The sequence below is a fragment of the Ceratotherium simum genome, chromosome 33 (assembly GCF_057802395.1).
Source record: "Ceratotherium simum simum isolate JZ-2026a chromosome 33, ASM5780239v1, whole genome shotgun sequence".
Classification (NCBI taxonomy): Eukaryota; Metazoa; Chordata; class Mammalia; order Perissodactyla; family Rhinocerotidae; genus Ceratotherium; species Ceratotherium simum.
In genome coordinates this window covers 586205-719098 of record NC_141932.1, presented here as the reverse complement: position 1 = coordinate 719098, position 132894 = coordinate 586205, and the positions used below count along the sequence as shown (strand labels likewise).

Genomic DNA, 132894 nt, shown 5'->3' with positions numbered 1-132894 from the left:
TTTTTCATTTGTTTATTTGACACCTGTATGTCTTCTTTGGTAAATGTCTGTTCATACTTTTTGCCTGTTTGTTAAAATGAATTTTGACTATTTCCCTTTTCATTAACAAATAAGATAATGAAAGAACAAAGAATTATTCAGAACTTCAATGCTCAGTTTTTCTCAATTGTTTCAAAAATGTGTTTGTTTAAGACAGATTAATTGCAATCAGGATCCAAAATGTATTATGGCTTTCAGTAGCTGTGTCTCATAAGTCTCTTAACCTGTAGGTCCCAGTTGCTATTTTTATTCTTATTATTTGTTGAATTTGTTGAGTCATTTGTTCCTCAGAATTTGGTGTATTCTAGATGTGACTTGTTGAGTCTGTAGGGGAGGAAGAAATATTCCTCTACTCTTCTAGGTTCTTCTGGCTGGTTTAAGAATTAAATTGACATGAGACAGAATAACAAGAGAAAATCAAACAAGTTTAATAACACATACACACGAGAGAAACACAGGAAAACTGAGTAACTGACCAAAATGGCCAAAGCCACCACCTTAAATACCATCTTCAGTTAAAGATGAAGGAGGATATTGGGGGTAGTCGTTTGGGACTTCAGAAGGGAGGAAGGAAATTCACATGGAGATGGAGAAGCAAATGTTTGATAAACAGATGTTTGCCATGCCTTGCAGAGACAGTGAGACATGGAGAGGACTTTGATCAAATGGGTCTTGCTAGGTTCCTCCTTGTTCACCACACCTAGTTCATACTCTACCACAGGTATCTATGGTGATGATAGCTCATTCCTGGAACCAGTCTTCTATCTTAAATTCTTTTAGGCAGTTAGGGGGGAGGTCAAATTTTCTTCCTGAGTCATTTGTTCTTAAAAATAATCAAGTGAACGAGACACATTTTGGGGGTAGCAAATTCTGCTGCTCTACAAGTCTCTGATACTGTTTAACTCATCACTCCTCCCCTGTAATCCTGTGCACTAGATGTGGATGAGATGGGTAAGGAGGTTTGGTCCTGGCAGACAGGTGTGTGATGGTGACTGTTGGGAAATAAAAATAAAATTTCTGAACCCAGAAATCCTCTACTCAAAGGTAGTAGTGACAGAAAACACTTATTGAGTAAGCATTTAGCCAGAATTCTATGTGCATCACAGGCCATGTGCTAAGAAATTGCAAAGGCAGAAAAAAACTCCCTTTTATTTGGCTAAGCAGATACAACCCATGACATACGTGTGTTGAAGATAAAACAATAACTAGTGGCCCAGCTCCGTTTCCCGAGCCACACTCAGGCACTGGCTGAGAGCAGCCTGCCCAGAGTGTGGTTTCTGGAACTCTGCAGTGGATCCCAAGGCAGCATAGCTGGGGGCTGTTGGCCAGCTACACTCCTCACAGCCGGCTCCCTCGTGAGGGGAAAACCAAGCAGCACACTCCCATGGCTGCCCAGGACTGAAACTACATGGGTGAGATTTGAATAGTTTTAAATATGGTTTGGGTAAAGAAGCAGCAGAATAATTCTTTGACAGGTGCGTTCTTTGTTTCTGAAACTTCCATCTCATTCCTTATCTTAAAAGCATGAAAAGTAGGTCTAGTCTAAAAGTAAGGAATTGGCCCTGAAGAAAAACAATGGTCAGGTAAGAGAACTTGACAGTAACTGTCAGAATTTGTCCCACATGGTTCTTCCTAATTTGACCTGGTGACTGGGTTGACTATCTGTGGTAACTAATTGGCTTTATCCAGAGGAAAGACAAACATCTCATATCTTAATGATGGGAGGTTGTTTTATAAATGGGAGCAAAGAAGAGGTCCTGCCCAGGACCAAGAGATAGGGGAGCGCTCTCCCTCGATGTTTGCATTTCAAAAAGATGGCTCTCAAGATGTTTTTATTTTAAAGAGATGGCTCCCAGGTTCTTGAGAAAGACATTCCCCCTCATAAAGCTGAAAAGAAAAAAAAGAGAAGACCTAGCCTTCAAAGGGATACATTTTAAAGAAAAGCAAAGCACTTACAAGTTTTCTAAGGTGAATGAGAAAGGGAAAGGAGGGAGGGAAGCTTTCCCCCATTTTCAACAGAGAGAATTAGCCTCATATTTTTAATTCATATTTGTTTTTACATGACAAACTTGTGTAAGTGTTTTGCTAGCACACAGCTCCACAGCCCAGAATCAAAATTTCAGGTATCAGATGTGACCAGTGTGTGGTGGTGACACTGCGTATATCTGGGGCACCCTGTGTGACAGGTGTGTGATATGACAGCACAGCCTAGCCGTGTCACATACACCCTGAGGACACTGACAGGTGTGGGATGCTGTCATCATGTCAAGTGTGACAGGTGTGGGCTTTACCAGAGGGGCCAGACCTGGTCTGGCCCATTTAGGGAGTGGTTGGCAAGGGTGGTTGCCAGGAAGCAGAGGGAATGTTCTTAGGGATAAGCAGTCATTGTCAGTCACTGGTCTGCATTTTACCTGGAGGGGTGGGGACGAGCAGTCAGGGCTAAGGTCACCAGCTGAAGGGAATGGGGAGGAAGAGCCCTGGGGACAGGGACTTATGAGGTCACCCTGGACATTCTCAGTCTGTCAGCATCTCACCAATGACCATAACAGTGACAGTGATTACTGGGTGACAGCTGAGTACTGGGGCACCAATTGGAGGAGATAATCAGTATGAGGAGGGAGACCGACAGGATGTTGGGGATGACTGTTTGTGGCAGTGAGGGCCTATGTGTTTGGGTGACATGACAACCCTGTTGGGGGTGCCTGGGCAACAGTGCTGCCATCCATGGGAACAATTCACAGGAAGGAGGTGAGTCTGGGGGGAAGGCGCTGCGTGCCTGTGGGGAGGGGTGGGGAGATGTCGGGGTTACTTAATGCCTGAGCTAAGCAGAGTCTTGCAGGAGAGGGATGTGTGATGAAGGAATTCAGGACATGCCACCTGTGGGGGGTCAGAATTGGCCACCCGAAAACGTGTCTCTTTGACTTGATTTTTTTTTTTATAATTTTATTTATTTTTTCCCCCAAAGCCCCAGTAGATAGTTGTATGTCATAGCTGCACTTCCTTCTAGTTGCTGTATGTGGGACGCGGCCTCAGCATGGCTGGAGAAGCAGTGCATCGGTGCTTCGGGATCCAAACCCGGGCCAACAGCAGGGGAGCGTGTGCACTTAACCGCTAAGCCACGGGGCCGGCCCTGACTTGATTATTTTTAAGAATAAAAGACTCTAAAAGAAACTTTGACCTTCCCCCTAACTGCCTAAAAGAATTTAAAATAGAAGGGCCTGTTCCAGGAAAGAGCTAATACCATAAAATAACTGTAATGTAATGTAAAATGTGTCTCTCAGGTCACATTGTCTGTAGTAGTCCATTTGCATTTCTATCTCTATGTAAATTGCCTTCCTCCCCCTTGAAGTCCCAAACCAGTACCCCCAACAGCCTCCTTTGTCTTTAGCTGAAGATGGTATTTAAGGTAGCCATTCTGGCCAGTTACTCAGCTTTCCTGAATTTCTCTCATGTATACTTGTTATAAAGCTTTGTTTGATTTTCTCCTGTTATTCTGTCTTAAGTCATTTTAATTCTTAGACCAGCCAGAAGGACCTAGAGGGTAGAGGAATTCTCTTCCTCCCCTAGACACCCAAAATATGCCACTTTGGCATATTGATTATTTTGAGCTGAAGGCACCTGAGAAACAGCAGATGAGGGAAGGGGCTCTCTCATTCCCCCTTTCTACCTAAAAACAGGTCATAAAATTTCCCATGAGAGGTGCCCTCCCTGCCGCAGACAGACAAGAACACCCTTATCACCAGAGGAGGCCACGCTGAAATGGATCTTCTAATTTCCCCCTCGCCATATATTTCCTTGTCACTTCCCCACAGTTTACTTCCCCTAACCTTTGTCTTTTCAATTCTTCACAAATTTATCATTTCTTTGTCTAAAAGGTATATAAGTTTTTGGCTCGGGTCACTTCTTTGGGTTTTTATTTTTTTGTGAAGGCGCATTTCAAAATAGTTCATTTTCTCCTCCCCGTGCTGGAAGCATGAGAGGATTTTCCTCTGATCTTCATTTTTATGCCATTGAGAACTTCACTGCAAGACCAACAACCCTAGAGAAAAATGGGCAGATATTTGATGGATTATGTAACAAAAATATTTAAAATGGCCAAAAATCATAAGAATGTTACACAAATTCATCCTTCTTCAAGGGAATGCCTATTAAACCAGAATGAGATAAAATTATACATACCCAAAACTGATAGTAATTAAAATTCTGACATTATCAAGAGTTAACAAGAGGGCTGGCCCCGTGGCTTAGCGGTTAAGTGCGCGCGCTCCACTGCTGGCGGCCCGAGTTCGGATCCCAGGCGTGCACCAACGCAACGCTTCTCCGGCCATGCTGAGGCCACGTCCCACGTGCAGCAACTAGAAGGATGTGCAGCTATGACATACAACTGTCTACTGGGGCTTTGGGGGAAAAAAATTAAATTAAAAAAAAAGTTAACAGGAATAGAGAGCAATGGAAACTCGCAGACACTGCTTTTGGGAGTGAAAATTACTATAATCATTTTAGGAAAATGTTGGGCATTATCTAGAAAAATACATACCCATGACCCAGCAATTGTACTGTCAAGTCTCTACCTTAATCATGCGTGCCTCTGTGCACCAGGATACATTTTCTAGAAAGTTCAGAGCAGCCTTGTTCATAAAAGCTCCAAATAGGAAACCACCCACCCACTGTCCACCAGCCATTGAAAGGATATGTAAATTGTGGTATATGCATGCCAGGAAGTCCTCGATGGCATCAAAATAAAGGTCAGAGAAAAATCCCATCATGCTTCCAGAAGGGGGAGGAGAAAAGGAACTATTTTGGAATACAGTACGACAAAGCATTCTGTACTTCTTAATGAGGCCTGCCCTCAGGGAAAAGTTCTTATCAGAGCCTAACCTGCCTGGGGGAAGGAAATACCCAACTCCAGCCAGCTCTAGCCATCTTGTCCCACCTATGGGAGAGAGGACAATTGAGAAGCACCGGTGAAGGTGACAGTACAGGGGCTCAAGCTCACCAAGACTGAGACCTAGTCCTAGGATGACAGGAGATCTCCCCTCCCCCTACACCTCACCAAGACTGCAGCTCCTGTCACCCAGTACATGTCCACCTTTCAACAAAAAATCACAAGCCATACTAAAAGGTAAAACACACAGTTTGAAGAGACTGAAAAAGCATCAGAACCAGAGTCAGATATAGGTAGGAAGGTAGGAATTTTCAGGCCAGGAATTTTTTTTAAACTATGATATATAAGCTAAGGGCTAAAATGGAAAAAGAAGATAACATGCAAGAACAAATGGATAATGTAGGCAGAGAGATGGAAATAAGAAAGAATCAAAAAGAAAGGCTAGAGGTCAAAACACTCCAGCATACATAAGCTAGAGTCTGGACGATAGAGAGGGGAGGTGTGGGAGGAGAGACCGGAAGGATAAGGGGCAGAAGGAGAGCTGGAGCCAGGAAGGCAACTGGAAGAAGACGACGGGAGGATTTACTAGAAAAATGAGTCTAATTTGCTCTTGCCCATTCGCTTTGGCCAAAGAATCTTTTAGTGAAACAATTTTGAGTTCAGAATTTAATTTGGAGGCCTCTGCGTGCCAGTAAAAAAAATAAAAAATGCTGCCCATTGGGTTTGTCAAAACTTAAGACACCTCCCAAATGAAGAATTTTGTTCAAATCAAATGTTCCCCAGAGTGGCCACTGAGGGCCCAAATCATCCTTGGTGAAGTTGCGCCATTTGGAAAGATGGATGCAAGGACTCAGACTGTAACGAGAGTACAAACAAGAAGCAAGGTTTTTTCGTGGTAGAGGAAAGGATTTAGACTTTGGTGACCCCGTGAGAGCTGGTGACGGTAAGTGGGAATGTGATGCTTGTACACCTCATGTTTCAAGTCCCCAACCTGATAAGGTGCCACCTACAAACACAGACCTAATCAGCAGCAGCCACCGGCAGGCTGAAACCCAAGGCATCCACACTGGGGTCTCTGGGCTCTGGGGCCACACTCCTTCTTAGGGCTCAGTCCCCACGGAAGACGTGTGGTCAAGGGTTATGAGGAGCCCCATTTCTCTCTCCCTCGCACCTTCATGAGGATCCCCCTGGCCCTGGGAAACAGAGCCCCTGGAGGATGTGGGTGTGGCCTCCTAGTAGGAATTGGGCAGGGTCTGGGGCCCCCTGGGGTGGGGTTGGGGACCTAAGTGGGGATCAGAGCTGCTCTGAGAAGAGCCCCATCAGGGGCCAGAGACCCACAGCCCCTTAGAGCCCCCCGCCATCTCCCCACGCGCGCAGCTACCACCTTGGAGGGCATTAGGACTCAACAAAAGCTGCCTCCCTGGTGGCCCTCACTCTGGGCCCCAGCCCTGCACACCCTCCAACAGCCCAAGGCTGTTCCGCTCATTAGCCCCACTTTGCATTGGGGGAAATTGAGGGTGGCGTGGGCCTGGAGGGGGTGTCTCTTACTGTGGCCCCTGGCAGGGGTGGGGATGCAGAAATCAAGCCCAGGCCCACAGCCCAGTGTGTCAGGGAGTCTGGCCCACTGCATCCCTCTTCCCTCCAGGCCTGGGTCCACCCCAAGAACTCATCTCCTTCTGGTTCCCTCAGCTTCCCTTTAGGGTCCTTCTCAGCCTCCTCCCTCCGCCCTTGGGGCTCCCTTCAGACCCTCCTCTTCCCGGAGGCTGATGGTCCCTGTTATCAGTTTGCTAAGGCTGCCTTAACAAGGTAGGTACCACAGTCTGGGTGGCTTAAACAACAGAAATTTATTTTCTCCCAATTCTGGAGACCAGAAGTCTGAGATCAAGGTGTCCGCAGTGGTTTCTTCTGACACTTGTAGATGTCTGTCCTCTCCATGTTCTTCACGTGGTCTTCCCTCTGTGTGTTTGTGTCCTAATCTCCTCTACTTATGGGGACACCAGTCATATTGGATTAGCAACCACCCTAATGACCTCATTTTACCACTTTAAAGACCTTATCTCCATATACAGTCTCATCCTGAGGTACTGGGGGTTAGGACTTCAATGTACAAATTTGAGGGGGATAGAATTCAGCCCATAACAGCCTCCACTCTTCTTTTCATAGAGAGCTAACCATGACCAGCTCTCCTGAGGATTACCTCATTTAACAGCCCCAAAGTTATCCAACAGAGGGACTATTTATTACTTCCACTTCTCAAAGGAGGGACCTGCAGTTCAGAGAGGGTGAGTGACTTTCACAAGGGCACACAGCTGCCAAGCGGCCGAGTTGGAAAAGACTTAGTCTACACTGCTTTGAGTCAGCTCACTTTGTTCCCTTGCATCTTCTCCCTGATGGAAACAGCCCGACTCCAGCCAGACCCCAGGTTCTTTCTGCTGAGACCATCGGCTGAGTGCTGAACCACCACATAACCACACCCTGACAGCTCTACCTGGGCCCCTGTGCTCCCTACTCCCACAGGCAGGCAGCGCCTTCCACGAAAACTCACTTTTCTCATGGACAGCAGCACCATCAATGGACATCCCTAACAGGGTCGTCCGTGTCACCCCCAACACCACTCGCCGCCACTGTTGAATCATCCTGAGGCAGTTGGTCTTCCTCCTGATATCACCTCAGGGTGTCCCCTCCAATCAGTACCTCAGAACTCAGCTGTCACCCAGTAGTCACTGTCGGTATTGTGGACATTGGTGAGATGCTAAGGACTGAGAATATCCCCAGGGCTCCTCCTTCCCACCCCTCCAGGTAAAATGCAGACCAGTGACTGCTCATCCCTAGGAACATTCCCTCTGCCTCCTGTGAACCACCCTTGACCAACCACTCCCTACATGGGCTAGATGAGGTCTGGCCCCTCTGGTAAATCCCGCACCTGACACATCTGATAAGAGGGCAGCTTCTCACATCTGTCACACTATGTCCCCAGGGTGTATGTGAAGTGCCCCCTGCATGCTGAGGCATGTCAGTATCACATGCCTGTCACACAGGGTCCGCAGACATGTGTGCATGTCACATCCAACACCTAGTCTTCTGTTTCCAGGCTGTGTCACAGTGTGGTAGCAAAAAAACACAATCACACAGTTTGTGTTTCCAGGTATGTCACATACAAATTATTTTATTCAACAAATACAAATTTAAAAAATAAGAGATTTAATTCTACCTGTTGCAAATGGGAAGAATTCCTTCCCTTCCCTTTTCTTAAAGCATTTACCTTAGAAAACTAGTAAGAACTTTCTCATCTCTTTAAAATGTATGCCTTTGAGGGCCGGCCCTGTGGCTTGGTGGTTAAGTGCGTGCGCTGCGATGCTGGTGGCCCGGGTTCGGATCCCGGGTGCGCATCGAGGCACCACTTCTCCGTTCATCCTGAGGCCGAGTCCCGCATACAGCAACTAGAAGGATGTGCAGCTACAACATACAACTATCCACTGGGGCTTTGGGGGGAAAAAATAAAATAAATAAAATCTTTAAAATGTATGCCTTTGAAGACTAGATAGGTCTTCTGTCAGCTGGCCTTTTTTTCTCACTCCAGCTTTAGGACCCAGAATTGTCTTTCTCAAGAAACTGGGAGCTATCTCTTCAAATTGCAAACATCCAGGGAGAAGCTCCCTTATCAGTTCCCCAGTCCCTGCCCTGGAAGGGTGGGAGCCTCATCTTGGTGGACACCTGCTTCAACTTTCAAAACTACCTCCTGTTATAAAGATGAGAAGTTTGCCTTTCCTCTGGATAAAGCCTTGTAAGTTAGGACGAACTCAGTGTGACAACAGGAGCTGTCAAGTCCTCTTAATTGAGGACTAGGGTCATTGTTTATCTTGAATGCACATGTGTAATGGGTTCTATCTGCTTGTCTATATAGGCAAGTGAGGTTTTTTCCTATTTCTGCAATTTCGTAGTGGATTACCTGTGATGTGCATCTCACCCTGGCTTCATGCTTATTCAATAATAAAATTGGTTGTCTGTCTCTTCTACCTTCGTGGAGAGGATTTCTAGGTTGGGAGAAAATTTTGTTTTTCTTTCAGCAACAGTCAGCATCACACCCCTGGTCTACAGGGCCCAAATCTCCTCACCCATCTCTTCCACATCTAGTGCACAGGATTATAGGGGAAGGGTGATCAGTTTCATAGATTCAATAAGCCGCACCTAGAATGTGCGAATTTCTATTAGAACATATGACTCAGCAACTTCAACAAATAAATAAGAATTGAAAAGGTAAGTAGACCCTACACGTTAAGAGACTTACGAGACACAGCTACTGAAAGCTGTAAGGATATATTTTGGATTCTGATTGAGACTAATCTGAGTTAAAAAACAAACACATTTTCAAGACAATTGATAAAATATTTATATTTTTGTGATGATTACTGCGTTACGAAGGAGACCTTACATTTATTATGCGTTAAGTGATACGATGTCCGGAATTATAACTGAAGTAATCAAGTAGTGTACATGGGGAGAGATGCAACAAGAACAGCCCTGAAACGACAAATAACGATGGAAGATTGGGATGGGTTCATCTGGCTTTGTAACCGTCTTTTCCTTTGCCGTATATATTTGAAAACAGCCCTAACAAAAGATAGAATATGTCATTGTATCAGTAATTTTGTATGTTGAGGATAAATTTTAAAAAGCAGGAAGAAACTTTTGGTGTCAGTATGCATCAAACATCAAAATGTACCTTTTAAGCATATGCAGTTTAAGTCAATTAGACCTCCATTAAACTTTTTGAAAATCAAATATAAAAACTTCTCACTTTCTAATCATTATACTACATTTGATTATTTTCTATGTTCTTGAGGTTAATTGCAGCTACTCCATCAGTATGGCAGAAATAGAATAGAATAGTGTGCTACTTGGCAACTCTTACCAACTCTGTTTTCAGTGAAATCACATCGACAGTTTTAAGTTGGCCATGGTGGAAGTGTTTACACCAGGGAAAATGGAAAACACTACAAATCATGGCTTGATTTATTGTTTTGTTGAATATCTAGACTTAAGAAAGTGATGGATAATATATTAATAATGCAGATTAAACTAAAAAGTATGTAGTCACTGCATTGTGTACAGCAAAAAAAATATTTAGAAAATATTCTTCTGGTATTCAAAAACAGTAATTCCTTACGGCAAAGATGTCATATCACTGAAGAATGAAATTTTAACATAAGTGTTTGTTGTTTCACTATCTTATTTGTTAATGAAAAGGGAAACAGCCAAAATTCATTTTATGTTGTTTTTGTTTGTTTGGTTGGGTGTTTCTTTTTTTTTTTTTTTTTGAGGAAGATTGGCCCTGTGCTAACATCTGTTGCCAATCTTTCTCTTTTTCTTTTTTCTCTCCAAAGCCCCAGTACATAGCTGTGTATCCTAGCTGTAGAGTTGTAGCTCTTCTATGTGGGACACCGTCTCAGCATGGCTTGATGAGCGGTGAGCAGGTCCGCGTCCAGGATCTGAACCAGCGAACCCCGGGCCACCGAAGTGGAATGTGCAAACCCAGCTGCTACGCCACCGGGCCGGCCCCCCAAAATTCACTTTAAAGAACAAGCAAAAGATATGAATAGACATTTTACTAAAGAAGACATACAAGTGGCAGATAAACAAACGAAGGAATGCTCACCATCGTGAAACATCAGAGAAATGCAACTAAAACCACAGTGAGATATTTTTACACATTTATTTAAAAGGGTCATGGCCGGCCCCGTGGCTTGGCGGTTAAGTGCGTGCGCTCCGCTGCCGGCGGCCCGGGTTCAGATCCCGGGTGCGCACCGAGGCACCACTCCTCCAGCCATGCTGAGGCCGCGTCCCACATACAGCAACTAGAAGGATGTGCAGCTATGACAGACAACTATGTACTGGGGCTTTGGGGGAAAAATAAATAAATAAAATCTTTAAAAAAAATAAATAAATAAATAAAAAATAAATAAATAAAAGGGTCAAAATTGTGTGTGTGTGTGTGTGTGTGTGAGGAAGATCAACCCTGAGCTAACATCCATGCTAATCCTCCTCTTTTTGGTGAGGAAGACCAGCTCTGAGCTAATATCTCTTGCCAATCTTCCTCCTTTTTTTTCCAGTAGATAGTTGTATGTCATAGTTGCACATCCTTCTAGTTGCTGTATGTGGGATGCGGCCTCAGCATGGCCAGACAAGCGGTGTGTCGGTGCATGCCCAGGATCTGAACCCGGGCCGCCAGTAGTGGAGTGCGTGCACTTAACCGCTAAGCCACGGGGCAGGCTAAAAGGGTCGAAATTTTAAAAGACTAATCATACCCACTATTGGCAAGGCTATGGGAGAACTGAAAGTCTCATTCACTGCTGGTAGGAAAACAAAAGGGACAACTATTTTAGATCACAGTTTGATGTTTCTTAAAAAGTTATGTATTCATCTACCCTGTGATTCAGGCATTGGAACCCAAGATATTAACACAAGATAAATGAAACATATGTATACGAAGAATTGCTTAAAATCTATGTAGCAGTTTTATTTGCAATAGCCAAACTGGAAACAACTCAAATATCCATAAGCAGATAAATGAATAAACAGAGGTATATCTACAGAACATCATACTTTTCAGAAATATAAAAAGCAAGAACTAGGGGCCAGCCCGGTGGCGCAAGTGGTTAAGTGCGTGCGCTCCGCTGTGGCGGCCCAGGATTCGCCGGTTCGTTTCCCGGGCGCGCACTGACGCACCACTTGGCAAGCCATGCTGTGGCGGCATCCCATATAAAGCAGAGGAAGATGGGCACGGATGTTAGCCCAGGGCTAGTCTTCCTCAGCAAAAAGAGGAGGATTGGCAGATGTTAGCTCAGGGCCGATCTTCCTCACAAAAAAAAAAAAAAAGCAAGAACTACTCATATGAGCATCATTAATAAATCTCAAAATAAATATGCTGCATGAGGGTACTCGGGGAAAAAGAGTAAACACCTTATGACTTCAATCATATAAAATTCTAGAAAATGGAAAATGGACTCTAAAGGAAACTGCATCATTGGCTGACTGGAGGGCAGAAGGAGAGAGATGATAAAGGGCATGAGGCAAATACGGGGTGATGAATAGGTTCATTATTATGACTGTGATAAAGGTGTCATGAGTTTATATGAATGTCAAAACTTACCAAGTTATACAAATATGTCAATTTATTGCACATCGTTTACACCTTCTTAAAGCTCTAAAATATGGTTCAAAATAAAACTCTGGAATTCCTTCTGTTTTTAGAAAATCAAGTTTGGCAACACTATATTGACTCCACCACCTGTCTCCGCATGCCCTGGGAGAGACGCCTTGCCTCAGTGGTATCAAATACTGGTAAAGAGATGAAGGCCATTTCCACCTGATTCAACAGGAATACAGGCTGGTCACAAAGGCCACAGAGCTGGACTATGGGATCTCCCTCCTCCTCATGCTCTTTACCTGCCTGTGCAGCAATGGCCTTAAGTGAACAGCCCAAAGAGGCTACAGAAATCCACAAAAGCTTTAGATTATTTTCTCTGACAAGGCACTCAGCTACACAAACACAGTTGTGGAAGTCCTAAGAATTTCTATACGTGCTCATCCTTCACAGCCGTGCTGATGAGATCATTGAGGACGACGTTTTTTTTTTTTTGAGGAACATCGGCCCCGAGCTAACATCTGCCAATCCTCCTCTTTTTGCTGAGGAAGACTGGCCCTGGGCTAACATCCATGCCCATCTTCCTCCACTTTATATGGGACGCTGCCACAGCATGGCTTGACAAGCGTGCGTCGCTGCACGCCCAGGATCCGAACCAGCGAACCCCGGGCCGCCGCAGCGGAATGCGTGCACTTATCCACTTGCACCACTGGGCCGGCCCCTGGACAACCTTTTAAAAGAGGTGCATTCCAGTTTGTTGCAGTCTCTTTTCTCCACTTTCAATAAATCCAGTGTGTCTGTAACAAGTATGATTCCCCCTATCATCTTACAACCAGTGACACTACCCTAAAGAATTCAGGATACCAGGGCACATGGCTACACTTCAGAACCTGGGAACAGACCTCCCCCAGCAGTGCTGAGCACAATGCAACCCCTGTGAACAGGAGTAAAATTTCATGTTGCTCTAAAAGCGCTAGAGGTTGTCACAACAACAACCTCTACAGGTTGACCTCTGAACCCACAAAACATCATGGCATTCAGGCTACAAATTAGGCCTTGAGCAGCAATGGAAACTAAGACAAAACTGGAGACAGAGCTATATTCTCTGAGCCATCGTACTGTCCCCTCTGAGGCACTCAAAGTTTGAGATCCCAACAAAAACTGTTCACCCCTTCATGTTAGCACCCACTTTTTTCCAAGTCACCACATACAGTTAATAGAATTCCCAATTAAATGAGCTTAAACAAGACCATTCTTCATTGTCACACAAACCAGAGCAATAGGAAGCAGGCTGTTCTCAGGTTCACGACTGGAGGATGGAAAATTCCAGCACAATAGTCATGTGAGACCAATGGTATTCCTAGAAAAGGTAGTCCATCTTTTCAAGTCACCAGCAGAGTCCTCTGAGCCAAAAATGGGCCAGGTCTGTGGCCTAACGCATCAGAGATAAAGGAATGAGTGCTCAGGCTTCTCACAAATCCTTCCCGCAAATGGAAAAACACCAAGGTTTACTTCCCTGGACGCACTGGGGTGGGTGAGTGATGCACACAGCTAGCATCAGCCAAGTGGCAAGGTGAAAAGCCCTTTGTTATAGAATGGCAGTGACATACACCTGACAATAGCCCTGGGCATTTAAAAAGTGTTATGCATATCCAACATACCTGGAGTTTATGTGGATTTTCAGATGTATGAGGTTCAATTCAGGCAGATGGCACCCTCACAAGGGACCTCCCTTAGTGTTGTTATACTGAAGAAGAAATAACACATCCCCTGCACATCTAAGGTGTTTTTCTCACGTGAACTTTGTGTTTCCAATGAGAAAAGGCTGAAGGTTTGTTCACATACACTGCACTCATTAGGCCTTTCCCCACAGTGAACTCTTCAGTGTGTAATGAGACTAGAGTTTTGGCTAAAAGACTTCCCATATTCCCCACACTCATAAGGCCATTATCCAGTGTGAATATTATGGTGTTTTAGTAGACTAGAGTTGTAGGTAACAGATATCCAACATTCACCACGCTCATAAGGCCTTTCTCCAGTGTGAACTCTTAGTGTTCAAAAAGTCTGGATTTAGAGCAAAGGATTTCCCACACTTGCTGTACTCATAATGCCTTGTTGCAGTGTGAACAATTGATGTTGAAGGAACCGAGAGCTTTAGCTAAAGAATTTACAGCATTTGCTTCACTTATAAGGTCTTTCTCCATTACGAACTCTCCAGGGACATTGGAGTGCAGAGCTCTGGCGAAATGATTTCCCACATTCACTACATTCATAAGGCCTTTCTCCAGTGTGAATTCTCCGATGTTCAAAAAGTGCAGAGCTTCGTCTAAATGATTTCCCACATTCACTGCATTCACTACATTCACACTGGCCTTTCTCCAGTGTGAACTCTCTGGTGTACAACGAGGTGAGACTTGGTCCTAAATGATTCCCAACATTCTCCACACTCATATGGCCTTTCTCCAGTATGAACTCTCCAGTGTTCATTGAAGTGAAACTTCCGGCTAAATAATTTCCCACACTCCCCACATTTAAAAGCTTTTTCTTTGGTGTGAATTCTTCCATGTTCAGTGAAGTGGTACTTGTTCCTAAATGATTCCCCACATTCCCCACAATCATAAGGCCTTTCTCCAGTGTTGCGTCTTAGGTGTTCAATGGAGTGGGACTTGTTGAATAACTTCTCACATTTCCCAGACTCATAAGGTCTTTCTCCAGTGTGAACTTTCTGATGTATTGAGGCTGCAGCTTTTGCTAAATGATTTCCCACATTCATTGCACATAAAACATCTTTCCCTAGTGAGCACTCTCTGGTGCTGAACAAGTGTTTGTGGCTAAAGACATTCGTGCATTCTCCCCACTTATAATGAGTTTTTCCTCTCTGAAAGGCTGCCACACACATGGTTCTGCTATTTGACTTCTCCCTGGTGTGAATGGCCTGTTGTTGGAGAAATCCAGAGCTGACCAAAATGTCCTTCCTAATCTCCCTGAAGATGAATGGCTTTCCTGACACATTGAATTTGCAGTTCTTAACAAACAAGGCTCTGTCCACTTGGCTTCTGAAGAGTTTCTCTCCAATGTGCTGTTTCTGATGAAGGTTTGCACAGACATATAATTTTTTCCCACATGCCCCATACCCATACAGTTTCTGCTTGCAGTGTGTTTCCTGGTGCTCAGCCACAAGCAAAATGTCTCTCAATATCAGGCCACACATTTCACAGGGGTGTGCCTTCTTGAGAGACAGATCAGCCTTGGGATTCCTGACCTGTGACACTCTGTATAGAAATACTCTGCTCAGGGGCCAGCCCGGTGGCACAAGTGGTTAAGTGCGTGCACTCCGCTGCAGCGGCCCGGGGTTCGCCGGTTCAGATCCTGAGCGCACACCGACACACTGCTTGGCAAGCCATGCTGTGGTGGCGTCCCATATAAAGTGGAGGAAGATGGGCACGGATGTTAGCCCAGGGCCAGTCTTCCTCAGCAAAAAAAAAAAAAAAAAAAAAAAAGGAGGAGGATTGGCAGATGTTAGCACAGGGCTGATCTCCTCACAAAAAAAAAAAAGGAAATAGTCTGCTCAAAAGGAGCCTCCTAATTCTCCACTTCGTAGGTTGCTGAAAGTGAGAAAGGTTGGTCAGGTACATGTTGACTTTGGTGGGAGAGGACAGCCCATACACAAGAGTGTGTCTCACAAGCCCAGGAACCAGTCTAGGTGATTATTTACAAGAACAGGGAGCTGGCTTCAAGTTGAAAACAGGGCTGTTCAGCAGCACTGGGCTATAAAGTCACAGGATGGAGAGGTCTCAAGAGTTGAAGGACACAACCATGTGGTGTGTCACAAGGAGAGGTAGGGTGGACAACTTGCTCCTGAGCAAACAAGTGTCAGCAGGACCTTGTTTGCTGGTGACACGAGTGCTATGCAGAAGGTTGTGTCCAGGCCCAAGAAAACAGGACTGCAACAGAGCAGTTGTTAGTCAGGGACTGTTTAAGAATGGATACACACTTCAAAATACAAATCATGTAAGCCAGTGCTAGAGACCACTGCAGATGGAGCAGTGAGAAAAATGGGTGAGACGGGGAGTCCAGAGATATGAGGATTAGCCACGGGCTGGATGTAAGCACAGAAGTGACAATGTATAGAACTGACAGGTTGGCAAGTGTCAAGAATGGGGGAAAAAATGCAGAAATAGTGTATAGTCACAGGCATTGGCACCAAAATACTAGCCAAACAGAACAGGTTTCTGGGATCATTTCAATACAGCCCTGAAGCAATGCCTTCCCTCAAGGTACCCAGGGCCCAGGCTCCCTCTGAGCCCATCTTGCTGAGTCTGGATTCATATATCCAGCTAGCGGACCACTGAGGGATCTCCACCCCATCCCCAAGATGATCAAGTACATGGGACCTGGATGATACAAGTACTGAGAGAAAGACAAGACAGATGAGCAGCCAGCACTGGCTCAGAACAACTCAGCACATTATAGCCCAGAGGAAAGAAACTAAATATTACACAGAGAATTTCAGAGAAGAGTCTTGCAAGAACAGACCATGGTCCACATGAGCACTGAGAATTTCAGTGACGGCAATTCCTGGCACAGGCAGGCACGAGGAAATGTCAGGTAGGGGAAAGAAGTAGAACCTGGGGCACAGGTGCCTTGGATCTGGACAAAGTCACCTGGCTTTGGTGAGGGCAAAGCAAGGTGGGATTCATGGGGGTGACTGCAAAACCTCTGCCTCTGACATCTTCCCCGTGAGACTGCAGGGAAGCAGGTGTTGGGCCTGCTGGAGATGAGGAGAAGGTAGTGCATACATCTCAGTCCTATCAACCCCAGCACCTATCAAGGAAATTGAGGAAGGAAGCAGTGCCCATGGTCCTACATAAGGATAGACCTGCCCCTGGAGAACGAGGAAGGGCAGAGAGTATCTCGGGGCACAGGGGTGGGTATGAGGGCCTTACCCAGGGAGGTTATAAGTGCTAAGTTCTCCAGCATCACCTCCTGGTACGGGCATCTCTGAGCCTCATCAAGGAGATCCCATTCCTCCCAGGTAAAGTTCACAGGTATGTCTTCAAAGGTCACACTGCCCTGCTATGATGGTGACAGATGAAACCACAAACAGCCCCACTCCTGAGGAGCCATAATCCACCCCTTCCCCATAGCTACTGTATGTCCATCCTCCTCCCAAGCTCCCCAACTCAGAGAAGAAACCAGGCCCTGGTATCATTGGTGCTGTTGTCTTCTCATGGGCCCACTGACTACTGGGTAAAGCCATCAGCAGCAAGAGGCAGGTGGACAAATAGATATCTAAGCTGTGGGCCTGGCACAGAAAGATCTACCCCCCACCCACCCACCCACAGGCAATTCCCCTGGTATGGCCATTGTCATGTAATTCTCAAAGCAGTGCCCTGGGACCATCAGACATGCTCCCGTCTGACTACACATCACTCTTCAGAATGCACATCCCTTACATCCGCAGATCCCACAGCCACACGCCCATGGGCACCACAATCACTGCCCACACCATAGGCATCTCCTTGCCCACCCCCCTAGCAATGGCAGTTACTTGTATTTCAATCATCTCCTCAAAACCCCACTGGTGAGGGTGTGATTCCCTGCTAGGTGTGTGGACACACAACACCTGACACTGGACAGATGCAATCAACAGCTGTTTAAATAATCACATACACTCACAGCCTGGGAGAGGAGGACACCACACAACACACAAGGCCACATGAAGGTTGCACTCTGGAAAAGAGTGAACAACCAGGGGCTGTGGGATGCAATCTTTGTAAGATCAAGAGGGTGGGATGCCACAATTCCTGCAGGAGGATGTGATTGGCTTGTTGAAATAACTCTGTAGGTTGGTAGGAAACTGAAACCCACCACAAAGGGATAAGCAGGAACTGCGCCTGCTCCCCTTGGTAAAAAGGGTTGTGAGGCTAGAAGGCATTATCTAGGAGAGCAGAGTGTGGAGGGAAACTTGCACTAGGGCCATTTGAGGCATCCTGGTTTCACCAGATGTCAAGGCAGCACATCTATTGGCCTTAATTTTAGGATTTACAACACAACTTGGCAGATAGCATCCAGAGTATGCTTGTCAAATTCAAACAAGATCCAGTATTAACCCAGACTTCTCATGGTTCCCATTAGCAATGGCAGCCCCAAATCATTCTATGATGGTCTCACTACATTCCTTGCCTCAGACTTAGCCACACAGGACCACGTGTCGATCTCAGACACCCACGGACCTATACTACTTTTGCTGCACTTGCTGTGCCCTCAGCAATGACAACTTTACTCTGTCCATCCAACCCTCATTCAAAGCCCAGCCCCACTGATCACCCACACCAGGTCTAGTGATACTCGCAGCTGACTGACCAAATTTGCCCCTGACCGTATCCATCTGGTTGAATGAAAAACCTCAGGATCTGTCCAAGTCCTCACAAAATCTTAGTGAGTCCATAAAGTGGTGAATAAGCACCAGTTTCAGCCTAAGTGTATCTTGCCTTAATTACTCCTAAGCTTTTGTATCCACCTCATTTCTACGCTTCCCTTGTAAGCTTTGGCCACTTTCCAGACTATCCTGTCTGATATACTCTACTTTCATGACCACTTACCTCCCTCACCTGTGGTTATGAAGCCCAATTCCATCACCCAGGTACCCAAGCAAAAGACACAGTCCTTGGGCCCCCACCCTCCCCTTCCTCACCCACCTAATAGCTTTGCCACTGTAACCTGAAGACGGTCTCTCCTAAATGTGACCCACAGCTCACTCATCTTGGTCTGCACAGCAGCTACTATATTTTGGATGTCTCCATCCTGAATACCTCCCAAGATTTCTCAACCTGGGTGTCCAGCTGCCCATGTGAGGCCTCTATTCAGTGGTCTCTGAAACATCCTAACATGGTCAAAACAAAGCTCCTGATATCCCCAATAAATATTACACCAACTGCCAACTTACTCATCTCAGTTGATGCAGCTTCCATCCCCATAGCTTCTAAGACCAAAAACCCTGGGGTCATCCCTAATTCCTGTTTGACTCCCTCACTGTCCACATTAGAGAATCTAGTTGCCCTTCTTTAAAACATGCAGCCAGATTCCAACCACATCTCCTAAGCCACAACTCTTGTCCATTAACTCTCACCTAGACTATGGTAGTAGCCTCACCCTCATCTTCCTTCCTCCTCCCTTAAGCCCACCATCTGTTCTCCACTCTCCACCCAGATGGAGCCTGTTAAAATCTTGATAATATCACTTCCTTCCTCTGATCAGTTTTACCTCTAAGTATATGCACATCCTAGTACCAGCTCCTGGGTTAACCTTCCACACCTGTTTACACCGGTTGCCAGTAATGGGAACACTTCTATATGAAGGCTGGGACGAACTTAGGACCCAGGGCTTGGGGTTTCTCCAGGGTCCTCAGACTCAAGGACTAGAGAAATAGCATTAAAACTCCCAAGAAACCACAATCCAAAGTAGGGGTTGGGATCCGTGTAGCAGTGGGACACTCTCCACTTACCTGTGTGGGTTCCATAAGCACTTCTGCAGTCATGGGAACCTGTGAGAAGGAGCAGGCCTTTAGAGGAATGGGGCTCTGGAGGGGTTTGATGGGCTCAGGCCTCCCTATACTCTTCCTTGGTCCTAGGCCAGGTGACCTCAGGCTGGCTGTCTAACCTCCGGGCCTCAGTGTTCTGTGCCACACCTCTTAACAGCTGTGTGACCCTGAACAAAGATTCCACCTCCCAGGCTCTACGTCCTCATCATCTCCCTCCACTCTCTTCCTTTGAACAAGCTTTGGGAAAGTGTTAAAACCCTAACGGTGGGGATGACCTCCTGGCGCAGCGGGGTTCCTGGGTTCGGATCCTGGGCGCGGACCTACACACCAATGGTCAAGCCACGTTGCGGCGGCAACCCACATACAAAATAGAGGAAGACTGGCATATGTGTTAGCTCAGAGCCAATCTTCCTCACGAAAAAACAAAAACAAAAACCCTCTAACGGAGATTGTGTCTCTTTTTGTTCAAAACTGTCCGTAGCTTCGAGGGTCCTCACAATATGGTACAACCCTCAGCCTGCTATTCCAGGTTTAACTCCGCCTCACACTCTGTTCACTGCAGACAGAACACGGACCCCGGGTCCCCGACTCCTCCCGGCTCAGTCGCCCTCCACGCCTCTCCCCCGCGGGCCCTCCCCTGGGACCCTCTCCCACACCCGTCACCCCGGCTCTCAGAAACAGGCCCCACGAGCGCCTCCCCGTCCCGGACACCGGGGCCTGGGCTGCAGGCCCGTGAGCGGCGCCCGCACTCGGGGCTCTAGGGCTGGGCTGGGCTGAGGGCGGGGAGGGCGCGGAGCACGAGCACTGACCTGAGCCGGCTCCCTCCGCGCCGCCGCCGCCATCGGACTCCGGGGACGGACCGGGGCCGGGAGCGGCGGGAGAGGAGGGGACCCGGGCACGGCGGTCCCTGTCCCGGCCCTGGCGCGGGCCCCCCGGACGGCGTCGCCGTGTCGGAGGTAAACCCACCACACAGCTGCCAAAGCGACAGGCAAGAGGAGGAGGCCGGAGGTCCCGCCCCTACAGTCAGCGCCTCACTCGGACCGCCTATTTTCTGAGACTTCATTGGTTACCAATGCTGCCGTTCCGCGCTGAGCATTCTGGGTAACGTAGTTTCTCCACATCCACAGTCCCTGGAAAAGGTCGGTCCATACGTGATGTCTTGGAGAAAACGCAAAACTACAAGGCACTTGGAAAGGGCGGCTTGTGGTCCAAGGGCAGAACAGAGGCTTCGCTCCTTCCTAAAGGGACTCTACTCAGATTTCTGGGAGTACTGTCTGCAACTGATCAACCAAGTGTTTTGAGACATTATTTCAGACTCTGTGAAACTCAGCGTGTTCCCAGAGGCCATTTCTAGATGCTCTATAAGGTCAGAAATCCAAATGCATATATCATTCCATAGTCATTCAGGCACAAAATGCGTCCACTGGAAGCTAAATCTAATGTTAAAGTAACCTTATTGCGCCCAAGATGGAGTCACTCATACTTAGCCCCATGTCAGCAAACCGAAACTTAACTAAGTTTCTATGCTTGGCTGTCCCAGAAAAGGAAGGCTTCGGTCAACCAATCAGCACTTGCCAGTTTGGCACAAATTACGTGACCCGGCTCCAAGACGTCCCTTTGCTCCGTATAAGGAAAGTAACCCTGCCTCAACCAATCAGCAGATGCCTACTATGACTTGCCTATTCCTGCTGGCTTCTGCATATAAAAGTCTTTGATTTTGTGCAGCTCCTCTGGAGCTCCTTCCTTTTTGCTAGATCGGATGCTGCCTAGTTCATGAATAGCTGAATAAAACCAATAAGATCTTTAAATTTTATTCAGTTGCATTTTGTTTTTTAACACGAATAAACATTATTGTATTTTAGCTCAATTGCATGCACTCTGAAGCTTTAGAATCATTTTTGTCACTTATTTTTGTGTATGTTTGGTCAGGAACAAGAGAAAAAATACTCCAGATAGTGCCATGACAAGACTATAGTGGACGGATGTTTGGCTACCCTGAAGCAGAGGTACAGGAATGGATCTCTGTGGTTCCAACAGAAAACACCTCTCCTGTCTGTATAGTTAATCATTGTGTACAATTCATTGAGCAATACTCTTCTATATTGAGTATTTCTTATTCCATATACTGACATACATTCAATTCCTCTGAGGTTAGTGGTGAGGGGAAGCTGGGATTCAGTGGCTGAGGGTGCCTCTCTGCACCTGACCTCTGATGTGAAAGCAAGGGTTTCTGCCTCTGGGTTGGGGGTCTGGAAGCTGGCCTGAGGCTTCGGATCATCCCCCGCCTCAGTAGGCCCCCTCTGAAAAAAAGTGCAGATGCAGGATTTCCTGTCACCTCCCCTCTGAGCCAAGTATCAAAGGCTGGTTCAACATTCGAAAATCAATTAATGTCATCCATCACATCAATAAGCTGTTATGAGGTTCGGGGGATTCGATCGGAGATGTAAAAGAAACTTTCCACTCCAAACAAATGGACTAAAGGTATATTTTATTGTATAGAGGAGAGTAAAGGCGATAGTCCACAAACAGATCCGAATAGGTCAAATATTAAGAGGGAAAAACATCAGCTCGACTGGAAAGGGAAAACATCCACATCGGCTGAGATAGCAACAGATTCAAATAGGTCATATAACGAGAGGGAAAAACATCAGATCGACTGGAAAGGGAAAACATCCACATGGACTGAAGGGAAATGACACAAATCAACCGGAAAGAGAAACACCAGGTTGACCGAAAAGAGAACACATCAGATCAGTTACTCACAGCATCCATGCCCCACTGCCGAGAGAGTCCCTTCAATTGACAGGGCTGGGCGGGAATCACTTGTCCTGGGCAAGGCGTCCCTTCCACAGGTGGAACTCTCATCAGGCCTCAGTTTCCAGCAGTTTATATAAGCAGTTACAGAGTTGTGCGGAGCAAGCATTTAGTGTTCCCATGCACAAATGGTTATTAGTGGTGTACGTGCACCAATCCCCCTTGCTATCGTCCCAGCCTGGCACAGATGGCCAGTCCGTCCCATGCTATGACGCCTGAAGAGCCTTGAAACAGTACAACTGGCAACTCTCTCCATGGGAGAAGGGCCAGTTCCCACCACACAGAAAGCAGCTTTTTATATTTCTTTGTGTGCTGGTGGCTATAGGTCAATGGAACCAAAGGCCCAACATGGCTGTACTCATGTCAAGACATAAGCTAAAGAAGAAAAATCACATGATCATATCAATTGATGCAGAAAAAGCATCTGACAAAATCCAACACCCATTCAGATAAAAATGCTCAGTAACTAGGAATAGATGGGAACTTCCTCAACTTGATAAAGAATTATCTATGAAAACTTACAGCTAATATCATACTTAATGGTGAGAAACTCAAAAGTTTTCCCACTATGATCAGGTACAAATATGGCCCCTCTCACCACTCCTTTTCAATATTGTACTGGAAGTCCTAGCTAATGGAATAAGACAAGAAAAGGAAATAAATGATATATAGACTGGAAAGGAAGAAATTAAACTGTCTTTGTTTGAAAATGACATAGTCATCTATGTAGAAAAAAAATTTTAAATCCACAAAGAAACTCCTGGAACTAGTAAGTGATTATATTAAGGTTGCAGGGCATAAAGTTAATATATAAAAATCAGTCACTTTCTTATATAATATCAAAAAACAAGTGGAATTTCAAAGAAGATATACAGATGGCCAATAGGCACATGAAAAGATGTTCAACATCACTAATCAACAGGGAAATGCAAATCAAAACAACACTAAGATATCACCTCACGCCCGTTAGAATGGCTATAATCACCAAGACAAAAAACAACAAATGTTGGAGAGGATGTGGAGAAACAGGAACCCTCATACACAGCTGGTGGGAATGCAAACTGGTGCAGCCTCTATGGAAAACGGTATGGAGATTCCTCAAAAAATTAAAAATAGAAATACCCTATGATTCAGCTATCCCACTACTGGGACTCCATCCAACGAACCTGAAACTAACAATCCAAAGAGGCTTATGCACCCCTATGTTCATTGCAGCATTATTCACTATAGCAAAGCAGTAGAAACAACCCAAGTGTCCCTCGACTGATGATTGGATGAAGAAGATGTGGTATAAATATACAATGGAATACTACTCAGCCATAAAAAAAGACAAAATCGTCCCATTTGCAACAACATTGATGGACCTGGAGGGTATTATGTTAAGTGAAATAAGTCAGACAGAGAAAGGCAAACACTGTATGATCTCACTCATATGTGGAATATAAACCAACACATGGACAGAGAAAAGTATATTGTGGTTACCAGGGGCAATGGGAGTAGGGGGTGGGCACAAGGCATGAAGGGAGACATGTATATGGTGATGGACAAACAAAAATGTACAACCAAAAATTTCACAATGTTATAAACTATTAAAACATCAATAAAAATATATTTTAATTAGAAAAAAACAAAAAAAAGTGGAATTTAAAATTTTTTTAAAAATACTGTTTATATTAGAAGCCAAAAAAGTTAAATACTTAAGTGTAAATCTAGCAAAATATGTGCAAGATGTATCTAGGGAAAATGACCAAACTCTGAGAAAACCAGTCAAGAAGAGCTGAACAGAGAGATATTCCACATGCATGGATATGAGGCTCAATATTGTCAAGATGTTAATTCTTCCAAAATTGATCTATAATAGATTTAATGCAATCTCAGTCTAAATCCCAGCAAGTTATTTTGTGGGTATCAACAAACTGATTCTAAAGTATATATGGAGAGGCAAAGGACCCAGAATAGCCAACACAATACTGAAGAACAAAGTGGGACGATTGACACTAACCGACTTCAAGACTTACTAAAAAGCTACAGTAATCAACACAGTGTGGTATTGGTGAAAGACTTTTAAAAAACAGATCAATGGAACAGAATAGAGAGTCCAAAATTGACCCATATAAATATGGTCAACTGATCTTTGACATAGGAACAAAGGCAACACAATGGAGCAAAGATAGTCTTTTCAACAAATGGTGCTGGAACAACTGGACATCCGCGTGCAAAAAAAAAATGAATCTAGACACAGACTTTACATCATTCACAAAAATTAACTCAAAATGGATCACAGACTTAAATATAAAATGCAAAACTTTAAAACTCCTAGAACATAACATACGAGAAAACCTAGATGACCTTGGGTATGGCGATGACTTTTTAGATGCAACACGAAAGTCAGGATGCACAAAAGAAATAATTGATAAGCTGGACTTCATTCAAAATTTTAAACTTCTGGGGCTGGCCCGGTGGTGAAGCGGTTAAGTTTGCACATTCCACTTCAGCGGCCTCCGGTTCTCGGGTTCAGTCCTGGGCGTGGACCTACTCACCGCTCATCAAGCCATGCTGAGGCGGTGTCCCATATAGAAGAGCTACAACCCTACAACTATGACACACAACTACGTACTAGGGCTTTGGGGAGGAAAAAAAAAAAAGGAAGATTGGCAACAGATGTTAGCACAGGGCCAATCTTCCTCACAAACAAACAAAAATTTTAAACTTCTGCTCTTCAAAAGAAACTGTTAAGAGAATAAAAAGACACAGAGTGGGAGAAAATATTTGGAAAAGATACATCTGATAAAGGGCTGTTATCCAAAATACATAAAAAACTCAGCAATAAGAGAACAACCAACCTGATTTTAAAAAATGGCCCAAAGACTTTAACAGACATCTCATCAAAGAAGGTATACCTAAGGCAAATAAGCATATGAAAAGATGTTTTGCAGGGGCGGTCTGGTGGCACAAGCGGTTAAGTGTGCGCACTCTGCTGCGGCGGCCCTGGGTTCGCCGGTTCGGACCCCGGGCACGCACCGATGCACCGCTTGTCAAGCCATGCTGTGGCGGCGTCCCATATAAAGTGGAGGAAGATGGGCATGGATGTTAGCCCACGGCCAGTCTTCCTCAGCAAAAAGAGGAGGATTGGCAGATGTTAGCTCAGGGCCGATCTTCCTCACACACACAAAAAAGATGTTTTGTGTCATATGTCATCAGGGAAATGCAAATTAAAATAACAACGAGATACTGCTATACACCTATTAGAATGGCCAAAATCTGGAACACTAACAACACCAAATGCTGACGAGGATATGGAACAGGAACTCTCATTCATTGTTGGTGGGAATACAAAATGGTACAGCCACTTTAGAAGACAGTTTGGCAGTTTCTTGAATAATAAATATACCCTTACCATATGATCCAGCACTCATGCTCCTTGGTATTTACCCAAAACAGCTGAAAACTTATGTCCACACAAAAACCTGTGCATGCACGTTTATAGCAGCTTTATTCACAAGTGCCAAAACCTGGAAGCAACCAAGATGTCCTCTAGTTGGTGAATGGATAAATGAACCATGGCATATCCAGATAATGGAATATTATTCCACATTAAAAAGAAATGAGCTATCCAGGAAAAGACATGGAGGAAACTTAAATGCATATTACTAAGCAAAAGAAGCCAATCTGAAAACGCTGCATACTGTATGATTCCAACTATATGACATGCTGAAAAGGCCCAACTATGGAGACAGGAAAAAGATCAGGAGTTAGGGGAGGGAGGGTGAATAGGCAGAGCACAGAGGATTTTTAGGGCAGTGAAACTACTCTGTATGATACTGTTGTGGTGGATAAAAGTCATTATGCATTTGTCCAAACCCATAGAATGTACAACACCAAGAGTGAACCCTAATGTAAACTGTGGACTTGGGGTATAATGATGCATCAATGTAGATTCATCAATTGTAACCAATATACCACTGTGGTGGGGAATGCTGATAAAGGAGGAGGTGAAGCATGTGTAGGGGCAGGGGATATAAGGGAAATCTTTGTACCTTCTGCTCCATTTTGCTGTGATCCTATTTTGCTCCACAAAATAAAGTCTGTTTTTAAAGTGTAGAGGAATTTAAACATATATCTGTATTTTTATAAACAAGGCAGGGAATAAACAAAAAGTTATTGACATATTTTCATATAGGAGCAGATAGTGATTACAGTAAAGCTATACTTATCTGAATTAATTTTGTTGCTATTTTGACATTTCAACAAATGTAGACATTTTACCTAATTATAAAACAGTATTCCATCAAAAACATTTTAAAACATTAAAACAAAGACAATATTTTACTATGCACCATTTTCTAACATATTTTCCCCACTCTCCCTTCAAAGCTATATCATTGTCAAGGAAATTCACTCTTAATTGTTCACCCTTGTAACAATGGATGAAATGCCACTAAATCAATGGCTATCTCTTGGCAACATTTTCTCTACAAAGTCGTTGCCATACTAGACAAATCTTAATTTTAAACATATCTTATAAAGGCAACAGAGGCATACTTTGATTCTAAGCTGTTTATATATATATATTTTTTAATAATTTTATTTATTTATTTTTCCCCCAAAGCCCCAGTAGATAGTTGTATGTCATAGTTGCACATCCTTCTAGTTGCTGTATGTGGGACGCGGCCTCAGCATGACCAGAGAAGCGGTGCGTCGGTGCGCGCCCGGGATCCTAACCCAGGCTGCCAGCAGTGGAGCGCGCGCACTTAACCGCTAAGCCATGGGGCCGGCCCTATTAATTTTTTAATTTTGTAAGGTGACAGATATTAACCAGACTTATTGGGGTGATCATTTCACAATGTACTATACAAATATTGATTCATTATATTGTACATCTGAAGCTAATATAATGTTACATGTCAATTATACCACAATTAAAAAGATTTTTGAAAAAAGAAAGCTATTAATAATGACTATTAGTGATTCAAAGATGGTGGAGAAATGTCTCTGGGGAAATATTGGCTGGTGAGAAAAGGAAAGATCTCAGAGAAGTTTTAGTAGTGATATCTATGAGGAGACACACACAATCACATAATATATACATTTTTGAAAAGAAAAATCCTTGGTGCACCAAAGATAATTTGGGGATTCTTGAATTGGCAAGTTTTTTTGTTGTTTTTTTTTTGTTGAGGAAGATCAGTGTTGAGCTAACATCCATGCCAATCCTCCTCTTTTTTTTTTTTTCTGCTGAGGAAGACTGGCCCTGGGCTAACATCCATGCCCATCTTCCTCCACTTTATATGGGATACTGCCATAGCATGGCCTGACAAGTGGTGCATCGGTGCGTGCCCAGGATCCAAACCCGGGCTGCCAGCAGCCCAGCGCACACACTTAACCACTACGCCACAGGGCCGGCCCCAATTGGCAAGTTTTAAAAGCTCATCATTTTGTTCTGACATTAAAAGATTCCACGTTCCCAAGTATTGGAGTTCCATTCAATGGAGACAATTTCACTATGAAAACTTTGAACCTGTGAAGAACATTAACACATCAAATTAAAGCCTTATAGAGGCTTTTATTAAAATCCCAGTTAAGTTGGGCATAAGAGACTCTCCCTGAAAAGAAATAGCTGTTTCATGTAGAAATAGCATTGTAGGGGGCCGGCCTGGTGGCGTAGTGATTGGGTTTGCACGTTCCACTTCCGCAGCCTGGGGTTTGCAGATTTGGATCCTGGGCACAGAACTACGCTCCGCTCACCAAGCCATGCTGTGGTGGCATCCCATATACAAAGTGGAGGAAGATGGGCACGGATGTTAGCTCAGGGCCGATCTTCCTCACCAAAAAAAAAAAAGAAAAAGAAAAAAAGAAAAGAAAGAACTAGCATTGTATCAAGTTTATTAGAGGTAAGAAATTTAACTTATTTAAGCATGACTTTTTTTGTTTTTTATTTTTGAGGAAGATCAGCCCTGAGCTAACATCCATGCCAATCCTCCTCTTTTTGCTGAGGAAGATTGGCCCTGGGCTAACATCAGTGCCCATCTTCCCCCACTTTATATGGGACACCGCCACAGCATGGCTTGACAAGCGGTGCATCGATGCGCGCCCAGGATCCGAACCCGGGCCACCCAGCAGCAGAGCGCACGCACTTAACCACCACGCCACGGGGCCGGCCCCCTAAGCATGATTGTTATTCATAGCATCCTGTCACCTAAACATATTGGTTTAAAATACTATTTAGACAATTCAGTTATATGCTTTATGTTTAAATATATTTTACTATTTTACATTGTTAATTTTCAAAATTAAAATTTCAAAAGTAATTTTCAGGGCCGGCCCTGTGGCTTGGCGGTTAAGTGCGCGCGCTCTGCTGCTGGTGGCCCGGGTTTGGATTCCAGGCGCACACTGAGGCTCCGCTTCTCCGGCTATGCTGGGGCCCAGTCCCACATACAGCAACTGCAAGGATGTGCAGCTGTGACATACAACTGTCTACTGGGGCTTGGAGGGGAAAGAGAATAAATAAATAAAATTTTTAAAAAAAAGTAATTTTCAATTCTAATTTTGATTAAATCAGTCATCCTAAAAGGAAAGAATTTTCTATTGTGACAGATTTTTCTTACCTAGAAATCAATACATTAATAAAATTAGTGGAGTAAAAAGCAAATGATTTGTTACAGTTGAGAGATCAAGAGGATTCAACTCTTCAGAGTGCCAATGGCTGACAATAAGTTCTGAAAGTGAATTTCATTTTATGGAGCATAATTTACAAAAGCTGCCTACTAAATGCGGTAATTCATTACTTTTTTTTTTATTATTATTGATGTTTTAATGGTTTCTAACATTGTGAAATTTTGGGTTGTACATTTTTGTTTGTCCATCACCACATATATGACTCCCTTCACCCCTTGTGCCCACCCCCCACCCCCACTACCCCTGGTAACCACAGTCCAGTTTTCTCTGTCCATGTGTTAGTTTATATTCCACATATGAGTGAGATAATACAGTGTTTGTCTTTCTCTTTCTGGCTTATTTCACTTAACATAATACGCTCCAGGCCCATCCATGTTGTTGCAAATGGGACGATTTTGTCTTTTTTTATGGCTGAGTAGTATTCCATTGTATATATATACCACATTTTCTTAATCCAATCGTCAGTCGAGGGACACTTAGGTTGCTTCCACTTCTTGGCTATGGTGACTAATGCTGCAATGAACATAGGGGTGCATAAGCCTCTTTGGATTGTTGATTTCAGCTTCGTTGGATAGATTCCCAGTAGTGGGATGGCTGGATCATAGGGCATCTCTATTTTTAATTCTTTGAGGAATCTCCATACCGTTTTCCATAGAGGCTGCACCAACTTGCATTCCCACCAGCTGTGTATGAGGGTTCCTGTTTCTCCACATCCTCTCCAACATTTGTTGTTTTTTGTCTTGGTGATTTTAGCCATTCTAACAGGCGTGAGGTGGTATCTTAGTGTTGTTTTGGTAATGCATTACTTTTAAGCACTAATTAAAACAAAAAAGCTTTCAATTAAAACAAATATTAAAAGCACTAAAAATTAACAAACTGCAAACTTTAACAAAATGGTAAATTTATTTCAATTGACTACTTAGCACTTTTATCATAGGCTGTGTTTGCAGTATCCCATGTGATGGGGCCAGTAGTGAGAAAAGAAGCCGAGACCGTAGGCAGCGGGTCTGGCAAGTCCAGAGGGCACCTCAGCAATCAGAACAATCAGAATTTTGTGAAGGCAAGAGGATGGAGTTGTGAGCATTTAATCAGATCAGAGAAATACACCAAAGCACAGTTAGAACATCATATCAGATAACAAGATAAAAAAGGCTAAAATTTAACTCATTTATCAACATAAAGTTAATGCAAGATTATAGCCATGTAAAGTGATAGAAGACTAAAATAAACTAAAGATGTTGGTAAATTCCTTAGTTTTATTTCCTAAATAAAGACTATCCAGACGAAAATCTGGGAGGGAATATTCAAGTGAGAAGAGAAATCAATCCAGTAGAATTTTGCAATAAATAAGGAAAATAAAGGTAACAAAATATCCATTTCATTGTTATCTAAAACAGACAAACTAAATTTCAAATATTGACTAAAAAATCCATCCTGGACATATCAATTATTTATTTGGTTTCCTTAGTTCTGTTGCAACACAAAATAACTAATAAATTGTGCTAAATAGCTTGATTTTAGTGAGGGGGTAGAAAATAATGGTTATAATTATAAAAATCCAACCATGTTTAGGAATTCAAGAACCTATCTTCGGGGCCAGCCCTGTGGTGTAGCGGGTAAGTGTGTGCGCTCTGCTGTTGGCGGCCTGGGTTCGGATCCCGGGCGCGCACCGATGCACTGCTTGTCAGGCCATGCTGTGGCGGCGTCCCATATAAAGTGGAGGAAGATGGGCACGGATGTTAGCCCAGGGCCAGTCTTCCTCAGCAAAAAGAGGAGGATTGGCATGGATGGTAGCTCAGTGCTGATCTTCCTCATTAAAAAAAAAAAAAAACCTATCTTTAAAAGTCCTATGGCAATCATCATAGATAGACAAAGATAATTTAACTGTATAAGTTTGGAGTAATTGTCCTGAAAGAAATTAAGACATAAATCTACAGTAAAAAAAATTGGTATAGGAGCATAGAATTTAGGCCAAAAATAGAACAGAACAGAATACAGAGCTCATTCAAACAGGCATGTGTCTATTTTGACCCTCGATTTGTGGGCGTAGTGGCGCTAGAGAACAATGGGAAATGTAAGCTTTTAAATCTGTTCTGGAGCAATGAAGTATGCAAATGGTAAAATATGAATTTAGACCTCTTCTTCAGACTACACACAGATATTAGTTGCAGGTGGATAAGGCTTCCTTGGAAGGACAGAAATGATCGTTTTCACATTTGATTGAAGAGAATGCATAAAGGATGTACATAGAGGAGGACTTCTCAAAAGAGACACAAAAAAGCATGACAATGAGCATGTATTCAAATATAACCAACTACATTAAAAGGCAAGAGTTTGTTATTATAAAATACCACAAAAGTTGAAACGATGAGCCACAAAGTTGAGAAGATATTTGAATCATTTATAATTGTTAAAGAGCGGGTATATAAATAATAAATTCATTTAATAAATAAGTCCTACAAATTAATGATATAGATCCCAAAAGAGTGCAAAACCTTTGTATAGATGACAAGAATTCCAAGAGGCCAGCCACGCCAATGAGGAGAAAGATTTTGAAAGTTTAACCCCTTCTGATCCTGGGCGTGCACCAACACACCACTTGTCAGGCCATGCTGTGGCAGCATCCCATATAAAGTGGAGGAAGCTGGGCACGGATGTTAGCTCAGGGCCAGTCTTCCTCAGCAAAAAGAGGAGGATTGGCATGGATGTTAGCTCAGGGCTGATCTTCCTCACACACACACACACACACACACGCACACTAAATAAATTTAAAAAAAAGAAAAAAGTTTAACCTTAAATCAGGGTGACATCAGTAAACAGCAGCCTAGGGAACAGCAGATCGTGGCTCCCCCTAAAAACATGGGGTAAACAGCAATATGCTGGTCAGAGCAGCTTTGTGAGTAGAAACTGTAGAAAGCAGGGAAGGATCTGCAGAAACCAAGCAAACACCTCAACGACAACAAAAAATTCCATTATTAAAATGATAAGAAATTTGGGGGCATTTTTGCTGGCCTGGCCCCATGCCCTCCTCCCTGTGAGGCAGAGCACCGTGGGGAGGAAGCTGCCCCATTCTCAGTTCTGCCGTGGAGAAGCAAGGAAAAGAGTGGGATTTGACTGCAATGTTCTGACTTGTCTGAAGGCTGAGCCCGGGTCTGGCGTCCACATGGCCCGACTCAGCGGGGATGGGAACGGTGGCAATGGTTTGGAAATCAGGTTGGAGTCCAGTAAGGGCGCTGGCAGATTCCAGACCTTGAGAGAGGTGCAGGGAGACTGCAGTCCCGCAGGTGCCTGGGGACAAAAAGATTGTGGCAGGGGGATCAAGCAGAGGTGAGACTATTAGACAAATTAAAACATTTAAATGCAGCCACGTATACTGCAGAATTGGGGAACACACACACACACACACACACACACACACACACACACACACAGTGAAGCCAGGGAAGATGCAAGCCCAGAAAAGATCTAAGAAGGCCTTAAGCCTTCACACTGGGTTGATTACTGAAGGTCTTTCCCTGCACGGAACTGTCCCTAAAGGCTAGGAGAGGTGGCTCTCCAGTTGCCTAAGACAGAGTCTTATATAATATAGCAATTAAGGGAGTAACTAGCCTATCACCTTTGCCTCATCGCAAGAGGGACATCCATCATATTCGCAGGCCCACACTGGAGGGGAGCGAATTACACAGCTGTGTACACTGGGGGGCAGGAATCTTGGGGGCCATCTTAGAATTCTGCCTACCACAGTAGTTTTTTGCTGTCTGAGAGACATTTGCCTGTGAAGATTCATGTTGTTCCCTTGTGTACTTGATAATCAGCTAAAAGCCACCCAGCCTCTCCATGCTGGCATCCACATAGAGTATGTAGTGCGTTGCCGGCAAAACCAGCACTGGAGTATGCACCACGCTGGCTACAGCTGACCAGAGGGCCTGGCCACAGACCTGGATGGATTCCGGAAGAACGGAGGTGTGCTGGAGTCTGGCCTCCCCACTTTCTGGGCCCTCACCTGATTTGGAACCCCGGCATATAATCACTCTGAGAATTATCAACGATGGAATGGATTGTCCCCCTGGTTCCTCTGGTATCACCCAGCTCCCAGGAAGGTTTCAAATTGTGGGGCCTAACCAGGTGGCCCTGGAGGGGATTTTCTTAGAGTTGGCACCTCCTCCTTCAGACACATTATACCCACTACAGGTAATGCAGAAGTCATAACTTGTTGAGAAATATTCCAACTTGCCTTGCCATGTTGTCTAGCCTATTAACAAGCTGCTGGCACATGGTAGCCACTCAACAAATATTTGCTGAACAGCAAAGTGTTTTTAAAAGCAGTTGCTATGGACTGAAGGTTCGTGTCCTGCACCCTCCAGATTCACGTGTTGAAGCCCAATCCCCTGACTGGTGGTATTTGGAGGAGGGGCCTCTGGGAGATGATCAGGTCATGTGGGTGGAGCCCTCGTGAATGGGATTAGTGCCCTTAGAAGAAGAGACAGGAGAGAGTTTGCTTCTCTCCCTCTCTCTCTGCCGTGTGAGGAAACCAGGAACGGGGCCTGCACCAGAACCCAACCACGCTAGCACCCTGATCTTGGACTTCCAGCCTCCAGAACCTCAAGAAATAAATGTTTGCTATTTAAGCCACCCAGTCAACGGTGGTTTTCACGGCAGCCCGAGCAGACTAAGATAGCAGTCTTGTGTGTTGGTGTCTCCCTGAGTTAGGATTTTATCTCAGAGGGGCTGGGTGTGTCTCTTGCCTAAGGGTACGAGGCTGCAGTGAGGAACAGTGGAGGCCGCTCCAGTCTCTGGGAGCTGTGAGCCAGTGCAGCGCCCCGGCTGCTACTTTGCCCTGCTGTCTGCTCAGCCACTCATCCCACACCCCTTCCTGGCTGCACTACCCAGGCAGATGCCAACTGTTGGCTGAAAGATTCTCTGAACTGTCCCAGTTTCTAAGAAATAGTCCCACTATTCCTTTGTCACATTGTCTGTTATAATTTTTTTAATTTAGGAAAGATGGAAACTGAAAGGAAGAGTCAGGAGACCTGGGTCTGGCTTCAGCTCACCCTCAAATTAGACTAAATCCTTTTTTTTTAACAACCTGATTGAGAATTTAATTCAGATACCACAGAATTCACTCTTTTAAAAGAGTATGATTCCATGGTTTTTAGCATATTCACAAGGTTGTACAAACATCACCGCTGTCTAATTTTTTAACATTTTCATCACCCCAAAAGAAACCCCATACCCATCAGCAGGCCTTCCCTTTTCTCCCCTCCCCCAGCTCCTGGAACCACTAATCTACTTTCTGTCTCTGTGGATTTGCCTTTTCTGGGCAATTCATATATATGGAATCATACAGTGTCTTTTGTGTCTAACTTCTTTCACTTATCATGATGTTTTCAAGGTTCATCCATGGGAAAGCATGTGTCAGTGTGTCTATCTTTTTCATTGCTGAGTAATATTCCATCCTGTGGATGGACCACAGTTTACCAGTTGGTGGACATTTGTGTTGTTTCCACCTTTTTGCTCTTATGAATAGTGCTGCTAGGAACACCTGTGTGCAGGTTTTTCTGTGTACATGTGTTTCCAGTTCTCTTGGATATATACCTAGCGGTGGAATTGCTGGGTCATGTAGTGACTCTATGTTTAGCTTTTTGAAGCACTGTCAGACCATTTTCCAAAGAAACTGCACCATTTAGACTAAATCTTGCCTCTTTTGTGTTCCCACGGCTTTTGGCAGCTCCCAGCTTATAGCGCTTGATACATCTGGCTATGTTTTATAGCTCCTTCCCTGCAGACTTATTTTCCTCACCAGGTCCCAGCTCCTAAAAACAGGAAGACTGTATCTTAACCTGGTGTCATGTGTATTTTGATGGTGTCATGTGTATTTTCAGTCTCCTCGTGTGTGAAATGGAGACAGCTACTGGAATTGATAGACATGGGAGCGAAACTGGGACCCCTCTCCCTGGTCTAACAGGCGAATCTAACCAGCGAGCTGCATAGGCTTCAAGTCAGTTCAGTAAAGATCCATGCTGTGCTACGAAGCAGCCGTGCCGGCCTCATAAGCCTGTGTCCAAATGACCTTGCAACCCCTCGTCTCACGACTGAGACACCAGCAACAGGAAGTGATAAAGGATATTCGTTCTCACATTTCCCAGCTGCATTTCTTAGAGGTTGAGGGAAAAGTGACGACCCTGGCCCTTGCCTCCCTCCACACATAGACAACACCGACATTCCAAGCCTTGTTTGATGTAGAACCTAAAAGTTCTCCTTATCCCTGAAGTATCTGAGTGCTAGATGCGTAAGCCCTCTCCTGCAGCGACACTGCTTTGTTAAAAGTATATAAACTACACTCCAATCTGCAGACCTCAGAGCAGTTCCTCAGAATACTCTGTTGGACTGTTTCCGAGATGCGAATTCCTCATTTTGATTATCGAATAAACTCCTTTAATTAACCTTTACCTGGATTCTTTATTTCAGTCGACAGTATCATTGAGAAAGTTTTGTTTAATGAAAGCGGTTTCCCAGCACTGCCGGGGAGACTGCCCAAAGAGATTCCTTGTGTTTCTGGTAAGGAGCAGGAAAAGAAAATCCTGACAATTTCTTTATCACACTTACGAAGTTGGATTTTTCTCTTTTCCAATTAAGTGATAATTATTCATGAACTACCAGAGCTGGGAAGCCAGAATTGCTCTAGCACATGCACTTCTTTCCTGTCACGTGCGTCTGGCTGCTTTCCCCGAGCGCTCGGCAGGCTCTGCAGGGTGAGCGGGCTCAGGGGCCCCGCAGTCCCCGCCGCACGGGCCCCGCTCCCGGGCTCGCGCGCTCCCCGCCTCCGCCGCGTGCACAGCGTGCTCCACTGCCGTTTGCTCGATGAAATCTTGCTCCTTCAATCTCTTCTTTTCAAGATGTTTTCTTCTTTTCGATCTAATAACTAAAATGTAGACATAATGTTATAGAGATACTAATAAAGGAGGAATAGAAATGGAGACAACAGAGGTGAGGAAAAATGTACGGAAAAGTAAAGGTACAAACAGTGGAATTTGCAGGATATAATGAACGTTATTTGTCTGATCAGGATGGTGAAAATTGAATTTTAAAGTTATTTTCCCACTTTCTGTTTTCAAGCTTTATAAATGCCCAGTAAAAAAAAAAAAAAAGAATGTAGAAAAGTTATAATTCCATGTAACGAAAGGCCATTGAAAACATATTTTCTAAGGGTGGGACAAGGGTGGGCCATCTGCCTCAGGAAGCATCAGTGATCTCTTCTCCTCGTGGCCTTTCAGCCTCTTCCTGACTGTGTGTCTTGGGTTGTTAGAGAGGTGGTCTCTGCGGGGGGGGGGGGGGGGGGGGGGTTAGTACGGTTGAATCAGACGTGGCATTTGCTACATATTTTTGCTCTAGAATTTTTTTAATATCCAAGAATCTCAGGACTTCTACAAAATCAGGTTTATCTGAGCATACACGTTGCCCCTGCTCACAAGGATTTGCAGGGATGGTGGGCCTCTTTCACACCGGGGTCTTGGACCTGAGAGTAGTGACCTCTGGTTTGTGGGCCTGGATCCCATTTCCACATCAGGTTGAGGCAGAGAGTGGAGGAGGGACATCTCCCTGCCTGTGTTCTACACTCGGGAATAACACCACATTAAAAAGTATGTCTAGGGGGCCTGCCTGGTGGCATAGCGCTTAAGTTCATGTGCTCTGCTTCGGCAGCCAGGGGTTCACAGGTTTGAATCCCAGGCATGGACTAACACACTGCTCATCAAGCCATGCTGTGGCAGCGTCCCACATACAAAATAGAGGAAGATGGGCACAGATGTTAGCTCAAGGCCAATCTTCTTTACAAAAAAAAAAAAAAAAAAGGTATGTTTAAGGGAAATGTTTTCTCTGGGAAAAGTTTAGTTTCCTGAACTCTGTTTTCAGTCCTTGGAATTGCCCTGCAAAAAGAAGCACAGAGCTGTTTACCCCTCCATATAATTTGATGAGAACAGTTCATTTCTGTAGGTGTGGCTGTAAATATTCATCTTTCTCACCCCAAACTCCATTAACTCCCACTTAGCTTTGCTTTTGAAAACCAAACCATCATTGCCAGCTTGGCTTTCACAGAACTTTGGGTCTGACAAGATCAACTGGTCGATCCTCTACCTGAATGAATGAACTTTTCCAGTTCCTTCTCATTCTCTGGAAGTAGGTAAGTGGACTCGTCCTGGCCCTCATCCTCGGAGCCCTCCTCTTCATCTCCTAATAACGGTATCCTGACATTTTTATAAAGCAACGCAAGTTGTTGTTTTTCCTCAGCCTGTACCAGTCGACTGGAGAATAATATAGATGGATTTAGGAGCACGATTTTCACAATAAATCATCATGTCTTAATCATGTGACTTTTTGACTGAAAGGAGTCACTAGTACATAGTGGTAGGTTGGGGAGGGAGACAGAAATAGATCGTTAAACCAGGTGATCATAGATCTCAAATTTGTGCGATGGGTGGAGGAGTAACTGATAATGCCAAGCATGGATTAGAGCCAGGACCAGGGTGAGGTAAGTGAGGCACTCACGTTGGGTACAAAACTCCATAGTCTAGATAAATAATATCTAATGCAATATTTTACAAAAGAAAACTTAATGCCAAGAAATCCATGATGAACAAAATATCAACATTTTAAATAAAGACAGTACAGCTACTGCTGATTTTTCCTTTTGCTTGGTCTCCAGTATGGCTTGGCCCAGCAGTGTTACTGATCCTGTATTTAGAATGTTGATATTTTGTTCATCGTGGATTTGGGAGGTCATTAACTTAGATTTTTAAAAAGTATGGCATTGAAATATTATTTATCTAGATTACGGAGTTTTGGGGCACCCCCTTTAATTCTGCACCTGAGGCAACCCTGAAAGTGGATCATCGAACAGCGATTTCTGTTTGATGTGGAAATGGATCATAGAGCATTTTACTTTTTCCTAACATACTTACTTTCCTAATTCTGTTTGATTCATGTAATAAAAAATAATTTTAGGGTTAGCTTATTTGTGTTCTAAGAGGCTGTGATGGAGGAGAGGGTACAGGAGGAACATTCCAGAAGCATGCTGTGCAGCAGGAAGAACTGGCCTGATCGTCAGCATTGTTAAAGATAATCAAGAAGTTGGGACAGGACCAGGATTTGGATGAGAAGAGTGGGGTACTCACCTCAGGTGCAAAGTTTAATGGGGTGCCAAAACACTCAGTAATGATGATAAATATTTTAAGTCAATATTTTAAAAAATTGAAATGAATGGAAAAAATCCATGATAACCAAATAACAAAATTATAAATAATGACAGGATTCAATACTGCTGTGACAAACCATATGGGAGCCCGAGTCAAAAGAAAAGTGTGCATCCCTATACACATCTCTTTCTGTATTTTTAAATGGTTATTCTTTTCCAAAACAGTAAAGAAGTTGAGAATATACTAAAAAATTAAAAAGTGGTATATCAAATCTCACAGCATTATATTAAGTTTAAATGTTTTACCTATACCAGAAACAGAATTAATTATAATTTTACTTACCTGGTTTAAATGAAAGCAAACTCACCAATAGTATTTTCCAAATCTACTTCTGGAAAAAATTAACTGTGAAAAATTACATAAAAACATGTACTTTGGGGCATATGTTTTTACTTTTGCCTCAGGCTCTAGAATAGCCTGGAGTGCCCTGGAGGTAACACAAATGTAAAACCTGTGAGAGTTGACATTAGCTCAGCAACTCAGATGGGCACTGAAAGTCCAGGAGGGTACGTTTTAGTGAGTCATCTTAGAAAACTTTATATCTGTTAACATCTTTGTCTAAACTAATGAAATAAACTAAAATTACAGTTCCATAAATTGAATCAAAGGAGATGTCCACATCAGACTGCCCAGAACCAAACATGCTGGTTACACTCTCTCATTAGCAAAATTTCTTCAATTTTACCATTAATCTCATTTTGCCTTCATTTGACATACTCCAACGTGCTCCTGGAATGGCTACCCTAAAAAATATCCCATATATGGCAATATATTCCTCGTGTTCATACTTAATTCTAATAGAGCAGATAATGTAGTACTTCCTCAGCTGGTTCTGACGGGCTACAGTGGGATCCTGGACTGGCTCCTAGAGGAGGCATCAGTGTGTCGGTTCCGGGTGGAGGAGCGTGATGTCACAGTGCGGCTCACGTGTGTCTAATACTAATTTCACAATGATCATGTCACTCATACGAGCTGGAGCACAAGCTTTATTTGTGCAAACAAGATGAAGAATCTTTCCCAAATGCTACTATTACCCCAGACTGCATTGATAATACAAGTTTCTAGTGAAAAAGAGAGTGGGCACTCTTTTCTGCTTTGCACTGTTAGGATTCCTTCTAAAGTATCAAGTTCACTTTAGAACGCCACATTTTGGGAGGATGCCAGCGTCTCACACATGGCTTTCAAACATTTTTGACCATGATCCACAGTAAGAAATACATTTTACCTCACAACTGTGTATCTCTCTGAAAAGTTAAAAAATCAGCATTTACTTTAATACATGTAATGCTTCCTAATATTTTCTATTCTACTAAATCGTATTCTGTCCTGTTTCTTTTTTTTTTTCATTTATATCATGACCCAACATGAGTTCAGTCCACATTCTGAAAAACACTAGTCTAGAAATTTATAGTCATAAATTTAGTGATTGTAAGAACTATCATCAGCATTCTTATCATGATCATCATGATCGTTATCATCAGGAAATAATGACTTAGTTGACTGATCAGGCCTCACTTCTGGATAGTGAACGTTACTGAGCACATACTTACTACACCACATAGAAGATAGCGAGCCCGCAGAGCAGGGCGATGCTCAGGGCGATCCCGGCGATCACAATGACCTGAACAAGAGCCGGTCTATGCGGAATCAGTGCTAAAAACGGAAAGAAAAGAAGTTCTCATAAAATTTCATTTTAGCTGAGTGTATCACTTAATATATCTGTTCATCATATGGTCGTTCCAAAGAGGAATGGGAGACAAAATCAGAAATACCATCACAAAAATAGCATTCTTAATTTAAAAAAACACGGAGGCTAGATTGCACAGTCCGTGCGAACAAATACAATTTGAATTCCCACGTAATCCCCCACTCCCTTTACATCTGCCTCCTGTCCTTGGCCAAAGCCCTGTCTTTTGCTCTGTAGAGATACGGGATCCCTGAGTCAGCATCGCAGCACCTGCCACCTATGTCGCTGAAAGGAGAGTGGCCTTCGTTTTACGACTCGAGTGTCGCCCCGCCGCTGCCCTCAGGTGCGTGGTGCTGTAACCAAGGGTATCAGCGGGCCGTTTAGGAGGCAGTTCCACAGACCTGCGTTCCAGGTGTCGGTATTGTGGGCTATCGAATGTGCTATAAAACCATGGTTGTTCTTTGTAGGCTCAGGTGTATCATCCTTTCCATAATCTGAAACTTAAAAAAAATAACCAGAGAGTTGTTGTTTGTACAAATGGAACAAAAGAGCAATTGGCAAAGTAAGTACATTGCTCAGCCACTTGTAAAATCTGACAAATTGAGATGACTGCTCCTCGTCCCACACTTGGCCGTCCCCCACTTGCTGTCCCTTCCCTGGCACGGGATGAGGAGCTGAAAGGTGCCCTGAGGTTCACATCTCAGTGGAAAGTCAGCCCGACCTCACGACATGAGCCTGGATGTGGAAGTGCTGGCAGTGTAAAGTGCTTAGTCGTTGGCTTCAGGACTGGGGTACATGGGTGCTCACTCTACAACTGCTTCAACTTTCCTGTCTGTTTTCAGATTATCGTAATGAAATATTGGGGAGCAGGGAAGAAGTTGGGTTATGGATGATTTCAGTACAATGAGTACAGAAAATTGGCCTTCGGATTTGGCAATGGGAAAGGCACTGAAGACCCAGACGGAGCGGTATTAGCCACGCGGTGGGGATGCGGGCTTGACTGGAGCAGGCTCAAGAGAGAATGGGAGGAGACAAATTGGACTTTTGGAAACTCTTTTGAGGAGCTTTGCTGTAAAGGGAGGAAGAGAAATGGGGGCTTGGAGGGGGCTGAAGGATCAAGAGATGGGCTTTGCCTTTTAAGATGGGAAAATCGACAGCATGTTCATATGAGAATGGGGAGGATACTTTAAATTGTGATAGTACGGGAAAGAGAGAGAGAATTGCCTGGAGCGTCCTTGAATTGGCCTGAGAGGATGGAGGGTGGTGCACAGGTGAGGGGTCAGCCTTCTCCTGGACAGCGGGAAAGACAGAGGAGGAGGGTGCGACAGCAGGCAGAGAGGGGGAGGCGGACACTCTCTTCTAACTGCTTGTGTTTTGTCAGTGATGGAGGAAGCAAGGTCATCCCCCGAGAGCGAAGCTGGGGAGATATGTCAGGGTATTTGCGGAGCGAGAAAAACAGACGAGAAAGTCACCAAGCAGAGTGGGGAATTACGTGGACTAGGAAATGGAGAAGCATATTTTTTATAAAATTTCCTAGAAAAAGAATTGCTGGGTACATTGACTATATTTTCTGTATTCTTGATGCTCTGGCATGTGGGTCCTTGATCCTGGAAAGACACCCCTCCCAGGGCTATTTCCTAGACTCCCGACTCCCCGTGAGCGAGCCTTTGATATACAAGTAAGCCAATCCAGAGCCCACCCCCAACCACCTCCTTATCAAACTCTCACACATCAAGCCAGTCTTCCCTCTGCCCTAACTCACCCCAGTGCCAGGTATTGGACAGCTAGGAACCACTCCTGCAACCCAGAACCTGCCAAAATTATTCAAACTCTCTGACACTAAGCTTACTCCCTGTACCTACCCCGCCTCACACATTCCTTTCTGTGAAAACCCCAATGAAGGCTCTGCACCATGCTCTCCCCTCTCCTCCTCCTGCCTCCTGCCAACTCTGGTCCTCCCCCTGTGGCCCTGCATGGTGTGCTGTGCCTCCTGTCTCTGGGAATCTGTGAGCATGAACATCTTCCTTCATGACAGTCGTTTCTGTGTCTGTGTGTCTTACCATAACTCATTTAAAAAATCCCAGGTATATTTCAACACTTTGGGTTAAAAAGCGAATGCATTCTTTTTATATTTATAAGAATTGCTAATTGCCCTCTGTAGATGCTCACTCATTCCTAGACTGCAAATAAGATGAGATTAGATTTCCCTACTCCTTTGCCAATAGAGTTTGTTATGAAACATTTTGCCCACTTTGAACATGGCAGCTGAAAACTGGAATTATGGTGTATTTTCAATGTGCATTTCCCTTATTAGGAGTTAGGCATCTTTCTATACAACAGAGAGCTAAGGGTGACAGGAGAAAATTGGAGTTTTCCAGTGATCTGACCGGTTAAACAGCTCCATCCTCCAGCTGCATATCAGGACGTGCACTTGGGCCCCAAAGCTCGGGCGTGGCGGCGGTCTCAGCGAGCCTCCAGCGCAAGCCCACAAAATGAGCTGGCGTCAAAGCGAGGACCGGGGCGCAGGCCTTCTGGCTCCTCGGCCAGAACTCAACCTCTGGGCTTTCGTGGTGGTGGGGTGAACGGACAAGGGAAATATTCATAGCTGAGCTTGAGGAAGACTAATAATGTGTTTGGGATGGATGGATATATTAATCATGCTTTTTTATTTTCTGTGCTTCCTGATGCTTAGACATCTGTGTTGTTTTTCCATCTGCCCCAAGTGTCATCATTTACTAACCCAACCATCCAGAGGAGGCACATTTTTCTAACTTGCGCACAGGGGCTGTAAAGGTCATGACCACCGTGGGGCCCCCTCTGGAGCCATGCACCACAACAGCTTTGGGAATGCCCCTGGGTCCCACCCACCCTCCCAGATCCCTCGACTTACCACTATGCCCCAGGAATTTCGTGGGCATAGCAGGTCTCGGAGCTAGAAGGCCATTGAAGGGGATCAGAGAGAAGAGACAGGTTTAAGATAGATTTAGGAAAATAAAGAAATAACTGGGTATTAGAGAAGGGGCCTAACACGTAGTTTCCAAATAGCTAAGGTGGTAGATGTTGTTAATAAATTTAGTCCAGTGCCTAGTAGAAATATGTGGCTTAATTTGCTAAATTATGTAGCATTCTGTTTGCACTCAGTGTTTCTTTTCATGAATATAGACCATTAAGAACATAGCACATTTTGTTTCTGGTCTGCTTTGCAGTCACGTAAGTTGGGAAACCTCCTCCCAGGTTCAGGATTGGGAGAGACAGAGCAGAGCTGAAGGGGGCTGTGTTCTCATCAGAAGGTCAGAGAGCCAGTACCAAGGAGGGCCCAACAGCGATATCCTTTCCTCCAACATAAATTAGATGCTACTGTACCATGCAGATAGCATTCTCTTGTACAGTATTGAGATTGTTTATAAGCACCACATATCTCCACAAAGAGGTGCTGCCTGACTTGATAGATTGTCAGGGTCAGTTCCTCTGTTTTGAGATAAACAGTGTTCCCTCTAGGACTCAAAATGCAAAGCATAGAAGACAAATGATTATAAAGCACACTTTATACTTGCAAAGCATCTGTGTCTGGACTTGTATGCTCTACCACCAAAATATGTGCACCAAATTATACTTAAAGTCATACTGACACATTCATATGATCTGGATGGGGTCGCAGTTTTTGTGTGTGCTAATTAAAGTGAAATGAAGGAGACGAGATCTCCCTAAAGAGAACGCACAGCTTACAGAGAGTGAAGAACATAGTATTTAATTACCAAGCAATGCCTATCTAATTATATTATTTTACAGATCATGCTACTAAGAAATACACAAGAAAAGACACATTTGTGTAGCATATAAGAGGACCCCAGACTACAGTTCTCATTTCACTGATTGAGTAATACAGTGACTTACCTCTGGGTCTTGAGGAAGCCCCTTGTATCTGAGATAATCGAGTTGCCTTAGAGGACAGTTTGGGCTGTTTGGTGACATTTGTGGGTGTTGGTGACTGTTTATAGCCTTGAAAAGAAAACTTGTAGCAGTGAAATGTAATTTACCCTTTTTACTTCCCCTGAAACAACAAAAAACAAAGGTTGAAGCTACTCATTAAGCCTGTTGTTTATCCAACTGGTTTGAACTCACCTGCATAAGGCAAGCATAAATGAAGTGGGCATTCCATTAATAACAAAAATAAAAAGGTGAAAGAACTTTGAACCTTGTCCATCACACCAAAATTGTTAGTCTTTTATGATATGAATGAAAGGATATATTTAGCTATAGTCCAGCGTCTGTCCTATATTTATCTGAGGAACCCAGACGCTCTGCCCCCTTCAGACCACGTGGGTTCTGACTTGGAGCCCCCAGTGTGAGGTCAGTTCACGCTGCCGCATGGAATTCCTTCCCGGAACCAGGTCAGCCAATGGGGAGACTAACAGGATGGGTGGGGGAGGCAGAGAGTGAGGCTAAGCTTGTGGGTGCAGACATGCATGAGATCAGGTCCCTGCCCACAGGGAGTGTACAGATTAGTGAGGAGGCAAAAAGAAATCGATTATAATTCAATGTGACACATCCTAAGAAGCAAACAGAGAAGGCAGCAGGGCTCTGTAGTCAAAATGCCTGGAGGCTCAGCCTAATCTCTGGCTTCCTAGATGGTTGAGTTTGATCAAATTACTCAATCCCTCTGAGCTTCGGTTTCTTCATCTGTAAAAGAGGAGGAAGAAATAGTACCTACCTCACAGGGTTATAGCAATGGCTGAATAATGGAATCCATGTAAAGCTCAAAAACAGTGTTGGCACCGAATGTTAGTTCCTGCTGTAATATGAGAGAGTATCAATATTCGCAAAAAAGCAATTCAGTATACCTCCAACCTCTGGGGTACTGTTCAGAAAACTAGACCCAAGTGGCTGTCTACATAAGTTTCTTTAAAGGAGATTAATTGAATCATCGCAAAATGTGGAAATGGGATTGAGAAGTGGATGGCATAGAAGAAAGCTGTCCCTTGTACTGGTCCTTTGTCATCCAGTAGTTCTCTCAATACACAAAGCAGGTTTCAATTCACCTCTACCAATTACAGTAGGATAACAGCCCAGAAGATCTTTAGATGCTTATGAAGCCCCCTAGGATTAGGAATTAGTTCCACTTGCACTGTACCCCAAAGGGCAGCTCTCCTTTCTCAATGTTTGGTAGATGACAAGGCTGGTATCCTCCAGGTAGACCCACGCAGTGGACTGTAGCCAGTTTTTTGCTTTATTCTTACAACACCCCAATCCCCACTCCTGTCTTCCTCCCGTCCTGCGATGCCTGGGGATGATCTATGTAAGAACTTGGTTCCCACTCTCTCTAAAGCCTGCAATCTCAGAATGCCTCCAATCAAACCCATCCCACTGTGTCTCTTCGAACTTGGTTTTGGATTGTCAGTCTCTCTTTGGGCACTGCTACCTTTAGGCTTGATTTTGGACGGCAAATCTCCCCAGGCACTGCTGGCTTGGCCCATCATTCCCACAGGTCTGTGAACGCCTGGCTGTTCCTAGACTTGGCTCCTGACTTTGTTCTTACATTCCATGCACCCAGCCCAGCCAGATGAATGGTACCAATCCATCAGAATTCCACTTTGGGTTAATGATGCTAACAGATATGTAGAGAGAGGGAACCCTATTCCCTCATTTCATAATCTTGTTTGAGTTAGAAATAGGTTTTAGTAAACAGTTACATTCAAGTTAAAGTGATTAACATAGAATTTTTGACATATTAGGTAGCTCATTTCAGAAAATAGACTGTTAATAATCTCCTAGTCCAGTGGTTTCTCAACCATGCTGTGAATATGTGTTAGTTTTCTATTTCTGCGTGGCTGATCATCACAAACAGCAGTAAACAAATACACCCATTTATTGTCTCACATTTTCTGCAGGTCAGAAGCCTATGCACATGGCGCAACCGATTTCCCTGCTCAAGGTATTGATACTCTGCTGAAATCAAGGTGTTGGCTGAGACCGTGGTTTCATCTGAAGCTTGGAGTCTTCTTCCAGCTCATTCAGGTTGTTTGCAGAATTCTGACTGCAAATTTGGAGAATTCTATAGGACTCAGGTACCTGTTTTCTTGCCAGCTGTCAGCTAGGGATTGCTCTTAACTATTAGAGGCTGTCCTCAGTTTCCATCCATGAGGCCCCCTCCATGGGCCCAGTCCTTTTGAAAGGCCAACCTGATTAGGTCAGGCCCACCCAGGATGATCTCCCTTTTAATTAACTCAGGGTGACTGATTGGGACTTTAATTACATCACTTTGTCAGATGGTGTAACATAATCACAGGAGTGAAATCCGTTGTATTTAGTAGCTCCTGCACACGCAAGAGGAGTGGAATTATATAGGGCATGTACACCAGAAGGTGGAAATCTTGAGCACCATCCTAGAATTCTGCCTACCACAGCATCCAAAGCCCTTAAAGAACATTCATAAAATACAAATTCACAGGACCCAACCTAAAAGACCTAGTGGTTCGCTATCTCCTGGGTGAGTCCTGGGTATTTGTGTTTTTATTTCTCTACACTTTTCTGATGTCTAGGAAGCTTTGGAAACTGTCCCCCTTGTGTGACTGATGAGGAAATTCTTCTAAGAATCTTTCCTCTGACCTATGCGTTTCTCTCATTTCATCCTTGAAAGTGCTTCCCCTCTTCCTGAGGAAGAGCCCCCTGTATAGTAACTATACATGATCTAAGATAAATTATGCAGTTTCCTTCCCTCTGGTCCCTCCAACTGGTCCACAACTCCCCCAGGCGAGCTCACCCGTCTCGGGAACCTGAGACCAGTCTGGCCCCCACAGAGGGAACCGGAAGGGCCTGTGTACCTATAACCGGTCCTCCTAGCCTTGTTCCTGTTCTAACCAGGGATGTACTTATTTTAATGGACCCTGTACCTCATTCCTTGTGCTAGAAACAGGATCCTTTGTCGGTGTTGCTGCTTTCACAAATTGGGTTCTGTCTCCCTCCAAAAAGTTTCTGTAACGGGAGTCTTCCCTCTGAACCGACATTCTTGTGGCAGAGTTAACTATCCACTCTGGCCTTCCTAGACTCACTTTCTTCCAAATTCCTTACCTGCCAGCTCTTTCAGCCCCTGACGTCTGGCTTCCATTTTCCTCATGCCACTAAAACTGTCCTTACTTCTCCTTCTAGATCCCCCCCTACCCCAAATGTCACATTTGGGGATCATTCTGATGAATGCCTGTACATGTTCAGTTGTTGTAAGACTAAAGAAGAATATTTTGCTGTTTAAATATCTGAGCAGCTCCAACGAGCTGTTGCTGTCATTTGCTGAACCATGACTGAGGCCACCTGCTTCTCTAGTCAAGTCTGTTCTGGAGCCAAGGCAGGTGTGAGAAAAACCGTGGAGGGCTTTAAAATCGAGGGGGTGTCTGACTGGCCCACCCATTCAGATGATCTCAGCCTTTGTCTGTCTGTCACTAGCTCTTCTACACTTCCATGGAGATAAAAATTAATTTGAACATTGGGAGTAATGTAAATACGGCCTGGCCATAGAAATGCAAATTTTGTCTGGTGGAACGCATTCACTCGGTTATCGCCCTGGGGATCCTGACCAGTTTTGCATCCATTTCTAAATTCATTTCAGCATTCCTCAATGACCAAACTTTAGTCAGGCTCCTCTTCTAGTTGAGCCCTTGTTGCCCTTGGCCTGCTGAGCCCAGTTATAGCCAGAATCCCCCACCCTTGATATCTGACCAAGCTCCTCTTAGTAATTTCCATCCTCTCCTCACCCTGGCTATTGACTACAGATCCCCAGCTGCCCCTGCTGGATTCAGAGTTGAGTTCCCTCTCTCTCCTTTACTGCAATAGTCTTGAATAAAGTCTTCCTTGTCATTTTAAATAAGTGTCGGGTGCAATCTCTCCTTGATGGCTCATCTGACTGTAAGTGTGTGGCACTCGAGTTTTTTTCTGAACTGGTTGTAATATCTTCAACCAGATTCAATTTCTATGTTATTTACATGATTTCACACTATAAGAATACATTGTTATACCTCCAGTCAGTTTTTATGTATCTAGAACATTTTAGCGACCAAAAAATCTAATAATCTCACAAAATGTAACAGAGAGAGGAATTTTACTTAATTTATTGAGGTAAAATCTATAAATAAATATTAATTAGTTATACACATCACCAAATTAAGATAATAATTCAGCTATCCACTTATTGTTAATCTTAACACTTTCTACACTAGAAATTATGTCAGACAATTTTGTGTTTTGGGTATTTTGGGGAAGTTCTAGATTCTTATTTCCTTTTCATAAATGAGCATCAAGGATAAAAAAAAGAAGAAGGACACCAATATATTAATCAAAAAAACAGTATGACAGAGTTGCCAGATAGAATACAAGATGGCCAGTTCAATCTGAATTTCAGATAAACAACGAATGATTTTTTTAGTCCTTTTTTAGAGATGTTTAGGACATACTTATGCTAAAAACAACTATTTGTTGCTTATCTGAAATTCAAATTGAACTGGCCATTCTGTATTTCTATTTGCTAAATCTGGCAGCTGTAAGGGTAAATAAAAATAAGAGTAAATTTTCCCTATTGCCTGAAGAGAAAGAGATTTTTTTCCTGCTTTCCTTTTCTTAGAGCATTTTCCTAAGAAAACGTGTGGTATTTGTAAATCCTTCCTTTGTCCTTTTGATATGTATGTAAATCTTTTTAAAAAGCTAAATAAGCATCTTGCCAGTGTCACAACCCAAGGATGTTTTTCTTAAGGTCCCAGGGCCATCTCCTTGAAAAGTGAACCTCAAGGAACCTGGTGCCCCTCTACCTCCCTGTCCCCACAGGTGTGAGCCTAGGCACCTGGTGGCAAGCTGTAACTACTGCTCGTCAGAGAAGTTGTATTTTTCCTTCAGCTAACCGCAATTAACTAACACAGATGGCCACTCCAATTACCAAGTGAATTTAGGATGAACTCTGAAAGACGTATGGCAAATAGTGCTGTCAAATCCTCTTACATGTGGACAAGTTATCGTTTATCTTGAGAACTAAGGGATTGTATCTGCTTCTCTATATAAACAGATGAAATTTCTTTCTGTTTTTCCAATCTCATTAGTGGATTGCTAGTGATGTTGCATTAAACTGGTTTAATGCTTATTCAATAATAAAATTGTATTCCTTCTTTTCTACATTTGTGGAGAGGATTTTCTGGAATGGCAGGAAATTCCATGTATAATGTTTTCCCCAGCACAATTCTAGTTTAATATCAGAAGTATCACAGTCCAAGCAGGAGGGAGAGCTTCCAACTCTGAAGGGTCAAATAGAAATTCAGAAATCTGCTGAGAGTGGATTCTCATAACAAAGATTTCAAAATTTGGCACTGTGTGGGTTTTCTAAATCTGCTTCCTAGGGCTGTCTGATTCAACGCAGAGTCAGAAGTTGCAGGTCTAAATTGGAAACACTCAGAGAAGCAATATGCTTAGGGAGTAGTCTGAGGATGAAATTGGAAGAGGAGTAATCTCTACATTTTTACCAGCCCTACAGCTTCCAATCTTGGCTGAGTCAGAAAAATATAATCTTCCGTGCGCGTGTAACACATACACACACGCACGCACACCTTGCTGTGACACGTATTCGTTACTCTACAAGATGTTGTGTTCTTCTCCCTGATATAAATATCTTGGTCAAATGAAACTCACACGTGCAAATATTCATGACCCAGAAAGAAGCCTGACTATCTAATGAAGATAGCCAAGAGACAATGATCAGGTAGAACCAAGGAAGGCATATGTGACAAAGACTTTAAAACCTAAACGGGATTTGACAGGCAAAGGTGATATTGAGATCCTTCCAGGCAGGAGCTATGCGTTGTACGCAAAGTCTTAGGAGCTTGGATGACCATGACATCTCCAGGAAACTGATGTTGTATTCCTTGAGGTGGCTGACAGCATTTTCCAGGACAACCAGACCTCTGCATCTGGGAGGAACATCCTCAGGGCTACAATCATCGCTTCTGGTGGTTCAGCTCTGTATACCTGCTCAGGTCACCACTGCAGAAATTAATAAAAGGAACCTTAGCTAAATCAGAATCAGGAAGGCCTGTGGGGAAGCTCACACACCCTATCACACATCATCAATTACACCAAACAGGAAGAGACCTGCCCTTGCATCTCTGACAGGAAGTAAGAGTACTTTACTACTGAAGGAAGACTTCTCTCCCCACCCAGCAACAGCCCAGCCAATCAGAAACGCCACAGCTCAGCCAATGAGAAGTCCCTGCCACCCTGAACTGTTACTTTCCCCCAATGGACTTTCCTTTAGAACAGCCCCTCCCTAATCACCGTTTTTCTCTAAAAAGCAGCTCCCTTCCTTTGTTTTCTGGATTGCCTATGGTTTGTCATAGCGTGTACATCCTGAATTACAATTCTTTTGGCTATTCTGGAATAAACTCATTTTGAGATAAAATAACAGGTGAATTTGCTTTTTAAGTTGACACCACTCTCATCCCCTCAGAGGGTTCTTTTCCTTTTCACCTGCATTTCTGCCAAGTGGGGAGTGACTCCGTGCTTGACTCCTACCAGGGAAACTGGTATTAAAGTTTTTCTCTCTTTCTGGGGCTCCATTCTCTCTGGCACTGAAGTCACATTGGTTTCCTCTCTAGGTATGCAGGGTCTACACCTACTAGACGTAGCCCAGAGGCCTGTCATTACAAATGCCACTCCCTCCCCTAAACAAGTGTAGAGAACAGGACTTACATTGGTTCCCTTGGAGTCTCACTCCCAGAAATTTCAATTCAAGAAGACAAAAAACTTGCAGAGTCATCGTTCTCTCTTCCTGCAGCTGGGTCCCTCACGTGCCCCAGAGTTCGCCCATTTCCAAGCCTCGGTCTGTCATACTTCTCATGGGTTCTGTGAGCATTTTGGTATCCTGCTATTAAATTTTACTTCGCTAAAATTATAAAGAATTATTTTCTGTTATTTGCAACCAAAGGAAAAATGTACAGGAATAGAGAGTGGGCCAATGTCTGCCATCTCCCTTTGGGTGGGAGCACGTCTTGTTCTTGGTTGAAACTTCATTTCTAGTAGGAAGGGTATGTCACACAAATATCGCTAAAAGGATCAGAGGACTGAGCTGTACATATGCTCATCTTTTGCTTGAGGGAGGGTTAGTTCCTTAGCAAGATTTTAGGCTCATAGTGGGTAACTTCTTCTGTTTCCTATAAATAAATAATACACTCTCCATCAATCACAGCACACTGCCTCAGCAGTGGTTTGTTTTTCTCAGGGGTGGGGGGTGGGGGTGGGTGGCAGATCTGGCCCATGTGGGAACGCCTGAAATCAATGCTGATGCTTGCTGCCCCATAACTGGTTGATCGTCACTGTGACGAACCTTTACCAAAAACCCACAGGCTTGGGGCTGGCCCTGTGGCCTAGTGGTTAAGTTCGGTGTGCTCTGCTTTGGCGGCTGGGGCCAGTTCCCCGGCACGGACCTACACCACTTGTCAGTGGACCCACATATGAAATAGAGGAAGAGTGGCACAGATGTTAACTCAGGGCAAATCTTCCTCAGCAAAAAAAAAAGAAAAAAGAAAAACCTCAAGCAGCCTTTTTATTTGCTTTTAATCTCTCTCTCCTTTGTGCTTGTCTTTCTACAGTGGATGCCAACAGCTTTATATCACCAAGCCCCAAATCTGACCCAGCATTTACTTACTACTCAGGGGACAAAATCACACTGCCCCACTTCACCAAGATATATTTAGTAGAGTTACCTATGCTACCCATCTGCACTCTCTCAAGCCCATTTCTCTTGTAAACCACTACGTACTTTCTCTTTATGTAGCGGAACTGCACAAGGATTCGGAGACAGTTATATGGAGTAAGGGGGCTTACATGATCAAGACTATGCTATATATTTCTCATGTAACAATATTAAGTATCAACTTTATGAGGAGAGTGGAAACAGCTTAGTATTTTTGTTATTGGATGAAATACATCTATACAAGATGTTCAGCCGTGTTAATGGTCCATATATTGATGGTCATTGATTGATGTGTATTGATTTAGCTTTCTGAAAGTGGGGGTGGCGGAGTGATATATTCAGGTACATTAAATAACCCAGGCCATTCTGATGTCACCCCTTCCTTCCCTCTGGGATCTCCTACCTGCATCCTTCATCAAACCACCCTTGAAAAATCTTGGTCCACATATGTCTTCCTTTCAATGTCTTCTCCGTCATTGTCTTAAAGTGTAATGGACTCGAATTTCCAACTTAGACACTCACTTTCTCCCTGGAATGTGCCTCTTTCACCTTTGCTTCAACCTCCAACATTTGCAGGGAAGAGCTCCACACTGGTTGTCTCCATTCTCCTACAGCTTTTTACCACCCGAAGTCTAAAGACAAATTATTGACTCACTGGTTGGATTTCTGAACTGCCACATCGAATGTACTGTTTAGCCCATATATGAGCTTCTCCTGAGCAACTGAGAGTTGATGCCCTGGCCAGTTCCCAGACCTAGCCCCCATATGTACCTAGAACTTATTGATTGAAGGAGGTGTCAGGTCATCAGGAGGAATGAGTGTGCAGGACAATAGCAAGTATGCACAGTTGAGCTTCTCCCAGCCCTCCCTGAAAGGGACCTACAGACATTGATTTGGGTACCAGGGAAAGAATAAAGCTCATGCCTTTGGAGAGTTGTCGAATATAGAGCCCTAATCACTGCTGATACCCAGAGACCTAACATGCCGTCATCCCTCCTGTCAGAGGCACATGGGGGTCAGCTAAGAAATCCACGCTTGGCTGGCTCCAGTCCACCTCCCTCAGGACCAACCCACCTAATGGTCATTTCTCTAGTTGCCAAATGTATAAATGGAATGGACTCATTAAACAGTTGTCAGAAATCTCACATCGATTCCTTAACCTGTAGAGTAAAACCTATTGTAGTGGGAAAGACCAAATTGAATCCCCGGCCAGCATAGTAAGTCAAAGCTAATATTATATTCGTAGGGAAGGAAAAAAATCTTTTTCTTCTACCATCTTAGCTTATCCAGCTGAGGCCCTGTAAATTGGATGACAAAAGACAGATTAACCAGAGAAAAACAATTGAGAGTTGATTAGCATGTGCATCAGGCATACGCATACACGTGGCAGTACCCGGAGATGAGTAACTCAAAGGGGTGGTTAGAACTTGGGATCTTTGCACCTAATTTATTGGGGGAAAGGGAGGGGGAGAAAGATCATTTACGGAAAAGCAAATGAGTTTTTGGTAAGATAAATGGGCCCTTAGTTGAATAGATGGGAGACAGGATAGTTTGTCACAACGTCTATCTGGGTGTGCTGCCGACTTCTCCTCTCTGAGAAGATTGGAGTTGCTTCTGGGGAGGGCATTAATGACAATTGAGTTCTTTCCAGAGGCTCTGCTTTCAGGCAGATAAAGGATTTCAGGAAATCGAGTGCTTTCAGCACAAAATAATTCTTATGCCAAAGTGGCATATTTTGGGGCGTCATAGTCTGATCCACTTCACATCCGAGAGGGAAAGGCAGGATGAGGAGTGGTCCCCACGTGGGGCAGCCTGGCAGTGGGAGTCAGGGGAAGGGTCTTCCTATGGCAGATGACATGTTAAGAGACCAAGAATTTTCACGTGTAGTCTGTACACGTATGAAGAGTGCTTTTATTGAGACTAGAGGCAGGAAAAATTTCAATGCTTAAGTTTTGGCTCACATAAATCTACACAGTGTAGGACCATAAGCTATAAATAAAGTAATAGCTAGGAAAATATTTGTCTGCTTCCAAATTTTTGAAGTAGGTAAGTCCATTTACTGCATAGTGTTTTCTTTCCTGAGTGTTAATGACAAGACCAAAGAGAAGGAAATTGCTCCTGAGAGTCTCGTCTGCATCAGCTCTCAGGAGGGGCATCTATGAGATGAAGGACTGCATGTGGCCTGGGTGGTTATTCAGTACCAGCCCTGAAAAAGATCTGTGCAAAGTACTCATGCTCCACGCCCCATCTGCCTTCTTCAGTGAACTAACACTGGTCTCTTTTTTTCTCACAGCATCCTCTTTCTGCGGGGATATGACATCCTAGAAATGCTTGTTTCAAGGCCTGGGCTGACAGAAATCATGGATTTCCCATGAAAAAGAAGCCACGTCTTGGGGCCGGCCCCGTGGCTTAGCGGTTGGGTGAGCGCGCTCCACTGCTGGCGGCCCAGGTTTGGATCCCGGGTGCTCAGCGACGCACCGCTTCTCCGACCATGCTGGGGCCGCGTCCCACATACAGCGACTAGAAGGATGTGCAACTATGACATACAGCTGTCTACTGGGCTTTGGGGGGAAAAAAAGAGAGGGAGGAGAATTGGCAATAGATGTTGGCTCAGAGCCAGTCTTCCTCAGCAAAAAGAAGAGGATTAGCATGGATGTTAGCTCAGGGCTGATGTTCCTCACACACAAAAAAAGAAGCCACATCTGATTTTTTTAGGAATCCAACTTCTTTTTGGATTAAAGCATCATTTAGTGTATTTAATAAAAAATAAACGAGCAAATATTCATGTTCACGATAAATGGAAAAGTCCTATCTTCTTCATGCTGGAAGTCTTGTCTTTTTCCTGCTACTTCTAGGTGCAAGAAATGAGAAAGAAGAAATGAGAAATGAATAGATGAGAGAAATATATTCATGAGGTGCAACATGTGGGGTGAGAGGGAGTGAGTGCAAAGTGACCAAGAACTTGCTGCTACGTTGAACTGGTTGGACCTGCTAGAGAAGTGGTCGAATCAGTGGACATGTATTTATCTATGGCTTCATAGATTAACTATGTGTTTAACTAGGCTAAGGTATATTTCCTTTTTTTGTGTGTGTGAGGAAGATTGGTCCTGAGTAATATCTGTTGCCAATCTTCCTCTTTTTGCTGAGGAAGATTCTCCCTGAGCTAACATCTGTGCCCATCTCCCCCTCCTGTTTTTTTTTTTTTTGTATATGGGACGCCGCCACAACATGGCTTGATGAGCAGTGCGTAGGTCCATACCCAGGATCCAAACCTGCGAATCCTGGGCCGCCAAAGCAGATTGTGTGAACTTACCCACTGTTCCTGCCCCATATTTCTTCACTGAATGCTTGTTGCTAATTATTCAGGTACAAACTGTGATATAAAATTGTATTAGGACTGCTGTGAGCAAGTGTTAGGACCTTGGTGTGTTCGTTGGAATTCATCTGAAACCACGGGGAAGGAAGATGCACTCCATTTTTCCAACTGGAAAGTCTCTGAGAATTGAGGTAACAGGAAGCATAAGCCCACTTCACAGATTTTGCACAAATAGAAGTGCAGCATTATTTACAGAACACGTGAGTCGATGTAGAAATGGGACAGATCCATCACAAAATGGTAGGGCTGTGGACCTCCGTGACCATTCACGCCTCGTAATGATGGTGCACAACTAAACACAAGCTGGTACAGTTGCAGAAACGCAGTTCAGCTCCAGGCATTATCCACATCTTGCTTACATAAATCCACAAGTGCTGACATAAATTCCCTAGGTCTTTAAGAAAAATTGAAATCCTTTATGAAGATCATGATAAGCTGTAATTGACTAGATGAAATCATCAGATAATTGAAAAGAAAGAACTCATACTATGCCCGTAAACTTTGAAACTAAAAAAAAAAAAAGGAAATGAAGCTCCTTAGAACTCGTGACTTTAGCTGAGACAACACACAAAGAAAATAAAAAATAAAATATATGACTTTTTATCATGTTTTTAAATGTATTTGACAAAAGCTGAAAATTAAAAATTGGAAAAGAATTCTCTTTGAAGATTATCGTACTAAAATATTTAAAATTAGAAAGTAGTAATATGCAAGTTTAATAGAATTACGTCAATCTATATGAATTGAATATTTGCTGAAATAGTTATAATCAGCAAAGCTAATGAATGAACCCCTTCGTTAGCCAATCATCCTGGGACAAAATTCAGCAAGTACAGTGCCCTCTGTTAGAGCAGGCTGGCACCCTTCCTCGTTCATTTCCTGTCCCTCGCCCATGGCTCTCTGAGCTAAAAACACTGGGTTTCTGTCCATTCCCTGTCGGCTGCACATTATTTCCAACACAAGGTCATTCCACTTGATTCCCCTCTGCCAGACAGAGCTTAAGCCAGCTGTCTTTGAAATAGAAATAAAAATATATCAATAACCTGCCTAAGAACCTAATAATAATGACTCTTCCCTTGAATCCATAAATTTAGCAATTTCTCCTCATTATTTCATCTGAAAAGTCTGAACTTTTATGCTTAAAAACATAGCACAAGATAAATAATTCTTTGTAGGATTATGTAAATAATTTTCCACTGCACTCTCAGTTTTGAGATGGCAGAGACATGACTGTTCTTGTTCACATAGGATTAAAATTCCTACCATACATGGCACTGAAGAGTCACCTACATATTAACAAATGATGAAAATAATAACTGATTCTCTGCCAAGTTCAGAAGACTTGAAGTTGTTTAACTAGGTTAGAAAAAAATGTTTTCTTTGTCCAGCAGGTGAGGCTAAACCGAGAGACACGAGTGTCGCTGCTGATGAGCACGAAGGGGCTGAAGGCTGGGAAACATGCAGCCATGAGCACAGAGGTGTCCATCAGCCACTGACTTGGATTCACAATTAAAGTAAAACAAAGAGTCAAAATGGAGGAGACTGAGTAAAAGGAGACAAAGGCGCTCACCAGGACCAGGATGGCGTGTGTGGCTCTGGCCTCGTGGGAGGGTCTGGGGGAAAGGCTGTGGCTGTGAATGTGGTGGACTTGCTGCTTGTGCCTGTGCAGGACAAGGACCATGGAGCCACTTGCCCAGACCTTGAGACCCAAAAATATCATATCAACGAAAACATATGTGATTGTAAATACTGAAACAATTGAACTGTCCTGTATGGTCAGAGAGCAGTATCCAAATCTTTTCAAACTTATGTTTTTCCTCCTCACTTGTCCAGTCACTCTCATAGGAATGTAGGTATTTGCTAAGAGATGCAGAATCCAGCAGAGAAAACAGCAGAAGCCAATGCACTTTGGGGATCGAATTCTGGGCTCCATCCACCTAGAGAAACTGGAGTTAAGCTTAATGGCTTGGAAACTACTGAGGAGGGAGGTTGTGCTGAGGGAAACCCCCCTGCCCACTCTGTGTAAATAGAAGACAAATTTACACCCAGCATCATGGAGAAAAAATTTCAACCCAAAAGCCGCCACTGTCTGAAGGATCCCTTTAGAGAAAAGAACCAAGTTGTTAGCTAAGACCAGCTGGTTGATAATCAGGTCTGTGAGTCTCAACTTGTGTTCAGCGAGCCAAGTGAAGCAAAAGAGGAAGGAGTTTCCCAGGATTCCGACTCCTGTCTGAGTGAGGAAGATCATCCCCATTTCCAAGTTGGCAGAGCCCATCACATCAGTATCTAGGAGACATTGATTTTAATTATAGTCAATGGAATTCAGAAACAAACTAAAGTTATGTGTTACTTTTGTTTACCTCAGCAAATTCAATGATAACATAAAATAAATTTTCCTACTTTAAATCGACATTAAAAAATGTGTTCTTCATGCACTGGCTACTTACTGAAAGCAAAATTTATAATAGTACAAAAAAACACAGAAATGACTCAGATATGACCATCTATACAATAAATTATACTCTGCAACTGTAAAAAGGAAGGAGAAATATGTCTGTATTCTCTAGAACATATCATTAAATGAGAAAAATTAAGGTAAAAAACAGTGTGTAAATATGCCAAAATATTTTTAATGAAGTGAATCAAAAAAATATATATAATTGGTTATACAGAGTAGATAGATGAAAGACATAGAGTAGAGATGTAAGGAAGACTTTTCTGAATCAAACTTGTTTTATATATTTTAAATATTTTACATAATTATAAAACAAAATGATTTGAAATTGAAAATTGAAGGAAAAGCTCCATAAAAATCAGAAACAGAATGAAGAAAAAAATGAATGTAATTGAGCATTAAGTTAGCACCCTATAAATATTTACAGAGTACAAGATCCTTTCTCTTTTTTTCCAGTTTTATTGAGATGTAATTGGCATATAACATTGTGTAAGTTTAAGGTGTATAACACGATGATTTGATACACACATATATTGCAAAATGATGACCACAATAAGGTTAGTTCACACGCTCATCTCCTCACATAATTACTTTCGTGTGTGTGGTGAGAACATTTAAGATTTACTCTCTTAGCAACTTTCAGGTATATAATGCAGTACTGTGAACTCTAGTAACTACAGTCATCTATGATACATTAGATCCCCAGAACCTGCCCTTGTGCAGCCTTCCCAACGTGGCAGCCCCCCAGTATTCAGAGCGTTTGCCTGGTGATTGACTTCCCTCAGAACGACTTCCTTGAGAGGGGCCTTCAGAGAGTGATGCTCCGAGAGAACCAGATGGAAGCTTCAGGGTCTTAAATGACCTACCTTCAGAAGTCATGTGGCTTCACTTCCCCGTGTCTACTGGCTGAAAGAGTCACAAGCCCACCCATATTAAAGAGGGTATAAACCCCATCACTAGTGGGAACTATATCAATGAATTGTGAGACTATACTTAAAAAAACACAAAAAGCCACAGGAATAAACATTCTAGTACTTGGATGGTGGACTCTAAAAAATCTTCCTCAATTAATATACATTAGTTGTCAATAAAGCTGTTAAAATGAAGTAACTGGGGATTCTTGGATGATTGCTGAGTCGATCTGGAGCTGGGCTACAACGCTGAGGGCCAAAATATTTCCTGAAATACGTTTCTACACAGTTAACTCAAAAATAAAAAATAATTATTAGATGTAATGATGAGAAATAAGAAGATTTAATTTTCAAAATTGAGAGCTGAAATGACTGCACACTTGAGAAACTGTAGAATTAAATGAATGCTACCAGAATAAATAACAAGAGTTCAGAACACACACATGCAAGACAACAAGCAGAACCAACAGATTTCCTGTACATAGGGAACATTTTACTTGAAAATTTAAAAGATATCATCCTACTATGAAGATAATCTAAGTTATGCAAAATGACACTAAAGTGGCAGAAGAAATTTGAGAAGAAAACTAAAACCTTATTAAAATCACAAAACAAATTCTAAATAAGAAAGAGATAATTCATGTTACTATATAGCATGACTAAATCTTATAATTCCAAAAAAAGGGAGCACACATAATTTAGAAGGTAATTCACAGCAAATTCTGTTTTTAAAATCTCTTGCTTATTACAAAGAATAGAATTAAAAAGAAAAGTAATACTTTAAACATGTCACGCAATAGAAAACACACATGAGCTACAGATGATTGCTGGCCTAGGAAAAGGCCAAGTAAGACCGTTCCCAAGAGAGAATCTAGAAAAATGTCATTTTGTATTATTTATATAAGTACATTTAAAATCTTATATCATTAAGGTCAATCTTAAAGATATTAAAAGTCATAGAAAATTATGTTATGAATAAGATAGCATTAAAGTATTAGAATTATTAAGAAGTTTAAAAGATTAAAAACATACCTAAATTTCTTTGTCACACACAGAGTGGTACAGATACGTACAGAATTTAAGCAAAACCAAGGACAGACCTCTAGATCGTAATAAAAGAACATTCAGGGGCTGGCTCAGTGGCACAGCGGTTAAGTGCACACGCTCCGCTGCAGCGGCCTGGGGTTCACAGGCTCGGATCCCGGGTGTGCACCAACGCACCACTTGTCAAGCGATGCTGTGGCAGCGTCCCATATAAAGTAGAGGAAGATGGGCACGGATATTAGCCAAGGGCCAGTCTTCCTCAGCAAAAAGAAGAGGATTGGCATTGGGTGTTAGCTCAGGACTGATTTTTCTCACACACACACACACAAAACAACAGAACATTCAACCCTGAGTTTTGCAGATGATTAGTAAGCACAGCTCCAAACAGATTCTATAAATATTTGTGAAAGATGTGAGGTTATATATAAGACAATTACAGTAGCATTAAAATGATTGAAAAAGTCACCCAGTGAAAACATTTTAAGCAAAAAAATTAGACTATAAAATAATTTTAGTAGTCATATAAATTAGTTTGATAAGAGTCCAAAAATAAAAAAGGCTGGCAAATATATTACCAGACAATTCTTGGAAGAAAAGAAGCAGAAAGTTCTATATTTTTTAAAAATATAATCAAGAAATTTTTTTTTTTTTTTTTTTTTGTGAGGCAGATCAGCCCTGAGCTAACATCCATGCTAATCCTCCTCTTTTTGTTGAGGAAGACCAGCTCTGGGCCAGCATCTATTGCCAATCTTCCTCCTTTCCCCCCACCCCAAAGCCCCAGTAGATAGTTGTATGTCATAGCTGCACATCCTTCTAGTCGCTGTTTTTTTTTTTTTTAATTTTATTTATTTATTTTTTCCCTCAAAGCCCCAGTAGATAGTTGTATGTCATAGCTGCACATCCTTCTAGTTGCTGTATGTGGGACGCAGCCTCAGCATGGCCGGAGAAGCGGTGCGTCGGTGTGCACCCGGGATCCAAACCCTGGCCGCCAGTAGCAGAGCTCGAGCACTTAACCGCTAAGCCATGGGGCCAGCCCTGATCAAGAAAATTTAATTTAATTCTTCCCAAATAACATATATTCATATTCACTTGCCAAAATTTTATTATTGTTTCAAAGCCTCCAAATTCACTGTAAATCTGCTGATTGGGAATTTGCTTTATCTTTTATGTCTGTTTTAAACCACAATGAATTGAATATTACTAACCATTTGTTTTTTGTAAACGTGCATGAAAATTTTTTAAAATTTTGCAAACCATTCTAAGTGCAGGATACTGATAGATTTACATAATATTGTTCCCTCTCTTATCAGTTTTTATCACACACATTTAGTTCACAGCACTCAAACTTCTGAAGTTTTTCAGGACATTAAAATTATTCTTTTTTTTTTTTTTTTTTAAAGATTTTATTTATTCATTTTTTTCCCCCCAAAGCCACAGTAGATAGTTGTATGTCATAGGTTCACATCCTTCTAGTTGCTGTACGTGGGACTCGGCCTCGCGTTGTACGGAGAAGTGGTGCCTCGGGGCGCGCCCGGGATCCGAACCCGGGCCGCCAGCATCAGAGCGCGTGCACTTAACCGCTAAGCCACAGAGCCGGCCCTAAAATTATTCTTGAAACAAATTTTGATGCCTATTTTCAGTTGCTTTAATTATGCTAAATAAATTCTGCAATTAAAATGAAGTGTACAAGTGGCATTAAAGTTTTGAGGAAGAAAGCAACCAATTAATGTAAATATTGATTCTATGATGATCCTGGTCATCACACAAGTCACCAGGGAACAGCATGCTGGGGACAGGCAGAGCAAAAGTCAGGCAAACCACCTTCTGTGGCCGTCAGTCAGCACGTTTCCAAGAAGGAATAGAGAGAATGGACTACCTCGGCCACACAGTCAAGTTGAGCTGGGTTAGGAAGGGTTTTTCCGTCCATTTGTAAATAAATCCAATAGTTCTGGTATCACCCACAGCAGTGGACACCCATGCTTACTCCCTGTGCTATAGGTGTATGTGGGGGGGGGGAGAATACAATAATGAGTCAGACTAGAACGTTCTTTTTAACTTTATACTCAAGTGTGAAAATTATCATTTTTCTAACACCAAATAAAATTAAAGGACTAATAGAAAATCCTTTGAAAAATAAAATTATTTCATAGCAGCATTTAATGAATAAAGCAAAATAAGAGAAAGAAGAAAGAATGAGCACGAGAAATCAGTTGAAACCAAACTCTTGAAATAAAGGCAAAGAGCAAACTGGTTGGTCAATTGACTCATCGTGGGAATTAAGTTTGTGTGAAGCGTGGGGCCAGCACGGGAGCCTGTGAAACCAATCCTGGCACAGACATCCATCACGCCTGCCCTTTAGGAATCAGACTCACTAGGGAAGGAATTTAGCACAGTGGCTTCATGGAGAAACATTTAGGGTCTAAATTAAGTAAAGTAAATCTCAGAGACCGGGGTATAAATATGCCCACAAGCAGCGTGTCTGGTCATCTTATTAGTTGCTGGGCAGGTGGGTGAATGATCTCAAATAAAAATCAAATTATGGGAGATGGACCCTAGACCAGAGAGCCACATTAACAAGAGAATTAGGATTTCCAAGCACTTTAAAACTATTTCATATCAGTGTAAGTTTTATATCTCAAGCCTGATAATGGGTCTGTCGAATCCTGCCCACTAAGACCCACAATCTTGCAGCACGTTTTTCTAAACTGAGTCTTTCATTTCTCTACAGGTGGCAGTGGGAGGAGGTAAGGAGAGTTTTAACCTCTGTCACCGATTATAGAAAATTCTGGAGGCATAATATTCCAGTCTTGATAATACAACCTGCTCCTAGAGTCCAGAAAAATTGAAAGCATATGCCAGCAGTCGCCACTTCAACACCAAGAGGGCTACAGATAGGATGCCAAATACGTCTCATGGCCCTGCTTACACATGAAGAGGGAATCTGTTAAGTGAAGGGTGTGAGCTCAGTACTTTTATCGGGGATAAGGGTATCTCAGACAGAGCTGTGACAAAGGATGGAGTCAAGACATCAGGCAGGTAAATGTGGGTGATGCTATGTCTCTGGGTCCCTCAGAAAACGTTCCCCCTTCTCCTATCTACCTGCATTTGTGTTCCAACCTCAGCAAGCAGAACTGTTTTTCCACCTAAGACGTCTTGCTGGAGTTTATGACATATATTCTTCCCATCTAAGAATCTTAAATTTATCTGAAAGAAGGGCTGGTTACCTGATGGGCATTTGCTGTCAGGACTGTGAGTTGAGAGGCGCCATCCACACAGGTGTGGAGAGTGGGCATCTGAGCCTGAGATAAAGGTTTGGGTTCCATGATCTCAGCTCATTGCTGGGAAGTGATTATCATATCACCCATGGGTGCACTGACAGCATCTGCACGGGGACTGGCGATTATCCCTGGAAAACAGTTGTGAAATGTCTAATTACTGAAACTTGGTAAAAGTGAATAACAAATTTATCCAACAGGAGTGGCAGAAATAGCTGAGGAGAGCTTACCTGTGACACAAACAGGAAAATAAGAGCTCAGGGCAGGTGAGCCGAGGAATTGAAATCTAATCAGTGAGAAGGAAGCCGAGCACGTGGCTCAGATGGGATTGGGGTGAGAGATGCGTCAGTCCAAACCAGGCTTTCTTTACATTTCTTCAAACGTGAATAATAACAAATTTGAGGCTAGAGGTAGATTGGAGATTTAGAAAGAGCTTCCAGAGTGAGGCAGATCAGCAGGAGGGCTGTGATGTGAAATGTATTCACTGCTTGTATCTATCGAACGTTCACTGAGAGCCAGCAGCCTTTCCTGGTTTCAGTGAGATCGAAGGGAAAGAACACACCAGGAGTTCTGCTTTCAGGGAGCTCACACTCTCAGGTAGGGAGACAGACAACAGACAATAATGAGGAGTAAGTTAATTATATGTAGGTTATAAGGTGATAAGTACTATGGGGAATTAAAAAATTATAAAAAATAAAATAAATTATAGGCTATCAGTGACATGGAGTTCCGAGGGTAGGGATATTTATTAGTCAGGGTTCTCCAGAGAAACAGAACCAAGAGGATATCTATATCTAGGTATAGACAAAGACACAGACATAGAGACACAGAAAAACATTGGGTCCTGCTTCCAAGTGCTATTGGTTCAAAAGTACAGGATGGGGCCTTCAATTTGGAATACTTACTGTGTTGGCCATGACGTTTATGGCATACTAGGCTAAAGAGCCACCGTTGCTCTAGGGTGAGGTATAAATACCATCTGTAGACAGGGGAAGGTGAAGGTCCAGACAGAGCATTGTCAAGATGGTCATTTCAAAATCCACAAACCAACTTTAAGAACAGAATGCAGACGATCATTCAGGGACAGAAAATGTTTCCAAGAGATCTATAATGCAGGGTGCAAAGACAGATTCTGAGTTCTGGAGAGAGTTTGTCCCAACCCCAATGACCAGATTCCCCCATTCTCCAACATCACATTCCTAATGAATCTTTTGGAGCACAGTCCAAGCATTCCTACTCCTCCTGAGAGAATTCTATGGCTACATCCTTGAATGTAATCCACTCAGAAAGTGGCAGAAACATCCCACCAAATGGCCATGGGGAGGGTTCCTCGTTTGGGTGCAGGGTAAGGGATGGAGAGGAGTGTGCAGGCTTGTGGTGGTAGTGATCGGGTTCTGACTGATTGATTGTATTCCTAATTTTGACCTTTACTCTGATGGAAAAAGAACATGAGAGACAGTCCACCATTGGAAATTTTGCAGTTTTGTGTGTGAGACATTGGCTATACAAATAAAAAATTAACACAGAACTGTATATAATCAAACGCTAAATATTATGCCAAAGAGTGCTGAAAAATTTCTCAGACAGGAGTGATCCGAGGAAACTAGAACACCATAGAATGAGATGACAAAGAATTGATGTGAGCTTTAAAGAACTGGCAAGACAATTAATGTGGAAGAAGAGGAGGATTATGATAGAGGCAACAAATAAAATTTATTAAACATCTACTCTATGGTAGACTCTATATGTTTTTAAAGAATTAATTTATATAACTTACAAACTAAGAGATAAATAATATTATTTTTTTTCCTTTTTAGAGATGAGCAAACTGGCAAAGATGACATAAGTACCCTGACTAAGGTTTAATGCAGGCAGTCTGGCTCCAAAAATGCATTTGGCAATTTAGATGAAACAAACATCATGAAGAACACTACTCACAGAACTGACACAGGAAGATAGAGAGCATCTGAATAGTCCCAGTCCTATTAAAGAAAATTGAATGTGCAATTAAAAACCTTACAAAGAGGACAATATTCTCTCTTTGGGTTTGTTAAGGAAGGAAAATTGGCATGATTTTGCAATTTTACAAATGCAGGATTTTCACATTCTTTAGGGGAGCAATCACTAGTAAAAGCATTAAAGATATTCAAACATTTTGACAATTTCACTTTTAGGAATTTTTTCTAAGGAAATAGTTAAGGATGTGCACAAAGATTAGTTAGGTGTGGCCATTCAAAAACTGTTATAACAAAAATCTGGAAAGAAACTAAAATGTCAAAAACAAGAAGGTTTGCAAAAATTATTGTAAATCTATAAAATAGAATCTCATTCAACCTTTAAAATGACAATTTTTTTGTAGATAAATTTTTGTTGATAAATATTTGACATGAAGATACATACATTAACATCATAATATTAAGTTACAAAACAACACTTCTTATCTCATTTGGATAAAAAAGTGTTATTAAATATGTCATCTCTATAGGCATACAACGTACACATAATAAACAGAGAAAATGCCTTGCAGTATCTTTGGTAATTCTCAATGGTAGGATTATGAGGGTTCCTTTATTTATTTGGTTATCTGTATTTTTTTAGTTTTTCTATAATGAATATGGAATTTGATTATGAAAAAACAGGGGAATTTATTTTTAATTAAAACCAAACCCATAATGAGATAACACTACACCTCCACCACAAAGGCAAAACAATGAAAGGACTGACAGTACCAAGTGTTGATGAGGATGTGGAGCAACTGGAACTCTGTTACATTACTGTGGAAGTGTGCACTGGTAAAAACCACATCAGAAAACTATTTAGGGGCCGGCCTGGTGGTGCAAGCAGTTAAGTGCATGCGCTCTGCTTCTGCAGCCTGGGGTTCTCGGGTTCAGATCCCGGGCAGGCACCAATGCCCTGCTTGTCAAGCCATGCTGTGGTGGCATCCCATATAAAGTAGAGGAAGATGGGCACAGATGTTAGCTCAGGGCCAATCTTCCTCAGCTAAAAAAGAGGAGGATTGGCATGGGATGTTAGCTCAGGGCTGATCTTCCTCGCAAAAAAAAAAAAAAGAAAACTGTTTAAAGGAACCATACATAGACCCATGACCCAGCAATTCCCCTCCTGGGAATATAAAGAACAGAAATGAGTGCAGATGCCCCCCAAAAGACACCTGCAAGAATGTTTTTACAGCAGCATAAGGCAAGAAAATCTGAAACTAGAAGCGACTCCCAAATATACCAACAGTAGAAATGGAAACTAAATTGTGTTCTATTCAAACAATGGAATTTTATGAAGCAATAATAAAGAAGGAACTACTACTGCTACACTCAACAACATGGATGAATCACAAAGATATAATGTTTACCAAAAGAGGCCAGATACAAAAGGATATATACTGTATGACTTCATGTGTATGAAGTTCTAGAACAGCAAAATGATCTTATGATGGTAGAAGTCAGAAAATTGGTTGCTGGCTGGGGGATGTTGACTAGGAGGTGGCAAAAGGGAGCCTTCTGGGTGCTAGACGTGTGCTATATATTGATCTGGGTGATGGATGCACAAAAAATTCATGAGACTAGTGCACTCTACTTTATGCAAGTTATACCTCTAGAAAAAAGTAAATGAAAAGTAAGGGTCTTGTATTGTATTTGAGTTGTACAAACAACTCAAAAAATGGGCAAAGGATTTGAATACATCTTTAAAGATATAAAAATGGCCAATAAGCACATGAAAGATGCTCAACATCATTAGTCATCAGGGAAATGTAAATCAAAACCATAATGAGATACCACTTCACATCCACTAAGATGGCTATAATCAAAAGACAGATAATAACAAATGTTGGCGAGGATGTGGAGAAATTGGAACGCTGATACTTTGCTTATGGGAATGTAAAGTGGTGAAGTAACTTTGGTAAATGGTTTGGTAGTTCCCCCAAAAGTTAAACAGGGTTATGGTATGGTATCCAAGAGAATCAAAAACACGTTCACACAAAAACTTGTACACAAACGTTTGCATTATAAATTTTAAAACTTCACGTTTTCCTGCTGCCTCAATATTCCCACAAACAGGCTGTGAGCACTCTGCCCAGGTGACCAGGTGACCCAGTGTGATAAGGTCGGCCTTCCCTTGAGACGGCAATGCCTCAGCCCAAGACCGCCATGATGGAGGTGACTTTGCCTCAAAAGACATCGCCCCTGTCCAAGACTTGGCCAATGGCTGTGAATTCACCTAAAAAGTTGTCTAAGTTGGTTAGGGTTAGGGTTAGGGCTAGAGCTTGTAGACGGAGGGAACGTCACCTCGAAAACATTGCCACAGCCAAAGACCTTGCTGGTGAAGGCGACTTCACCTCAGAAGACATCCTCAAAGCCCAGTCCCTCACCTTTGGCGGTGACTTTGCCTCAGGTGACATTGCCCCAGCCAAAGACCTCGCTGATAAATGTAACTTCGCCTCTGACCACATCTGCCTAGCCTACTGTGTTGCCAGCAGAGTTGTCTTCACCTCAGAAGACATCGATGCAGCCCAATAACTTGCCAGTGGAGATGACCTGGACTCAGAAGACAGCGACCCAGCCCAAGAACTCATCAATAGAAGTGACATCTCCTCAGACGACATCAACCAAGCCCATTACCCTGCTGACGGAGGTGACTTCACCTCAGAGGATGTTGTCCAAGCCCAAGACGTCACTGACGGAGGTGACTTGGCCTCAGACAACTGCCTCTGCTCCAGACGTGGACTCTCGTTTGAATACTTACCTTTTAAATAACCCCCACACTTGGTGCTCGGTGCTAATTCCTTTGCTACCCCTGACTGATCCCAGTGAGCTGGGACGTTGTCCTCATGTATGAACATGAACCCTGGGAGTACTATTTCCCTCAGATTGTTCGTTGTTTACCCCTGGATCCTGCTCTGCTGAAACCCGCCTGTGAAATCGTGAGCTCATAACCCCGTGAACGCAGAGCAGCCATAGAGGACATTAAACCTCTGTGGGATGCAAACCACTGCATCTTAAATGCCACCCAGCAGGGAGTCCCTCCTGAAGAAAAGCGTCTTCTCTGCCATGTCTAGCCTTTAATCCCCGGATGTGCCATTCCTATGCGCCCTTCTAAAGATTTCCCATGATCTGTTCCCCCGCAACTCCGACCACAGCAGGGCCACCCACACCCCAGCATTGCTGAGGCTGGTGCCCAGGAACGTATACTCACACATATGACTCCGCAAACACTTCCTGTCTTCCTCTCACCTATATCACAACCATGCCACCCTGGCAACAGACCAAGACCCCCAACACGTATGTACAGGCTGCCTAAGTTTCAGCCATGGCCCCAGCCCTTCACAACCGCTGGGCCTGCCACCAAGGTCCCCTGGACCTGGGATCCCACCTGCACATCCTCCCTCGTGATGCTGCGCTGTACCAAGTTCTCACACGGCTTCCAAGGGAAACCCCCAAAGCCCCCATTCACTTAAATACACCAACTGCCTTCATCCTTACTCACCTGGGACGGCTGCACATTATAAGCCAGTCACCCCTACACGCTTACGGCTTGTGCCCAGGAGCCAACTGCACGTGACCAGTTCCCTACACTGGGGCCTTCACTCTCCTTAAGATAACATCCCCACGGGTGTATCACGCTCTGAATAACAGCACCTTCAGGTTCTATTGTGGCCCAAACTCATGGGCACAGCACCTCATATATTTTTCCTTGCCGACTCCTCCAAATGTTTCCCCAGTGAAAAAGTGGTTACAAAACATTGTCCCTTCTAGAACAAGCCCACGGGTGTCTGAGCCCAAATGGTCATGGATAACAATGGGCTTTCACTATTTACTAGTCAGGAAAGGAGGCGTCTGTGCCATTCAGGGCACTTCTTGCTGTACTTACCTTAATACTTCTGGACAGCTACAGGCCAGACTACAAGGTTTAGGCCAAGAGGTAAAAATCTTTCATAGCATAACCAAAACCTTCCACCAGATTCCCTTAAATCCAGAGGTGCCTAACCTTGGCTTGTACTCTTTGCTTTCCCCCGCAAAGTGGGGTACCTGATTGCGAACTGGGTTCCAAACCCTCTTCATATGCTCATAGGACTCTTCCTCGTTGTCACCTTTATCAAAACCTTGGGTGGCTAAATCAAGTCGTTCCAGTCGCAACCCAGGTGGCGAGCATTATCCATCCCAATCAGTATTGTTAATGATGTTGAGGCACTACAGGGTCAATTGTATTGTAAATTTCAAAACTTCATATTTTCCTGCTGCTTCAACATCCCCACAAACAGTCTGTGAGCACCCCACCCAGGTAACCAGGTGACCTGAGTAATAAGCCTGGCCTCGACAAAGGGGCTTCCCCTTTGCCCTCCCCTGAATGTGACCTAGCGACACTCAAATGCCCCAGTGATATCCCCGCACGCCTGTTCCTGTGTTCTCCACCCTGATCTCCATAAAAGATCTCGCTCTCTGCTCCCCACCTGGTTGGATAAGCCCACGCCTGTGGCACTCCTGCTGTGTGGAGCCGTGTGGTGTGCAGTGACTCCAACTCTCTAGAACCTGTGAGTCTAAAAAACTTTGTCTTCCTGGGCCTTTCCTGTGTCCCCTCTTGTGGCCACACCTGACTGACCATCACCTAAAAGAACATAGAAGAGTGTTCATAACATTATTTATAATAACCAAAAACTGGAAATAACCCAAATGTCCATCAACTGACGAATGGATAAACAAAATGTAGTCTATCCATATGATAGAATATTATCCATCCATAAAAAGGGGCAAAGTAATGATACAGGCTACAACACTGATGAATCATGAAAACATTATCCTAAGTGAAAGAAGCCAAAAGCAAAAGGCCACATATTATAGCATTCCATTTATATGAAATGTCCCAAATAGGCAAATCCATAGACAGAATTTAGATTATTGGTTCCCAAGGGCTGGAGGGAGGAAGGAAGAGGGAGTAGAGTAACTGCTAATGGGGTTTCTTTTTGGAGTGATGAAATGTTCTGGACTTAAATAATGGTGATCGATGCACAACTTTGTGAATACACGAAAAACCACTCTAAAAAGGTTAACGTTGTGGTATGTGAATATCTCATCAAAACTGTTTTTTTTTAATAGACTATTTTTTAGAGCAGCTTTAGGTTCACAGAAAAGAGTTCCCATACACCCCCTGCCCGCCCCCAGCCTCATCCATTATCAGCCTTCCACACCAGATATTACAATCGATGAACCTACGTTGACACTCTGTACTCAAAGTCCATAGTTTATATTAGGGCTGACTCCAGGTGTTATACATTCCACGGGTTTTGACAAATGTTATCACGACATATACCCAACCTTATAGCGTCCTACAGCATAGGTGCACTGCTCTAAAAGTCCTGTCTGCTCCACCTTGTCATCCCTCCCTCCCCCCAACCCTGGCAACCCCTGACTTTTATACTGTCCCATAGTTTTGCCTTTTCCAAAATGTCACATACTTGGAATCATACAGTGTGGAGCCTTTTCAGCTGATCTTCTTTCACTTAGTAACATGTATGTAAGGTTCCTCCATGTCTTTTCATGGCTCAATGGCTCATTTCTTTTTATTTTATTTATTTTTTTGTGTGTGGAAGGAAGATCAGCCCTAACCTAACATCCATGCCAATCCTCCTCTTTTTGCTGAGGAAGACTGGCCCTGAGCTAACATCCGTGCCCATCTTCCTCTACTTTATATGGGAGGCCACCACAGCATGTCCTGACAAGCAGTGCATTGGTGCACGCCCAGGATCCGAACCTGGGCCGCCAGCAGTGGAGCGCAGACACTTACCCGCTACGCCAAGGGGCAGGCCCCTCATTTCTTTTTAAAAGATGTTATTTTTAAAAAGTGAAGAGCCATTGAGCTGGATATTCTTAAGTGTGTAGATTGATCTAGGGAAAACTCACACTTCTATATTACTGGGTCTACTCATGAAGGAACAACTGGGATTGTGTTTCTTAATCATTCACATTTTCATTATCGTCGCTTGGTAACGTTTGTAAATTTACTGCTATAGGTTTTGATTAATTTTGTTTTTTCCCACAACATTAAATTCCTGTGAGTTTGCAAAGTGGCATTCCCCGGTTATATATCCCATCTACGGCTGGCACATAGCAGACCTGTTGTTTTAACATTTATTTGCAAACCGCCGCCTGGGCTATCCCCGCTGCCGCAACCCACGTCCGGTGTCCTCGTGGGCACGTGAACCGGCCGGATCTGAGGGTTACGAGCGCTGCCCAGGAGCCAGAGGACTTTCTCGCCACCGCGCGATCACCAACGCGCTCCGGTAACGAATCTCAAAGAGAACCGAAGACAATGGGGAGGCGGAGAAAGGAGAGCAGGGTAACCGGCACCTCCTATCCCAGGCCGCCCACCGCGCGCCCATTGGTCGGAGGCACGCCGCGATCCCTTCTGGGCGTTGTAGTCCAAGCCTCCCAGGGGCTCCGCTTTCGGGACTAGGCCAGCACAGGGGTTAGTGGACTACAATGCCCAGAAGGCCTCGCAGCTCCCGCCATATTCACCGGGCTGCTCGGGCCGACCATGGCGCGTTTCCATTGGTCGGACGCACGCCGCGATGCCTTCAGGGTGTTGCAGTCCTAGTACTAGACCCCACTCCGTCCGCCCCGCTTCCGGACGAGAACAAGGCCCCGACTGGTGGACTACAAGTCCCAGAAGGCCGCGCAGCCCAGCCGCGTTTCCTAGGTAACCGAAATCGCCACACGGCCGGCTAGCCCCTTCGGCTGCCGGGGAAACTAGCGCTGTCCCCCAGACGCCGCCGCACACGGCGGTTGTCCGCGCGCCCCGGTCCGGAGGAGGGCGGGGTCAGGAGCGAGACCGCCGGAATCCTACCGGTTGCGGCCCAAGCCCAGTCTAGTGGGCTCTGAATACCCCTCGCCGCAGAGCCGGGCAGCCCCCGCGCCCAGGGGTCAGGAGAGCGCTCCGGCGGCGGGAACGGCGGGAGAGGCGCCCTGAGGCGGGAAGGCGCGACGGTGCCCGAGCGGCGGGAGGCCGGAGCGGGGCCTGCAGGGAGCGGTGGGGCGGGACGAGGAGTCACGGGGCGCCGCCGGGCCGGCCGAGGTCCTGCTCCGGCCGCCCGTGCTCTGCGGTTGCCCTGGGGCACGGGAGGGGAGTGCCGCAGACTGGGGTGGGCTCCTGCGCGTCCCTCGGCTCTCAGCCTCGCCGGCGACCCTGACGGCCGCCGCGGGCCCCTGTGCCCGTGAGTCCTCGGCAGTGCGTTCTGCTCCTGCGGGCGAGGCCGCCGGGGAGACCCCTGGAGAAGAGGAGAGGGACGCGGCGTGTGGACCTCCCCGGGACGGTCCCTTGCTGCCAGGAGGGGGTTCCCGCTGTTTCTTCCTGCCCAGGTTGTTTCCAGTTGCCTGAACCTTTTTGCTTGAGGTTAGGAGTTTTGTTATTGGTAGGGATGTGAATCGAATCCAAGCCTCTCAGTCAAAACCACGGCCTTTTGCTGCTTTGAGGTTTTTTTGGGCTTCAGTACTTTCACTATGATGTGTTATTCTTTCTGTTAATCTTGTCTTGAGGTGCACTGAGCTCTTTGAATCTGTAGGTTGAAGTGTTTCCTCACTTCTGTCCGCAACGTCCACATCACGTTGATCCAAGCCTGCACAACGGTCTCATGCCCCGACAGCTACAGCAGCCTCCACGCTTGTCTTTCTGTCAGACGATTGTCTCCATTAGTCCATTATCCACACAGCAGCCAGAGGGACCTTTTTAAAAAAAAAAAAAAAAAAAAAGCAAAGCATCTTCTGTCCTTCCTGGTTAAAGCTGCTGCGTGGTTCCCAGTGCCCCCAGAATATCATCCCAATACAGAAGCATAGCCTTCGTACATGGTTTCGGGCAGATCCAGACCCAGAACCAGGACCTGGAGCCAACATCTACCAAAAAAACACAAAAATCAATCTTAGGTAAGGAGAGACTTTATTCAGAAAGACTTTTGCAGTAAGGAGAGGGACTATTGCAGTAGGAGAACACTCTGACAGTAAGATCTGCAGGCATCTCACAGGTCAAGCAGAAAGGAATTTTCTTTCACAGGGAGGAGTAAACAATGCTGGAAAGAACCAGGTGTGGAGTGGGGCAGTGGAGCAGATGTCTTGAGAGGGGCCTTTAAGGGGATTGTTCGGCATTCTAATACTTGTTTAACCTTAAGAGTGAGTCAAAGTTCAGGGGTCTTTGGGGAGGGAAGAAGCTTAACTAAAATTTGGTGAAGTCAAGTTTACAGCCTTCTGTTCTGATTGATCAGTGTGGACAAACAGTTTAGCAAATCATTTATGAGACAACGTAAATCTGGACAGTCTGTATCTGGCCTTGTCTTACATAAAAAAGGGGGTCATTGAGAGTCTTATCTGCCCTGTGGGGAAGGGTGGTCCTTTGCAGTAAGCCATTTCCCAGAACACAAAAGGTTGGAGAGATTTAACTGTTGCTGTTTTCCAGGAGCTCAGAGGTAAAGTTCAACATTGTCATCTCTCACATCCACAGCCTTTAGAGGAGGATCTTGGGAGTGGCTCACGAGACCGCATGAAGCCTGGACTGCCACCTTCTTCTCCTATGGCATCATCATTGCGTGGGGCTGTGTTCGAGCCCTGGCAGCCTTGCTTGGGCCCCAAGCCTAGCTGGCTTCCTTCCTATATGGTGTAAACCGTGTCAGGCCCCACCAGACATCTGCTCCCAGGATGACAAGAATCTCTAGAGCACTGGTTGAACATAGAGATTTCTGGGTCTAGTAGATCTGGGTTGGGGCCAGGGGTCTGTATTTTTAAGAAGCCCTGTGGTGACTTTTAGGATCAGGAGTTAGGGAATCATGGCCAAACTTGGTGATTTCTCACTGGGAAATCTGAGCAGGTTCCCTGTGATTCCAGTCCTCAATTTTCCACACCCTCCCTCTTTGGGGCACAAATATCTCTGGAGACTCCTCTCCAGTTCTTCCCACCAAGAGGACCCACCTTGAGCACAGGTGCTCCCCATTAAATTCTGCTTACTCCATCTGCAGAGGGATTTTTGTCTCTGTGATGTCACAAGACAGGGCCGTTACCAGGGTAGAAAGAGTAGCATCTGCAGAGGAGGCTGGGATGAACCCTGACCCTCGTGACTCAAAGACTCTGTATTGCTGGGGACACCCCAGAACTGCTCACATTCCCTTCTACTTCTCTCCTCTGTCCACAAGGTAAGACTGATTTGTTGCTTCTCTGAATTAACTGACTCCTTGATCTCCCCCATTCTATGGCTGAGGCCCTTGACTAGTCCTCCCACATAGAGGGGTCTTTGGCCATCTGCCTAACATTGCAAAGCCCTTCTCCTTGTGGCCCCCACCTCACAGTCAACCCCACAGTCTCTTCTCCATGGTCAGGAGACCCAGGAGGGGGAGAACTCGTGGTTTCTCCCAGCTGATGAGGTTAGGCTGCTGGGAAGCACAATCAGATACCCCCCCACACACACACTGGTATGTTCCAAGCACTCACCGTGCTATAGGTGCTGTGCTGGGCACTAGGGACACAGCATAAACAGGACCAATGAAGTCCCAACCCCCACGGAGCTCACAGCCTAGTGTGTGGTCTCGGGAGAAGGAGTGGACAATAAGGAAGGGAAGAAATGAACAAGGCGATGTTAAAAAGTGACGTGCTACGAAGCTGTCTTGACATGAGTACAGCCATGTTTGGCCGCTCCATTGACCTACAGCCACCAGCACAAAAAAATATATAAAAGCTGCTTTCTGCGTGGTGGGAACTGGCCCTTCTCTCACGGAGGGAGTTGCAAGTTGTAACATTTCAAGGCTCTTGGAGCGTCGTAGCACGGGATGGACTGGCCATCTGTGCCGGGCTGGGACGATAACCAAAGAGAACAATGCACATACACTACTACTGGGCTGGGACGTTAGCCAGGGGGCTCAGTGCACGTACGCCACTGATAACCATTTTGTGCATGGGAACACTAAATGCTTACTCTGAAAATTACTGATGGTATAAAAACTGCTGGAAACTGAGACCTGGTGAGAGTTCCACCTGTGGAAGGGACACCTTGCCCAGGACGTGTGATCCTTGCCCAGCCACGTTGATTGACAGGGCTCTCCCGGCAGTGGGGCGTGTATGTTGTGAGTAATTGATTTGATGTGAAGTAATTGATTTGATGTGAAGTAATTGATTTAATATAAAGTAATTGATTTGATGTGTTCTCTTTTCGGTCAACCTGGTGTTTCTCTTTCCGGTTGATTTGTGTCATTTCTCTTCAGCCAATGTGGATGTTTTCCCTTTCCAGTCAGGCTGATGTTTTTTCCCTCTTAATACTTGACCTATTTGGATCTGTTTACAGAGTATCGCCTTTACTATCCTCTATATAATAAAATATACCTTCAGTCCATTTGTTTGGAGTGGAAAGTGTCTTTTACGTCTCCGATTGAATCCCCAAACCTCTCATTAACAGAAGCAAATAAAAACAGGCGATGAGACGGAAAGTGAGGTCTGTGTTGGCTGGGAGGTCAGGGAGCATCTCAGGGATATAACCTGGAATGTGAGACCCACGTGACAGGAGGGGGAAGCATCAGCCCCACCAAATATGAAATCATGGGTTTTTCCTCTTTGTGCTTCTGCATTTTCATGTTTCTGTCCTGAATGATTTTCCTTTGCCTGAAGTATTTATTTTAGTTCTGGTCCACAGGTAAAAATTCCATCACTTTGGTTCATCTGAATGTCTTTCATCTTCATTTTTAAAGGATATTTTTGGTGGGTAAAGAGTACAAAGTTGGCATTTATTTATTTATTTTATTGAGGTCATAATGGTTTATAACACTGTAATTTCAGGTGTACGTTATTATTATTTTTTTTGTGTGTGAGGGAGATCAGCCCTGAGCTGACATCCATGCTAATCCTCCTCTTGTTGCTGAGAAAGACCGGCTCTGAGCTAACATCTATTGCCAATCCTCGTCTTTTTTTTCCCCCAAAGCCCCAGTAGATAGTTGTATGTCATAGTTGCACATCCTTCTAGTTGCTGTATGTGGGATGCGGCCTCAACATGGCCGGAGAAGGGGTGCGTCTGTGCGCGCCCGGGATCTGAACCCGGGCTGCCAGTAGCGGAGCGCGTGCATTTAACCCCTAAGCCACGGGGCTGGCCCCAGGTGTACATTATTATATATCAGTTTCTGTATAGACTGCATCTCACCCCCAATAGTCTAGTTTTTATCTGTCACCATACATATGTGCCCCTTTACTCCTTTTGCCCTCCCCTCCACTGCCTTCCCCTCTGGTAACCACTAATCTGTTCTCCTTATCCATGTGTTTATCTTCCACATATGAGTGAAATCATATGGTGCTTGTCTTTCTCTGTCTGGCTTATTTCACTTAACCTAATACCCTCAAGGTCCATCCATGTTGTTGCAAATGGGACAATTTTGTCTTTTTTTTATGGCTGAGTAGTATTCCATTGTATATATATACCACATCTTCTTTAGCCATTCATCAGTTGATGGGCACTTGGATTGCTTCCACGTCTTGGCTGTTGTGACTTATGCTGCAGTGAACATAGGGGTGCATAAGTCTCTTTGTATTGTTGATTTCATGTTCTTTGATAAATACCCAGTAGTGGGATAGCTGGATCGTATGGTATTTCTATTTTAAATTTTTTGAGAAATCTCAATACTGTTTTCCATAGTGGCTGCACCAGTTTGCATTCCCACCAGCAGTGTATGAGGGTTCTCTTTTCTCCACATCCTCTCCAACATTTGTTATTTTTTGTCTTGTTAATTATAGCCATTCTGATGGGTGTGAGGTGATATCTCATGGTAGTTTTGATTTGCATTTCTCTAATAATTAGTGATGTTGAGGCATTTATTTTCTTTCAGCACCTGAGCTCTGTCATCCCATTGCCGCTGGCTTCCGTTGTTCTCCTGTGAAGTCCACTAGCAGCCATATTGCTGTTTCTTTGAAGTTAATGTGTCTTTTTTATTTGGCTGTTTTCAAGGTGATCTCATTGGTTTTTAGCAGCTTGTCTATGATCTACTCAGTGGGGTTTTCTTTGATTTGTTTATGTAGTTGATTTGATGTCTTTCATCACTTTGGAGAAATTTCCAGCTATTATCTCTTCAAATGTTGCTTCTGAGGGCAGAGTCTTCAGACATTCAGGTCTGAACACTCTTTTCAGAGCCCCCTGTTCTGAGAATGAGGCTAGCCCCCTTTGTGGGGCCATCTCAAAGGCTTTCAGTTCTTTCTGTTTCACCACCATCTCTTTCACACACGCCCTCAGTCTCAGAGACACGAGGCTCCTCTCTTTAAGTTAGTACCCCATTCTCTATTGATGACAGCACTCCTGGTCTTGCGTTCTCAACTGCTAGCCTCACTTTGCATGTTCTGCTAACGCCTGTCTCTTTATGGGACAGTCTTTCTGTGGAATCTCATCTTCCTTTGTGTATTGTATTTCTTTTTTTCCATTCTCATGGCTCCATCTCTTTCCTTAATGTATTCTATTTCATTTTTCTTCAGAGTACTTATCACATTATATAAATATATTTTTCATTATTTGACTACCCTCACAAACTCAGCTGCGTGAAAGCAAGGGTGCTATTTTGGTGCTTCTGTGTCTCAGGGCCTCACACAAAGCCTGGCACGTAGTTGGCATTCTGTAAACATTTGTTGAATGAATGAACAAAAGGATGAACCCTGTCTGTCCCACACTGAGAAGGAGCAGCCACTCACCTAGTGGTTCCTGCTAAGGTAGGTCTCAGTCTGGGTGGAATGGGGTGGAGGGAAAGCAGTGGCCAGAAGTGTAGGCCGGAGGAGGGAGGGGAGCCCTGAGGACGCAAGACCCCAGCATGTGGGCTGACTGTGGGGCTGATGAAGGAAGAGTCTCCGTGGCAGGCTGGAACTGAAGCTGGCTGGACAGGACCCCAAGCCAGGAACAGCTTGCTCCCTGTCCTCCCTCGCCCTGCCCCATGTGTTTCCTCTTCAGTCTCTTTTTGGTCCCAGGCCTTGCCCCCAGTCTGTCTCCCCAACTTTCTCTTCATTCTCCTGCTTAGGCCCACCCTACCCTTTGCTGCTTCGATGGCAGTGTCCAAAACACAGACCTGCGCTCGTCTCTTTTTGTTGAACAAAACCTTGAGTCTCATGTTCTGAACTGCAAGGCAAGTGTTTCCTTTTCCTCTCTCTGAAAAAAAAACCCAGAGCAGGGGAAATGGCTGGTGGTTTTATCACTATTTTCTGGCCATGGACAGAAATAAGGAGTGGTTTCGTCTCCCTGGAAGGCCCACCCTGACTCCCTGTTCTGACTGTGGTGCCTCTTTTGGCGTTCCCACCACACCTGCTCATACCCTGTTGTGGCCCCAACACCCTGCCCTGTCCTCACTGATGTACCCAACACCTCAGCCCTGGGACCGTGGCTCCTTGAGGGCATCACAGAGCCGACCCAGGGCTCCACATACACCAGCCCCTCCAGGAGGGTTTGCTGAATGCATGAATGAACGAACAAGCACATGAGCTGTTTTCCAGTGCACTCTTTCCCTCTAATGGTGACCCAAATGTTGTTGTCCACACTTCAGACTCACCTGCTTCTGTTCTCTATCTGTAACTCTCCCCAAGTTGCAGCCATAAGGTGAAATCACTGGCCAGTGGCATCACCTATGTGTCATCACTGTCCTCAGAGCTGATTACTGAAAGAGGCTGGCACTCACTACCCTTCCCCACCCTCTTATATCCCTTTCACCATTTCTTTTTTTTTAACCATTGTGTACATCTGTTTATTTCATTATTTATTTATTTTTGGTGTATGTGTGAGGAACATTGGCCCTGAGGTAACCTCTATCAATCTTCCTCTTTTTTGCTGAGGAGTATTAGCCGTGAGCTAACATTTGTGCCCATCTTCCTCTGTTTTGTATATTGGACGCCACCACAGCAGGGCTTGATGAGTGGTGCACCAGTCTGTGCCTGGGATCTGAACCTGTGAACCCCAGGCCGCCAAAGCAGTGTGTGAACTTAATCACTACGCCACCAGGCCAGCACACCTTTCACCATTTCTAATGGTGAAGTGGGTTATGCTTTCTGTAATAGCTAATACACACTCCACTTATGTCTGAGTGAGCTCAGTCCCATGAGTGTACTGGAAATGAGGATGTCCGGAGTTGGGATGATTGTGAGTAACTGGGCTATTTATTATCATGACCTTAAAAGACTTGCTCACATGTATTTACATATAATATCAGTTGTGGAAGATCTCCTCTCTGCCCTCTGCTTGGGGTGTTTGCACCCCCTGGCAGTGGTGAGGCACTGGAAGATCCATTGAGGCAGTGAATGGCCATTTGGCAGCCCCCATCCAGTTTACTCCAAGCTCCAAAAGAATGAGCTTACGGCCTCCCAGTCCAGCTGGTTTATTCACTGGACAAGGATAACATCCAGTAAGTAAACTGGAGCAAGCACGGCATCCAGGAAGTTCTTAAGCATGGAGACTTGTTTCTCCAATCATCCAAACTCTAGATCAACCTCACCCATTGTCCCGTCTATATGCTCTGCACAAATCCACCCCCAAGATCTTCCCTTTGGTCTGGGTTGCCCGCCCTGGACTCTGTCAGGACACTTCCAATGTCATGATAACACAGGAGGGTGTTTAGAGTCTGTGTTTGGTGCTTTGGGATTAACCCTAATGTTGGTTTGGCCTTTCATCCAACAGACATTTGTTGAGAACCTGCTACTTGCCAGGCACTGTTCCAGGTCCTGGGTACAGCACAGAACAGTGAAAACCCCTGCCCTCCTGGAGCTTGTGTCTAGTAAGAGTGAGGCAATAAAAAGAAACATAATGAGTAAGTTGGTTGTACAGTGTGCTTGAAGTTGATGTGTGTTGTGAAAGTGTAAACTAGAGGAGTAGTGTGGGTAAGGGAACCAAGAATGAAGACTGAGGGTCTCCATTTTAAATAGGGCCTCTTGGCCTTGGACTTGCCGGTGTTGTGTGCTGCCCCTGTGGAGACGTTGACAGGCCAAGGGATGTGGTCTCAAGACCTTTCCACAGACCTCACGTTGAGACAAAGAAGATTTACAACTGAGATTCCTATTCTGGTTCCTACAAGCCAGCTCAACCACAGGCACTACCTGAGATAAACCCAGGTATAATTTAAGAGATTAGGAAATACCAGAAACTGTTAGCAAGACCTGAGTTGGTAATTGATTTGAACTAGTGTGCTGGGCTGGGTGGCTGGGGCAGGAGGCAGCACAGCTGAGCTGTAAGAAAAAATAGAAAAGGAACCTCTCGAGTTTGCTCTTGCTTCTCCCCTGCCTTTGCCTTGGAACAACAGACAGTCCCCACAGCTGCAGTAACCCAGCCTCTGGCCCAGGCTTCCTGAGGAGTGGAATCAAGGAGGGCAGTAACTTGTGCTTATGAATAGCTGAGAGACAGGCGGAGACCCCCTTACCTCAGGCACGTGTTTCTCCACCCTGCCTCTTCAAAGCCCTGGGCTGGTGAATCACATTCCAAGGAGTTATCTTGTGGGATGAGGATAATTGACTGGCTTTCTGATGCCTCAACCTCCCCATCCCAGGATCCATCCCCCCACCCATGAACAAATGGGGTTTATGGGGATCAGGACCTGATCCTGTGAGGTGTATGCATAACAACTGATGGAGCAGCCTATGACCCCAAGGGAAATGCAGTCTCTGGCCAAGGTAATAAGCAATTTTCTCTCTCTTTTTTTTTTGCTGAGGAATATTCACCCTAAGTTAACATCCGTGCCAATATTCCTCTATTTTTTTTTAGTACATGGGCCGCCAGCACAGAATGGCCGCTAACAGAACCGTGTAGGTCTGTACCCGGGAACTGAACCCAGGCTGCCAAAGCGGAATGTGCTGAACTTAACCACTAGACCACCGGGGCTGGCCTATAAGCAGTTTTCTTCACATAACTATTTCAAAAGAAAAACAATACACTGGATTACAGATTCCATCAGAAGGAGATATATTAGAACAGATGGGCTAAAATTTTAAATTTGTCTATTAAATACATTTAAAGAGATAGGCATGATATTAGCAATGGGAAATGAGAATAACAAATAAAAAAGAACCAATTAGAAATATTAGGTATGTAAAACAATTGTTGAAATGAAGACACAATAGAGGAAATAAATAGCAAAGTGGACAGCTGAGAAATTAGCAAACTGGAAGAGCAATTGAGGAAATGTTCAGGCAAAAGGAAGAAAGGAGGGGCTGGCCCGGTGGCGCAAGTGGTTAAGTGCGTGCGCTCTGCTGCGGTGGCCCGGGGTTCGCCAGTTTGGATCCCGGGCGTGCACCGACACACGCTTGGCAAGCCATGCTGTGGCGGCGTGCCATATAAAGTAGAGGAAGGTGGGCATGGATGTTAGCCCAGGGCCAGTCTTCCTCAGCAAAAAAAGAGGATTGGCAGATGTTAGCTCAGGGCCTATCTTCCTCACAAAAAAAAAAAAAAAAAGGAAGAAAGGAAAAGGAATTAGAGAACATAGAAGAAAAGCTAGAGAACATAAAAGAAAAGTTAAGAGATATGAACAATAGACATAGACATGCTAACATCTGAATAAAGGGTTCCCCAAAAGAGAAACTTTTTAAATGGAAAGGATGAAATATTTAAAAAATAAGATAAATTTCCCAGAATGTACAACAGATTAAAGATGTCAGATTAAAAGGCCCATAGACAGTGTCTTATCAAGTTAAACATACACTTACCATACAACCCAGCTCTTCCACCCCGAGGTTTTTACCCAAGATAAAGGGAAACTTGTATACACAGCAAGCCTTGTAGAAGAATGTCCATAGCAGCTATGTTTACGATAGCCAAGAACTGGAAACTTAATGTCCGTCAACAGGTGAACAGGATGACTAACGGGGCACATGCACATCATGGAGTGTTACTCAACAGAAAAAGGAGTAAACTACTGATAACGCTGCAACACAGATGAGCCTCAAAAAAACATTATGTTGAGTGAAAGAATCCAGTCACAAACGGTAGCGGAGGAGTAGAATATTGTTTGAGTCTATTTACGTAAAACTCAAAAAGACAATTCTAATATGTAGTGACTACGCAGACACACGGCTGGAATTAACTGCAAAGAAAGAAATTTTTGGAGAAGTGAAAATATTCTCTATTTTGATTGTAGTGGTGGTTACAAGGGTGTAGACATTTTTTCAAAGCTCCTCAAACTAGCCTAGAAAGTCATCAGCATACCAGTGGTCTTTAAAGCCTCAAGACTGGAAGAGATCATCAAGAGAGTGTGAGCCGACAGGAAATGGGCCACCTGACTGTAAGAGGTAAGGGAGTTGGGAGGAAACAGCAAAGGGGACCGGAAATGAAGGGCAGAGAGGCAGAGGCAAGTAATGAAAGCCAGGTGAAGAACATGTTTCATGGAGGAAATGATCCATTATCTAAAATGCTGCTGATAATGTCCAGGAAGAAGAAAACAGAATTGACCACTGGACATAGCAATGTGGAGGTCATTTGGCAGCCAGGAGGTAGGTTTCGAGGGGGTTCAGGAAGGAATGGAAAGGGAGTGGAGACAGCAAGAACAGACAACTCTTGCGAAATTTTGCTTTCTAAAATGAAGCAGAGAAATGATGGCAGAGCTAGAAGGTGATATGGTATCAAGAATCAAGAGGGTTTTTTTTTCTTCTTTAAGCATGTTTGCATGTTGATGGGAATAATCCAGTAATAGAGAAAACCTGATGATATAAGATAGGGGAACTTGCTGGAGCAATGTCCTTGAGTAGTGGAGAGGGGACAGGCTCTGGTGCCAACCCTGCTAGGTTATATACAGTCACTCGCAGGAAGGCACTGGCACTGGAAGGTGGATAGAGGAGGTGGAGAGATGTTTGGAAGGCCTCTGCTGGTTGCTCCTATTTTCTCAGGGAAATAGGAAGCAAAGTCATCTGATAGGACTGAGAATGAGGGAAGGCTGTCATGGGACTGCTGAAATCTTGGTACTGGGGGAGATCAAAATTGGCCACCTCAAAATATGTCTCTTTACCTTATGTTCTCTGATGGACGTTTGACCTCCCCCACTAACTGCCTAAACGAATTTAACTCTGGGTATGGATAGACTAGGAGGGTCCTTGCTAAGCCCATTCTTATCAAAGTTCTGTTTATCAAACATTTACATTTGTAAGGAACATCTCCATTTGTAAAGGTATCTCCCTCTCTGTAATGGGAAGGGGGTGGTGACCTTATTTCTAGAAACTCTTATCAGTACGGAAGGAGAGGACTTAAATCTACATACTCTTGATTACTGTGCTCCCTGGCGGTCTCCCATGGCTGACTGTCCCACTCCCAACATCCTCCTTTGTCTTTATCTAAATCTATTCAAGAAGAGAACCTCTGCCACTTGTCGAGAAAACTGTTTCCCTGGTTTCTGCCATGTATACATGTTAGAAAGCTTTGTTTGATGTTCTCCTGCTATTCAGTCTCATGTCAATTTAATTTGTAGCCCAGCCATAAAGGACCCAGAATGGGTAGAGGATAGTTTTCCTCCCCTTCAGTACTAAATAGCCAACTAGCTTAGGAAGAGATGCTTGAAACAGATGGTGGAGGTTCCAGTCACTGGTAATGGAATGGTCCTAGGGATAACAATGGGAGTCACTGGTTGTGGCAGGGTCGTTGACAAAACCATGAGCAGAAAGGTCAAAGAACTGTGAGGTCGGGACACAGGAAGATCATCTACATGGGCAGTGGAATCAGGAAGGAGTATGATGGGGGTGATTTTATATGTAGTGAGGCAGGAGCTGAAATCTTTTATATGTGGATGAAGGATCCATTGATAGATCACTACAGCAAGGAGAACCCAGATGATAGTCTGGTATCCCAAGACTCAGGAGTCGGACCTGTTTTAGAGAAGGGAGCAGCAACGATCTAGAAGCAGCAAATGAGAAGAGGAGAGAAAGCAGCCACCCCTTGGAAGGATCATAAGAGACACCGTGCATAGGGGAGACCCAAGTTTCAGTCACAGCAGGAAGGTGAAAGGGGAGCTAATGGCTGAAGGAGAGTTCAAACTGGGCCCAGCAGAAACTTTCAGAGTTGGGGAGGGGTGGAAGGTGAGGTCAAAAGGGCAATGACCTGAGCCATGTCGAAGTAGATACAGGGAGCTAGGAGTCATGGACATCAAGGGCACGTTGTGTATAAAAGCTGTGTGTGGTGGGGGGTGGAGGGCAGGGAATCCTTCCAGGAGGAAGAAGTCTGGGACTTTCTCTTGACTTGTGATGTGGACTGGGCCACAGGAGGCCCTTTTAGAAATATTTCTTAAGAGATATTAAGCTTGGTAATATATAGTTATAGAATAACTTGCCAGGATGCTTGTGACATATTCTGTATGACTTATGAAATCCTTGAGTCCCTAAGTCAGAGAATCTGAATTTGCTCCAAGTCTATCTCTTTGGGTGTTAGAATACAATACCCTCATACTGGCAGTAGGACTCGATACATTAGGCTGCTTTCTCTTACAGAGATAATATTGCTAACTCTGTTCTTTCCACGGCTTTTGGCACAAATCACATAAGAAATCCATTCAATTAATTTACTCCTGCAACATTTATTGGGTGATGACTATGCATTAAGCCCTGAAAAGTAGGGACTCAGATGTTACATACCTATGTGAGCTCCAGCCACAGGAGTCAGACGGTGAACACAGCCTCCCCATGACACCAGGAAGCCACTGTTTCTCAACCACTGCAGAGTCATGGACCCCTGGAGAACCTGATGAACTCTCTGTACCTGGATTTCTAACCAATACACTTGAAGCCTATTCAGGAAGGATTGTTGCCCCTAATTATAGCCCTTCTTAAGGAAATGCAGGAAATGTTTGTGAACTGGAGGGAAGCCTCTCAAGTTCTCCTACCATCTTGCTCCCTTTCCCCTGTGAGCACTCAGAGACTTCCTCACTCTGCATGATGGACTGGATTCCCTTCTGAATCCTCCCTTCTATCAGGCAATCTTTTCATCTGGAGAAGATAAAAGAAAATATAAACACTGATTTCAAGGAAGACCTTGAGAAATGGTGCTCCCATGTGCAGTAGTGTCTCTTGCCCTTTGCCCCCTGAGGGGCATCTACTAAACCCATCAAGGGCATTCCTCAGACTTGGCCAAACCTCCAGTGAGTCCCCCAGCCCCTGCTATGTTGTAATTCTCAGGGTTGTGGGCAGTGATATTCTAGCAAACCCAGGTCACAGAAAATGCAGTAGTTCTGAATGTCCAATCCAGACTTCATATTCCAAAGGGACCTTAGCTCTCATGTTACCAGAAATCCTTCAGGACAGAAAGCCAGGTAACTTTCTTTCTCATTGTTGAGGAATTTCTTGATTTTTATTATCAAATATCTACTATAGAAACAGTGAACAAAAGAAAGAAAAGTTAGGGAAAAAAATCACTGGAGAGGCAGCATAACATAGTGGTTAAAAACATGAACTCTGGAGCCAAAAAATCTCAGCTCCAATCCTTTCTAGCTGTGTGTCCTTAGGTAGGTTTCTCAACATCTCTGCCTCACTCAGTTTCTCCACTTGTAAAACTGGGATAATAATAGTACCTAGCTAACAGAACTAAGGGGATTGAACAAGTTAATATTTGAAAAGCATTTAAAACAAAGCCTAGCACATGGTAAGTGCTGTACGTATTTGTGACACTTAAAAAAAAATCTTAAATTAACTGGGTTAATTTCTCCATGGGTCTTTCCAGTCCTTATCCATATACATCTTTTAGATATTATAGTAGATATGTATATACAATTCTGTGTCCTTTTTATTCCTTCATGTTATGTATATTGATGCAGTGTCCATAATTATAACTTATAGTGATTGCCTAAAACAAATTATAAACTAATTGTCCAACAATGCAGTAACGAGTAAACCGTGGACATTGACACAGGGGGTTATTATGTATCACCTTTTGTTCCAAAACATCAGTCTCATACTTCTAGGCAATAACCTTTCCACCATTACTAATCTCATTTACTAATCTTTTCTAAGGTTCATCTTGTTCAACAGTAAATATCCTATTCAATACTGTTTTTTTCTTAAATTCAGATTTAGTATTCCACATTCTATTCCTTAAAGGGCACCCAGACCCTCCCCTTACAATAGCAAAATTTGTATTTCCATAATTATGCACAAAATGTGATTGTAAAGCTTCCCATCCCATAGTCTAGCTTGATGAAAAAGTGTATTTCCAGTTGAAACACTTTTCCTAGCATAAGGTTTTTACCTTAACAATGCCCTCTGATCCACAAATTGTTGAGATCTCTTACTAAAAGATGTCTCATTCCCTATGTTCATGTTCCTCAAGTAGGATTCCTGGTGGACCATGAGGGGAATTTGGAGTTTTGTTCACTGTAATAATCTGTTGTTAAATAAGGGCTACGTAACTGCTGAAAGCTTTTCCCTATTCTTTTCATTCACAGCTTTCTTCTAAGAAGAGATTTTCTATGGAATAATAAGGGGAGAAGTCTTACTCAACTCTAATAAATTTCTCCTCTTGATTATACTGATAGGGGTTTTTTTCAATGTGTTATCAAATGTACAACAAATGAAAAGTCTTTCATCAATTCAATTCACAGAGTTTCTCTTCACTGTGAGTTCTCTGGTGTTGAAGTAGGGCTGAGTGACCACTAAAGGCTTTTCCGCAGTCACTGCATATAAAGCGTTTCTCTCCGCTATGCATTCTCTGATGAATAATAAGAGAAGAATTCTTACAGAAAGCTTTCTCACAATGAGTACATTTGTAGGGTTTTTCTCCAGTATGGTTTCTCAGATGTACAATAAGGGAAGAACTCTCATTAAATGCTTTCCCACATTCGTTACATCTATATGGTTTCTCTCCTGTATGAGTTCTCCGGTGTGCAATGAGGTGAGAGCTACAGTTAAAGGATCTTTCACACTGATTACATTTATAGGGTTTCTCACCAGTGTGAATTCTCCGATGAGCAACAAGGTGACAGCTCTGGCTGAAGGATTTTCCACATTTATTGCATTCATAGGGCTTTTCTCCAGTATGAGTCCTTTGATGTCTAACAAGGTGAGCCATCTGGCTGCAAGATTTTCCACATTTATTACATTCATAGGGCTTAATTCCAGAATGAATTATTTCATGTTTAGTGAGAGCTGAGCGTTCTCTGAATGCTTTGCCGCATTCCTGACAGTTATAGGGTTTCTCTCCCGTGTGAGTCCTCTGATGAGCAATAAGATGGGAGCTCCAGCTGAAAGATTTTCCACATTCAGTACATTTATATGGTTTTGCTCCAGAGTGAGTTCTTTCATGTTTACTAAGGGCTGAGTAATCCCTAAAAGCCTTTTCACATTCATCACATTTAAAGGGCTTCTCTCCAGTATGCATTCTCATATGGGCAATAAGATGGGAGCTCCAGCTGAAAGACTTTCCACACTCAGTACATTCAAAAGGTTTCTCTCCAGTATGAGTTCTCTGATGTCCAATAAGATGAGAGTTCCAGTTGAAAGATTTCCCACATTCATTACATACATAAGGTTTCTCTCCTGTATGAATTCTCTTATGTACAATAAGATGAGAATTCCAGCTGAAGGCTTTTCCACATTTATTACATTCGTAGGGTTTTATTCCAGTGTGGGTCCGTTCATGTTTAGTAAGGGCTGAACGATTCCTAAAAACTTTTCCACATTTATCACATTCATAGGGTTTCTCTCCGGTATGAGTTTTCTTATGTTGGATAAGGTAAGAGCTCCAGATGAAAGATGTCCCACATTCATTATATTCATAGGGTTTCTCTGCAGTGTAAGTGCTTGTATGTTGAGTAAGGAATGAGTCATACCCAAAGACTTTCTCCCATTCATTGTATTTATATGCTTTCTCTACAGTACCAATTTTTTGATGTTCCATAAAGGACGAGAAGTAAAAGATATTCTCATATTCTTTGTAATCATATTGGTTTTCTCCAATATGAAGTCTTGGATGTTCATTAAATGGTGGGCTTTGGTTAAAGATTTGATGGCATTCCTTATATTCATAGAGTTTTTCTCCAGTATAATTTCCCTTATGTTCACCAAAATGTAGTATATGATTGAAAGACTGAACAGCATCAGTACATTTGAAAAGATTATCCCCAGTTTGCATCCTTGCAGGGTGGATAGGTTGCACTGACTGGTAGAAGGGTTTGTCATAATTATTATTTTCACAGGTAATCTTATCTGCATACATTATGGCTGAATTACATCTCCAGCTTTCAGCACTTGTATCAGGCTTATAGAAATGTTCTATTTGAGAAATTCTCTGAGATGGGACAAAGCTCTGGTTACACTCTGCCCCAAGTTCACAGAACTCAGAGCCTCTCTGAGACAATACTTGCTTTTGCATGAAGACCATTTGCCTCATAGCTGTGCTCTGGTTCATGTGGTACATTTCTAATTGGTCTTTACATCCCAAAACTTCTAACCTGGAGAACCAAGGATCATCCCATATGTACCTTTCCAACTTCATGCTATGGGATTGTTCTTCAAAAATGCTCTGTGTTGGGATCAACACTTTGCTTTCAAGAATTCTCATCCATTCTGAAATAAACAGAAAAAAACCATGACAGCATAGAGATAGAACCTCTAAGAAGAGTGTGGAAAAGGTGCCATATGTTGTCCATATTTACTGAAAAGGTAAGTGTGAACTTATGTTCAAGTGACTTGTGACCCAGAGAAAGGTCACAACAGGGAAGAGGAGAGCAGTGAAACATGAACAAAAGCAGTTAACCAGGGTGCAACGTGTGTCCTGAAAACTAGTAAAACCCAGGTAGGAACACTTTTACCACAAAAGGACAACCAGAATAAGGGCATGCAGGAAGCCTGAGATGCTCAAACTTCGTACATTCCCAAGAAGGCCTGTGTGCTGCCTGGCCCTTGGCCAACTCCTAGGAACTGAGGTCTTGGAATGGTCTGCCTGATAAGAATGTTCTGCCTGCTTGAGGCCCTGAAGCACACTGTACCAGTTTCTCTACATAGTTTGTACAAACAGTGCCATTTAGGTAACACCTGCTTTCCTCTGGGATCTAGAGCTTCAGTGCCTGCAGTCAGTGCCTGCGTGACCAACCCCAGTCAACACCCTGGATTCCAAGGCTCCTGCAAGCTTCCCAGTAGATGACATTTCACACATGTCCTCACAGCCTGTTGCTGAAGGAATTAAGTGTGTCCTCTGCATGCACACTGGGAAAGGACTACTGACAGCTTGCCCTTGGTTTCCTCCAGACAGCTCCATGAGCCTTCTCCCTTTGCTGATGTTGCTGTGTATCCCCTCCCTGTAACAGATCATAATCCTGAGTATAATGACTCCTGAGCTCTGTGAGTTCTTCTAGTGAATCACTGAACCTGAGGGTGGTCTGGGGATCCCTGACAAAATGACACAGTGAGTGCTATTAAGGTGAAAAATAAGAATTATTTAATGGCTTAAAAGACAGATGAGCAATGACTGTTTAAATTATTAAAATGTCCTAATGCATTTCTGTTATAAAATCCTTACTGCTCCCCTATTTTGACAAATGTCTGAAAAAGGAGGGGGTGGATTAAGAGAAAGTATCACCAACAGAGACTTTATGCCAGGATGTTATCTAGGATAACATGCTTTCACATTATTTCCTACTCCATAAAGTTCAGTCAATGACACAAAATTCATCAGCCCAAAGGGCAAAAATCATCATGCTTTAAGGACACCTCTAAAGTTAGAATTCTTCTAATGACTACAGAATCATTTGTAGAGCAATGACACAAGAGATATAGACATGACAGACAGCATACTGTGATGAAACAGACAGAGGGGTTATAGCCTGATAATCTGTATTTAAACACTGGCTCTGCCACTATCTTTTCAGGACTTTTCTGATGATTAAATGAGATCGTGAATCCAGTGAAATGTCTGGCAAATTCAATATATGGAAGCCACCTGTCATTACTGCTGAAGTATCAGTCCTCCAACAACTGAAGGAGTCTGTGTTAGTTTCCCATTACTGCTGTAACAAATAACAACACACGCAGCAGCTTAAAATAACAGAAATTTATTATCTTACAATTCTGGAAGTCAGAAGTCCAAATAGTTTCCACTGAGCTAAAATCAAGGTACCTTCCCTCTGGAACCTCTAGGGGAAGAGTCCATATCCTTGCCTTTCCCTGCTTCTAGAAGCTGCCTGCATCCTTTGGCTTGTAGCTCCATCCTCTCTCTTCAAAGCATATCATTCCAACCTCTGCTTCTGTCAATCACATCTCCTCTCCATGTCTCTGACACTCCTGCCTCACTCTTATAAGGACCTTGTGATTATAATGGGCCCACCCAGATAATCCAAAATAATCTCTCCATCTCGGATCCTTAATTTATTCACATCTAAAAGGCTCTTTTTTCCATATAAGGTACCATATGGCAAAAGTGGTACAAGTTCCAGGGATTAGGATGTGGACATTTGATGGCAGTAGGGGTCATTATTCAGCCTACCACAGGGTCTAAAGCCTCAGGACCCAACAAGACCTAGACCCTTGTCCTCTTTCTCCAGGTTTTTCTTCTCTCTTCACTATATACCATTTTCCCCTTTTACTACCCAAGTCCATTACAACAGAGGCTCTACTCAGCTCAAGAACTGGCATTTATTACCAATTTCAAGCTTAGCTCCTAGAAGTTAGGGAATGATCTTCATATAGCTTTTGAATCCTTCCAGTAGAAACTTTAAAAAATGGTAGCTGACCAACGCGCTGACCAACGCACTGACCAAATGAACAATTCTTGTCCAAGTTTATACGCACTCAGTACTTGTGGCCTGAGTGTCCAGCACCAGAGACAAGAAAGTACAGTCTCTTCCACCTGAAAGTTAGAATCTATCTAATGAGAGGACATACCAAATAGTTATGAACAACACACACAATATATCACTGGGGCTGTAGATGCTAAATGGGTGGGAGGTTGGAAGAGATCAGCACCAACAGAAGCAATCAAGGGAGGTTTCACACAGGAGAAACGCCATGAACTCAGCCTTCAAGCATGGCTCGAATACAGACAGACTGCTAGTATGCATGAGCAATGGCATGCATGATGTGACTGACATATAAGGAGGACATTAAGGATGCCAGCTGAGTAAACTGCAGGAACTAGTCAGAAAATGAGAAAAATAATAGAAAAAATTGGAAGGTCTTGAAATCTGGTCAGAGTTATTTAAAAGGCAACTCTAATCACTGTAGGTTTATTGACAGAGACCTCATAATGGAACATTTCAGGGAGATAAATCTAGAAGTAATACCTGAGGTAGCTAATAACAAGTAAGAATTTACTCATCAATTTGAGCTGGAATTTTATGAGCAAGGGGCCTGAGGGTGATGCTGGTAAAAGCTGAACGACATAGCTGACATTTCAAAGGAAGAAAATCTCAAGAGTTAGAAGAGAGATTACTTCTTGGAGAGGAAAGAGCAGGAAGTCAAGATAACTTCTCAATTTCCAGCTTGGTACTCATGGAAGCCTGGTACCAGAGATATACATCAGGAAGATGAGGAAACATAATCTAGAAGGAAGAGACGAGATTCTTGGTTCTATCAAGAACAAGGAGACAGCTGAGATGATTTGCAGGAAGTGTAAGGATGGAGGTGGTGGAATCACAGGGCTCAGGATGGTGACTTGGAATAGTCAGCACCAAGGTGGGAAAGTTAAAGTTACAGGAATTCATGAGACCCTGGAGGAAGGTTTCAGATCTAAAAAGGGGGCAACTGGTTAGACTCCACAAAAGCCCACTTCATTAGAGTGGATGGGAAGATGTCCACCTTCAGGACTCCAGAAGAGCCCATGGCACATTGTTAAATTAAAACCAGCAAGATACAGAACAGTGTGTATCCTAGTCTACTTTTGGAAAGGTGAAAAGTAACTACATATTCCTATATCCTTGCAGTTGCATAAAAACTCTGGAAACACACAATAGAAATTACTAAAAGTGATCACCTGGAGCAGGATGTCAGTGAAAATGGCAAAATAAATTTCACTGCTCCATAAAACCAAAAAAATGGCAAAACTGTCAGAATCTATTTTTCCAGAATCCTATAAATTAATCAAAGCCTTGCAGCAACCCAGGGAGAGTTTATTCAAGAAAAACAGCTGAATTTAAATAACAACAGTGAGCTCTGTGGTGGCATTTTAACTTACCCTAGTCCCATCTCTGGCTCCTGAACTCAGCAATAGCCTTGGAAAATAACAACCCATATTTCTGGTGCTGGGGGAGCTGACAAAGCTGGAGTTTTTTCAAAGCCTCATTCCCAAAGAACAGTCATTATTGGATGTATTTAGTGGTTCCCTGGAAGACCCCACTCAAAAGGCCTGTCGGGCACTCACACAGCACTAGAAGCCTAAAGGGAGCAGGGATCTGTCAAACACTTACAGGCAATGATTTAAATTTGCCACTGTCTGAGAAGATGGAAAACAGTTGGGGCAAACAATACACAAACTAAAAAAACGAAAGGAAAAGCTGAAGAGTGAAATGTTCATGGGGGTTTGAAAAGTTCTGACATACTCCTGGGAATCTAGAGGGCCACATGCATACACACCATAATTAAGCTGTAAAAAGCCAAAGCCAAAGAGAGAATCCCGAAAGCAGTAAGACAGAAGCAACTCATCACATACAAGGGACTGTCAATAAGACTAATAGCTTATCTCTCATCAGAAACCGTAGGGCCAAGAAAAAAACCATCAATCACAAATTCTATATCTGGCAAAACTATCCTTCAAAAATGAGGGAGAAATCAAGACATTCCCAGATAAACAAAACCTGAAAGAGTTTGCTGCTAGCAAAACTGCCTCACAGGAAATGCTACAAGGAGTCCTTTAGGTTGAAATGAAAGGACATTGGACAGTAACTCAACATACAGAACACCAATAAAGGTAACTACATAGATAAATATAACAAGACTGTAGAAACACATTTTTTTGTTTGTAACTCTTTTTCTATCTGATTTAAAAGACAACTACATAAAGCAATAATTATAAATCTATGTTGAGGGACACACAAGGTATAGATGTAATTTGTGACAATAACAGCATAAAAGGAGGAGGACAGAGCTATACAGAAGCAAAGTTTTTATATACTATCAAAATTAAATGGGGGGCCGGCCCCGTGGCGTAGCGGTTAAGTGTGCGCGCTCCGTGCTGGCGGCCCGGGTTCGGATCCCGGGCGTGCACCGACGCACCGCTCCTCTGGCCATGCTGAGGCCGCATCCCACATACAGCAACTAGAAGGATGTGCAACTATGACATACAACTATCTACTGGGGCTTTGAGGGAAAAGTAAATAAATAAAATTATAAAAAAAAAAAAAAAATTTAAATTGGTATTTATCCAAACTAGATTGTTATAAATTAGATGTTAATTATAATCCCTAGGGCAACCATTAAGAAAATATCTAAAAAATTCATAGTAAAGGAAAAGTGATTACCTGTGTGTGCTGTGTGTGTATGCGTGTACCCTACGTGTGTGTGGAGGGGGTGGTGGTTAAGAATAATGTGGGTAATGGCAGGGAGTATAAACAAGATTTTTCAGCTTACACATTTTATGTAGCTTTGAGTTTTTTGAATATGTGACTACATTACCTATATAAAAAAACTTTTTTTAAAGAAGAGTCTGTGGCTACAGGCTACAAGTTTGGCAAAAAAAGAAATAAGAAAAAACTAAAAAGCAGGTAAGTGAATGGGAAGTCATCTTAGAGAAGGGGACAGCAGAGAATATGAGCAGCATCACTGAGAATGGATAGTGAAGAGGGAAAGTACAGCATACAAAAACTGTTACCTTGTTAATAGGGTGGGCATCTATGCTCTGAATCAACAGCAGCAAAAACGTCACACAAGGGATAAAGCTCTCAGAGGGAACTGTGAAGGTCTCTGAGGACGGTAACTCCCCTTGGCCTCAGCCCATTTCTCAAACAAGGAGGGCTAGGAGGAAAGTTCCTCACTCTCAACTGTGGCCTGCTCTCACCTGGACAAGTGCTTTGAGGATATGCTTGCTCCACCGACCATGGCTCTTCTCCTTGCTCCAACAGGGAGATGACCTCAGGCTTGGCGATCTGATTCCCTATGTGTGGAGGAAAAATATGGGCTTGTGGAGCCACATGAGCTTCCCTTGCCTGATCCTCTCTGACTTCTCCCTTGGGCAGTATAAGCACAGTCCCTCCCACTTCATGCTTTATAAGCATTAGGAATTTTGTCCTTGAACCTCAGGGCTCAAGATCATCTCAGACCTTCTGAGGCCCCCATGAGCTTTAACAGAGTAGCAGATGGTACTGCAATGGGAATAGCTTAATTTACTGGGGCAGCACCCGCCTTACCCACAGAGAGCAGGTGCCCATAGGTCTCCAGCATCACGTCCCGGTACAGGGTCCTCTGAACCAGGTCCAGCTGCCCCCACTCCTCTTGGGTGAAGTCCACAGCCACATCCTTGAAGGTCACTGGTTCCTAAAAGAGCACACATGTTCCTCCTCAGCCTGGGGCCACCACCTGCAATGTTTTCTGGGGATGGAGTGAGGCTGACAGCCCTGGGAGACGGGATGTAGAGGAATTGGGTACGTTCAATATTCTGACTGATGTAGGTCAAGTCTCACTGGGAGCCACCCAGGGCCCTGCATTTGGGATATACTCTTAGGGAATTAGATACCTGGGCCCACAGTAACCACAACAAAGATGAGCAGGTCTCTCTGAGACTTCTGCCCAACTCTAGTAACAATGGCTAGTGTGGACAGGATTCCCACCAGGGCAATGCCCTCTTCTATGGAGATGCAGACATTTAATAAGGGCTAGGACCAGGGTGGACGCAGATGACAAGCAATGGTCACAGAATAGAGACCTGGGGGTTGGAATCTTTGCTCAGCATGTGGATCTGGGACCTAGAAGGGTGATGTAAACATTCACAGGCTGTCTTCCTGGCCACAGCAGGGAAGTTTCCATTCCCAGATCCTCTTTGTCCTAAGGACTGGAGCTAAGGGTGAGACAGGATTGAGCAAAGCACCCCGGGCCAAGGAGAATCAGTTACAGTTGCCATCAAAAGCATATGAGTTTTAGAAAGTCCAAACTATGTTTTTAGGAAAAATACAACCAGGAATACTCACTAGACAACTAGAGGGGAAGATGGATTATAACCTAAGTCTGATTTTTGCAATGACTGTATCCCTTACAGTCCTTTTAAGCCATCAACGTGAGCCTCAGGTGTCTGGGCATTTCCAGGGTGGGGAGGGGGCATGCCTTCCCTCGTGGTGGTGGAAGGCAGTGAGCTGTGTGTCACTGGTGATGTGCTACAAACCCCACAGCCCCTGCTCGCACCTAGGTCCCCCTCTTGGCCTGTCTGTGCACTATGGTGCTCCCCTCCAACTGGCAGCCTGCTTTCTGGTCTACCTCCATGTCAGCACAGAATCCACCCAAGACACACACCTGCTGAGCAGAGGTGGATGTAGTGCAGTGTGTTTCCACTCCCAGAGTCCTGTGAACCTCGACCCCCCCTTCACAGCCTGCTACATCACTTCTCTTCTACCCACATGCGGCCTTTCCCACGGCCATCCTTTCTGTCCCTGCTAGTCATGGCTTATAAACTGAGCTTGTCAACTCTGATCAGGGCCAGCCCTCGTTGCTGGGTCTTCAATGTATTGACTTTTACTCTGTGGGTCTGAACTGCTCCCCCTCCATCTGCTCTGGAACTGGGAATCAGAACTGATTCCCTTACTCTGAAAAGCACTTAAAACTGCTGATCACAAGCTGCCTTGGTGAAACCCTCCCCAACCTTGGATTTGATGCCAATTTCTTGATTTTCGTTATAGACCTACCCAGGCCTCAGCTCCCTCAATGGCTGCTGCTTCTACGTTTTGGGGTAAACTTTTTAATTTATTTATTTATTTATTTACTTTTTTAATATCTTTTTTAATTTTATTTATTTATTTATTTTTCCCCCAAAACCCCAGTAGATAGTTGTATGTCATAGCTGCACATCCTTCTAGTTGCTGTATGTGGGACGCAGCCTCAGCATGGCCGGAGAAGCAGTGCGTCGGTGCGCACCCGGGATCCGAACCCGGGCCGCCAGCAGCGGAGCTCGCGCACTTAACCGCTAAGCCACGGGGCCGGCCCTGGGGTAAACTTTTTAATTTAAATGTAACATTCAGACGGAAAGTGCACAAATTATAAGCTCAAAGCACTTTCACAGAGCGATCACACCCGGGGGCCCGGCTGGGGGGCTGTGCTTACTGCCCGGGATGCTCCTGGACCTGCGCTCATCTCATGCTACCTAATCTCCCCGGAGGGTAGCATCTACTCAGATGGCTTCAAAGTTCCCTCAAACTCAACAAGGTCCAAAAACCCACACCCTGGCAGCTGTCAAGCTGATGGACAGAGCCACAAGCTCACCTCCCACTCATCCCAAGACCCCAATGGAATCCCGATACACACTTTTAAAAGGGACTAGAAAAACCACATCTTACAGACACAGGAGGAATGAAATCATGAGAGAATGATTCTGCAACTCTAACAAATTAGGGGACACCAGCAGTGATCACCAATGACTGCTAACCACAGGTGGAAGGCAGACAGGGAATTCATGATACCTGCACCCACTAATCCATCGTATCATCTGAAAATGGGACAACCAGAGAGCCTGTGCCCACTGCTGCAACAAAGGAGGGAGGACCCAGCACCACCTATGAAGTATTCTTGCCAAAAAGGAGCCTGAATCTACTCCAGTCTCTAGCCCAACTAGCACCTTACAGGAGATGGAGGGATGAGGAACTCATCCAATGACATCCCAAAGGCAAAATGAGGCAAACCAAGACAGGCGACCTAGTTTCTTCAGCACATGAAACACATGCAATGTCTGGTCCCTGTTTGGATCCTGATTGAAAAAACCAACCATAAAAGACATTTTGGTGACAAGTGGGGAAACCTGAACGTGGACTGGGTATTAGGTAAAGCTAAGGGATTTTTGTTAATTTTGTTGGGTGTGCAAAAGTTACCATCATTATCTTCCAAAAGGTATGCATCTCTTAAATATACACACAGTAGTGTTTACAGGTGAAACAATATAATATCTGAGATTTGCTTTAAATACTTGTTTTCCAAAAAAAAGGTTGTGTATTGGAATAGATGAAAAGAAAGACTGAAAGCTGACAGCTGCTAAAGCTAGTGAACATGGGTGTCTGCGGTCGGCTGAATAACGGGCCCCTCAAAAGATGTCCACATCCTAATCCCCAGAACCTGTAACGTTACCTTAATATGACCAAAGGGACTTTGCAGTGATGTGATTAAGGATGTTGAGATGCGGTTATCTTGGATTATCCAGGTGGGCTCAGTGTAATCGCAAGGGTCCTTATAAGTGAAAGATGGAGTCAGGAGGGCCAGAGTCAGAGAAGGAGATGTGACAATGGAAACAGTCAGAGTGATGCACTCTGAAGATGCAGGAGGGGGCCTTGAGCCTAGAAAGGCAGGTGCCTCTAGAAGCTGGTAAAAGTAAGAAAGCAGATTCTCCCCTGGAGCCTCCAAAAGGAACAGCCCTGTAGACCCATTTTAGACTTCTGAGCTCTGGGACAAGAGAATAAATTCATGTTGTTCTAAGCCATTAGGTTTGTGGTAATCTGTTACAGCAGCAACAGGATTGACGTTCTACCTATGGGTTTAAAAATCTCCTAAATTAGAGAAAAAAAAGAAAGTTTGTTTCTTTTTTTAAAAAAGTAAAAGAAATATCCCAGCCAGTGAAGAAGCCGTTGGCAAACGGGGTTCCACACATTCCTGCAAGATGGGGAGCAGATGAAAGCGTGGCTGAGCAAGGACACAAAGCAGAGGAGATCCCAGCCCCAAACCAGAAGAGGCTGCAGTGGAAGCAGGACTCCCGGAGAGGCTCTGGGCTCTGAGCATAATACAGTGAACACAGCTGTGCGAGTCAGGGGGAAAACAGAGGAGGTGAAGGTCTGTACTTGGGACAGCTTTGCCAGTTGCCTATCTCCCCACCAGCCACTCCACCTGTGGGCAGCACTACCAGTAGCCCTGCACTTACACCCAGGCAAAGCTCCCTGGACCCTTCTCAGACTCGAGTGTGGCTTCTCAGGCTGCCCAGGTGAGCGGCAACATGGAGTTGAGACCTCTGCAGCCCAACACAGGGAGAGGGGAAGGGAGGCCGTGGTCCAACAGCCAGCGGCATACCCAGGAAACCGGAAGCAGAACCGACTTGGTGACCCTGGCCCACCCAGGCCCATGGAGCTTAGAGACTTGTCAGGAGAGAGAGACAGAGACAGGGAAAGAGGCAGGCCAATCAGGAACTAGACCACCAGACCTGCTCAGGCACAGCAAAGCAGGACTTGCAAACACAGCCTCACAGCTCTCCTGATAAATACAGACAGACCAGAGGACCCTGGATACTTGAGGAACACCTGCTGCTCAGGTGGAGACTGAACTCGGTGGCTAAGAGGACACGGAATCCAGGCAGCAGCTGCATCTAACTTTCAATGAGCTGTAATTCCAATTCTCAGATTGGAGAGATTTCAGTATAAAAGAGGACAGGATGATACAAGAGAAGCTCTCTGAGAGAATGGGAAAGAATTCATAAACTATGAAGGAGAGATAGAAGACACAGCAATTGCTTCAGGAGGCCTAGCATGTAAGAGAAGGGCCCAGAAAGAGTTCTCTGGTGGTGAGAATATGATGGCTGGGCTCCCCACCCCCCACCAAGAAAAGGACATGGAATATGAAGAAGAGATTAGAGACACAGCAGTCCAACAGGACATCCATCATCTAACAGAAGACCTCAAAAAGAGAATATAAAGGAAAAGGACAGGATAGAACTTTTATTTTAAATACAGGACTTCTTAAAAAAAGACACAAAAACCCTAGCCATAAACAAAGATAGATATGTTTGACAAATATATACCAAAAAATTGACTGATAAAAGACACCACAGAGTTAAGACAAACTACAGACTGGGAGAAGATAATTCATATATGGCAAAGAATCAGGATCCAGAATGCGTGTAAAATGCCTACACATCAGTAAGCCAGACTCTACAGAGATTTACGTATGGGAGAGATCAAAAGAGAAGGAAATACAAATGGCCAATAATGACATGAAAAGATCTTCAACCTCACTAGCAATCAAGGAAATGCAAATTAAAATACACTATACCTTTTTGGTCTTGAGGTAAGCAAAAATTGGTCAAGTGGAAGCAAAGATGCAGGAAATGGGCACTTTCTCCCAGGGCAGTGAGTGACAAGTGGCTTTGGCCCTTCAGAGCTACACGGCAGTGCTAGTCATATTGAAAACACAAACACCCTAAAATTTAGCAAAATTCCACTTCTAGGTGTAAGCCTAGATAAACACTTCTGTGTGTGCAGAAAGTGAAACCACAAGACCGTCCACACAGCTTTGGTTGGAACTGCAAATATGGTGGGCGGGAGGACGGCCTGCCAAGCCTATCCACAGAAGGCATGAGTAGAGTGCACTTCTCTGATGGGGCAATGGGAATGAACTTGACCTGTATCTACCACGTGGATGGACCACAAAGTTGACCTTGAGTGTAGAAAAGCTACAAGTAGAAAAGGCATTGTTAAAAATATATAGAACTATATTATTACCTATGGTATGTCTATGTAGTTTATGAGTATGAAAATGGATTAGCTGTGTACACACCCTGAGTGGTTGTTCTGAGGAAGGGTGGGAAGAGAACATGATTGAGGATTATATATAAAAAGGAAAACAAATACGACAAAACATTAGCAACTGTTAATTCAGAGTGGTGGGGACCGTGCTTGCTTGATTTTTATACTTTTCTCTAATTATAGAATTTGTCAAAATAAAATTTTAAATAAATAAAAAATATTTCCAGAACTGAAGGAGACTTTTATCAATCTAGAATGGCCCATGGACTGCCAAACAGGAAGAAAAAAGACCTCCAGCTAAAAATGCCCCCATCAGGGTCCACAACTCATGGAGGCCTCAGGGATACAAAAGAAAATGCAAAACCAAGCCTGGAGACGAAACAGAAGGAAAACATGGCAGAAGACAGGCACCCAGTCTCACCAGCTATGGAGACAAGAGGGACCCTTCTGGGCTAGGAAGGGAAACGCAGGTTTCAATGTTACCTGATGCCTCTGGGTGAGCGGGCAGGACAGAGGAGTACCTCACTCCCAGGGAGCAGTGAGCCCTTCCGTTCCACAGGTAAGCCTTACCTGAACCTGCCCTTCGCAAACATCATCTGCTAGGACTTGCAAAGATGTTTCACCCCACTTCTTGTAAACATTCTTGCATATATCACTTTGTACACATGTATAAGCATTTATCTAGGCATTCTAAGGCACTTTATGGAATCTGCTAACACATCAGCCACACGTTTAAGCCATGGGAGGGTTTGAGGGAAGATGTAGAGGATATTGAGCTGCGGCTCAGCTGTTTGCCTGACAGGATCTCATCCAACTGCTCATGCATTACCTGAATTCTCTGACAGTCGGCCTATTCATGGAACCTGGGGAAATTCAGACGGCCTGTTTGGCATCTTCAGAATTTCATTATTAATATTTTAGTGCAATCTCTTTGCAAAGAAGGAAAATGTAACTAGACTGTGCACATCCTGGAGACAACCAAGGATGGGTGGAGAGTATTAGATTATTAGTGTTTTATGTGCACAATATGTTTATCACACAGAAATCGGTGATGGATTGTTACTAAGGGGTTTGAGAATTTCCATATTTGGGGAGGCTGGCAGGGGTTTTTAGACAGGCTGGGACATTATTTTTATCTTCCCTATTCCTCAAAATAATAGGATCTGGGCTCCCGCTAGCTGAAACTTCACCATCCGACATGTTTCCCAGCACGGACTAGTCAGATAACAAGGGATGACAGCACTTCATGTTTTCACCAGGTGAATGCTTTATTTCAAAAAATCCTTAATTTAGACAGATACTGGGCTCTCATCTGTGTTCCTGAAGACCTTGCTTAATACAAAACTCACATGATTCAATCTTGTCTTTCCCACAGGGAAAAATCCAAAGTATGGGGACGGGGCCAGGGGCATGTTCTCAGAAATCACAACTCTTCAGACATGGGAAGGTGTTGTTATTTTAATTCTCCGTTTTATTTTCTCAGCGTTGACTCTAATAATTCTCAGAGACCCTCACATAAATTCACAGCAAAATGCAGAACTGTGGTTATTAGCGCTTCTTCACAGCGTTTTATTACAACTAACTTCTGTTCCCAAGCGACTGATTGAGGGCCCATCTTTCAGCCTAGCCTAGCTTCACTGCTGACTCTGTTACAGGATCTAAAAATGACTGCACGTTGTAACAGCAGCGAACATCACAGTCGCCCAAGTTCTGATGCCAGACAACCACCACCCTGCATCATCCAGTGCAGGCCCTCTGCCTCCCCGGGACAGCAGCACTGCCATGCGGGGACGCTGCCATGTGGGGACTGCGTACTTACGATGCACTTCACCAGTCAGCTTTGACACTGGGAGGTTTCATTAATTTTTTTTAAATTTGGGGGTAGACATGAAGTTAAGTAGAGACATTATTAATATTTTTATATCACAGTATCTCACATTTGCTTGATTTATTATTTTAACTTATAAATGAAAGACCTAAATATAGTAACGAAACTATTTTTCTTTATCTTTCATAGCAGAGAGTTAATTAAGTAAATGTAAATTTGATGAATTAGGGAAAATCTCCCATCTAGAAATATGGAGATAACCCTAAGAAACTGAAAACAGTAAGTTAAAAATGGCTGCCTCTGAGTCATGAAAAGAAATAAAATATTGATACATGCTACAATATAGATGGCCCTTGAAAACAAGCTAAGTGACAGAAGCCAAACACGAAAGGCCATATACTGTAGGATTCCCTTTATATGAAATATCCAGAATAGGCAAATATATAGATAAAGTAGATTAATGGTTGCCAGAGGCTGGGGATGGGGGAATGGAGAATGACCACTCATGAATATAGTTTATTTTGGGGGTGACGAAAATGTTCTAGAATTAGATACTAGTGATGGTTGCCCAAGTCTGTGAACATACTAAAAACCACTAAACTGTACATCTTAAAAGTTTGAGCTTTATGGTATATGAATAATATTTTAATAAAGCTATTACAAAACAATTTTTTTTTTCGGTGAGGAAGACTGCCCCTGGGCTAACATCTGTGCCCATCTTTCTCTACTTTATATGGGACACTGCCACAGCATGGCCTGACGAGCAGTGTGTGGGTCTGCGCCTGGGATCCAAACCTGCGAATCCCGGGTGAGGCAGAGCGCACAAACTTAACCGCTACGCCAGTGGGCTGGCCCCCCAATTTTATTCTGAAGTGGCTGCCTCCAGTGAGTAGGCTGAAGGGGGTGGGGGTGGAGATGACACCTCTCCAGTATCATCAACTCTGCTATCCTTTTCTCTCAGGAGCCACCCTTGTGCCCCTATAGTCACAAAGTCCTCCTGCTTCGACTCCCTGGTACTTCTCAGATCTTGCTCCCAGGCCCTTGTCAGACAGAAGCGTGAAACGCCAGCCTGCTTCCCACAGTCCCCTTTCTCCCCACACCCCCGCCAGGGGCATCCTTCCAGCCACACTGCAGACCTGGCACCTCCTGCTCCCAACACTTTTCAGGCTCCTTATTATCACCAGGATGGAGCGCAAGCTCTGCAGTAGACATTCAGGGCCTGGCTCAGTTCATCCTGGCCTCTCTAGCCTAAATTCTAACTGGGGTCAGTCTTCACACAGACCCCGGTCATACAGTGCACACCCACCACCACCCGTGGTATTACAGGAGGCCAGACCCTGCTCACCAGGCTGTGCCCCTTCAGCTGATGTGTCTCCTTCACCTCTTGACTCAGGTGCGTCGTGTCTCCCGGGCAGCCTCCCTCTCCACAGCGAAACGACCGCAGCTGCTCTGTGCCCCGTGACCTCTATGCAGACTGTCCCACCTCCCACAGTATCAGTTGGTCTCAGCTCCTTCAGCGCTTGGGGCCTCCCTAAGCGTCTCAAGCTTCTTTGTGGCCCGAACCACATGTGCAGCACCTGGCAGGCCATGAGGCCTCAGCAGCTGAGAGAACCACCCTGGGAGCTCCTCAAGGCAAGGGCTCGAATTTGTTCTTGTTCCCCTCCCGGCAAGCACAGAGCTCACAAGACAGCATGAAGCTGAATCAGGCACTGAATACGTAAGGGAAGGTGGGAGGAGGAAAGAGGAGGGGGCTCCAGCCAAGGGGGTTGTCCCTCATGCACCAAGACAACCTACAGCATGGCTGGGGCTCAGGACCGGGAAAAGGCTAGTTGACAGTGAGGCTCTGAGTTATGGAAAATTCACCTCTCCCTGTCTGCACTCAGGAAGCGATAAACTTCTGGTTGATTCCTTCTCTACCCAAACTCTCGGTGTTATAAACTGAGAAACCACATGGACTGGGATGGCCGGGGGCAACCTGGAGACCTCAGGGAACAGGGCAGCCGTTCAGGAAAAAGAAGAAGCCACATCTCACCTGGACCTGGGCTGTCAGGAGCCCAGTGGCCCTCCTCCCCTCCTCGGGAGTCTCCTCCACGCGCCAGACAGAGTCCTGAGGGCACAGAGCTGGGGGAGGAAAGTGAAGTCACGGACGTAGCTCTCCCTGCTATAAGTCTGCCCATATGAGTCCTTCCTCTGGGAGGTTCAGGGAGAGCCAGATCCTGGCCCTCCCCCTTGGTCAAGAGAAGAGATCCACCTCCATATTTTATTAATGAAGAAAATGAAGCTCAGAGAAGATAAGGAATGTGCCTAAACACACAAACCCTGCACTGTCCCTCCTTTGCTCTGAGGCACCATCTCTGAGAAGCAGTGTCTGTTCAAAGCCTTTCTGGGCCTGAGCCTTAAGTGGCCACACATTCATTCTCGTGCACTCTGTTCTGGAGATATCACCACCGCTTTATCCCCCAGCGGAGTGTTCTGATCCCTCCTTGATCCAGCTCTGCACAGAGACAGATCTGGACCAGAACCCCCCTGCCCTAAAAACGCACCTGGCTCCCCAGCTCCGATCCCTGGCCATGGCAGATCACTGCTGGGAGAGGCCATGACATGGCAGCCAACGTGGCCGGTGGGGACATAGGCTCTTGACTCACCCCAGGAGGCCCACGGGTCAACAGCTGCCATCCCCCAGGACTCGTCTGTAAGGACACCTGCACCAGAAGATCAGGTTAGGACAAGGAAAGGAGGCACTGTGACACCAATCCTAGCAACTAAAGGAAAGGAGCTCTGTCCCACTACTGGGCAGAAACAGAGCCCAGGGCATGTGAAAAATCCCAATATAACAAGCTAGGTTAATACCAGAAATGCACAGGTAGGTCGCTGTCAGGAAATTTAACAGTATGATATAGCCACAGAACAATTAAGAACAGAACCGCTTAGGGCTGGCTCCCTGGTTTAGCGGTTAAGTGCGCGCGCTCCGCTACTGGCGGCCCAGGTTCGGATCCCGGGTGCGCACCGATGCACCGCTTCTCCGGCCATGCTGAGGCCGCGTCCCACATACAGCAACTAGAAGGATGTGTAACTATGACATACAACTATCTACTGGGGCTTTGGGGACAAAAAAGGAGCAAGATTGGCAATAGAGGTTAGCTCAGAGCCAGTCTTCCTCAGCAAAAAGAGGAGGATTAGCGTGGATATTAGCTCAGGGCTGATCTTCCTCACAAAAAAAAAAAAAAAAAAAGAACAGAACCGCTTAAGTGGCTGAAGAGGTACCTGATAAAATGTTTAACATTATCTAATTTTCACAAAATATTGTAGAAAGATACTCTCGATGTCTTTAGTGATGGATGATACATGCAACTTCACTTAAAGGTAAAACACACCACTGACATCACACTACTATTTCACATGGCTCTTCAATTACATACCAGCGCTATATAAATGAAAAACAATAAAATTAAAAATATTAGAGTCCTACAGAAATTTTCATTGTATGTATAAGTCTTCCAAAAAATCCCACAAATCACCAGAAAATCTCTTAGAACTAATGAGACATCTCAGGAGATGACCATAAAATAAACAAAAATTACATTGTCTTTTACGCCAAGTTTTCCCTTTCACCAACAACCAAGTTTTTTTTCTCACTTAGTTCTAATTCTGTACCAAGAGAGACCCCCTCCAATCCCCAAAAGCCCTCAGTGCCTCCCCAGCTCTGACTCCTGGTTACAGCAAGTCACTGCTGGGAAGGCCCAGAAGAAACAGGATTTGGACTCACCCCAGGAGGCCCACGGGTTGATGGCCGCCATCCCGCAGGATTAACCAACCAGGCGCCTGCCTAGGAGTACTGGATTTGGTGATATAGGGAGAGCAACTGCAATACCAACCTAGTGAGAGAAGTGAAAAAGACAAAAGTGGTCCTTTCTCACAGAAGATCCAGTGGGAACAAAGAAGAGAACCCATCCACAGGCGCAACAAGAGACTCCTGAGGACCGTTATAAGGAAACAAAGTTTACATGTCAAAACACAACAGACCTCCTGGAAAGAAACGGTGACTTGAATAAGCTAAGAAAACAGCACCACCCAGGATGAGAGGGTGGAAATCTGTCAAAGGTTCCCAAGAGACAGTCACAACGTCGAGGTAACTCTTCGTTGATTTGACAAAAATTATCGTAAAATCTACCTGCAACCTTCACACATAAGTGGTTGCCTAGAGCTGGGGGGAGTGAGAAACGGGGACGGACTGCTTAATAGGCGCAGAAGTTTCATATCCGCAGGAATTTCTTTTGGGGAAAAAATGAAAACGTTCTGGAATTACTGGTGACGATCGCACAACCTTCTGAATATACAACAAAACGACTGAATTGTGCACTAAAATAATTAGTTTATGTCCTGTAAATTTTATCTTAAAAAAATAATCCACCTGCAAGACCTACCAGGCCCAACCCTGTCTGTGTCCTCCTGGTGTGGAGCCCAGAACCCCCCCACCCCGGTTCCAGGTCTTTGTGCAAGCCCCGCGACCTCTCTGAGGGTACCAGCGCCAACTGGCAGAGCTCGGGGACTCCTGCGAGTGCGCACAAAACACCAGGACGCCCACTGCGCCCCAGGAGCACCGGGATCTGCGCCCAAACCCGAAGTAGGCAAACTGTATTCTGCAATGACGTCCGCAACTCGACAAAGTCCTCCCGTCACTGCACGTTTTTAAAGAAACCCGGGGCCGTTCCCAGCCCACGTCGGACGCCCTTCAGCGCTTCATGTGACCGGCTCGGACGAGAACCGCCGCCGGGGAAGGAGAGGTGGTCCTTCCCATTAGCGGCCTCACAGGCGGCCTCCCGCCCCAGCTTTCCCCGCAGCCCGACGCGGACGCGGTGCTCAGAGCGGCCGGCCCTACCTGGTCCGCGGCTCCCGGCCTCCCACCCCGCGGGCCGGCCCCACGCTCTCTGCAGGCCGCTCAGCACGACCGGGGTCGCCTCGCCGGGGGCGTTCGTTCGGCTTTTGTTCCGTTCCGAGGTTCCGCCCGGCGGCGCGCCTGGGATCTCCGCGCGCGGCCTAAGGGACAAAGACGAGCTGGGCCGGCGGCCGCGACCCGGCCCCAGGCCGGACGTGCAGGGCTCACCGGGGCCGCCCCGCCGGCTCAGAGCGGCCGGGAGCTCGGGCGGGAGGCGGGAGGGTCGGAGGGCTGAGGGAAACAGGTGCGCGAAGCCGGCGCGGGAAAGGCAGGCGCTCGACCCGCCCAGGCGCCGCGCCGGTCCGATCGCCCTCGCCGCCTCTCCCCACCCGTTCTCTCGACCCTCCGAGCCCTCGGCCTGCAGGATCCCCACCACCCGCGCGACCGCCTCACCTCGGCCGCGGACAATGGCGACCGCTCCCCCGGTGTCGACCAAGGCGTGCCGCGCGGGCTGCTGGGAGTTGTAGTTCTAGGCGGCGCGCTTCCGGTTGGGCCGGAAGCGCCACCATGGCGGGTGGGTCCAGCTGCTCCGCCTCGAGTCCCGCTTCTGCGGTGCCAGGGACCTGCCTGGGCCGTTTGGTGTGCGAGGCCGCGGCGAGGCGGGCGGTACTGTCCGGGCTTAGACTGCCGTCTCCCGCCGCCGCTGCCCAACTTGAGTGGGCCTGGGTAAGTCGCGGCCCCGCGAGCCTCAGTTTTCCCGTCCGCAAAATGGCGGCTCAGGGCAGCTGAACTGAGCAGTGGGACTTGATGAAGCCTGAGCGCCTTCTAGGGATCGTTTCATTTAATATTTACAAAATTGTGAGGAAATGGCTGTTCATGATACCCTTTTTCAGATGAGGAACCTAATTTTGAGCTTCTCCTCTCGTCGCATATGAAGCCCTACTGCTTAGAACATCGGGGCTTGTTCCCAGATCTCTTCAGGTGGCAAAGCCTTATGGGAGCATAAGTCACCGTCGACCTGTTTTGTGGCGGGTTTTTTTCCCCCCTGAGTCAACATTTACTGAGCGGGTAACAAGATAACGAAACCTCTGCCTCGGCAGCTGCTATTCAAAGCCGCCATTCAGGAGCACGGACGGGGAGGACGAAAAGCCTCCTCACCCAGCACGGAGAGGACCCGTGGGCTCTGACCCCCGACCCCCAGCCTCCCGCCCTAGCTGACCCTGGAATCCCCCGCGGCAGAGCCATTGACGCCCCGTTGGGGTCCTCTCGGAGGCTTCTTCCCACTTGGGTTGGGGGTAACCCTCGCCCAGACCTTCCCTGGTCCCCTGCCCCTTCCTCCTTGCTCCTTATTCGCCTTGCCCGTTTGTTTGTCCACCTTTGTTTCCAGCGCTCAGTCGAGGGAACAAGCTAGGCCAGAGAGGCAGTGAGGGGCCGGATTGCAGAGAGCCGCAGGGGCATCGTGATGGCTCTGGCTTTGAGGGAAATGGGGAGCCATGACATGGTTCTGAGCAGAGCAGTGATCGGGTGTGGTCGCATCAAAGCATCACTCTGGCCTCTGTGGAGACCAGACTAAGAAGGCGAAGGAAGGAGCAGAGTGACCCGTAAAACCAGTGCAGTAATCAAGGTGGGAGATGATGGCAGCTTGGATCAGAATGGTGATGATCAGCGGTCAGATTGTGGACGTGTTAGTATTTTAAAGGTAGAGTCAACAGGCAGTAGGTTCAAAGTTAGGCATCATGGGCTGCGGTCCAGCCTGTAGTACCCAGAACAAGGCAGGGCATAGAGGAGGCCACTCAACGGAGCTGTTCACCAAGGGCTTTGTCAGGTGGGGAATGGGTTACAAATGTGTGAAGACACTGCTTCCCACTGACCCAAGCCTTCTCCCACTCCAGTTACCCCAGTGTGCTGGGTGGTACTCTGTCCTCTCTTGTGCTATGAGGTGGCAAAGGCTGGGCTGTGCAGCCATCTCGGGTGCTCCTGTTATGGGACTCTGAGCTGTGTCTGAGCTGCCACTGAGATTTCTGAGTGGGAGGAGAGCAGAAGCAGTAGGAAAATCTAGGTTCTCCTGGGACATGCCCTTCCTCTGAGAGATGCCCAAAGAGTTGTCACATCATGACACATGAAGGGCTCCAGCTGGTTCCATTTCCTCATGCCAGGTGATGAGAATGGAAGATAAAGGGAAGGGGAGTCTAGGGCACATTACTTGGAACAAGTTAGGCCTTTTATGAGCTGGGTTGTAGGGTCACCAATAGTAAACCAGCACAAGTGAGCTAGACTGGAAGTTACTGTATGCTCTCAAATCCTAGGATTAAACTCATCTTCGCCAGCAGAGAGCCCAGGAGTTATTAACTTCAACACCCTATGGCATTCTGAGTCCTTTGCATGGAAGTCAACATGCTTCTCCACTGCTGGTGGCCATGCAGAAGCTCCCCCTTCCACAGCTCTTCCTGGTGCCTCTGCCAGTAGCTCAGCATTCAGCCTGCAATTCCTCATGTCCCTGGAATTTAATGTTAGCAGTCTGCTCATTTTTCTTTTAAGAAAAACATGTAAAACATAATAAAGTTGTAAGGAATTCAGTGAAACCCTGTGAACGCACTCCTAAGCTGAAAAAAATAGAACATTACCCATGTGGTTGAAACCTGTGTTCTCTGCAGTAGAAACCCTCCTTCCTCCAGAGGCAGCCACTATCCTGAATGAGATGTGGATCACTCCATGTGTTTCCTGAAACTTTATGACATGTATGTACTTCAGAGCAACATGTTTTGCTCTGAAGTACATACATTTTTACTTTTTACATTTGTAAAACATTTGCATGTTTTACATTCATATAAATGCTATTGATACCATAAGATTTTATCTGCAACTTGCATTTTTTTTTATTGATGTTTTAATGGTTTCTAACATTGTGAAATTTTTGGGTTGTACATTTTTGTTTGTCCATCACCATATATATGACTCCCTTCACCCCTTGTGCCCACCCCCCACCCCCACTGCCCCTGGTAACCACAGTCCAGTTTTCTCTGTCCATGTGTTGGTTTATATTCCACATATGAGTGAGATCATACAGTGTTTGTCTTTCTCTGTCTGGCTTATTTCAGTTAACATAATACGCTCCAGGCCCATCCATGTTGTTGCAAATGGGACGATTTTGTCTTTTTTTATGGCTGAGTAGTATTCCATTGTATATATATATACCACATTTTCCTAATCCAGTCGTCAGTCGAGGGACACTTAGGTTGCTTCCACTTCTTGGCTATGGTGAATAATGCTGCAATGAACATAGGGGTGCATAAGCCTCTTTGGATTGTTGATTTCAGGTGCGTTGGATAGATTCCCAGTAGTGGGATGGCTGGATCATAGGGCATCTCTATTTTTAATTCTTTGAGGAATCTCCATACCGTTTTCCATAGAGGCTGCACCAACTTGCATTCCCACCAGCTGTGTATGAGGGTTCCTGTTTCTCCACATCCTCTCCAACATTTGTTGTTTTTTGTCTTGGTGATTATAGCCATTCTAACGGGTGTGAGGTGGTATCTTAGTGTTGTTTTGATTTGCATTTACCTGATGATTAGTGATGTTGAGCATCTTTTCATGTGCCTATTGGCCATCTGTATATCTTCCTTGGAGAAGTGTCTCTTCATTTCCTCTGCCCATTTTTTGATCGGGTTGTTTGTTTTTTTGTTGTTCAGTTCTGTGAGTTCTTTATATATTATGGAGATCAACCCCTTGTCAGATGTATGTTTTGCAAATATTCTCTCCCAGCTGGTTGGTTGTCTGTTCATCTTGATTCTGGTTTCATTAGTCTTATAAAAGCTCTTTAATCTGATAAAGTCCCACTTGTTTATTTTTTCTTTAGTTTCCCTAGTCTGGGTAGGCATGTCATCCGAAAAGATTCCTTTAAAACCAATGTCAAATAGTGTGTGCAACTTGCATTTTATCTCTGTGTATTTGTCATTGCAAGATTTCTTCTTTTTGATATGTGAAGCTCTATTTCATTTATTTTCACTGCTGTCCAGTTTCCTGTTGAATGAGTATACCACAATTTGTTTATCATGTCTACTTTTGATGGCCACTTAGGTTCAGTTAGTAAATACTCATTAAAGCACCTACTATCAAGGAAATGGGAATAAAGTAGTGAATAAAAATTGCAAAACCACTGTCCTCATGGAGCTTATGTTCTAGGGGGGAATACACAGTATAAAAATAAGTAGACTATAGAACGTGTCAGATGGGGATAACTGCAAAAAGCCAAGTAGGGAAAGGGCAGGGAATGCTGGAGGAGTTGGTTGCAATTTTACGGTGGAGGATCAGGGAAGGCCTCACTGAGAAGGTAGTATGCCAGCAAAGACATGAGGCAGGGAGGAAGCCAGCCATGCAGATATCTGGGGGAAGAGCATCAAACAAAGGGCTTCCGGTCTTTGCTACTACAAATGATGTTGCTATGAACATTCATCTACAGGTCTCCTTGTGGACACGTGCAGGGTTTCTCTGGGGTAACCCTTCAGAATGGGACCGATGGGTCATAGGGTATAAATATTTATGTCCTGGGGGCCGGCCCTGTGGCATAGTGGTGAAGTGCACGCGCTCCGCTGCTGGCGGCCTGTGTTCAGGTGCGCGACGACGCGCCGCTTGTTAGGCCATGCTGTGGCGGCATCCCACATAAAGTGGAGGAAGATCCGCACGGATGTTAGCTCAGGGCCAGTCTTCCTCAGCAAAAAAAGAGGAGGATTGGCATGGATGTTAGCTCAGGGCTGATCTTCCTCAAAAAAATAAAAATATTTATGTCCAACATTGGTAGATGTGTCCCCATTTCCAAGAGGATTGCATATTTTTATACTCACAGTAGCATTTTGTAGGAGTTCTACTTGCTCCATGTCCTCACCAATGCTTGGTAGTATATGATTTTTAAATTTTTGCCAAATGCACGAGTAGGAAATGGTATTGCATTGTGAGATGTGTGCAATTCTCTTATTAGTGACATTCAGCATCTTTTCATAGTTTTTAAGCCATTTGTGTTTTCTCTCCTTGAGGTACCTTCTCATTTCCTTCATGCATTTTTCTCTTGGGTTGTTTCTCTTTTTCTTAGTGGTTTGTAGAAGTTCTTTACATAAATTTAACATTAATCTTTTATTAGCAATATATCCTTTCCAAGTTGTAACTTACCTTTCACTTTGTTTATGATGTCTTTTGAAGAAAAGGATTTTTTTTAAACGTCTTTTTTTTCCATAGTTTGTGTTTTATGTCTTAATTTCAAAATCCCAACTACATCTAGGTCCTAAAAACAGTATCCTATATTTTCTTTTTTTTTTTTAATTTTTATTTATTTATTTATTTCCCCCAAAGCCCCAGTAGATAGTTGTATGTCATAGCTGCACATCCCTCTAGTTGCTGTATGTGGGACACGGCCTCAGCATGGCCGGAGAAGCGATGTGTCGATGTGCGCCCAGGATCCGGACCCTGGCCGCCAGCAGCGGAGTGCATGCACTTAACCGCCAAGCCATGGGGCCGGCCCCTATATTTTCTCCTAAAAGTTTTTTTAATCAGCTATTAAGCTGTATAATTGACATATAATAAACTGCACATATTTAAAATGTACAATTTCATAAGTTTTGACGTGTTTAAACCTGTAAAACCATCACCACAATCAAGATAATGAACATATCCATCACTCCCACAAGTTTCTTCATGCCCTGTGAAGTTCCTCCCTCCCGCCTCTCCACACCCTCCCCCATCCCTCTATTCCCAAGCAAGCACAGGTCTGCTTTCTGTCACTGTAGATTAGTTTGCATTTTCTATAGTTGTATATAAATGGAATGATACATTGTGTACCTTTTTTTTTGGTTTGTCTTCCTTTACATAGATTCATCCATGTTGCATGTATCAATAGGTCATTCCATGTTATTGCCAAATAGTATTCCATTTTATGGATCTACCACAATTTATTTACCCAGTCATCTGTCGATGGACATTTGGGTTGTTTCCAGTTTGGGGCTATTACAGATAAAGCTGCTATGAACATTAGTGTAGTGTACAAGTCTTTGTATGGACATATATTCCCTTTTCTTTGGGGTAAATGTCTAGGAGTAGAATCGCTGGATCATATGGTAGGTGTAAGTTCAACATTTTAAGAAGGTGCCTATTTGTTTTTCAAAGTGGTTGCACCATGTTACGTTCCCACCAGCAATGTATGAGAGTTCCATTTCCTCCACATCCTTGCCAACACTTGGTATGGTCAGTCTTTTTGATTTTTGCCTTTTTTTTTTTTTTGTGAGGAAGATCAGCCCTGAGCTAACATCCGTGCCAATCCTCCTCTTTTAGCTGAGGAAGACTGGCCCTGGGCTAACATCTGTGCCTATTTTCCTCTACTTTATATGGGATGCTGCCACAGCATGGCCTGACAAGCGGTGCCCCGGTGTGCACCCGGGATCCGAACCTGGGCCGCCAGCAGCAGAGCGCACGCACTTAACGGCTAAGCCACGAGGCCAGCCCCTGATTTTTGCAATTTTAACAGATGTGTGTTGGTATCTCATTGTGATTTTAGTTTGCATTTCCCTAATTACTAATGACGTTAAGATCTTTTCATGTGCTTGTTTGCCATTTGCATATTTTCTTTGGTGAAAATATTTTGCCTGTTTTTTAAAAATGGGGTTATTTGCTTATTGTTGAGTTTTGAGAGTTCTTTATATTTTCTGGGAACAAGTCCCTTATCAGATATATGCTTTGAAAATATTATCTCCCAATCTGTGACTTTTGTTTTCATTCACCTAACAGTGTCTTTTAAAGAACAGAATTTTGTAATTTTGATGAAGTCCAATTTATCAGTTTGTTTTTTTAGGGATTGTGTGGTTTTTTTTGTTTTTTTTTTTGGTGAGGAAGATTGGCCGTGAGCTAACACGGCCAATCCTCCCCTTTTTGCTGAGGAAGACTGGCCCTGGGCTAACATCCATGCCCATCTTCCTCCACTTTATATGGGACACCGCCACAGCATGGCTTGCCAAGCAGTGTGTTGGTGCGCGCCCGGGATCCAAACTGGCGAACCCCAGGCCGCTGCAGCGGAGCACGTGCACTTAACAGCTTGCACCACTGGGCCGGCCCCTAGGGATTGTGTTTTTGGTGTCATATCTCAGAAGTCTTTGCTTAATCCAAGGTCACAAAGATTTTCCTCCTATTTTTTCTTTTAGAAGTTTTATAGTTTCAGATTTGCATGTAGATATATGATCCATTTTTATTTAGTTTATTGTGTGAGGTCAGGATCAAAGTTCTTTTTTTTTTTTTTGATGTGGATATCTTGTTCCAAGTACTATTTGTTGAAAAGGCTATCCTTTCTCCACTGCATTGCCTTGTGTACCTTTGTAAACAAATCAATTATCCATATATATATGGGTTTATTTCAGACTGTATATTCTGGTCCATTGATGTATTTGTCTATGTTTATACCAGTACCATGCTGTTTTGAATTCTGTAGCTTTATAATAATTCTTTAAATCAGATAGTTTAACTCTCCAAATTTTTCTTTTCGGAGTTGTTTCAATTATTCTAGTCCTTTGCGTTTCCATATGATTCCATGCCTACAAAAAGTCTTGCTGGAATTTTGATTAGGGTTGCATTGAATCTATAGATTTAAGGATGATTGACATCCTAACAGTATTGAGTCTTCTGACATATGAACAAGTATATTTCTTTTCTTTTCTTTTTTTTTTTTTTGGTGAGGAAGATCAGCCCTGAGCTAACATCCATGCCAATCCTCCTCTTTTTGCTGAGGAAGACTGGCCCTGAGCTAACATCCGGGCGGATCTTCCTTCACTTTATGTGGGATGCTGCCACAGCATGGCCTGACAAGCAGTGTGTCGATGCGTGCCTGGGATCCGAACCCGGGCCACCAGCAGTGGAGTGCACGCATTTAACCGCTACGCCACGGGGCCGGCCCCTGAACAAGTATATTTCTTGATTTATTTAGGTCTTTAATTTCTCCCAGCAACATTTTGTTTTCAATGTACAGATTCTTCACATCTTTTGTCATATTTATCCCTAAGTATTTTGTATTTTCTGATTCTGTGGTAAATATTTAAAAATTTTGCACTTTCCATTTGTTCATTGCAAGTATATAGAAATGCACTTGATTTTTTTTTTTTTTTAAAGATTTTATTTATTTTATTTTTTCCCCCCAAAGCCCCAGTAGATAGTTGTATGTCATAGCTGCACATCCTTCTAGTTGCTGTATGTGGGACTCGGCCTCAGGATGGACGGAGAAGTGGTGCCTCGATGTGCACCCGGGATCCGAACCCGGGCCACCAGCATTGCAGCACGCGCACTTAACCACCAAGCCACAGGGCCGGCCCTGCACTTGATTTTTATATATTGATCTTGTAGCCTGCAACCTTGCTAAACTCACTTATTAGTTCTAATAGTTTTTTTTGGTCAATTCCATCAGATTTTCTACATTAAAGATCATGTAATGTGTGAATAACAAGAGTTTTTACTTCTTTCTTTCCAATATGGATTCCTTTTATTTCATTTTCTTGTCAATTGCCTTAGCTAGAACCTCCATCACAATGTTGAATAGAAGTGGTGAGATCAGACATCCTTGCCGAGTTCTGACCTTAGGGACAAAGCATTCCGTTTTTTACCATTGAGTATGATATTACCTGTAGGTTTTTGTAGATGCCGTTTATCAGGTTGAGGACAATCCCTTCTATTCCAAGTTTGATGAGAGTTGGCCTTTTGTTTTCTAAATCAGGCATGGATGTTGCATTTTTTCATATTTTTTCTGCATGTATTGAGATAATGATATACTTTTTGTTTTTTTAGCTTGTTAATACAGTGAATTTTATTTATTGATTTTTGTTAAGCCAAACATGCATTCCTGAGATAAACCCCACTTAGTCTTGATTTTTTTTTTTTATTTTTAAAATTATTATATTATTGGATTCAATATTCAATTAGATTGCTAAAATCTTGTTTATAAAATGTTTGCAACACATACACTTAACAAAGGACTTGTATCCAGAATGTATACACAGCTCCTACAACTCAATAATACAAAAGACAACCCAACAAAAAATGGACAAGAGGCTTGAATAAACGATTCCCAAAAGAACACATGCCAAGTGGCCAATAAGCACATGAAAAAGTGTTCAGTGTCGTTAGTCATCATACCACAATGAGATATCACTCTACACTCTCTAGAATGGCCAAAATGAAAAAGATGGACAATACCAAATGTTGGTGAGGATGTAGAGTGGCAGGAATTCTCATACGTGGCTGATATTTGCATAAAGTATTACAACCACTTTGGAGAACTGACAGTTGCTGAAAAAGCTGAGCGTACATCTCCTCTATAACCCAGCCATTTCACTTCTAGGAATTTATTCAAAAGAAATGAAAGCATATGTCCACAAAAACAAAAGCAAACCTTGACAAATATGTCCATAGCAGCTTTATTCATAGTCACCCAAAACTGGAAACAGATCAGATTTCCATCAACCTGAGATTGGATAAATTGTGCTATATTTATACAATGGAATACTACTCAACAATAAAAAAAGAATGAACCATTGATGCATGCAATCACATAGATAAATCTCAAAAATATTTTGCTGAGGGGAAGAAAGCAGACACAAAAGTGCACAAAATATATGATTATGGTCCCACCTTATAAATTTCTAGAAATAGCAAAAATAACCCTAGTGATGGAAATCACCCTTTGCTTTTGGGTGTGTAGGGAGGAACTGACTGGTAAGGGGCATGAAAGAACTTTCTGGAGTAATGGAAATGTTCTATGTCTTGATAGGCTTTTGTCAAAAATGATTCAATGGTGTTCCTAAGATAAGAGCATTTCACTGGTCTGGGTTCTCAGCAAAATTCTAGGCTAATGGGATTCTTAGGATGAGAAAATTGCTTTTGCATCTGGAGTTCTTCCTGCCCCAAGCTTGGAGCTCTGTCCTGCCTGCCCACTGTTTTCAAAGGCTCTGCTGCTCTCTCCTCCATTGTGCAGAGTTGCTCCACCAATGGCCAGCCAACTTGATGCCCACCTGCACCCAAACCAGGTGTTTGTCCCCAGCGTGCTCTCCTGGGAAGGGTTCATCTCTCTTTGCATTTCATCAAGGCTTCCTTGCTTCCCATCTCTCTTCAACAGTGTACCACAGAAGAGTATGATTTTTAAATTTTGTCTTTGTTTTTCTGATTGTTACTTTAGGAGCTATGGTCATTCACATACTCCTTCATCTTAATCAGAAACAGAAGCATGGTGTTGGTGTTTTTTTTTAAAGCTACCTCTGTGATTCTAATGTACAGTCAGGGTCAGCATCACAGGTGTGGGCCCTATAAGCTGTTAAGGTTCTGGATCTCATTCTGGAAGAAATGGGAAGCCACAGGAACACTCTCCACAGAGGCTGTCATGATGGGAGTTAGGTTTCAGCAGGAACTCTCTCTGCTGTTTGAAGTATAAACAGGTAAACAAATTTCTGAAAACTGATAGATGGTGTGAAGTTACAGGGTGTGATTAAGGTCCAGCTAGGTCTGGCTGGTCACGAATGGTTGTTCTGCAGTGATGCTTAAGCCAAAACTGGAAGGATGGGTCTTAGCCTCCCAAAAGTTATGGTGGGTGGACTGTGGTTCCAAGAGGGAACAATGTTTGCAGACACCTTGAGGTGAGAACCACCTTAGAATATTCAAGGAAACTGAACAGGGCCAGTGTAACCCAAGCAGTGTGAATACCTGGACCAATGTTGTGGCAGGAGCATTAAAAGAGGCAGGCAGAGGGGCCGGCCCTGTGGCCTAGTGGTTAAGTTTGGCACACTCCACTTCAGTGGCCCCATGTTCGGTTCCCAGGCATAGACCTACGCCACTTGTCAACAGCCTCTCTGTGGTGGTGACACACATACAAAATAGAGGAAGATTGGCACAGATGTTAGCTCAGGGACAATCTTCCTGAAGCAAAAAGAGGAAGATTGGCAACAGATGTTAGCTCAGGGCAAATCTTCCTCAGCAAAAAAAAAAGTGGCAGGCAGAGGCCAGAAATATAGGCTGAGAAATTATTCTGGGAACTGTGTGGTCTTCATAGTACCTAAGTTTCATGATCTTCTTTGTGCTCTTAAAAGTTCACTACAGCTGCTGTGGGTATAAAGGGATGAAAAGTGGACACAGAGACCAATGAGAAACTACTGCATTGGCCCTGAAGAGAAGATGGCAACATGGCCTAGGCAGGTGGCAGTGGAGGTAGGAATAATTGGACTGATAGATGTGTTTGCAGTTAGGAATCCCAGGACATATGAATGGATTGTGTGTGAGTAGTGAGCTTGAACCAATGTATGCAGGTGGATATTTATGAAGGTCACGTACAGGGATCAAGGATCAGTATCTTACTGGAATGGAAATTTTATTCGGAGATTGGTTAAATTAAGTTGTGGATTTGGTGGGTTCTTTAAAGGTTGTACTTTAGCTGAATCCTGGTTTTGTCACTCAATTATGTTTCTATCCTAAACATCTCTAGATGGGGACATTTTTACTTCTCACAAATGACACATCAACCCATCATGCTCACATCTCTGGCTTGAAGAGCCAGTCCTGGTCCACCAGAGTCCCCAGATGGGGTATTTGCCTTCTGGCAAGGCTGCCGAGGCCCACACAGCTGGCCTTTGAGAACCAAGTGTGTTAGCTGTGGACAAATCTTTTTAACTTTTAGTCTCTCTCGTTCTCTCTGTATCTCTCATGCACACACACATACTGGTTCCTGTATAGTGGGTCAACGTCCCACCCTAATAGCACTGATCATATCTCTGGCTACACACACATCAATGACCTGTATTCTATTTCCCACCCAGTAACATGTGGTGATGAAAATTTTGGACTCCATGATCTTAATATTATTCTTGGATGAAAATAACTTTCTTTTTAATTCAAATGATATACATTCATTATAAAGAAATTAAAATCATTTAGGAAACGGTAAAGAGCAAATATTGCTTAAAATCCCACCACCCAAAGATAACAAATGTTAACATGTGGGTGACATTCTTCTCGAGTTCCCTGGGGAGATTGATAGTTTCCTAGAGTTGGGATCATCCAGGTTATGAACCTAATTTTGTCTCCCAGCAATTTGCTGTTTAATCTCTGCACCATAATTACTTAAACATTCTCCTGTTAGTGAGCATTTAGCATTTTGCTGTTGTAAACCATGCTGTAACAAAGGTCCTGTTCGTATGCTTTCATACCTGGGCAGTTATTTCCATGAGTGAATTGCAGAGGTGAGACTGGTGAATCAACTCGTGAGCATCCTTTACATCTGGACACTTCCAACCTGACCACCCTACAAAGATGGTGCACCTAGATAACCATCCATGGTTGCTGAATAATAGGGTCCATTTCCCCACTATTTTTGCCTACATCCCACATAGTCTTTTTAAAATCTTTGCCAATCTTTACCTGACAGTTACCCTCCTTAGACTGCGTTTTCTGCATCTGTAAAATGGAAACGATAATGGAACTTCCATCACTAGGACTTTTGTATTAAATGAGGTTATGCAGACTGAGTGCTTGGGATACTGTCTACACCATAACAGTGCTCAAGTATATACTTTTATTATTGTTATTTGCATCTTTGATTACTGATGACCTCAGACACTTTCCATGTATTTATTGTCATTTGTACTCCTTTTGTGAACTGCCTGCTCATACACAAAGACTAGTGAGCAAACTTGCCTTGGTCCTGCCTGACTGGAATGGAGACAGCTCTAGATCAGGGATTGGCAAAGCTTTTCTAGTAAATATTTTGGCTTTTTAGGCCATGCAGTCTCTTTCACAGCCTCTCAACTCTACCTTATAAAGCAGCTATAGAAGATATGGAAATGAGTGGGTGTGCACTATGTTCCAATAAAACTTTATTTACAAAAAGACGGGCCAGGTTTGGCCTGTGGGCCCTAGTTTGCCAACCTCAGCTCTAGTGTCACCATTAAGTCTGATATCATCGTATTATAAAAAGACTTTGTTCCTGTTACCAGGGGTTTTTTTCCCGAGTTAATAATAAATATTAAATTGTATCAACTTCTTTCTCATTAATCATTTAGATGACTGGTTTTTTTCTCCACTGCTTGATTAAAATGGAGCATCATAGTTGTATATTTCCTAATACAAAGAACCTCTATTGCTGGAGTAACGTTCCCAAGTCCAGGTGTCCTAGCTGTACTCTGTACTGGCAGTGTCTGATCTGGAACTTTACATTAATATTCCTGAGAGATAATGGCCTTTAATTTTTCTTTCTTTGAGTTTTGACAGACTGGTATCACAGGAGATGTAAATGTTCAGCTTTCTACCATGGAACAGTGGTATATCAGAGAGTTTTCTATTTCTTGAAGGTGCAAATTAATTCACTGGTAAAACAGCTTGGGCTTAGAATTTTTTTGTGGAGTAATTCTCTGAGAACTTTTTCAATTTAATCCGAAATGTTTAGTCTATTTAGGTTTTCTGTGTCATCTTCAGTCAGTATTATGTTTTCGATGATTATATTTTCCTAGAAAAGTATCTTTTTCATTCAAGTGTTGACGTGTACACAAAAATGTACAAACCTTTTGATATTATTTTCTCTGTTTCCCTTTTCATTCCCAATGTTGCAAATCTGTGTATCATTTTTCTTGATCATGTTAGTTTGGAAATTACAGTTTGTTTTTCTCAGAGTCACCTTTTTACCAGGTATTTTCTGCTTTTACCTTTATTACATCCTTCATTCTGCTTTGATTAGAAATAATTTCTTCTAACTTTTTGTGTTGACCACTAAATTTATTTCCATTTCTTCTTGTTTTTGCTACTTTAGTGCACCCATTTCTCTCCAGTGATTCAGACTCACATTTGACCTATTCTCTCTCCTCCTTGTCTTTTTATTGTAAAATTGTAGCAATTTTGAGAGAAACATAAAAAAAGTCACACAATATTCCAAGACTCTTATTAATTAGCTATGTTCATTTCTGTTTCCTTCCAAGCCCTTGTCCAAATGCACACATAAGGTAACACAGCCACAATTCTGCACCTTTCACTACACATTATAGGCATTTTCCGTGTTTCTACACAGTGTTTGTAATTACAGTTTATAGCAACTTCTTGAAACAAATTAGCAGCAGTCTAACTTTTTAGCATTGGGGAAACAATGAAGTAAATAGTGGCACTCTGGCTCTTTGGAAGAGTACATTCAGTCATTTAATCAAGTATCATCAACCTATTTTGATTTCTCAGCAACAGCCTTTCCCACACTGGTTGACTGTATTAACTAGTATTATTGAAGGGAGTTTTGATCTTACTAATTGTTTCTCACTGGCAATTTCCCTAGGTATCAAATGCCACCAGGCTCAGCCCTTCTCTGGGAATGGGTCAAAAATCTAAGTGTACTTGCATAGCTTTTATTTATTAAAATGAAATATGTAGTTTTTTCCCTCTGGTATGAGTTCTTTGGTGCCCAATAAAGTTAGAACCTTGACTAAAAGCTTTCCCACACTGATGACATTTATAGGGTTTCTCTCCAGTGTGTGTTCTCTTATGTTGAGTGAAGGATAAATGAAAACTGAAAGTTTTCCCACATTCATTACATTTATATGGTTTCTCACCAGTATGGATTCTCTTGTGAACTGTAAGGTGAGAGCTGTGGCTGAAGGCTTTTCCGCACTCATTACACTTGTATGGTTTCTCTCCAGTGTGCGTCCTTTCATGTTGTGTATATGATGAGCGGTCACTGAAGGCTTTCCCACACTCCTTACATTTGTAGGGTTTCTCTCCAGTATGTGTTCTCTTATGCACATTAAGATTAGACCTTCCACTGAAGGATTTTCCACATTCATCACATTTATAGGGCTTCTCTCCAGTATGAGTTCTCTGATGTACATTAAGGTGAGAATTTTGGCTAAAAGATTTTCCACATTTATTACATTCATAAGGTTTCTCCCCAGTGTGAATTCTCTGGTGCAAAATGAGGTGAAGGCTCTGCCAGAAAGACTTCCCACATTCCTTACATTCATAGGCTTTCTCTCTACTGTGATTTCTCAGATGGTGAGAAAGAGATGAAAGCTTCTTAAAGGCTTTCCCACATTCATTACATTCATAGGCTTTCTCCCCACTATGAGTTCTTATGACCTGAGAGAGGGGTGAGCTTTGGGTAAAAAAATCCCCACTTTCTTTACATCCATAAAATTTCTCTCCTGTACTAATTATCTCATCTGTAGAAAGGCATATGCTCTGGTTGGTATATTTGCCATGCTCATTCAATTTATATAGTTTTTCCAAGGCTTTTTTACATGGATTGCCTTTACAAGGTTTCTTTCCAACCAAGATTTCCTGATGATTTTTAAAAAAAAAATTATGCTGTAAGCTTTGAACTTCTGAGTCAATTTGATGGAAATGTTCTTTGATAAGAAATTTCTGTGAAGAAACCAAGTTTGAACCGAAGCTGCATTTTCCCACAACTTCAGCATTTTCCCCATCCCCATCCTGGGTCACTACTTGCCCTTGTTTACATTCCATTCGCCCCACACTGCCATCACATGTCTTCTGCTTTTCTGCTTCATCCTCAGATTCCCAGTCGTCTGCTATGGTAGAGTGACAGCAATCACCCATTGTGGATCTTGCCAGGTTCATGCTGCTGGGTAGTTTCCCACCAGAAATGGCCTCTGTTGATAGTGACTCTTGGCTTTTAGGTCTGTTCTTCGATTCTGGAAGGAAATGAAAAACAGTTTGGGTGCTTGCAAAAAAAAACTCCTAGAGAATGATGAGATATAAGCAACAAGATGTGCTTGACACAAGTAGATATTTTTAAATATCAACTAAGGGAAGAGATGGGAGTGTGAGAAGAGAAGCCACAAAATGTCTACATAGAACAAGAGGAGTCCACAGGAAGACTGATCAACAAAGAGTGATCAGCAAAGCAGGTGGAGGGGACAGCATTAGGGGAAAGATCATGGAATAAGCAGACATTCCCAAAAGTAACATATTCACCCTTCTTGAATGCTTAGATATCTCCGAATTATGAACCATCTCCCCACCTAACATCCATTCCTCCTGTAACTGACACCAAATTAATCCTCCTAACAAACCAGTTTCACAATGCCAAGAGTGTTCTTTAGATCTATCCAGCCCACCCCCACACCCAGAATCAGGGTCAAACTACCACAGCTATGCTTGTCCCTTTTCCTTCTGGGTTATTTAGTTCTCACTGTATATGATCATTTCCCCCATTACTACACAGATCCTGTCTGCTTGATGACCTTCCTTTGATCCCCAAGGTCTTAAGTGTCAACACCCTTCCGCTTCTCATCATTCAGGTCATAGCCCCAAGTCACTGCCTCTGAGAGACCCTTCCCGACCTCCCAGCCAATATGGGTTCCTCCTCACTTTCCATATCATTGTCCTGTTTTATTTGTCTCCCAGCACTATTTAGCACTGTGTGTCATCACCTTGTTCTTTTGGTTCTATATTGTCTGCCCTTCCCCAGACACTACATGCCAGAGGCCTTAAGCTCTACAGAGGCAGGGGTGTCATCAGTCCTTTTCACACTGTGTCCCCACTGCCCAGCACAGCACCTGGAGCACTGTGGGTGCTTGGGACATGTCTGTGAGGTTGACAGACAGGGTACTTGATTGTGTTCCCCAGCAGCCTGACTCCCATCAGGTGGGGAGGCCTCAGGTTTCTGACCATGGGGAGAAGGCCATGGAATCGACTGAGGAGGGCTTTGCTATGTCAAGCAGGGCAAAGAAGGGGACCCAGAAATCTGCAGAGGGTTTCTCCTTGAGTCCTTAGGTGGACCCTAACTGCAAATGCACAGGGGAAGGTTCTCTAAGACTTGGCAAAGAACAGCTGCTAGGGTCCTGAACAGAGGTTTCAGAAGGTATGCAGTGTTGGGAGGCATGAGTTCTGATCCACCGAGGGCAGAAAGACTTAAGTAAGCACTCGAGGCCTTCAGCTGAGACCCTAGAAAGCTACACCGTAAGAGGAAAGACCATGCCTAAGAATAAGGGCCACATTCAAGGACTAATGGAAAACCAAATAAGCCCACCTTAATAAATCCTCAAACTGGGCCAGCCCCATGGCTTAGGGGTTAAGTGCGCGCGCTCCGCTACTGGCGGCCCGGGTTTGGATCCCGGGCGCGCACCGACGCACCGCTTCTCTGGCCATGCTGAGGCCGAGTCCCACATACAGCAACTAGAAGGATGTGCAGCTATGACATACAGCTATATACTGGGGCTTTGGGGGGGGGCGGGGAAAAAAAGGGAGGAGGATTGGCAATAGATGTTAGCTCAGAGCCAGTCTTCCTCAGCAAAAAGAGGAAGATTAGCACGGATGTTAGCTCAGGGCTGATCTTCCTCACAAATAAATAAATAAATCCTCAAACCAAGGCTCATCAGGATTAGGATGATTCATAATAATTTAACTGTCTCCCAGAACAAAACTCACACTCTTTGGTAGAAGATAACAAGCCTTAGTCTCTACAATGTATCACCTGCAGTGTCCAGTATATAAAAAATGACTAGACATGTAAAGAATCAGGAAAATATGACTCATGATCAAGAAAAAAAGGTCAACAAAAACAGACAGACCAAACATTAGAAGTAGCAGAAAAAGATTTTAAAATAACTATTATAAACATGATAAAGAATTTCACGGAAAACTGAAAAAAGAACCAAATGAAAATTCTAGAACTCAATAAAAATATAGTATCTTAAGTAAACCATGAATGGACTTAACAGCAGACTGGACACAGGAGAAGAAAGGATCTGTGAATTCAAAGGCAGGTAAATGGAAACTTTATGACGTTATAAAAGGAGAGAAAAGAATGTAAAAACAGAACATCTGACAAATGGACTAACGTGTAGCTAGAGTTACAGGAGAGGAGAGCAGCAGAAGGCATATTTGAAGAGATAATGGCAGAGAGTTTTCCTAGATTGATTAAAGGTAACATCCTTTAAATCCAAGCTCAGCAAACTCTAAGCAGAATCATTTCAAAGAAGACCTCACCTAAAACATCATAGTCACTCTGTTGAAAACCAAATATAAAGCAAAAATCTTAAAAGTGATCAGAGGAAAACAACAGATTACATTCATGGAACAACAAGAAAACAGCTAACTTCTCACAGGAAACAATGGAAGCGAGAAGACAAGAGACTAGCATCTTTAAAGCTGAAAGAGAAAAATCTTAACTTCTATATCTAGGAAAGAATCCTCCCAAAAGGAAGGCTAAAAAAAGACATTTTTAGGCAAAAAAAAGGGGAGAGAATTTTTCACCATCTGAGTGTACCACAAGAAATACTAGAGCGTGTTTTTTGTTTTTTTACATTGAGTATTTTATTCCCTATTGCTCTACTCTACAGTCACATGAAATGATATGACATTAGAATTGAAAGGTAATTAGGATCATGCTGATGATGAAACTGAATACCAAAGCAGGTACCTGAAACCAAAGATCGTTTAACTAACTGGTGGAAAAGCCATGAGTTGATGTTAAGTCTTTTAACCCTTGACCCTCTATCTTTTCACCTTTCGGCCAGTATTGCTTACTATTGCTGGCTTCTATCAACTGTGCGTAACCCGGATTTTAAAGGATTACATGTCTAACTAGAAGCCTCTCCCCCCGACTGTCCTTCATAACAGCACCAACCAGAATAGCAGGAGTGTTGGGATGTACATGTATTTCCTAGCAAATATTCTATCCCTAAAGTCTGAAATTTATAACATTAACTTTTTAATTTTATTATCTTTCAAAAAAAATTCTTCTAGTTCTTAAATCAACCACCTTTGATGTTAATTTTTTATCTAAAGGCAATTTCTGTTGCTAATACTCTATGGCGGCAGTAAGACAACCTCCAAACTTTAGAATAAATTTACCCTCTGAGAGTTACTCTAGTAAAATCAACACATAATGGCTGAGACTCACCATCTGTATAAATAAAGTGTCAATTATTATAAATGCCTCAAGCTCAACCTGGGTAATGAGGGTCTGATCTTGGGAAGAAATTACTGATAAGTTAAGTAAGAAAGCTAGAACCTAATCAGTACAAGAAAGATCATAATAACAGGAGTAACGTGGGTGGTGGTATTTGTGAAGCACTGAAATCTGTCTGGCCTGTTACATCTGATAGACATGTGTCACTTGGCACATCATAAATATTTACTGAGTTAGTCATCTGAACTGAGAATAGAGAAACCAGAAATGGTGATAATGCAGACCTCATCCTAATAGATGCTTACTGTTTAAGGGCACAACCTACAGAGAAAAATCTTATGATTTTGACATTGGTTGTCATGTTTTTTAAGCATTTCATTACACACTTCAATGTTATGATAAAGAGGGCTAGTAAAGCATTCTAAATGACAGTCTCTGGTGGAAAGATATACATAAAAACCAAATTCCCATTTTAAAATGTAACTTTTTAATTGAGCACATATTAAAGACTTACCAAAAAAGAACAAAGAAAAGGTGAAAGGTCACAGGCAGTGTGGGTGTGAAGCATCATACCCAGAGACAGAGGAACTGAACCATGAGTTCTAATTTCATTCATTTGCTCCCTGTAAATCCTCTCTGCTGTCTTAAGAACAGTCCGTGAACTGACCTGCCTTTCAGAGAGAACTGAAACACACGTGGGCGCCTCATCCAGGCCAGGATGACCTGGAAAGAAAAAGAAAGTCCAAAAGGGGCCAAGACTTTAAAATGATGACAGACTTTATCTGAAAACCCCTCTGGGTACAGTGTGTTTTTTAGACTGAATGGAAATGATCAAAGATAGAAGCCTGGATCTGCAGAAAGGAATTAAGAGCAATGCAAAAACTAATTAGGAAAAAATATTGTACAAAATTACTTTTAAATTCCTTTAAAATGCTGTTGACTGTATAAAACAAGAATAACAACAATGCATAATGGGGCTTATATACTACGTAGAAGTGACATATATGACAACAGGGAAAACTGCAACTCTTACCTTGTACAATAAATGGCATATTACTAATTCCAGGTAGACTATGATAAGTTAAAAATTTGTACTGTTAACCTTAGAGCAAATAAGATATAAGATTATACAATACAGTCATGCATTGCTTAACGACAGGGATATGTTCTGAGAAACGTGTTATTAGGCGATTTGGTCGTTGTGCGAACATTGTAGAGTTTACTTACACAAACCTAGATGGTATAGCCTACTACACACCTAGGCTATATGATACTAATCTTATGGGACCACTGTCGTATATGCCATCTGTCCTTGACTGAAATCTCATTATGTGGTGCAGGACTATATTACAAGACATAAAGCTAAGAAGGAAAAAGAAGAGATGAAATGGAATAATAAATAACACCCAATTAATCCAAAAGAAGGCAGAATGGAAAAACAAAGGTACAAAGACCTGATGAGACAAATAGAGAATAACAAGGTGGCATATATAAACCCAAACATATCAGTAATTATACACTAAATACAAATTTACTAAACAGTCGTATTAAAGAATAAGACTGCCAAAATGGACTATAAACAAAACCCAATTACATACTGTTTACAAGAGACCCACTTTAACATTTCAACAGCTAAGTTGAAAGTAAGAATACAGAAAAAGACATATAATGCAGTACACTGACTACAAGAAAGCTACTTGGCTATATTAAGATCAAGTAAAGTAGACATCAAGACAGGAGGTATTACCAGAGGAAAAGAAGGACATTTCACAGTGATAAGAGGGTATATTCAACAGGAAGACATACCAATCTGACATGTTATTAAGCCCAGTAACATAGCTTCAAAATACATGAAGCAAAAATTGATTTAAAAAAAAAAAACATACACAAATCCAGTCATGGTTGGAAATTTAACACTCTTCTATCAGTAGCTAATAGAACTAGCAGATGAGAAAATCCATAAGAATAAAGTGTGTGTAACACAATTAAGCAACTCGACTTAATTGACATTTATCAAATGCTATGCCCAATAAGAGCAGAATACACATTCACCAAAATAGACCATATATGGTGTCATAAAATCATTTCTCAGTAAATTTAAAAAGACTGAATTCATACAGAATATGTCTTTCAACTACAATGGAATTAATCTAGACATCAATAACAGAAGTCTCATGTAGAAATTAAACAATGTACTTCACAAATCAAAGAAGAAATCAGTTTCATACGTTGTATTTTCATTATTGTTCAGTTCAAAAATGGGCAGGATGCAATTAAGGCTTAAAGGAAAATGTATAGCTATAATTGCAAACATTAGAAAGGAAGGATTAAAATTCATGACCTAAGCTTCCACCTCAAGAAGCCAGAAAAAAAGCAAAGCATGTTAAATCAAGGTAAAGGAAGGAAATAATAAAGAGCAGAAATCAATGGAACAAAGGAGAAAAAAAATACAATCATGTTAACAGATGCATATAGAGCATTTGATGTTATATTTTAACACCCATTCATGAAAAAAACTCAGCAAACCAGGAATAGAACTTCGTCACTCTGATAAAGGGCATCAGATCGTATTTAATGGTGAAGTATTGAATGCTATCGCCTAATATCAGGAGCAAGGCAAGGAGGTCCACTCATCACTTTTAGTCAATATTGTACTAGATAATCCAGGGTGAAAGATATCAGAACAATGGCTGCCACATGGGGGGAATATTAACTGGAAAGGGACATAAAGGAAATGTATAGGGAGATGGAAATATTCTATGTGTGGATTGGCAGATGGGTCACACAAATATACATCTGTAAAACTTCACTGGACTGTACTCGTAAGAACATCAGGTCTCGCTATAAATTACACATCAAATTTTTTTTTAAAGTACTAGAGGTCCTAGCTAGTATAATAACATTAAAAAATAAAAGCAATCTTTATTTCCAGATGACATGATTGTGTAAGAAATCCATGGAAACTGAGAGACAAATTACTAGAACAAGTAAGTGATTTTAGCAAGTTCATAAGATAAAGGCCACTTGAAAACCAGATCATATTTATATACACTAGCAACAAACAAATAGAAAATGAAATGAAGGAACAATAGCACTTACAATAGTATCAAAAATATCAAATGCCAAGGAAAAAATTTAATGAAAGATGTGCAAGACTCATATACTTAAAAAGTGCAAAATATTGCTGAGAGAAATTGAAGTACCCAAATAAATGTACTGTGATCACAGAATTAGAAAGCTCACCACATTAAGATGTAAATTCTTCCCAAACTGATCTATAGATTTAAGGCACTACAAATCAAAATTCAAGTAGGAATTTTGTGGAATTAAAGCTTGATAATTTCCAACTGACAAGGCGATTCTAAAATTTATATGACAGCGCTGAAGACCTGGAATAGCCAAGACAATTATAAACAATAAAGTTAGAGAATGACTTTTACTATCTCATTTTAAGATTTACTGTGAAGCTAGTTTACTGTTAAGACCCATGATGTTGGTACAGGGCTAGAAAAATGGAAGAGAAGAGAGCAGAGAAATAGATCCACACAGATACATTCAACTGATTTTCAACAAAGGCTCTAGTATAATACAATGGAGGAGAGAAAATATTTTTTTCATTAAATGGTGCTAGAACAACTGGATAACCATAAGAAAAAATAAACGCCTTGTCTACTACCTTATACTTAAATAAAAATTAATTCAAGGTGTTATCATAGGTATTAATGTAAAAGCAAAAACTTTAAAAGCACCAGAAGAAAACAGGAGAATATCTTTGTAAACTTGGCATGGGCAAAGATTTCTTAGGACTTTTATTAAAAAAAAGTTAACCATAAAAGAGAAAATTTATAAAATCAGACTCTTGTTACTCTATGACCCAGCAATTCCACTCCTAGATATTTACCCAAGAGAAATAAAAACAGAGATTCACTAAAAGCATTGTACTAGAATGTTCATAGCAGCATTATTCATAATAGCACAAAACCTCAGACAACCAAATGTTCACCAACAGGAGAATGGATAAACTGCAGTTCATTCAAAAAGGAACAGAATAATAATGCATACAATATCATGGATGAATCTTAGAAATCTTAGGGTAAGCCTTACAAGAAATAATGTATTATTCTCTGTATATGAAGTTCTAGAAGAGGCCAAAGTAATCTATGGTGGAAAAAAAGCTGAGCAGTGCTTATCTTTGTTAACTGGAAAGAGGAACAAAGGAATTTTGTGAGATAATGAAAATGTCTTCAAGCTCGATTTGCGTGATGATTACATATGTGTATATAGTTGTCAAAATTTTTCAAATGTAAACTTTGTGCATTTAAAAAAATACTGGTAGCAAAAAAATTAAAAGGCCCATTGTCTTCAAAGTAACAGTAATAAGATGGAGGGTTGACATCTCAACAACAGAAAACATGGGTCCAGAAGACAAAAGCATGGTGTCTTTAAAGTGCTGAAAACAAAGAACTGCCAACCTAAAATTCTCTGCCTGAAGTATCTTTCCAAAATGAAGATGAAATAAAGGCATTTTCAGGCAAGCACAAAGTGGGAGAGTTTTGTCACTCTAAAAGAAATAATAAAGGGAGCTTTTCCGGCAAAAGGAAAATGATCCCAGAGGGAATTATGGAAATGCCAAAGGTAATGAAAAGTACAAGAAAGAGTAGATAAAAAGGAAGATATAAACACTGACTGTAAAGATCCTTCCCACATCTCACCTGGGCAGGAATCTTGGGAGAGTCCTCTGTCCCTCATCCATGGCTCTACTCCGAGTTCCAGCTGGGCAATGATATGTGGCTTGGGGATCCAAAGCCCTGTCCAAGTGAGAGATCAGCTGTGAGGGTTTGTGGGGGAGAAACCCTCCTAGGGTTCAGTGACCCCACACTCCCAGCCAGGTCAGACCCACTCTGCCAAGACTCCAAGCAGACAGGAGGCAACACAGGTCCCAGCCTCACCCACGGTGACCAGGTGCCTAAAGGTCTCCAGCATCACGTCGTGGTACAGGGTCTTCTGGGCAGGACCCAGCAGCCCCCACTCCTCCTGGGTGAAGTCCACAGCCACTTCATCGAAGGTTACCTGCTCCTGAAATGTCACCCACATGCCCGCTGAGCCAAGACCGTTATCTCACAAAGCTCCCAGAGGGGCAGGGAGAGGGGTACTTGAGCATGCGAGGATGGGCCCAGGTGTGCAGGGAGATGTCCTGAAAGGGTTCTGGCTTCTGAGGGATACACCTGAGTCTTCCTGGGGACGCCAGGGGTCCGTATCAGCCATTTCTGAGGGGAGCCCCCATAACCCTGAAATGTTTACCCCCTAAGAATCTCACCCATTTCTTGATCAACTACTGATCTTCCACAAGATCAAAATGTACAGTTCCCCGTAGGATTCCCCTTCCTTTGTTACACCACCAGGAATAAAAAGATGATAATGCTAATATCTGCTGATAATAACGCTAACATCTGCCAAGGGGTTTCCAGGCTGGGCACTGTACTGAGTAAGCTCTTTCCCCCATGGAAATCCACTTAATCCTCACAACAGTCTTACGGAGCAGTTCGTACTCCCTGGGGTGTGTTTTTTGTTTTTTCAAATGAGGAACCTGAGCTCAGAGAAGTGTACAGGTTTGGGACTCACGGTTTCGCTGACTTCATAAGAACTAACAGAAACGTTCCCTCTCTGAGACAAATTATTCCAGATGATGGAAGACCGGACCTGTTTGTTCCTTGAACACGTGGTAGCTGAAGCCATCTGGGTCTGGCATTTTCTCGCTGGGAGGTTTGTGACTGGATCTTTAATGGTTGTAGGACTTTATTGATGCATTTAGGGACAACAGGACCAGTGGCCAGAACGACGGGCTGTGCGGAAGTTTAGAGGAAGGCGGAATGTCGGCCCCGGGCTCACGGGCTGGGGAGTCATCCGCCTGGCCCGTCAGGAGGCGGAGCGGCCACTCACCAGGGGGCGGGCCGCCAGGAGCCCCGCGGCCGTCATCTCCTTCAACCTCCAGTCTTTCCCGAGTCAGAGACGGGAGGGCGTGTGGGAACAGCCCCTCCCAGCGTCCCTGGGCACAGGGAGCTCCGACCCCGGCCTCTGCCAGCTCGCCCGCCGCGGGCCTCGGCGCCCGCAGCTCTCCCGGCAGAGCTGGAGGGAGATCCGGGGCACCGGGCCTTCGGACAGAACCGAGGGTCCTGACCCAGCGCAGCCTCTCCGCCGAACCCCGGCGCCGAGCAGGAAGGGAACTACCGTGACCAGACGCCCCCGCGGCGCGGCCTCCAGACCAATGGAAGTGCGCAGCGGGGACTCTGGAGCGCCAGACGCAGCCGCTGTGGCCATTCTGGGAGTTGTAGTCCTGCGGCCCGAGCCCTAGACCTGTCCAGCCACTGAGCGCCCAGCGAGCCAGACTACATTTCCCAGAAGGTGTGGCGGTGCGGGTAGCCACCCAATGGGCGTGCACGAGTGGGCCTGTGCTGGGGACGGGGTGTTCCGGGACTTGGAGTCCAGGCTCCCCAGCCAGGCCTAGGCCGTACTCAGATGGATATATCTCACTATGATTCCCAGACGCTACCGTTGGGCGGGCGTCCCAACCTCCAGAAGGGCGCGGTCGGCGGCTCCGGAGAATCCGGGAAGCCTCGGGATGAGAATTCTGGCAGTTAGAGGGAATTAGAATTACACTAGCCTTGTCCACCAGGAGGCGCGCTTGACCACCTAGAGCCTAGTACTACATCTCCCAGAAGGCTCCGAGGTGCGGGTCCCCTCCGGATGGAGGGACGCAGTGGGAGGCTCCAGAAAGTCGGTGTTGCCTAGGAACGTGACCTTCTGAGAGTTGTGGTCCATTTTCCCGGGCGCTGGCCTCGTCCTACACTGAGCCGCGGACTACACCTCCCAGAAGGCTCTGCGGCAGCACGCGGGGTCTCTGAGGGCCCCCGCCCTCAGCGGTGCTGTCAAAGATGCTGCCTTCACAGGACACGTTCCTAGGGACGAAATCAAAGTAAATGTCGCGATGTGCTTTTTATATGGAATAAAGACACGTACTTAAATGTTATGTCCATGTCCGGGCGTTTCTGTTTATTGGGTGGGTGATGAAGGTAGGCATCATTCATAAATTATCAGAGATTTCTTCCATAAAATGTAATTTGTGGTTTTTTCCAGCTGAATCACTAATTATGTTGTTATAATCGAGATTTTCACAGCATTTATGTTCACCTGGCAATAATGTAAAGTTGCATAGCCTTGTTTGGGTCATTTTTTTCTTGGTGATGAGGATTCAATTTGGAGAACTTTCCTCTGCTGACAACTAGAATTCTCAATAAAATTCTGAAAGCAAAACCTAGATTTGGGAACGGATTTGGAACCAGAGCCTTGGACTACCTCTTCTTGTAGACCTGTTCTCCCGTCTGAGAAGGAGCCCCTCCGGGTGAGGCATGTGTGTGCTTGGGGTGAGGCATTTTTTCCGCTCAGAGTCGGGGCCTCTCACAGAGCTAAGTCTGAGCCTAGTCTTGATGTGAGACGTTTTCTCCACACTTTCCGCGCCCTGCATGACTGTGGGCCCCATGCATGCGTTCGTACGGCCATTTTCTGTACAGGGTGGAGTCACCAATCTATGTTCTCTATGCTCTTCTTTGTGGTTCTTTAGGGAATTTTCAAAACCTTTTTATTATGGAGAATTTTGGACATATGCAAAAGCAGACAGCAGAGAACAATGAGCCTCTATGTCCCCATAATGTAGCCCTGATGACCCATCAACCCAGGGTCAGTGCTCCCCCAGCCACTCTGCCATTTTGTATCGTTTGAAAGCAAACCTCAAACAGTACACCATTTCAATTACAATATGTAATTCCAAAAGATAAGGACCGTTTTCTAACATAACCACAATCCCATTATTAAAATTTTAGAAAAATAACTTCTTTACACCATT

General features: G+C 43.8%; 4 protein-coding genes, 1 non-coding gene and 1 pseudogene across 10 annotated transcripts; all 6 read right to left on the bottom strand.

Annotated features, from left to right (window-relative positions):
* Nucleotides 1-7373: 7373 nt before the first annotated feature.
* LOC101395016 (uncharacterized) lies at nt 7374-20569 on the bottom strand. Its single transcript, XR_015549563.1, has 3 exons — nt 20421-20569; nt 19576-19614; nt 7374-9535 (listed from the first exon to the last, which is right to left on the bottom strand). It is a non-coding gene; the product is annotated as an uncharacterized LOC101395016 (transcript).
* Nucleotides 12756-15387, bottom strand: LOC147912678 (zinc finger protein 587B-like; annotated as a pseudogene).
* A 15232-nt stretch (nt 20570-35801) lies between the features above and the next one.
* On the bottom strand, nt 35802-44062 carry C33H19orf18 (chromosome 33 C19orf18 homolog; the record flags this gene model as incomplete). The annotated part of the gene is made up of 5 exons (XM_014794254.2): nt 35802-36019; nt 37231-37397; nt 39899-40001; nt 40437-40535; nt 43930-44062. Coding segments are annotated over 5 exons (720 nt in total), but the record flags the coding sequence as incomplete, so codon positions are not given.
* A 12401-nt stretch (nt 44063-56463) lies between these two features.
* LOC101395534 (vomeronasal type-1 receptor 1-like) lies at nt 56464-57405 on the bottom strand. Its single transcript, XM_004439249.1, has one exon. It carries the CDS (start codon nt 57403-57405, stop codon nt 56464-56466), a length of 942 nt encoding a protein of 313 aa, XP_004439306.1.
* A 12811-nt stretch (nt 57406-70216) lies between these two features.
* On the bottom strand, nt 70217-106503 carry ZNF606 (zinc finger protein 606). Of its 4 annotated transcripts, none has more exons than XM_087421965.1 (7): nt 106085-106503; nt 104972-105080; nt 103749-103907; nt 103238-103326; nt 94086-94212; nt 93737-93832; nt 70217-72708 (listed from the first exon to the last, which is right to left on the bottom strand). In XM_087421965.1, exons 2-7 carry the CDS (start codon nt 105000-105002, stop codon nt 72593-72595), a joined length of 618 nt encoding a protein of 205 aa, XP_087278091.1. In that variant the 5' UTR covers nt 105003-105080; nt 106085-106503; the 3' UTR covers nt 70217-72592. The 4 variants fall into 4 exon arrangements, with proteins under 4 accessions (XP_087278091.1, XP_087278089.1, XP_087278090.1 ...); XM_087421963.1 differs by lacking the exon at nt 70217-72708 and adding an exon at nt 75747-88317 and having other exon boundaries at nt 106085-106489; XM_087421964.1 differs by lacking the exon at nt 70217-72708 and adding an exon at nt 75747-88317 and having other exon boundaries at nt 103851-103907; nt 106085-106489.
* An 8999-nt stretch (nt 106504-115502) lies between these two features.
* LOC101395794 (uncharacterized) lies at nt 115503-131180 on the bottom strand. 3 transcript variants are annotated; one of them, XM_087422016.1, is made up of 5 exons: nt 130935-131180; nt 130617-130837; nt 129944-130070; nt 129707-129802; nt 115503-121770 (listed from the first exon to the last, which is right to left on the bottom strand). In XM_087422016.1, the coding sequence occupies exons 2-5, from the start codon at nt 130728-130730 to the stop codon at nt 120476-120478; spliced, it is 1632 nt and encodes a 543-aa protein (XP_087278142.1). In that variant the 5' UTR covers nt 130731-130837; nt 130935-131180; the 3' UTR covers nt 115503-120475. The 3 variants fall into 3 exon arrangements, with proteins under 3 accessions (XP_087278142.1, XP_087278143.1, XP_014649876.2); XM_087422017.1 differs by lacking the exon at nt 130617-130837 and having other exon boundaries at nt 130935-131179; XM_014794390.2 differs by having other exon boundaries at nt 130695-131178.
* Between the last annotated feature and the right edge of the window lie 1714 nt (nt 131181-132894).

Coding starts and splice junctions, on each gene's coding strand:
- LOC101395534 (XM_004439249.1), bottom strand. CDS start 57,405: ATGGGCTCTGCCAACTTGGAAATGGGGATGATCTTCCTCACTCAGACA.
- LOC101395794 (XM_087422016.1), bottom strand. CDS start 130,730: ATGGCTTCAGCTACCACGTGTTCAAGGAACAAACAGGTCCGGTCTTCC. Junction 129,803..129,943: donor TAGGCACCTGGTCACCGTGG/GTGAGGCTGGGA, acceptor TCACTTGGACAG/GGCTTTGGATCCCCAAGCCA. Junction 121,771..129,706: donor CTCCCAAGATTCCTGCCCAG/GTGAGATGTGGG, acceptor ATTTCCTTCCAG/AATCGAAGAACAGACCTAAA.
- ZNF606 (XM_087421963.1), bottom strand. CDS start 105,002: ATGGCGGCCATCAACCCGTGGGCCTCCTGGG. Junction 93,833..94,085: donor TGGGCACCTGCTCTCTGTGG/GTAAGGCGGGTG, acceptor CTCCACACATAG/GGAATCAGATCGCCAAGCCT. Junction 88,318..93,736: donor TCCTCAAAGCACTTGTCCAG/GTGAGAGCAGGC, acceptor TGTTTATTTCAG/AATGGATGAGAATTCTTGAA.